The sequence below is a fragment of the Parus major genome, chromosome 26, assembly GCF_001522545.3.
Source record: "Parus major isolate Abel chromosome 26, Parus_major1.1, whole genome shotgun sequence".
Classification (NCBI taxonomy): Eukaryota; Metazoa; Chordata; class Aves; order Passeriformes; family Paridae; genus Parus; species Parus major.
This window is the reverse complement of record NC_031795.1, coordinates 3,107,608-3,245,977: the sequence shown is the minus strand read 5'-3', so window position 1 is coordinate 3,245,977 and position 138,370 is coordinate 3,107,608. Positions and strand designations below refer to the sequence as shown.

At 49.9% G+C, this 138,370-nt stretch overlaps 5 protein-coding genes across 21 annotated transcripts in view; 3 read left to right on the top strand and 2 right to left on the bottom strand.

The window, feature by feature from the left end:
* ILRUN (inflammation and lipid regulator with UBA-like and NBR1-like domains) overlaps positions 1-23,455 on the bottom strand; it is a 27,910-nt gene extending 4,455 nt beyond the window's left edge. Inside the window, exons 1-4 of one of the 2 annotated variants that reach the window (XM_015650714.2) lie at positions 23,203-23,455; positions 11,540-11,694; positions 8,119-8,316; positions 6,365-6,693 (exon numbers count right to left, since the gene is read on the bottom strand). In XM_015650714.2, coding sequence (XP_015506200.1) covers positions 6,365-6,693; positions 8,119-8,316; positions 11,540-11,694; positions 23,203-23,360 — 840 coding nt within the window. In that variant the 5' untranslated portion in view covers positions 23,361-23,455. The remainder of the gene's footprint in view (positions 1-6,364; positions 6,694-8,118; positions 8,317-11,539; positions 11,695-23,202) is intronic. The other variant, XM_033519947.1, reaches the window with a different exon arrangement.
* A 650-nt stretch (positions 23,456-24,105) lies between these two features.
* Positions 24,106-28,711, top strand: SNRPC (small nuclear ribonucleoprotein polypeptide C). Of its 3 annotated transcripts, none has more exons than XM_015650341.2 (6): positions 24,112-24,236; positions 24,470-24,512; positions 24,892-25,000; positions 26,328-26,417; positions 26,997-27,101; positions 28,364-28,711. In XM_015650341.2, the coding sequence occupies exons 1-6, from the start codon at positions 24,229-24,231 to the stop codon at positions 28,486-28,488; spliced, it is 480 nt and encodes a 159-aa protein (XP_015505827.1). In that variant the 5' UTR covers positions 24,112-24,228; the 3' UTR covers positions 28,489-28,711. The 3 variants fall into 3 exon arrangements, with proteins under 3 accessions (XP_033375837.1, XP_015505827.1, XP_015505826.1); XM_015650340.2 differs by having other exon boundaries at positions 26,325-26,417; XM_033519946.1 differs by lacking the exon at positions 26,328-26,417 and having other exon boundaries at positions 24,106-24,236.
* A 308-nt stretch (positions 28,712-29,019) lies between these two features.
* Positions 29,020-54,991, top strand: UHRF1BP1 (UHRF1 binding protein 1). 4 transcript variants are annotated; one of them, XM_015650795.3, is made up of 22 exons: positions 29,020-29,135; positions 40,345-40,507; positions 41,269-41,307; positions 41,754-41,845; positions 42,031-42,220; positions 42,378-42,518; positions 43,068-43,238; positions 43,761-43,938; positions 44,274-44,360; positions 44,491-44,655; positions 45,121-45,263; positions 46,768-46,909; positions 47,376-47,569; positions 47,822-49,362; positions 49,572-49,768; positions 50,235-50,386; positions 50,476-50,623; positions 51,558-51,829; positions 52,166-52,274; positions 52,586-52,701; positions 53,119-53,290; positions 54,145-54,991. In XM_015650795.3, the coding sequence occupies exons 1-21, from the start codon at positions 29,092-29,094 to the stop codon at positions 53,242-53,244; spliced, it is 4,410 nt and encodes a 1,469-aa protein (XP_015506281.1). In that variant the 5' UTR covers positions 29,020-29,091; the 3' UTR covers positions 53,245-53,290; positions 54,145-54,991. The 4 variants fall into 4 exon arrangements, with proteins under 4 accessions (XP_015506281.1, XP_015506280.1, XP_015506279.1 ...); XM_015650794.3 differs by having other exon boundaries at positions 53,119-54,991; XM_015650793.3 differs by lacking the exon at positions 54,145-54,991 and having other exon boundaries at positions 52,586-53,237.
* A 219-nt stretch (positions 54,992-55,210) lies between these two features.
* On the bottom strand, positions 55,211-57,203 carry TAF11 (TATA-box binding protein associated factor 11). Of its 2 annotated transcripts, none has more exons than XM_015650796.3 (5): positions 56,978-57,203; positions 56,767-56,906; positions 56,511-56,598; positions 56,205-56,301; positions 55,211-55,596 (listed from the first exon to the last, which is right to left on the bottom strand). In XM_015650796.3, exons 1-5 carry the CDS (start codon positions 57,170-57,172, stop codon positions 55,466-55,468), a joined length of 651 nt encoding a protein of 216 aa, XP_015506282.1. In that variant the 5' UTR covers positions 57,173-57,203; the 3' UTR covers positions 55,211-55,465. The 2 variants fall into 2 exon arrangements, with proteins under 2 accessions (XP_015506282.1, XP_015506283.1); XM_015650797.3 differs by having other exon boundaries at positions 57,032-57,203.
* Positions 57,204-57,880: 677 nt separating this feature from the next.
* ANKS1A (ankyrin repeat and sterile alpha motif domain containing 1A) lies at positions 57,881-134,531 on the top strand. 10 transcript variants are annotated; one of them, XM_033519912.1, is made up of 25 exons: positions 57,881-58,105; positions 75,132-75,212; positions 75,875-76,031; positions 77,840-77,902; positions 82,375-82,671; positions 83,285-83,360; positions 83,640-83,741; positions 84,939-85,034; positions 85,119-85,315; positions 86,780-86,872; positions 90,842-90,959; positions 96,637-97,202; positions 107,933-107,999; positions 112,107-112,213; positions 123,384-123,482; positions 123,835-123,987; positions 124,109-124,216; positions 125,844-126,008; positions 126,352-126,477; positions 126,588-126,659; positions 127,067-127,153; positions 127,508-127,645; positions 128,292-128,462; positions 128,909-129,007; positions 129,650-134,531. In XM_033519912.1, exons 1-25 carry the CDS (start codon positions 57,903-57,905, stop codon positions 129,767-129,769), a joined length of 3,561 nt encoding a protein of 1,186 aa, XP_033375803.1. In that variant the 5' UTR covers positions 57,881-57,902; the 3' UTR covers positions 129,770-134,531. The 10 variants fall into 10 exon arrangements, with proteins under 10 accessions (XP_033375803.1, XP_033375798.1, XP_033375804.1 ...); XM_033519907.1 differs by lacking the exon at positions 128,909-129,007 and having other exon boundaries at positions 84,861-85,034; positions 129,650-129,747; positions 131,526-134,531; XM_033519913.1 differs by lacking the exon at positions 77,840-77,902.
* The last annotated feature ends 3,839 nt before the right edge of the window (positions 134,532-138,370 follow it).

Genomic DNA, 138,370 nt, shown 5'->3' with positions numbered 1-138,370 from the left:
AGGAAGTGCCATGAACAGTCTGTAATCTTGCTAAAGCTGGAGAGAAAAAGTTCATTCTTGGGGATATAATCAGGTGGTAAATACAAGCAAATGGCAAAATGAAGCAGCTCTCAGAATCCAACCGAGAGGAGGATCAGCAGACAATTAACCAGGACATCTCCTGAACTGCGTGGGAAGTATGAAAGACTGGGGACGTGGAAATTGCTGTTTGCAGACAGAAATACATGCAAGTGATGGAAAAACAAACACGCTTCTACCCCAGGAATATGCTGCAGTGCCAGTTTGTAAAGCTTTTCAAAAGAAACGGCCAGCAGATTCCAGCATGGCAGTTCACCTGAGGAGGGAGATGCTCCCATCAAAATCCAGAGACTGAGAAATCCAACATTCCCAAAAATACACTCACTGAAACAGGGGGAAGGGGAGAAGCAGGAGAGAAACATAGAAGTGGTGTGAGCAGGTGCACAAAAAAAGGACAGAGGAAAAGTAATGTATAAACAGGATCCCAAGCAGTCTCACCTCACAGGGATTAAGCTATTGTACTTAGCATTCTGCAGAAGGAAAACAGGATTTGCTGCCGATTACCTGTACAGACATATTTGCCAGAATTTGCTTCATCTTTGAGCTACCTGCACACAAGGCTTTGTGTGAGGCACTGCCTGGCGAGCTCAGGTGTTTAATCATCCCTTGCTCCTCTGCTGGAGGATGCAGCACCCTGGGAGTCCCTTACCCTGTGTCACCTCACAGGAGATGCCAGAGGCAAAAGCACCTTGCTTGCTTTAATTTGGGGGACCACAAGCCTTCCCCTGTGGTGTAAGGAACCGTCAGTCACCCTCAGTCTGACATCAGAGCAGCTCATTTGCTCTTGGATACAGAGAGCCTGTGAAGTCACTGTGAGCTGGTTTGTATAGAAACCCTCTGGATCTCCACAGACTGGTTTATGGAGCACCTAATTTAAAGCTATGCAATTATGCAAACTGTGTCAGTTAAACCCAGAATTTAGCTCAGCACAACAGATTCCTCAGCATGTACAGCTCTGCACCACCTGCTACCCTGCACTGAACAACTGACACCCTGGAATGAGCTCCCCTGGCAATGCCAGAGCAGTTCCACAATCCATGACCATGGTCAGCTCCTCCTAATGCAAGGAATTTCACCATGGAAAAGTGCCAAATCTTTCCTTTTGGAATTGCTGCTGTTCACTGCATTTCACCTACCCAAGGTTCATTACTGGACGTAAGAACTTGGCAAAATTGAACCCCATTCGAACCTTTAAGCTGAGTGAGAGCTGCTTTACTGCAGACCCTGTGCAGGTGACTCCACCGCTCCTGTCCCATGACATTTAGTCACCACACACAATATAAGGGTTTGACACCAGAAAACTTCAGTTACTGCTGCAATACAAATACCAAACCTCTGTATGTCATTTTCAAGCCTAATTATACTCTCTATGCAACATTTTAGATCATAAACATGCAAAAATAATTCTGCAGACAATTGCAGTTTTTCCGAGTTGTTCCAATGGAAGGATTATTTCCACTATTTTTGGTGCGTTCCCGTCTATCCTCCAAGTGGGATCACTGTCTTTATGAAAAGCTCAGCTGCAGCTTTGCAAATTCAGTTCTTCCAGAATGTTCCCCAGAAGTAACTGCTCACATGCTGTTTGGAGCACTGGCTCTTCACACAGACCAGCGTGTGACAACACAGGACTGAGATTTTCCAAGCAAAGACTCTGCATGGCAACTACTGGTATAAATTATCATTTGACTTGTGCCTCTAGAAGGGAAATGAGATGTTTTGTTAAGTTAAAACCCTCTGTGAATACTGAACTCTGTAAACTGAGGTACCTGTGCTGAGAACAAAGTGAGGATTAAGTGTTCATAAACCATCACACACAGGCTTTCAGACAGCTCTTTATTTCACCTCTGTGACTGAGTCACCACCAATGCAGGTACACTTCGAGGGACAGGAGGTGGATGCACAGCTGCACAATACAGGAATCTCCCAGTGGACACTGACAGTGGCCCCAGCCCACACTGCCGGTCCCCATCCCCTCAGGCCACTCCTACCCCGCGCTGCTCCAACCTCGCTTACGTAAACTGAGCACAAACAGAGAACAAAGCATCCAGCACTTGTGTTTTATTCCATGCATGCTGTGCAAACATGGCGTGGCTGGGAGACCACCAGGAAGTTCAGAACCTTCTGGGAGCAGGCACTGGCAGGGCTGGTTCAGGTGCCCATGGGTAAGGAGGTGGCAATGCTCAGGGACCTGATTGAGTTCCCATGCACAACTCCCTGATGTGCTGCTGGGCCAGGATAAACAACAGGAACTCTGCTGAACTGCAGTGGAGCAAAGCTGGGCTGAAATCAGATTATCTGGCACTTCCCACAGTCAGGAAGGACATGGATTTCATGGATAAACTGACTTGCAGCACCCAAACCACCGATCTCTCACTGGAGAGGCAAACCAGCTTGTGCCAGTCCAGCCCAGGCTGCAGTGCTGTGGGAGCTCCAACATTCTCCTGCTGTGTCTAAATGGATGTAACCACACAGTGACCAGCCCAGTGTGAAGCCCAGATGCCTGGATGGAAGGAGCTTCTCTCCTCCATGGATGTAAACATTTTTGGGGCATCATCCTCATGCATAAAGACAGTCTAATGCCCAGTTTCCAGTAAAAGTATTTCTGTCTAAAGTTTACAGGGATACTCCAAAAATCTGCAGATTGGAGGCCCTGGTTTTGGAGAAGCATGGCTCTAGAAGCAAACATTTAAGCTCAGAGAGTGGAAGCCAGTTAAAGGCTCCAAGGGCACAGGGTTGGTTTCCTCTTATGTACAGAAAGCTGCCAAGTAGCTCAGCTCCACACAAAACAGAGGGAGATGAAGAGCATAAACACAGCAGGAAAAAAGAAGTTCAGATTTTAAAGCTGTGAACTCCAAATATGTTTCTGTTTTACTGGGCTTTGAAGAGCAGTGACCAGGACAGTCAGGCACCATTTGCTATGGTGGGGATGATGCCCAGTGTCCTGTCTGGGCAAATCTTTGCTGAATCACAACCTCCAGGTGCTGTTTTCTGCATGACATAGAGAGAAGTGATTCCTCAATTCATCTGGGCAGCAGGTTTAGATACAGATCTATAGATTTTATATAGAGCTGTTAAGTACAATCTACGTGTCAGAATATGGCTATTCACTTCTGATCTTCCCAGACATGGAAACATGTACATTTCTATCCCCAGTTAAGCAACTAAACTCTAATTCCCAGGCACTGTAAGACTGGATCTTGGGCTTTTAATGGAAAAGCCAGTCACAAGAGAGTAGCAGTGACTGTGCAGGGTTGCTATGAGACAGGAGTAAATTGGAGGAAGCTGTATCAACCTCAGATCTCCAGAGAAAGCAACTGCCAGAGAATAAAGTATTTGTGGACGGGGATTTCTGGGCATCCTATCCTGCACTTAGGCACATCTTTACATCTAAGAACATGCAAAAACTCCACTGGGAACAGATTTAACAACAACATGCTTCAAGCAAAGCCGTGACAGGCCCTGGCCTGCAGCCTCCCCACAGTGTGTGTGGAAGGTGGGCAGGGGGCCCCAGGGAGGTGGGTGCCATAGCAGGAATAAAGGGCACATAGCTTGTTCCAACCATGCCACAGGTTTCATCTTACCCACTTACAGGGAATTCTGTGTCTGGTTTTGTTTGTTTTTCCCTAGGACACCCAAACCACACACTCTGCTGCTGTATAAAAGCATTTTGAATGTCTCCAGGTATGAAATGCTGCTGTACTTGTCTAACCCAGCAGCAGATGGCATGTCGGCGTCGCCACAATCCTGACTCCAATGGGGAATTCTAGAGGACAAGTCACACCTGCTCAGTGCACCAGAGGGAGAACTAATTCCAACAAGGTCTGGCAGCTTTGAGTATGTTTTACACCTGCAGATGCCAGAAACCGCTCGTTTTATCTCAAAGATTTTATGGTCTCATGCACTGCATGACTGGGTGTCCCCAGTGTCTGTCAGCAGAGGAAGCCTCCACAGTCATCTGAGAAATATTTAAGGGCTTATTTTACTTCTAAATACAGGACACGGGCTTTTTTCAACATTTTAACTGAACCCAAACCCTCTCCTTCACTCACCAAATGGCCTGTCATACACAACTGGGGATTCCCTCCCTCTCCCAGGTACATGAAAAGAGACAAAAATATCAGAGGCCCTACTGAAGATAAATAAAATCCAGGAATCTTGGAGTCTTTGCCACTGCCTAACCAACCCACAGTGCTCTTCTGTCTGCTCTAGAACCTGAAATAAAGCCTTTCACATCAATATTCAATCACAGGGCAACAACTCCCAATGCAGTAGTTTTCCTTCTCCTCTGCAGCAGCAGAGTACTGGTGAGATCCCCTGGGGATGTGGAGAAGATAGGCAGGTAAAGCTTTTCTCAACAGGTACTGGAGCTCCATCTGTTCCTCAGGTAATTCAATACTCCTGACATCACCTCTAATAACCCCTTTTCTGCTCCAGTAGCATCCCCAGCTGGGGAACCATGCACACAAAGGGAAAAAACCAAACAAAACTGCATCTTTTTTTCCCAGGGGGTGATGTTCACCTGGCCATGTCCAACTCCCTCAAACTTGTTTACTACAGAACCAGTATTGAACCAGTATGAATACTGGGTCTGTGGCGGAAAACTTCCTGCCCCAGGCAGGATGGGCAAGGCTGGAACAGGACTCAGATCTTCAGACCTACCTACCAGAAGAGCCTCCAAAAAATAAAATAATTTTATCTTAGTATGTCACAAACAAAAAAGAACTGCAGTAGAGAGAAAAAACACCCAAAAATTGAGTAGCTTTTCTATATCCCCCACCCCCAATCAAAAAAGGACCATGAAGTTTGTCACTTCTGAAGCCAGCAAACAACATGTCTGCTTTAATCTCAGACAATCCACCTCAAATCCACCCAAGAAAATTCTGCAAATACAAAAAGAAACAAACAACAAACAACCCCAAAACAACCACGAAAAAGGGGAGGAAAGGTCACCTGCCCTATGTTTGGGGATATATTATAACCACCCCAGTTTTCTCAGAGCACGGAGCTCTGGGTTACCAGCTAAACCAGCTCACTTCAATCTAGTGACACTTCTCAGGTGATATTTCACTCTCCTGTTGGCTTCTGTCCCACAGCACAACTGCTCCTTGCCACAGGCTCCGGTTCCTCACACCCATGTTCTTTGAAGCCAGTCCCAGCCCAGCCCCTCAGGGAGCACCATGACCCCACCATGTAGGCACTAAAGCAGAGACTTTCAGCACTGCCACTTCAGGTGGGGTTCCATTGAAAGCTCATCCCTTCCCAAGCCATTCACTCCACTGCTATGAGCAGAACCTGGCAGCAGGAGCCATCCCAGTGATGGTGTTTGGGAACACTAAGTGGTGGCAGTCAGGCTCACCCCATGTGCGCTGGCCATAAAAAATGCACAGCCCTGGGGTAAAGGTCACTAAACAAGATCCACTGGCACAGGACAGGCAGGTCATCCAGGGAGGAACTAAAGTGCTGTAGGTGAACTAACATTAGGGCTTTATTAAGTCATTCAGCAACCAAGTGTTATTGTCCTACACAGCCTGCTCAAAGTACAGTAAAGCATTTTTAAAGGATTTTAAAAATCAAACTAGTTTGACATACGACAGTACACACCTACACATACTGCTGCATTAACAGGTGGATTCTGAATTGTAAATAATCCTGCAATTCATATTTCACACACAAGCAAATAAAAACAGTCAAAATATCACTCAGACTCATATAGCATCCACCAAGCAAGCTTTTGAGAGAGATTTAAAGTAAAGATAATTTAAAAGTCACCTACAATTATGAACAAGACAAGGACACAGACAGGAACAGTCCTTTGATTGATTGTTCCTGCAGGCAGCTTCTGGGATCAAATGGTGAGCTCTGTAGTCTCCCCACACCAGCTAAAAAGAAGTTATCTGGCTAATCTGAAGTTTGAGGGTGTGGTTGTTTGTTTTCTGTTCAAAATTATGTCAAACTCAGGACACATCTAGAGAGATATTTTGACTTATTTGCACACACAACCGGAGCAGGCTCCGGACACTTGTGGTTACAGCACCCAAACAAGGTTATATAAATTTTAAGGACTTGAAGCAAAAACAAAAAGGTGGATCTGGTAGAGTCTATCAGAGGCAAAAAATATTTTAATATAACATGAGGAGTTGGCAGAGTCTGACAGTCAAATTCAGAACCTTCCTTAGCAGGTCTGGCAGAAGCAGAAGGAAAGGGCTTTGCAGTTTGGAAGGAAGAGCAATTACACATCTGCCAGGCTCCTCCCCTACCCGTTCTCCTGCTCGCCCAGGGCACCTACCTTACTGTACGTCACTACTGACAAGTTGTTCGAGTGACTGCTGGGGGAGAGATTTACAGAGTTTTGTGACAGTCCATTCTGATCTTGTTCGATTTGGTCAGGAGCAGGCCCCCATGTGTTTTTGCTGATCGTGCCTAGCTCGGAACCCCCAGGGTCTTTTAGGTTGTTTTCATCTGGTTGCCTGTTCTTCTGTGGAGAGGCGAATGGGTTAAAGTTTCCTTCTACCTTGCGGTGTGGCTGCGTGTTGAACTCTGTTTCAAAGGATGACAGCTGCTGTGTGACACCCAGAAGTCCTCCAACTTCCACGCTGAGGATCACCCAGATGACATCTGCGGAAAGATACATGTTTGGGTTGTCACTAGATGGGAGGTTATGAAAAAGGGTCAGAATGAGCAAATGAATTCCATCCTTTACAGTATTGTTAAAGCATGTTTTTAGAAATGCTCATCAGTACTGGTTCCACTGCCCCCAGTTTAACAGGCCTGGGATCAGCAGTTTGAATTTTAGGAGCTAAAATTCATAGGGGCACATGACTTGCTTAGGGAACTCCACACCCCACCAGGGTCAGGACCCCCAGTACACACCACTGTCCACAACCTGCACAACCGCCTCTCACTGAAAACTGTACACACACACCACTGGCCCCACTGTACACACCTACCCCCACTGACCACTCTGTGCACAGCCACACGCACCAGGGATCCCCCACCCCCCCAGAGGCGGCTCTGGAGCGGCCCCGCAGCGCCCTCTGCCGCTCTCTCCCGGCCTTGCGGCCCCTGTGCCGCCCCGGGCTGGTACCACCGGGCCCCCGCCCTAAAACGGGACGAAATTCCGGGCCCGCGCCAGCAAAGCCACCAGCTCAGCTACAGGGGGAGAGTCCCTCGGACTCAAAACTTGGCAGCCAAAGGGGTTCAATCTTCAGGTCATGTTTTGGCAGAAGTGACAACTTCTGGCAACACAGGGACATCTCCCATTGTCTGGGGCTGGGAACCCTCTAGAAACCCTGAGAAACCTTTGGCTTCGTGAGCACATGGGACCAGCAACACAAACTGGCCAGGCTGTCCCACCTGCATGGGGATATCCCTGCCCATCCCTCAGGGTCACACTGGGTCCCCTACACTCTGAAGAGCCGTGTGGCAGTGACAGTGCTGCCAGCAGCCCTCTCCTTATGGGCACTGGTATTTTTGCCTCTGTATGCCAACACCTCTCACTCAGATCCTGAAATCTGGGATACTCCCAGCTGCCAACAGAGACACAAAGATGTTCTCAGTGTAAACTAAAGCTAGCAGAAAAGGGGAAGAAGGCTGCACTGAAGGCAGATGTTTGAGGCCCAGGCTGAAGCACCAGACAAAATAGCCATGTATGTTCTTCAAACAGAGAAATAGCTCACAGGGGATGCACTAAATCACTGCATTAAACCCTGAGCATTAACTTCTCACATGAGGTTTTCACTACTATTTTATGTTCGTATGCAGTTCACGACGTTAAGCAATGGAAAACTGGGAAAGAATCTCAGCAAGGACCGACCAGGAAAGTCTCCACTAGACTGTGCACATCCCTTTGTTTTCCAGAGTTTTATGTAATCTGTAATTTGTTCCAGTGCTTAGAAAACACTGACCAAGACAACAAAGCAGCTTCCTTGATGTTTTCCTCCACTGCATGTTCTATATTTAGGCCTGGGACCGGCAGACATCTGCTCCCGTGGTGTCCCTGCTGTCCCCAGTGGGGACGCAGGCTGGGATGGGGCTGCTCACCTCCGTAGTAGAGACCTGTGGCAGTGCACATCCGCCACTGTCCCTGATACATTCCGGCAGTGCTGGGGCTGCACATCTGCACGCTGACATCAGCCATCTCCTGCGGCTCCAGGGACCTCACCATCACCATGTTCACGTGGCCAAACTGGTCTCCACCGACATACTTCAGGCAAACCCCTGGGGGCCACGCCTCCGTCCCTGGGATTAGACAGGAGAGGGAATTACTGACAGTGCACCAGGAAAAGTTTTGTCTGTTTGTGTAAGACTGGATGAAACCTGCTTGTTAAAACAGTTGTGCAATTGTTGGATGGCCAATGCAAACCAAGATACACAAGACACACCAGCAGTGGACGCTGAGGAAGCCTGGTTTTCAGAGCAGGCTTAACTGGTGCATTTAGGGACCAGCAGAACAATTCCGCTTTAAGCAATCTCTATGTCTTTGTTACACAAAAAAAATCTCAAAGTCACAGTGTAACAGCTTTTAATAAAAACCAAACCAACCCAAAAAACAACTTAACCTACACACACCTTCCCTTCCCCAGGGCCAGAGGCAAAGACAAGAGCAGGATTGTGTTGTGTTCCTCCATTTCTTCCTCCCTCCACGAAGCTCCTGAACCATGCCACATCAAATACCTGTTATTTACACAAAGTGCTGGTAACATGTCCTCTCAGGGATTCATTTCTTTCTAAACCTGTTGGGAGTCTCAAGAGGAACTCATAGTTTGAGCTGTAAGTGAAGCGAAGTGCCAGCACTTTTGCCTGAATGGATTTATTTCTGTCCTTGCACCAACCCTGTTCTCAGGCTTGTGCAAAGGTGGGAAGGGCTGTGAACACACGATTTATCTGTGGAGATCCATGTTTGGACTGCAGACGCTGGGACCGACAGCATGACCTGGCCATCAGAGAGACAGAAAACAGCTCCTGCGTGCAGGCACTGCTGCCAAAGATAACAAGTGCTGGGGCAGACAGAAAGAAAAAGTGTTTCTGAGACTCATGAAAAATCAGTTTAGCACAATTCTCTTTTGCCTCTTCCCCAGTCACGTCACATGACTCAGCTAGGGACTGAGAACGCCTCCTGCTCAGCTGAGGCTGACGGAAATGGCTACGGAAAGCTTGAACCACCACAAAGCTTGGAATTGCTCTGTCTGGTCCGAGGCGAGCGTGCTGGAGGCTGCTCTGACCTCAGGTTACCTCAAGGACCATCCTTTGCAACAGCTTGCCTGCTAATTTAATACTCCAGTGAAGACACAGCAAGGACTGGTTTTCCCGTCAAGTCCTTATTTGTGAAATTCACAGCCTTGCAGGGAGAGCAGGATGTGCACGAGTGCAATGGGATAATGGGTGTGGGGGACGTACCAGTACAGCTGGAAAGCTGCTGAGAGAGCAGGGCTCTGAAAGAGGAGCTGGGTGTCTGGCTGACCTCGGCCTGGGGCGTGGGGCACTTGAGCATGAAGCCTCATCTGCAGAGCTTGGCAGCTCAGCAACATGGTTTAGTTTAAATTATTTATGTGATTTTTATCAGGTTTAATGGCTTTAGGCTTGCAAGGTGTCTAGAACACTGCAACTGATAAGCCTCATAAAATGAAATTATGATTATGTCATTCTATTTCAGTACACTCATCTCTGAGATGATAAATTGCAGAGTGTCCTGCAGAGCCAGCAGCAGCTGGGGGCAGAGTGGGGAGAGGAAGCCAGGCTGTTAAATCCTGCTGCTCTTTCAGCAATGGTTCTACTACACAAACTGCTTTTTTATTAGACAAGGCAGCACTGTCCTGCAGGTACCAGAGCAGGGCATTGTTTTTTACTGACACATATGAGAACCTGACTGAACTGAGCTCACAGCTCACACGCCTCAAACTGACAATCTCTGAGCTTTGCCTGTCACACTCATCAGACCTGCAACGCTCCAGTGACACATGCCTCAGGTATTTTGTGTTCTAGAACTGAAGTCATGTAATCAAGGACTCCTGTAGAGTTGTTAAAAACCTTGGCGCTGCTTCAGTTATCTGCCTAACAAGTAGATATTATCTGGAAACACTACCGCCCTTTGATACTATACCTTAATTAAATCAAAGAATGATTTTCAAATGCTGCAGTCCTCCCCACACAGCATAGTCATAACCACCATGTGAAGCTGCACTTCACTAACCCTCAGCAGTGTTGTTGTACCAAGCCCTGGCCTCCAGCACCACTGTTAGGGCACAGATGGATGGTCTGATAAGCCAAGTTCAAACCACACAGAAGCCAAAACATGTCAGCCTCATCAGGAAATCCTAAGTCAAGGTGAGCTCGTGTCCCTCATTTTAGAAGACCCAGGATTTCAGAAAGTGAAACATTCCAAGAACAATGAAACATCCCCTGAACTAGGATGCTAAATTAAGGCTGAATTCTCATCCAGGAAATGGCACATCAGAGGAACAAGGAAGCGAGGAGTTGGAAGGGCCCAAGATAGAGGTGTAGTCATCACACACAAAAATTGGGACACTAAGAGTGGAGAAACAAGACCTATCACACTTACTAGATTTTTAAGAGCTGTATTTGGGACAGTTATAAAAAACTGCCAGTCAACTTTTCACAGTACTGGAGTTTCAAGCAAATTCTACATGTCACCCTTTCATTGTACTTCTAAACAAAAGGAGGCAGAAAAAGTACACTGGAACATGAAATCCTTCCTCTAGAACACATTCTCTATAAATTAGTGATCTTAAACATCCTCTCTACAGAAATACTCTTAGATTTTCAGTGCGTTAAACGTACTCTTAGGTTTTAGTGTGGATATTCCAAGCTGCAGTACAAGCACTGCAGCTATCCACAAGCAGGCATACTGAGACAGCTGAACTGGACTCGTGATGACTCCCAACACCTCGGGGTGTGGGATTGTTCTCCCTCACACAAGTACAAGCAGGTAAACTAAGTTCAGGCACACAATTTTAAATGCTCATGCAGCATCCCATCACCGCACTGCTTGAGGACAAGGAACTCCTTCACATCCATGGATCTCATTTTCCTCTCTGACTGCATCCCACCAGATCAAGCATCGGGAATGCACTTTGCCCAGCCTCACTTCCTGGATCCCAGTCACTTCTTTGACTTATTTCAAACTGGAATGTGGTCTCTCCAGCCCTGCATCCTCTCAGAATGTGAAAAGGTAACTGGGCCCAAAGTGGACCTGCCACATGACCCTTCAGTTTGTCGGCAAGTTTCCTAGAGTTTGTGTGGTGGCACGAGGAACAAGACTGGTGATCTGACCAAGCTGCACATCCCACCACAAAATGTTTGTGCCAACCCAAGAAAGGGAACTTGCATGGGCTGGCAGCACCTCAGGGTGCCTCCAGCTCAGGTGAGTACACGCAAGCTTCCTGCCACAAGCCAGAATCCCTCCCATTGGACCGCAGCACCTGCTGCAGTCCCAACGCCTCACCTGTATTCTGTATCCTCCACGTTTTTGTAAACTGGGTATCAGGAGGGATGGACTCTCCTTCACCTATGGTGACATCTTCCACAAACGACATGGAGGGGACATTGATATTTGGACTCTCAAAATCATAGTAGGCTCCAATGGCAGCTTGTAGATTCCTGGAAAGGAAAAAAGCACGTTACAACCTGAAGTACAGGTGGGTCAGACTCATTGCACAGGTCATATCTCATCCTAAACAGTTCAGCAAAAAATACCCAGACTATAATAACTCTGCTCCTCATGTGTTTTTTAAAAGCTTTATCTCTATTGTATGCTGATTCGCCAAGATAACAGAGCTCAAAATACAGCACTTTTTCTTGTCACGGACACTGGTTTAGATCACTTTTCTACTCTGATTCTATTTTCCCTGGAAATCTTGGAACTTACAAGTCTTGGAGACCTCTGTTCCAACAGTTCTTTATGAAACTTGCTGAACAGTTCAGGAGACATCTAAAGAAGAGCTATGCCACAGGAGGCAAACGCTGGGCAGCTCCTTCACCAGAAGAAGCTCGTTACCTCAGCTAATTTCAAAAGGACCAACCATATCTCTCCACTTTATTTTGGCACAAAAGGAGCACAAGAGGAACAAAACACAAAGAACACTCTTCTCATAACTCTCAGAGCCAAAGGGCACCAGTAGCTACAGATAATAACTCCAGCCTCACTGTTTTTGAAACATACCATCAGGTACAAACTGTTTATTCATCAATGAAGTGTCTGCTTAGCTTTGGGTAGTCACAACTCACAGGAACTTACAAACCACCTGAGTAAAGAGTTCTCACTGAATAAAGATAAATGACAGTGCAAGTCTGTGATACATTAGGGACATTCATAAAGTCACCATGCTATTGATTCCTGAGCCACAGTGTAGCTACAACTCATGATAATTAATGTGAGAAGAGGAACAGTCAGGCAGGAAGAGGATTCATGAGCCTTAGCTGAGTTCCACGATATACTATTAAGTCATTACATAAGTGTTTGGCAACTCATGTAATTCCTCTGTTTATACATGTCTGAGAGGTTATGGCCCTGATTTACATGTTTTGAGTGGGTGCTGTGAGAATGGAGATGAATAAAATCTCCCCAAATGCAATGGGTGTAACAACTGTTTTTTTTATTCATGATTGCAGAAATCTGTTTTGCTTTTTTGAGCAGGATAGAAAAAATCCCAAAAACAAGTTTTCAGGAACTAGGAACCACCACCTAAAACCAAAGCCCTGCAGAAGCTGCTCTGTGTGGGCACAGTGACATATTGAGGGGCTGGACAGTGGTGGGGTGTCATGTGTCCGAGTCAGAGAGCCAAGGTGAAAGCAAGAGAAACATTTGCAGTGTGACCCTGAGCAAGAGCAAACACAGGGCTTTGTGGGGCTGCTTGCCAGCTGGAAAGAGGCTTGAAACAGTGAGTAAAGAAACTGCCTCCTGTTCAATTCCTACAGTGTTCATGGCAAAAAACATTCAAATCAGACATTCTGGATAAAATCTGAACTGCATGGGAGCAGTGTCACTTTCTCCTCACAGAAAACTCAGGGGACCCAAAGTGCAGCAGCTGATGGGGGGCGGGGGGGGGGCAACAGCAGGTGGTAGAGCCGCACTGGGAGAGGAGAGCTCCATCAGTTTTGCAATCAATCCATCCATTACAGCACCAGCAGCCAGCAGATAATCGCTGTGTGAGTCACAGGAGTTCCTGACATTCTGCTAAGGAGGCACTGGAGGAATGTCCTGCACAACATGGCCACGGGGATTGATCAGCAATTCAGCAATCCCAGCCTCACAGCCAGACCTTTGCCATCTGTGCCGAACGGACTTTGGTCCAACTCAGGAGCCACCGGGTCCCATGCTGTGGCCAGAATTCGGAATTCCAGAGCAGAAACCATTATTCAGCCTGAGGCATTTTCTACTTAGGAGTGTCAGGGCTCTAATCCCGCCAGCTCAGTCAAATGCTGCAGGAAGGGGCCATGTCACATTAGCCAGTAAACAGAGACAAATGCTCAGTTTTACGTCACCAACCGCCTGTTGCTTATACACTGCACAAGATTTACATAACTCACACCAGGGCTGTGCCAAGAGACTCCTGCTCGTTCACCCAGCTAACACCATGAGCTGGAGCTTAGTTTGCACTAGAATTTCTTCCTGTAGTACAGCAATCCAAGGCAAAAGGTATTGTAAGAGATACAAAAGACAGCAATGCAGTTCTTTCTCTTCCTAATCCACTACTACATAACTACATTTTCCGACGGACCACAACATCTTGTGAGTGATGGCTCTGGAATCAGTGGTACTAACGTTTTATTGACACTGAGAGGAAAAAATGAAAGTTCTGAGGGGCAGACTTCTACTGAAACTCTTTGTGAGGCAGCCAGGCTGTGTTTGTTTGCTGGGCTGCAAACAGGTCTCAGAAGGTAGTGGGCTATTTGTGCACATAGGCCTGGGGCCAGCACTCCCATCCTGGGGTCATATTTCAGTGCGCTTTGCCATTGGGAAACAACAACACTCCTCTGCAGCATTGAGTTAAAAACTAACTAAAGAACGCATGCTGGAAGCAGATTTACACCATTTGTAATCAAATATTCCCCAAACCACCTCTGCACTCCCACCATATCACCTGTGTGATGGGGGATGTTTGGGGTGAGCCCTTCTATGTGTTTCAACACCTCTTGGACTTCCCAGTAGAGAACTACAAAGAAGGTTCCAGAAACTGAAGAGACATTCACTGTGGCAAAAGCCAAAGTCAGGATGACAAAGCAAATCTGCCTTGAGTTCATGTTCTTTGACACAGACAACCCCAGGAGACAGGGCCGGAGCAGCAGCAGCCATACTCTGTGCCAGAGGCACTCCCAGCTCACACCTCAGTTGTATTCTCAGCTCGCACAACCACAGGTTCTGTCCCACTCCTCTCCGCAAGAGACAGTGCTCCCCCCCTCCTCCAGTGTCCCAAAACCCCCAAGATCCCAAATAAAAAAAAAACCCAAACCCCAAGTTGGAGGGCAGCACTCTGGGGAAAATGCCACTTGCAGAGGTGAACTCTCTGCAGTCTGGTGGTGTGTAGGCAGCTGAGCCCAAGCAGCACACCCTGCACTTACCCTTCTGCTACAGGCACAGTGCAGCCCACAGCCAAATTGACCCTACTGATAGAGATGCATTAGGGCAAACACACTCAAGGCCCTGAATTTTCTCTATTTTTAAATAGATATTTGGGGTTTTTTTTAGGTCTTTACCCTTGTGTCCCGCTGTAACTGCACAGCCCCAGCTGCAGACATTGAAGGGACAGACACAAAGGTCAGCCCTCAGAGGGTCCAATTATCATCTAAAGGCTTCTGTTCACACATACCTGCCTGCTTGATTTCACTTTTCAGTGTGACCTACACCACACTACTTACTACCCTCTGCTCTCTGCCATAGGAGATAAATTACTATTATAAACCAAACAACTCTGCAAATCCAGCCAGTGTAATTGACATGATTGAGCTCTCCTAATTACAGGAGAGGCCATGCAGCTCTTTCTTCACAGGGCCCTCCAGGTCTCAGGACCTCCTTACATTCCCAAAATTAAGCAATTTTTCCACTTTTAGAGCAGTCCTGGACCACAGCAGTTTGTAGCCCTGCCACACTTACAGAGCAGGTCTGATAGGATCCAAGCGCTAACTCCTGGGAAAAGCCTGCAGTCACAAGTCACCCCAGAGATGAGGTGAGCCCAGGACTCAGCACCCTGCTCAATTTTAGTCCTAAGAACAAGATTCCAGAAAGAAAGAGGGGAATAAGAAGCAAATACAGGTTGTAGCTCCACCTCATCAACCAAATCCACTCTAACTGGGTATCCCACTCCTTCCTCTCCAAGAGCATCTGGTAACTCTTGGGTGTCAAGTGCTTTTCCCACACAACACCAAAGTGTTCCTTTTCAGATCAATCCTGCTCTGCTGCTTCATTTCAAGCCTCAGGAGCTAAATTACAATAGTCAAGTTAAAACTTTCCTGCTAATAGCTCTGTCAACATCCCTTAACAACTCTTAAGTGATAGCAAAGAGGTGGCTCATCTTGAGCCCTTCTTTTCCCTTCCCTGTTTTTTCCAGACAGCCTTTTGTTATGTTAAACCAATATACTTAGTCAATAATTAATTAAAGTAATTCAGTGTTCAAAATTAAAAGAAACTCTTCCAAATCAGTTCACAAACTCGAGGCATCCTTACACAACCTCCCTGTCCTGCAAACAACCAGCAGCATATGGGTAAATGTGTTTTAATTAATTGTATCAGACTTTTTTAGGAGACTGAAGACACTGAAGCACCAAGGCTGTTGAGGCCTCAAGCAAAGCATGGCATGGGCCCAAGACCCTTCTGCTCCCCAGAATATGGAGAATTCTTTCAGCATAGAGAAGTTCAGTATCTTGGAAGAAAAGCAGTACAAGCAAGTGCTCATACAAGAAGAGGGACATTAGAATTTGCACTATAAATGTTACAGGAATCTGCAAGATTTCCTATATTGTCACATTACTTGATGAGAGAAAACATGTAATTTTTTTTTAAAAATAACAGATTTTTTGGGGGTAAAAAATCAAATCAAATCATAGCTTAGGCTCAAAATCCAGCCTGCAAATTTCCCTCTCTCTGGCTCCTGCCCATGCTCACAGCATGGCACCCACCATGGCCTGCTCCTGGGGAACACTCCTCCTGAGCTGGTGGAGAACACAATGGAAAGAATGCTCCCTGCAGTGGCACCTTCCATTTTGAATTTTAGACAGGATGCAGCCCTCAGGTCATGCAGAGACAGCCAGCAATATTTATTAGGTAACAAATGGACTTGGTCATTGTAAGGAAGGTGCCAAAGTCCATCCCCATGGAGGGTGGGAGGAGCCAGGCAGGTGCCCTCAGCACTCACAGGGTGCAGTGTTTTGTCATGAGCCAAGCAACTCAGGTGACATCTCCTTGAAACAGGCAATGTAGACACTGGGCACTGCTAAACAGCCCAATAAAATCTCCAGCACAGCACATGTGGTGTAGAACACCTCAGACTCCTTCTGTAACTCAAGTCCCCACCTTCCCAGACCTCCTCTCGCTCTCCAAACGCAGTCTGTAACCAGGCACCACAGCACCCCATAAGGTGTCTATTGTTAAAAGCAAAAAGAAATAGTGCAGCAGATGGATAGTTTCTCACTCCCAAATAATGGAACTTCTCCACATGATACAGGGGTGAGAGACTAAAAACACATATTCAAGTGAGGAAACCCCTTTTGTCTCTTAATTTCCATGATCTTAGTTGGATGTTCTTCACCTTAGCTCTCGGATCCACCAATCCTGGATTGCTGATACTTGAGGCTGGGATGTCTGCAACAGCTCCTATTGCTCCTGAAGCAAGAGATGTCTCACTACAAGGCCAAAGGGGGTGGGGGAAGACATGCACATCATGCTGCAGGGAAGCACTTCTACCTGGAGCTCTCAATTCAAACGTTCAATAGGGATGACACATGGCAATTAAGTGCAAAGTCTCAAGATGTTTTGAAGGGCTGGAATTTTAATCAGTGAATATCTTTCAGCAGACAGAATTTCAGAAAGCAAAATTTCTGTTCGTTCTTGACCCCTCTTACACTAAAGTTGCATTGACTTCTATATATGAAATTGGGAAAGTACCTTAGAAGATGTCTGATGATGGAAAAAGACCACTGAGGGAAGCCGAAAGCTTTAAGCTGAATTTACACAGCTGAAGCAAAAGTGGGAGGGGGGGGCGGGGAGAAGATCTGGCTAAAGCTTATGTATTTTTTCACATGAAGACACAGAAAAACATTTTATTGTCTCAGTTGAAAGCAGCAGTTCCACAGTGGAGCGTTCTAGGAATAAGACAGAAACCTGTGGTGACAGAAGCAATCTGGTGTCTGCAGGGGTAGCATGAGGAGAGAAACTGAGAGCCCACAGGAGAGGCACAGTGTCCTCAAAGCACCAAACCATTAACTCACTTTCCCTGAGCAGCTTGAATGTGCACAGAAACATGAACAGGAGCTGCTGAAACCTTCCTGAGATACCTGCACAGGGCTGAGCACAGCACCTGAGCACAACCCGTTGCCCAAAGCAGCACCACAATAATGATGCTACAAGCAGGAGCCACCAGAACCATCCCCAGCAGCTGAGCCTTCCCAAAGCAGTTGGTCCCAGCAGCTTTAAATGGGGGGTAAAATATCTGAAGAATGTCCCAGCAGGAGCTGCCATTGCAAACAGGCAACAGCTCTTCCCAGTGGAAAATCATTGAGAGCTGCCAGTACACAGGAGATTCTGTAATTGCCAATTCCTCCACACAAACTATATTACCAGTCTATAAGTGTCTGCAGGAAAGTGATGGGGGATTAAGCTACAGAAACCGTCTGAGAACAAGTTGGGGCATGTAAGGCAGAGTCCGGCTGGATCAAAACTATAGTGTACCCAACTCTCAATTCTGCTACAGTTACCTGCTTATGCTTTCATGCCACAGGCACCAATTTTTCAATGCTTTGTACCTTGGAGCACAATTATAGTATGTTCCACAGTTATAAATACAATTTCTTTAGAGTCTAGATTTCATTCAAAATAATCAGATCAAACACTTGAGTTGCTTTGGACAAAAGGTGTGGGTTTGGGGTTTTTTTATGCACTAGATAAAAGCTTCTAAGAAAATATTTTTTAATTGTTTAATTCTGTAACGTTGCTATTTTTAGTAGCATTAGGAGACAGCTGTGGACACAAAGAGGCAGCAGTCTGGGACAGTTCACAGGCACTAAGAGACCTCCACTGTGTCTCAAGTGAGCCACAACAGACTGAACAGTTTAAAATCTCTTTTCCCTCCCCAACCCAAGGGTGTAAATGACCTTGCACCTGTCACAGTCGGCAGAGCTCCCTAAACTGTCCTGACACCCTGGTGACAGCACACCAGCAACCATCGGATCTGCTTCTGGGGTGCCATTTCTGCCTGTGAGGACAGTGTGTCACCAATTGGGCTAGAGTAAGATGGACATCAAGTCCAAAGCCTCAGCTTCCTTCTTCCCCTACTAAAGCTTATCAACACCCCATCAATGTTTTGAGGCAACCCTTCTCACCAGATTTGGCCCAGCTGGTCACCATAAACAAATATTAACCTGACCAGAGTCAAACCAAGACACAGATTGCTCGATAAACGTGTACTGAGTCACAGAAAAAACATGGGACTCTGGTATCTGTCACCTGATAACGATGACGAGAACCAAAGGAACAGGAACTCCCAGCCACTGCTGTCACTGCCCCACGGATGCTGGGTGAGGAATGAAAATCCACAGGCATCCCCAGGGAAGGATGATTTATTTGTAGAATCAGGTCTCAGTTTCCTGCCTCCTCCATGATACAAGGATTCCCCACCAAAGGGAAGGGATGTCAAAACTGAGCTCGAGTTCTATACAGAGCAGTGGGGAAGTTTTCCTCACATTTGTCAGAACAAAGATCCAGTTTGAAAAGTAGCCCAAACATCTGTTCTCAGAGGACACCTGCACGCTGCAGATGTCTGCAAACACCTGAGGTTAAAAATCAGGAGCAATGCTGATGTGAGCCCCTGTGGGAAACATCCTGTGTGAGTGAATCCTCTTGGTTCACTTGGTCTGTTCTACTAAATTCTGAGTGTCGTGACTTCTTACACAAATATACCTCAAATATTTCTCTGAGTAGCACCTACACTTCATATAAGTCATGCGAAAAGCAATTAAACCCCTATCAGTTAAACCAAATTAAGTACATGCACTTCTGGGCAATACAGGTGTTTCACTGGATATAAAGAACTTGGAACAGCCCCACCCACAGGGATGGAAATGTGAATCTACAAGGCAATTGTAGCACAGAACTGCCTCACACCTGACATGAAAGAGAACAAGGTTCTAGTGCAAATTTCTGTGGTATTTTCAGAGATAAACTTATCTTCATGCAAAACATCACATAGGGAGTACTAGTTAAACCATGACACAGCTACAAATTCTCCTAAACAGATGAAAAAACACAAGGACCTCCAGAAGAGATCTGACAACCTTACAAATAATGACCTTTTTACCTAAAGTTGGATCCAAAAAGCTTTATTACAACAATGCTTTTTTTCCCCCCCCACACAATGGAAACCATCATTACCTGACACATTTCAATTAAATATCACACCTACTGCACTAATAAAAATTCAGCTTTCTAAACAAGAGCTAAAAAGAGAATGTAAAGAAATATCACATGTAAATTATTGAAATATACATTTGTTCTTCCAAACTGGGAATGTCTGAGCCAGCTACACTAAAATATGGATTTTAAATCCACCACCATTAGCTACTTCAAACTAATTCACTTTCTCATGAAATTAAAGCAGCTCCAAGCCTCTCACCCACAAAGCTGGCACACACTCCAATTAAAAGAAAATAATTTCTTTTTCTTGTCCCAATACAATTTCCACACCAGCTTTAGAGGAATCCAATGACTTTTATGGAGTTCCAGGAGCTCCTGTGAAGGGGAGCCAAAGCCAAAAGGGTTCAGACCCACTTTTGCCCATCTCGCTGATCACTGTGGAGCTGCAGGCAACACGTGGGACTTCACTGCACCACAAAAATCTCTCCCACGAGTCCCTTCCCTCGCACCTGTGGTGGGGCCCAACATCTGGAGGGGAGGGAGCAGAGCCAAGGTAACTGAGAGGGGTTTGATCCTGGATGTAACAGTAGCAAAATGCCCTCCCCGCTCCACTGCACAGAATTTCCTCCCAAGGAAGAAACATTTCAGCACCAAAACATTTCATTTTTGGTTCTGCTTTTTAATATAGAAGTTCACTTTTGGTTTTAGGCTGAAAGCAAAAGCTCAGCCTCTCCCTCTGCAGCCGCTCTGAATGGAAAATGAATAACTAAATGGTAAAGCCTCTTGGACTTTCTTTGTAAAGGATGGTGTATGCTGCTATACTAGAGAATGTACTGCGGGATCTCAGGAATCAGATTTATGCAACAGGAAGGCAAGGAGTCAGCACAGAAAACATACAGAACTCTACAAAAGTGTTCAGTAAATACCATGAAAAGTCAAAGGGTTCAACCTGTATTTCCTGCAGATCAAGGAACAAGCTCTGAAACTTTGGATGCATATGTTCAACCCAAAGCATTTCTGCAGCAGTTAATAAAGCCAACTGGCAGTTCCTTAGCACTGCCCAAACCTGACAGAGGTCTGAAGGGGCACTGGGCATTCCTGGGAACTGGAGAAGTGGACACAGACTTTTAGAGGCTACTTACAGGTATTCCTCCCCAGTCAGCCACTAATTTTTCTCCCCAGATTGGCCAAACAAGCTATTTAAAAATAATTCCTTTATTCCAGCAGTATTGTAAATCCTCTGACCACAATTACTAATGATGCTGTTAGAAATAGTCTTTCAAAGCACATTAAGCTCTGAGTGTTCCCTACAGTACATGAAAGACACAAAGTGGGGACGGAACTGCGGGTCTGGAGATGAGTTATTGCCAAAGAGCAGCTTTCACATCTGGGAACAAGTTCTACTGAAACTATTTATGTCTTTGTTAATTAACTCACACATGGGACACTGCTACAGAGAACCTAGAATACTTAATATGTGCACTTCTGTCACTCCACTATGAGCTCCCTCACTATTTCCTGCAGGTGAACATCAATCCTGATATAGAAGGATCATCCCTGAAAGAACGTGCCATGCCTTTAACACTTGGAAAAGAGACCTGATAGTGTCATCAAGACAAATTATTTGGAGGACAGAAGGTTCTGACCCTAATCCCAGGCAACACAAGACAAACCTAGTAGGGCACCTGAATTACCTGGGCAGTGCAGATTGCACAGGGCCCCTCAAATGACACGGGAAAGGCGCTTCCAGAACAGGAACACGTGTCCTGATTGTCCCTGCTGAGGGACAGGGTTAGTGCAGGGTCAGCCCAGCAGGGCCAACGACCCTGTGGCCATCCAGGAAGGGGTGGGAGCTGGGCAGTGGGACAGACACAGGGCAAAGCTGACAACTGGACACACCAGCACGAGGAACAGCACTAAGCTGTGGTAGAAGGAGCAGCCCCTGCCAGGCTGAGAATGGGCACTCACACAGGCTCTGAGCCCTCTCAGAGCAGTCCCAGCCTGTGTTTGTTTGCACACACATCTCACCACCCCAACAGGCACATGCCCATCCAGCCACAAGACTTATCAATTAGTACTTCAGAAAAAATGTGAAAAACGATGTTTTCAGAACCAAATTATTGAAGCTGAGAAATCAAGGCTACTTTAACCACTTTAGATCTTCTTCAATTGAAATTAACATTTGAAAAAGCCCTTGGTTCTGAGGCTGGATTTGAAATGCTGTTATTTCAAACAAGTATTCAATATTCCTGGATGAAAAAGAGCTGCTTCAGCACAAACCAGGAACACTCTGGCTACACAGAGCATCTTCAGGAGTAACTTTCAGGTTCAGCTCTGTTCCCTGCTCTCCCAAGGAAACTCACAGAACCCCCAGGATTACAGTGCAGTGTCAGTTTTATCACCAACACACGGATGAGATGGGAAAGCGTCTTCTGCTGGGAACCTGTAGTTTCTTCCAAACTTCTGAACTCCTCGAGACCTTCCTTCACATTGTGTCAGCTTACAAAGCACAAGTAATGACTTGCTATTCCCCTACTCTTTCTGCAGATGCTTATTTGCCACTAGAATTCCTTTCCTAGGAAGGAAAAGCAAATCCAAAAAGCCAACGAACTTGTCTTATCACTGTTTATAAGCTCAACAATTCACACAAGTTTTCTCCCAACTGTTGATATTCTGACCTGCCCTTGGATTTCAGTTTTCAAAGCCAAGGTTTCTGGGTTTGATGTTCTATCTCTAAGCAGAGCTTTGCTAAGTGGTCGCTCTTCAACGTGTCTGAAACACACAGCACTCGTTTGCTCTCCTGCAGCCCCCATTTTGCAGGGCTTTCAGGTGAACACACTTTGGAGATGAGCTGAGAGGTGCAAGGGCTCAAAACCCCTCCGAGTAGCAGAGCAGATGCTCCAAACATCCTTTTTACAGTTCCTGGGCTCACTGCACCAGAACACTCCTAGTTACTGTTTTTCACCCTCTTACTAAATAGCTCCCCTGTTTTTCTCGAGCTACAGCTTCCCTGATAACCCGTGCCTACTTTTTCCGTGGGCAGTAACACAGAGCCTTTATCAAGACAAACACACACCCGAGAGTCAGAAGATTTAGACCCTCAGTCCACAGACAGACGCTGAGTTTTCCCCAAACACCCCGGTAACTCTCACACGTGCACCGCGGCAGCTTCCAGGGTCCTACAGCGTCTTTCTGCCACAATTTCCCTTCCTCCGTAGCTGCCTCAAAGTCGGGGCGCCACAGCCCGTCCCCGACCTCGGCCCTTGGACCGGCGAACCACCGAACCTGCACCCCAGCCTGGGGCCGACAGTCAGCCCCGCTCCGCCCCGGCCCCGTCCCGCTCTCCCACTGCCGTGGGAGCCGACTCCGGCCCCGCGCCGCCCGCCCGGCCCGGGCAAGGGACAGAGGGCCCAGCACAAACACCGCCCGTTCCCCCCCGCCCCGGCGGGGCCCTGGGGCGACCGAGCGGGGGGAGGGCCGGGCCCGCGGCCCCTCGAGCCCCCTCAGGCCGTCTCGCCCGCACCCCCCCGGCCCCGGGCCCGCACCAGTTGGTCATGTCGAGGAAGAAGGCGCAGCCGGCGGGGCTAAGCTGGAAGCCGAGCAGGCGCTGGAACTCGCCGATCAGCACGTCCTTGTCGGTGGTGCCGAGGCAGCTGAACTTCTGCATGAGCTCCGCGTCCAGGTCCACGTCCATGCCCTCCATGGCCGGGGGTCCCGGGGGCTCCGCGGCCGGGCCGGGGCCGCCTCAGCGCCGCGCGCGCGGGGGGGGCGCGCGGGGGCGGGCGGGCGGGGGGGGGGGAGTGGGTGCGCGCGCGCCCTCGCCGCCGGCACTGCGCCTGCGCCGCCCCGCCCCACGGCGCGCGGAGCGCGACGTCACCCCCGGCTGGCGTCACCTCACGCGCGATGCGGGGGGAGGGAGGGAGCCCGGCAAGGGCGAGGGGGCGGTGCCTCGCATGCAAATAAGAGCCGCGCGTGAGGCGGGGCCTCCGCGCGGGCTCCGTCGCGTCATCGGGCGCGGACGATCGCTCGTCTCCGCCCACATTCGCGCGCTGCCATCCATATATGGCGGCGAGTGCGCGTGTTTGTGTATGTAAATGAGCTGCTGAACGTCATGCGGTGCCATGCAAATATAGGTGCAAGACTCGATGGGAGCTCCTTCGGTGTTTTTTTTCCCCCCTAAAAAAGATGTTTTTCCTACAGTTTTCGACCGCGCGAGACTGTTCTGTGCGCGGCTCGTGATCGGAACCACCGCGTGTGTTCGTGAGGAGAACACAGAGAACAAGGAGAACACGCTTTGGCAGCATCGCAGGCCCCAATGAACCCTGCGCGCCGTGCGCCAGGGGGCGATGCCGGCCCTGCCGGGCCTGTGGGCGGGAGTTGGTGGCGTGACCAGCCAGGGACGGGCGCGGCATGGCTCCACCTGCCGGGCGGGTAGAACAACACAGCGGGGCCCATTCGCTGTCACTTCCGGCCCTACGGCAGCCGGCGGGGGTCAAGCCGCGGACGGAGGCGCTGTCTGAGTGCGTCACTGCGCGTGGGCGTCACTTCCGGCTGGCGGCGGCGGGAGCACCATGCCCAAGTGAGTGCGGGAGGCCGGGCCGGGGCTCCCCGAGGGTCTATCACACCGGGCGCGGTCCCCGGGCGCGGGTCGGTGCTTTTCTAGGGTCCTGGTGCTCCCCGGGAGCTCAGGGCCATGAGGGGCGTGGATGACAGGGCGGGCCGAGCCCTGGCGCCCTGCGGGGCTGTTCCTGGGGCTCCGTTAACGCTCACAGCTTAAAGGGGGCTCTGAATAACCAGGCTTTCCCCCCGCAGGTTTTACTGTGATTACTGTGACACGTACCTCACCCATGACTCGGTGAGTACAATTCTTTCGTGTGTTAATTCTTTCGTGTGTCAAGAGCATTAGAATAAAACTGACCTCGTCTAAAACAGGTCTCGTGAGACACAGAGGTGTTTCTTAGTATTTTCCCCTTCCATGCAAGAAAGGGAGGGAATGTCCCTGGAGTTCTCCAGCGGGGCAGTGGCAGGGTCAGAGAAACCAGTTGCGGGGGGCCTCAGGGCAGCCTTTGGAGAGCCGACACTTACTATTCTGATAAAACTTTACATAAAGGATTTGCACATCACTCCTCCTGTGCCTGGGCACAGAAACAAACCTGCTTGATGCTGCTAAATTATACGTGTTTAAAATCATAATGAACACCGGGTAACCTTAGGGTTTCTGTGACCTTTCCCAGCCCTCGGTGAGAAAAACCCACTGCAGTGGCCGGAAGCACAAGGAGAACGTGAAGGATTATTACCAGAAATGGATGGAGGAGCAAGCCCAGAGCCTGATTGACAAAACAAGTAAGGCCAATCTTTCTATGACCCTGGCTGCCTCCCCATTCCTTCCCCTGCCTTTCCTCCAGCTGCTGTTCCCTGCTTCCACCTTGACTTTTCCTCATTTCCCTGGGGAGTCTTTGCTTAGTGAGTCATGAGTGAAAACTTCGAGTGTAGATCTTGAGTTCCTCAGGTTTTGGGCTATCCTAGGGGAGCCTGAGAGCTTTGCCTACCATACAAGAGCTGAGGTTCCCTCCCAAGGCTGGTGGCAGTGGCTCCATGTCACTGTTCATGAGGGCTGTCAGTTCCACTGCTCTCACTGGTATCCTACAGGGCCACATAACAAACCTGTGCTGCTTGGCAGTGGCACATTTATGCTAAGAACATGGAAAATTAAAAAATATTGGAAAACGGACATTAAAACAGGGCATTGTTGCATTTTTTCATGTGCTGGGGTTGCTTACCCTCAGTTCCCAAGTTACCTTCTTTTCTGGTACTTAAAGGCTTAACTGAAGTGTGGCATTATTTGTCACTTGAAGAGGTTCTTTTTCCTCTGAGGAATGTCTCTTTCCTCTGTGAAAGAAATACAAACACCAGATTAACTTAATGGCAGCACTCCTTGGCTCATAGAGTATCTCAGGTTGGACAGGATCCCGAAGGATCATTGATCCTGCTCCCGGCTCTGTGCAGGATTGGCCAAAAATCAACCATGTGACCAGCAGCATCATCCAGCTGCTCCCTGAGCTCTGACAGATTCAGAGCTGTGCCTACTTCCCTGGGGAATGTTCAGTGCCCAACCCCCTTCGGTGAAGAGTTTTTCTAGAATGTCCGGTCTGGACTTTCCCTAACTCATCCTCACTCTATTTCCCTTTGTCTATTTCCTTGTGATGCTTCAAAGTTCCCCATCTTTTGCCTTCCTTCCAGTCAATACCAGTGGAATTTCCCCCTTTCCTTGCCCCCTATTTCCTGCTCCTTGCCCCCTCCCCAGCCCCTTGCCTTGTTGCCATTCCAGCACAGTATGTCCTGGTGGAACGCTGCGGATCCCGTGATGTGGTTGATTTTTTTTTCCTCTCCCACCCACCCACCCACCCTCCCACCCTGCCCAGGGGTGTGACATCCACGCAGGAGCTCTCTAGTCCCAGCTGTAACAATAATTGTCTCCAGGAGTCTCAGGTGCTCCCCAGGTGCCAGGGATGTGTCCGGCGTGTGGGGACAGCAGCGCACACAGCATGACGTGACCGCGGGGCATGACACGGACGAGTGACCTGGCGCTTCCTCAGCCTAGTAACTGGCTTTTTTTTCCCTGGGATTCTTTCTTTCCTTTTTTTTTTTTTTCTTTTCCCCCCCAATGTAGCGGCTGCATTCCAGCAAGGGAAAATTCCACCGACCCCGTTCTCGGCACCACCTCCAGCCGGAGCCATGATTCCACCTCCTCCCAGCATCCGTAAGTTTGGGACACTTTGGGGCTGGGGTCACAGCCCTCTGGAGCTGTATTGCTTGTGTCCTCAGCTTGGAAGGAAAAGGCCTTTTAGCTTCAAGCCAAGCCAAGCAATCTTGAGCTTGTGCTCCCACAGTGTGAGGAAATTCTGTGTAAGAGCAGATCAGTCCTTGCTGTTTCTGATTTCTGGGATGCTGAGTGCACCAGAAGCAGTGACAGCCCCTCATTCCATGGGGGCTTCCTTGCAGGTGGCCCTGTTAGAACTTCACAGTGGGTTGGTTTGTGTTGGTTTTTCTAAACAGAATCACTTTGGTAACCTTTTTCCCTTGAGCTGGTGAAGGGCCCAGAGCCCTCCCAGCCCCAAGTCCTGCTGTTGGGAGTGGCAGCTCCCTGTGCTGGGTGTGCACAGCTGGAGTTGGTAGCCAGTATATTCCTCCTCTGGTCGCTTCCTAGCACCTTGAATCAGGGCTGGAATGGAGGCAGATGTAAAGTCACTGAGGCATTAGTTACTGCCATGTGCTGTGAATAACTGCAGTGTCCTTTGGTGGCTGAGAGTGCCAGTGTGTAACTGTTGTGTCTGTCCAGCTGGCCCCCCCCGGCCCGGCATGATGCCAGCCCCACACATGGGGGGGCCCCCGATGATGCCAATGATGGGCCCACCACCCCCGGGAATGATGCCAGTCGGACCTGGTAAGTCTGGGATGGGGTAACTCTGCCATGGGGGTCTGGCTGGGGAGGTCTGGGTGATGTTTCATGTTTCCTGTTCCACCATCTGTTGGGAGCTCAGTGCTGGGATGGTCACATTCTGGTCGTGCCTGTGTCACTGTTACCCCTGCATGGGGGGTTATAACAATTTTACAACCACTCCTTAAAGCCCCTTTGCTTCTCATTGAGAGTCACCAGCCCACTGTGCAGCTGGAATTATAGCTCTGGGAAGTCGTGGCTGTTCTCCCTCTGCTCTGAGCAGTAATTGTTTAGGAGTTTGGTGCCTCCAGGTCTCACATTTTGCACAAGAGGTGCATTTTTTGCACTAAATGAATTTTACTTTTTAAAGTGTCTCAGGGGAATGTGTTCCAGAGAAACAATGGGCCTGGAAAAGGCTTTATCAGAACTGTAAACTAAAATGTCTTTGATCCATTCCACTCTTGAGCTTCCTGGCAATTGAAGAATTCTCAAGGGATATCTTACTGGAGCAGTTCCCAGAACAAATCTGTGGGAACACACACACACACACACGTGCACTGAAAGTAGTGAAGTGTCTTTGCAATTATTGTCTTGCGCTTGAAAGTGTTCTTTAAGTGTTTGTAAAGGCACAAGATAAGCGTACAATCTGTGATATTCAGGAGCCTGGCAAAAATAAATGGCAAAATAGGATGGAAGCCATTATTTAAGGGCTGTTTTTCCCTTGTAGAGGTGCTTGGTGCTTGTTTGTAAGCACATGGGATGGTTTTGTAGCACTTTTTTCCAAATGAACACTTTTCCAGATGAGTAATTAAGCTCATGTGTCTCTTGAGTGGCTGGATATAAGTAGTGAGTGAATATTATCAGAATGGGTGCATAACCTCCTCTGCTGGTGGCTGAGCTCCGTTAAGGAATGGAATCCGTCTTGGCAGCTGCCACATCAGAGATTACAGACTGGGTAAATGGGAGTTCCCTGGAGCAGGATAGAGAACCTGCCCACTGTATAGTGTGAAATTTCCCCCCTCTGAGGGTGGTAAGGCAGATGTTGCTGTGATGAGAAGCTGTGGCTGCCCCTGGATCCCTGGAAATGCCCAAGGCCAGCTTGTACAGGGCTTGGAGCAACCTGCGACAGTGGAAGGTGTCCCTGCCCATGGTGGGGGAATGGAAATAAATCTTTATGGTCCATCCCAACCCAAGCCATCCATGTTCTACCATGACTGGGCAGGTGGTGTTCCCAAGAGCTGTTCTCCAACCTGTCTTTCCCCTGGCAGCTCCTGGGATGAGGCCGCCCATGGGAGGACACATGCCAATGATGCCAGGGCCCCCAATGATGAGGCCCCCCTCCAGACCCATGATGGTGCCAACCAGGCCGGGAATGACCCGTCCAGACAGATAAAGATGGAGATGGAGCTGCCTTTTCATATTAGGACCTTTCCTATGATAAATACCACAGACCTGTGTCCCTGGGGCTTTGTACTCAGTGTGTGGATGGACACAGCCAGCACTGACTTGTATGAGGTCTAGCTTTTTAGGTGTCTCTTCAATTGTATTATTATTTCCCCCCTCCACCACTGAATGATAAAAACAAGAATAAAGCATTGGTGTTGTTTCCATATGGACTCAAAGCCTTGTTCTGAACTCTCTCCTGAGGAAGAAAATAAGGGTGGGGAGCAGTGCTGGGCTGTGAGGGGAAGTTCAGAGCTGATGGGGGTCCTGGGGGAACCCCTGGGAAGGGGAGTCCTGGAGGATCCCGGGGTGGGTTCCTGGGGCTCCTGGGCTCTGGGTGGGGGGTACTGGAGCGGGTCCCTGAACGTCAGGGGACTCACTGTGGCCGCACTCCCCGCGCACACGCCCGGAGAGCGGCTGCGGCGGTGCCAGCAGGGGCCGGGCGGGGCGGACCGGGGGCGGGGCGGGAAGGGGCCGGCCGGGGGCGGGCGGTGCGGAGCGGGCGGTCCGCGATGGGGTCCCGCCGCCCGCGGGCCTGACCCGCCGGCCCGGCATGGCGGGCATCATCAAGAAGCAGATCCTGAAGCACCTCTCCCGGTGAGGCTCCCGCTCCTCTTCCTCCTTTTCCTCCTCATCCTCCTCGTCGTCCTCGTCCTCCTCCCGGGGGGCTGCGGGGGACGAGGGCCCGGGCCTGGGGGTTTGGGCAGCGCTGGTGGGGAACTGCCTGGCCCGGGGGGGCTGAGGGGCTGTTCGGGCTGGGGAGCCGCCGGGCCGGGGAAGTGTCTGAGGGTCAGGGGGTGTCCGAGGACCGTGGGGACTCTGGTGTCCGAGGGCAGCGGGCCCAGCGTGCCCGGAGTTGGCCCTGCCCCGTCCCCAGAGTCGGAGCCCTGCGAACCCGGCCGGTGCCCGGTGTCGGCGCCCGGCGCGGCCCGGCCGTGCCGGCTCTGGGCCGCGGGCAGCGGCAGTGGAAGTTCGGGAGGCGAGAGGGGAACACGAACAGCGCCGGGGCGGCACCGGCTCTAGGGGGTGTTGGCGTTGTATTCCGACATTTTCAGTGAAGTTTATCCAAGGCGCTGCGAGGGGCGTTGAGGAAAAGCGGATGGTCCCTGCGTGAGGCTCTGCCGGTAAATGCAGCTGCGGCCGCGGCTCTGCCGCTGCTCGGGGCGGGCCTTGAGCGCATAGCGGTGCCTCAGTTTCCCTTCACGGCGACAAAAGAGCTGCCTGTGTTACCTCATGGCTGCGGGCACGACCTCGCTCTGCATCGCTGCGGGATCAGGGGAGCGTGAAGAGGAAGGCGCCGTGCCTGTGAGGGTGCAGGTGAGGGCACAGCGCTTGTCCTCTGTGCTTTCTGAGCAGCTCCTGTCCATCCCTGCTGCTGGACACGCTCAGAGTGAGGGGTCTGAAGTGACCTGTGAGGGCTGCGTGATGGGGTCAGTACTGCTGTGATGCACGAATGCTAGCCCTCTGAGGTGGATCCTGGGAATGATCATCCCCACACACCCTGAGTAGGCAGTGCAGGACTGTCTTAGAGTCACCAATTGCTCCGTGCTCCAGCTCTCTCGGCACTGTCCCGAAGGAGGAGTGATGGAGCTACTACTGGAGCTCCTCTGGGTGTTGGTTTAAATGGATTTCTACGAGGCCTGACATCTCAAGCTTCTGAGATTTCTGTCTCATTCACCTCACAAAGGTGTGTTGTGGTCAGCACAGATTCAGCCTCCTGTTAAGGAGGCACTGAAGTATTGTATAGCATGGAGAGGTGGTTGAGAGCACTTCTTGACAGAGGGTGAAACCAGGCTTTATCCTGAGTGCTGCTCCTGTGGGTGTTTTTCTTTCTCTTTCTTTACATAAATACAATTTTGCCGGTGCTTTTGCTTAATTTTGCATTTCAGTCTCTCCTTACCACTGCTGCAGCATATTCTTACCCAAAGTGCCCCTTTTTCCCTCAGATCGGGCCAGTTCTTAGTGTTCATCTGTGTATCCTTTGGGCGGTTCCAAGGAGAACAAGGAGTCTCAAAACATTCAGCATCTCTGCCTGTTTTCCTACTAGCTGGACTTTGTTGTTTGGGTGATTACTCTGATCCTGCCCCTCACTTGCACAAGGATTGTGGATCTTTGCAGAAATGCAGTTTGAACCCAGTTTAATGGTGTATAAAAAAGATTAAGTTTTTTTGTTCCCTCGAAATACCTCATCTTCACCCTCCCTTTGGGTTTTCTTTCAGCCACGCTCATTTGCCTGGAAGAATTTTGCTACTGAATCATTAATCTGCCTTTATTTTCTGCTCACATTTGCATATGAAATAATTCCTTGTTCTTTTTGTTGTGTCTCCACTCGGAGTCCTTTCTGCACGGGGGTGTGGTTTTGTCCCTCTTCTATGTGGAAATTTGTAAGAAAACGGTCAGGAGAGGCAGCTGGACCAGGGAAACATGAACAGGGTGTTCCACCTGACCGTTCCTGTGATCTCACATCATGTGTGTGTGGGATGGCTGTGGTGGTCATGGCAGGGATTGGTACAGCTGGGCTTTGCCCAGTTGTGAAGGTATTTGAGAAGGCTCAGCCTTGTGTTGTGCTTCAGCAGCTTAAATTCCTAGAGCAGGAGAACCTAAAAACTTGCGGAGCTTTCACCATCTGTGCCTTTCACTCCTTTGTCCTATATTTAGCTTGGAAAAGCAAACAGATGAGGTGGTTTCAGTTCTTGCTGCTTGCGGGCGGGCACAGGGCTGCAGTGCTGGGGAGTGTTTGGAACCCAATCAGGGGCTCCCTCAGAGCTGCCTGGGCATTGGCTGCTGGCTCTGAGCATGATTGTGTTTCCCAGCCTGTAATTATTCATGGAATCACATCTAATGCTTTAAAATAAAATCAGTGATCTGCCTTTACCTTTTCCTGGCCTTATTTGAAAGTAGCTGCTTCTTGTCTTTTTGTTTTAACCACTGTTGGTGTAGCTGCAGCAGATCCAAGTTCTCAGGATGTGACAAAGGCCCTGTTTATCCACAAGCCAAACTGCCTCAACTTCATGTTCTACTTTGGGATTTTGAATTCTCAGCACTGCAGTGGAAATCCTTGCCAAAATGGCTTTTATTTAATTTTGTTGGAGAGTTTTATCCCCTGCTGCCTATAACAGCTGCTTTGTGACGTTTTCTTTTGGGACACGTGTTGAAGCTTGTGAGCCTGTGGAGTAACAAGCACACAGGACATGGCTTCCAGAGGAAATGCAACGTGCAGTCCTGCTGGGAAGAAATAAAAGCTGGTGTCGGCAGAGGAGCTGTACTGGGGTTTGGGGGTAGGTCTGAACACAGGGGAAGGAGACCACAAATGGTGTCTCACTCTGACAGGGACCCCAGAGAACTGCAGCTGAGGAGTAACTTTGTGGAAGTAGGGTGGAAAGGGAGCAGAGGAGAAATGAGAGAGGAGTTAACAACAGCAGATGTGTTACCAGAGAGGAAAACCTGTGTGGAAAACGAGAGCTGTTTGCAGAGGAGAGTGCAGAGCATATATCACTGGTGTAGGCAGACGTGTAACAGATGTGCAGCACAGAAATGAGTGGATAGCAGGTTGTGGACTTGGAAGCGGTCCTCAGCATAGGATGGAGCCACCTTTTCAGGTAAGTGAGATAGGCTTTAGAAACAGAATTAAAAATACTGGTAGAGAACAAAGCAGGGGAGCAGCATGTGCAAGGTGTAATACTGAGGTGCTTATCAGGGCAGCTCAGGTACTCAGCAAGGAGAAACAGCATTGTGTAGCTCTCAGAAATGGTGCTGCACCTCAGTGGAGGAGGAATGGAGGAGTGCTTCTTCAGTCCAAGGGTTAGACCTCGCATCCCTTTTTTCCCAAGTAAGGTGTCTGACTCCTGCCCTCTCTCATTTGCAGTTGATGGGTAAGTGAAGTGACCAGGCATGCTCATGGTGTGGCTTTGGTTTGTCCTAGACCCGGTTGGCAGCAGGGATGTGTGGGTGTGGAAGCGTGTGCTGTGCTGAGCTCCTGGGGGCTGTTGTTTCCTAACTTGGATGTGAGCATCTCAGAACCTTCCTAGCCCTGAAGATGCTTTTGGCATTACCCCTTCTGTACGGTTGTGCTGCTTCTGTGTCAGTCAGCACAAAGAGCTGAGAGCTGGCTCCCAGACCCAGCACTGCACTGTGTGTGAGTCCTGCCTGTTCTGCAGTTGGCCGTGGAGCTGTCTGGGAGTCCTTGTTTAGGACTGGGACTCCTCCCTGTCCATCCCCACCATCAGAGACTGGCACTCACTCAGGTTGAAGCGGGGCAGAGAAAGGCCTTTGCAGCTGTTGTCTTCCTGCCAAGGTGTGAGAGACTCCCTGGGGTCAGGATGGCAGAAATGAGATATGCTATTTCAAAGGGACCCATCCCTCTCCTCAGAAAAGGTGGGCAGGTGAGACAGAGCAGTTCTTCCACCTAGAAGATGGGATTTGTTCTGTGCCATTCAGGAATCATTAGAGTGGGCTCTGTGGCTTGCACCAGGCAAGTCAGGCCATGTCAACAGCTCTGCCTTTGTCCAGCACACGAATGTGGGGAATTCACTGAGTTTAAAGTGCACTTTTACCCCTCAGCTTAGATTTCTTGCCCAAATGCTGCAGTCTGGGAACTGCTGTAAGAGAACAGACCCTGAATTCCTGCTCTGTTTGCCTCTCCCTTGCCCTGAAGTGTTTTGCAGCATCGCTGCGTGTTCAAGCACTGCGCTGCAGCTGTGCCCTTGCTGCAGTCACAGGATGGCACATGCAGCTCGTGAGGGCTGTGGGACACCCTTGAGTCAGGAAAAGCTACCACCAATAAGAGAGATTTGCTTGCTACCAACCCTCCAGGCTTCTCCCAGTTTCCTGACCTTGATTATAAATTACCTGGAAGCAATTTAGTGAGCATGGTGGGTAAGGAGGAAACCAAAGAAATTGCATCTGGGAATGGCCTGAGGAAGCTACAGAATCTCAAGTGATTTAGGCAGCAAAACCTCTGACCAGCTTTTCAGTTTTGGCTTTAGCTGCTTTAATATCCTCTTCCGGTGATCAGGGAAATTTCTGTGATGATCTCTAAGATGATCATTTGCCTAAAATAGCTGTTGCAGCAATGGGAAGGAAGTACATGAAACCACAGAGCTGCCAGCTGTTAAATGCTGATAAAAACCGTTACTTTTCCATCTCCACAGCATCCTGCTCCTGCAGTTCAGCATGTGCTGTTCAGCCAGGTAATGGTTCCTTTGGTGCCCCAGCACCCAGGGTGGATCCAGAGCATGAAGCAGTTTTTGGCAGGACTTTATGAGGCAGTTTATGAGGAAGGAGCTCTCTCAGGTCCCAGCACCAAACCCCTGGTCATGAGCTTGTCTCTAAGTTCTTACATGCTGTGCCCAGCAAAGCATGTAAGGCTGGACGTAAACCCTTTTTACTCAGTGTTTTAGTTTGAAAATATCTTATTTTCCCAGTACATTTTGATGGCTTCTTTTACTCTTAAAAATTCTAATGTAGAGGAATTATTGATGGCAAGGCAGAACCCCAAGCTATTATGGGTAAACTTGCGCACATCTGCCTCTTTGTTCAAGACAGGGTGGGGAAAAGGAATGGGCACAGACAGGACGTGGCATTTTCTCTTCACACAGTCTAAAGTCTTCCCTTGTAAAGTCATGGTTGCTGTGCTGCACTTTGCTGGGAGAACCAAGTGATCAGTTTTATGGAGCTGCTGGGTGCAAAGTGTTTCCAACCACTTCTCCTCGGCTCCAGACGCATATGTGCCGTTTCTGGAATGCTAAATAGACCCTTGTTGCAGCAGAGGTAAATTACCCTTGAGTAGCTCAGGAGGAAAGTGTGGCTTTTCACTGCAGCTCTGGGCTTGCAAAGCCCTGTGCTGACCCTGTGGAACCTCTCCTGAGCCTTTCAGCCTCACTGATGGAAGGGGGCTGTTAAAGGGGCTCTTTTTATTTCTCCTGGACTCCCTGAGCCCTTGCCTCCCCTGCAGCTGCTCAGTTGAGTCGGAATTAGGTAATAACCTGCTTGTTTCTGCACACTGGAAAGGAAAATGATTACAGGACAAAGAAGTAGAGCTTTGGACTAGTGCTTGTATTTATTAGGTTTCTTTCCTGCTTTCTTTCATCTGTTATTTGCTTGAGGATTTGGGAAATTCCCTGGCAAGTTTTGAGGGTTTGCATTCTGAATTTGTTGAGAGTGTGGGGCAGCTGGCATTTAAACTTTACTGAGTGTTCAGGCAAGGAAATAGCAAAGCAGCTTCTCAGCGAAGGTGGAGTTCAGGCCCTGGCAGAGACTCGGCCTCTTCTCCTCTCAGATGAGTTCCTGGTTTGCTTTCCAGGGCTCACAGTACCCAGTGAAGTGCTGATGGGTGTGAAGCAAGGAGCCTCTCAGCATTCAGAACGCTCTAGAGAAATATTTGTTGAGGAAGGAAAGTGCCCTTGGTGCCAAGGGAGGCTGCAGCCTTCTGGGAGGAGTGAGCTGGAATTCTGCTCTGTGTAATGATTCGGTCTCGTGCCTCATCTCCTTGGAAATGCTGATTTTAACTTGGAATTTAATTCCTAAGCCTTCCTTTAGCTTCATTGTGTTGCAGGAGGTAACACAGAGCCAAGACAACTGATTACTTCTCAGGATGTTTTGTGTTTGGCTTTGGGTGGCTGAGAGGCCCAGCCTTTCATTCACTGCAGTTGAAGCCTGGAAAAACAGAAAGCTGATAATGGAAAGCCACCAACAGTGGCATGTGTGTAAAAGGACACCAGATGTGCCTAAATCCACCCTGATAAGGAGTGTGGGACGGGCTGGTACCTCCTTACATGGAAACTGTTTGACCTGTAACCCAAGCAGGGTGAATTTCTCAGGCTGATTGTCCACTTGGGAAGGTGTTCCTGCCTCCCAGGATATCTGGGGTACACAGAGCTGTACACAGTTGAGGAGATGATTAGAAATTATAAATGAGATGATTATAAATATAAATTATAAAGGTGCTTTGTCTTCTTGACAATGGGGCAGTTTGGTGTAGATCGGATTCCTTTAAACTCTAAATGGCTTTGTGCTAAGAGGGTGTGATACCAACTCCATCTCATACTGTGCAATTATTAGTCCCATCCTCTGCTAATTCAGCGAGTTTCTCTTCCTCCTGTACAACTCTGCAGAGCAGCTCTGTGCCCACTCTCAGACAGAGTGGTCCCTGCTAACACCGAAAGTTCGAGGAGGTAAAATGGCTTTTCTTCCTGAAAAAGCTTTTAGTTCTTCCTGTGCATTTTCAAGGCAGCTATTTTTTCCCTTTTTACAGAAGTTTTGATTACTTGCCCAGTTTTATTTCCTTCAAAATTATTTTTAAGTTCATCCTCAGTCATGTGTGCTGCACTTAAAACTTCTGCTGCTGCCTTCATTGAGAGCAGCCCTGATTTGGAAAGTCACTCACCTTTCCTTTTAGCAGTCATGAACCTTTTGTTATAGTAAACATACTCTTTGGCTTCTAAGATAAGAGGTTTAATTTGAGGTGAAATGTCACGTCACAGAGATGTTTGGATTGTAAAAGATCTTCCTAAGGAAGATGGAAATCCCACTAAAAGCCCTGTCCAAAACCAGACCAAGCAAGACTTTAAAAGATTTTTGGGAAGGAGCAAATCTGCGTTGGTCAGAATACGGTTGTTAGGGTTTTTTTTGCTCATGTCCAATTCCTGTCAGAGTTGCTTAAGTAACATATTTGTATTCCAAATCAAAGCAGAAAATCCTGATCTGTTTTCTTGCTGTGACCCTCGTGGAGGCAAAAACTCCAGTGGCTCCTGGGCTGGTTTTCCACTGAGCTGATCAGTTCCTCCTGTTTGCCTTACCTATGTTTGGAGAGACTTTCCAGCTGCTCCCTGCAGCTGTGGCTGGTGTCACAGGCCATGCACTTCCTTCTGCCAAGAGATTTTGCTTGTCATTAAGCAAAATCAAGGTCACTGGTGTACAGCTAATTAGCTCCCCCATATAATAGCCATAGTGACAAAGGTATTAATAGAAATGCTCTTGTGGAGCTGAGGCTGTGTACAACAGCCATTGATGGCTGCAGGACTGCAGGGGGGAGGCTGAGGTAGAAGCTGAGTGTTTGAGAAGAAGGTTCCTGATCCATGTGGCAGCAGGGTAATGAGACAGTGGTCTGAGAAGTTTTATGATTTCAGATGTCTTCTGACATTATCTGTCCATGCATTTGCTCAGTTGGAGACAGTGTGGCGAGACAGTTAAAAATGTGAACATAAATTTATTTATTATTCTAGCCTGGCTTTGGGCCAGCAGTCAGATTTACCCAAATTTCTCTTGCAGTCAAGTGTATTTGTGGCCTCTGGATATGCAGGCTGAGAAATTGGGCAGTTGTTTTCAGTAGTGACATCATGTTTTGATATATATTCAAGCTGATGATTGAGCAAATAGATTTTCAGGGTTGACTTTTGTCAGAGTAATCCCAGCAGGCTCAAAAGGAGTGCTGCCCTGTGAGTTTACTGGCTTGACTTCTGATAGAGCTGCCAAAAAAAAAAAAAAAGGGCAAATATCCTCTGGTGTTAGTTTTCCCAATAGCTACCATTTTCATTCAGCTTTCCCTAAGCCAGCAGCCGTGCTGCCAAGGACATTGCTGTGGGTGAGTGTGAATGGAGAGAGCCTGCCAGAAAGCATCTGACACGTTCTGCTCTCACTGCTTTTCCTCTCCTAGCACTGACCAGAGCAGCTCCTTGCAGGCAACAGCAGAGACCTGGCATCTGTGAACTTTGTGTTCTCAGGAACTCTCACCTGAGGCCTCCTGTGCCCTGTCTGATATGTGGGTGGTGAAGTGACTCAAGTGTGGAGTTTATTCCAGTGGGAGATCTGGCATTCCTGTACAGGGCAGCAGCTGAAAGCTGGACAACATATCCTGAGAAATTTGGGCTGTGGTTTAAAAGTAAGAATCTCTTTCCATTTGAGATTTATTTTTTTCCAAAACCTCCAGCTTCTGTTGTGCCATCATAGGTGGGGGGGTCCCTAAGCTCTGCTTTGGGGGTGGAATGGCACATTTTGGCACATCTGGAATGCCCCATGAAAGGATTCTTAGATGGAGTCTGGTATCACTGGAGGTGAGTTTTGTACCTGCTCAGCAGGATCTCTGCAGCCTTCCCCAGAAGATGGTGATAAAGAGTTGCTTGGTTTGACTAGATCAATTTCATACCTCATTCTACACTGTGTCGTGTTTCACAGCTTTACTTCTTCCACGGTGTGCTGGTATTTTTGATACACCCACACACGAAAGGAAAGTGACGCCCTGGTTCAGACACATGCTTGTGTTGCCCATAATCAAAAGAAAAATAACCCTTTTGTTAGGATAGTAAAGTAAAAAGCAGACCTTTGTTTGGAAGCTTCCAGGTGTCCCAGTGGTGATGGGAGCACCCGGAATTGAATTTCTACAATTTTATAACATTAATTAATTAGGATATCTAAAGGTAGGATGTAAGAGAATCTCCTATCAATAGGAGATTCAGTTGCCACGGTCACCCACCCCTGGGTCAGCCCCTTGGAGTTGGTCCAAGGGCTTCTCTGCCCCCATTTCTAGCTATGCCTTATTGTAGGTCCCCTCCTTGGAATAAGAGTAAACAATATTTCAGGAATGTGGTTAGAAGGTCAGCATATTGTTCGAAAATCTAGGGGGAAAGGGTAGGAAAAGTACTGGAGCTACAGCCATGCATTAGCAATCTACAAAGCTACAAATATATGAAAAATATATAAAAAGCTTAAGCATCATTCCCCCCCTTTAGAACCTTGATATAGAATTATAGGTGACACTTTTCCTCTGCATTACCAGCTGAAAGCAGCTTCTCCTCTGAGCACTCTTATCCTGGGATGAGGCTCCCAGCACAGGGATGATCCTTCAGTGCAGGTGTGAGAAAGCTCAGCCAGTGGGAGCTGATCACTGCCCATGCCAGCTTTTGAGCTTAAGCGCTGGGTATTACCTACCTGTCCATGTTGTGTTTGGTTTATTCTTAGTATCCAATACCAAGTAGACATGGTGACATCAGCTTTCAGCAGAACTGGTTCTCTGACACAACACAAGGGTGCTCCTGGATTGCCTTTAGAGGTGTTTGCTCTAATTTTCAGCCATGTCTGGGTTTGTGGGTGCTCAGAGCAGGACTCGAGGCCCAAATCATATGGATTCTCAGTGCTCCCTGCCAGTGGAGCAGCTGTTGGAGCACAGTCTGGAATTTTCAGTTTCTTGGTATGGATGCTGAAAAGCCAGGTTAACCTCAGCCACCTCCCTGGGCATGTTCAAACAAGAAGCCTTTAGTTAAAGGGAGTGACAAATTTGAAGGGAATGTGCAGCCTGGCAGGTGTTGTAAACTTGGTCTGAGCTGTGAGTGTGTCCCCTGGGCTCAGGGCAGGGAGGGGACAGTAGGGCACAGGAGCTGTCTGCAGGGGAAGAACAGCAGTGGCAAAGTCACAGCTGTGCGCTGCCCTCCCCTTCCAGCAGTGCTACATCTGTAGCACAGGCTTGACACCAACGTCTCAACACGTCTGTCAGACTTTCTCTTCCAACAAAACGTTTGATTTGGAAAGGCCCTTTTACCCCTGGAAACCCTGGCTGATGGCTCAGCTGCTGCTCCAGTGCCTCAGCCAGGTTTGTGCTACACCCTGAGTTCCTACAGCAGCTGCAGCAGCTGCGTCCTGGCAGTGTGGCTCTGGTTCCTCCTCTCCTCCTTGAGCTGTGGCTGTTCCAGAATCCCCTCATGCCCATCCCAGAGGAGTCCCCACACTCTGGGTGCAGGGGCAGAGCGAGCAGGGCAGCATGTGACTGGGAACCTGCTCCTGCTTATGACGACAATAGGAGCTTTCTTTCATCCTGCTTTCTGGACCACTGTACAGAGTGAGAATTAGCGTTGGCATGGAGGAATGTGTGAAGTAAGCCCTGGATTCAGCGGTGGGAAAATTGTCTGGCAGGAACTCTTCACGTTTGAATCTGGTGACGTTGGAGTGCAGCCCCCTGCTCCTGTGGTGGCAGCTCCTGCACAGGAGTGAGGTTTGATGGAGACAGGAGGGGTTCTGCTGCCACAGAGGGGTTCTCTGACATGGAGAAGTGTTCCTAACACTTGTACAGCCTCTGTGATCTGCTGCCCTCTGAACTGGCTCATCTGGGGCCACTCTGGTTTTAATGAAGTCAGAGGCTCTTGAGCAGTCCTGCTGCAAGCATTTCATCCACAACACTGAAACTGCGGGCACGTGAGGGATATGAAGGGCTGCACATAGGGGAGGTGAAACACTGGCCGCCCTGGGGAGGAGGAATTTCAAGCAGAGAAAACAGGGGAAGGAGCTGGGGCAGTCTCTGGGAGGGGAGTTGCTGTTTGGCCCTGCTGGCCAGAGAGCAAGCTGGGCTGCAATGGTGGTATTAAAAAGAGACAGCCACAAAAGTCATTCATTAATTATCTTTTGCTTTCCTGAGTGAAAAGGATCTAGAGAATTAAACTTTCCCCCGCTGACATGGCAATTCTGAGAGGAGTAAAACTGCTGAGCTGTTGGAGTTTGGCTTTGGTTTTCTTAGGTTTTGTCCTGGAGCAGTTTTGCTGGTTTCTGGGATCCAGAGCATTAGAAGGAATTTTTCAGTTTCTCAAACCTGAATTTAGTTTAAAACAAAACAAAAAAAATCCTCCAAATGTCAAAACATCTCTGATGTTTGTTTTTTTTTTTTTCCAAAGTGACCAAATTGCCTTGGGTTTAAAAATATCAGAAAGGGTTTAACAAAACAGCAAACAAACTCCAGTATTAAAATAGCTCTGAAATGCTCCTGCAGTCTCACCACCAGCTTTGCTGGGGGCTGTTTTCAAGTTTTCTCTTTCCTCCCTTACAGGTTTACCAAGAATCTTTCTCCAGACAAAATCAACCTGAGCACACTGAAAGGTCAGGGGCAGCTGACCAACCTGGAGCTGGATGAGGAGGTGCTGCAGAATGTGCTGGAGCTGCCCACCTGGCTCGCCATTACCCGGGTCTACTGCAACAAGGCCTCCATCAGGGTGAGCAGAGGCAACTTTAAATGGATGAAGTTACCCATTTACAGGCAGAATTGCTGAGATTGTGCATGGGCTTGCACTTTGCACGCTGAACGCTTACAAATTCTTCTTCCTTGTGTCTTTTAGAGCAAAAAATTGTGGTTTTTTAGTTGTTATAAGCTGCCAGGTTGTTTAATTGCACATGGTACTAACCACTGTTGCATTACATGAACTCAAAAGTTTTAAGGACATCAAAGAGACTTTCTATAAAAGAAATATGATTCTAGTCTGCCAAGTGACAGTAAAAATGAGTCTGTCTTACTCATCTGATGTGCTCTGTTTTTAGAGTCAGATCTGCTCAGTTTAGTAACAAACATTTGTTCTCCCTCCTACAAGAACTGCAGAGTGAACGTTGCTGTATGAAAATAAAATGGAGCTTTTTGGTTTGTGCGCAGTCTTCAAAAGAGTTGTGTGACTTCCAGTAACAGCAGCAGTTAGTTGTAAACTCTTGAAGGCCAGGAATGCTCCCCATAGCAGAATTTGACCTGCAGAATATCTGTCACTCCTGGTGATATATAAGATCCAAAAGCTCAGCTGGGTTTGTAGATCTGGTGTCTGGAATTTTGTTTCCCTTGTCTGTGTCTCTGTTTGACCCGGAGACAGTGAGACATTGCGGACATTTTCAGACAAACGGGGTTCAAAGTTAGGGCTGAGAAGGTTTCCTGCAATTTCTGAAACTTTCCAATGCAAAGATCACTCTGATAACCTCAACTTTATTGTTTCAGATCCAGTGGACGAAGCTGAAAACACACCCAATCTGCCTGGTAATGTTGCCTCTCTTGTCTTCTTTCCTTCCTTTCTCCCTTGTTCCTTCCTTCTTCTTTTCTTCCTCACTCTTTTAAATCTCTTCTACTTGAGAAAAATTCTGGAGAGGGAAACCATCAAGTGCTCAAATTTTCTTTGGAACTGAATCCAGGCCCTTAGTCATGAGTGCCCTCCCATGTGTCCCTCATTTCACTGCAGGATGGAGGCAGATGAGCTCTCAGGGAAGTCCAGGGCAAGCCTGTGCCTGTTTTATGTTTGTTTTCCCCTCTACCAGGTTTCAGGTTACCCACTGACACTGATGGTGTGAGAGCTTTAACACATGAGACTCCTGGAGCATTGAGACTCCAGAACTGGTTGTCCCTGCCCTGGAATCTCACCCTAGGGCTGGTGGACTGAGCTTGAGGCTCGGTGTGGTGTTCATGGCTCCCATGTTGTGTCTCTGCAGTACCTGGACAAAGTGGAGGTAGAGATGAGGACGTGTGAGGAGCCTCGGCCGCCCAATGGACAGTCCCCCATCGCTCTTGCTGCTGGACAGAGGTCAGACCCCGAGCCCTGCAGCTTCTCCCTGACATCCTGCTGGGGTGTGGGGGCTGTTCTCCTTGATTCACCACTGGCCTGCCTGCTCTTGGGTTTAAGTGCCTTTGGTGTTGCTTATAAACCTCTCTGTGTGAGCCTTACCTCTGCCAGGCCTCTTGTGACATGGGGGGATCTTCTCTTTGCAGTGAATATGGCTTTGCTGAGAAGGTCGTGGAGGGGATGTTTATTGTTGTTAATTCCATCACCATCAAGATTCACTCCAAGGCCTTTCACGCTTCTTTTGAGCTGTGGCAGCTCCAGGGCTACAGTGTCAACCCCAACTGGCAGCAGAGTGACCTGCGCCTCACCCGCATCACAGACCCGCAGAGGGGAGAGGTGGGGCCTTGGTTTTGTACTGGGATCACAGAAGAAAAGTATGATGAATGATTTTTCCTTGTTTCATTTCATGTCTTCTGAGTGTTTTGGGTCTTTTCTTTTAAGCCTTGAAGTTGTGAAAATCTCAGGATTTTCCTGTTTTGCTCCTCCTGGGCAGGTTCTGACGTTCAAGGAGCTCACCTGGCAGACCCTGCGGATAGAGGCAGACGCCACAGACAATGGTGACCAGGATCCTATTACTACTCCTCTGAGACTCATCACCAACCAGGGGAGGATCCAGATCTCTCTCAAGAGAAGGGTGAGAGTTTCCTCCATGCTTTGCAGGATGTGGTCTCATTGCCTGGTGCAGAGATGATGCATATTTCCTCCCACAGTCCTCAACAACCCTTCTCTCCCTTCAGAAATGTTGAGCCCAAACTGATGTATCTCTCCATGTTTTCTGTCAGAGACAGCTGTGTTCTTACCAAATGTCAAAGCAGTTTCTTTCCCAGGGGAGGATCTCGTGGATGGAATGAGCTTTTCAGTCTGTTCAAACATCCCAAGGAGAGCTGTCATCTCCTTACTGGGAGTTGAAAGCTGGCAGCCTGATTTTTAGCTGTCAGTGGAAATGTGATGATTTAAAAAAAAAAAAAAAAAAAAAAAAAAGAATTAAACAGTGAGCAATTTGTCTCCTACAGAGGAGGTGGTTGTGACTACTTTCCATGTGAGAGGAGGTGCTGTGGATGTGCACCAGATAACATCTCTCAGAGGAGTTTCACAGCAGCCTCCCTTCTTTTTGCTTCTGTGTTTTATGAAGACTACGTGGAGGAAACTTTTGAAGTCCCTAACTCCTTCCTTGCTGTTTCAGACCAAAGATTGCAACGTGGTGGCCTCCAAGCTGATGTTTCTGCTGGATGACCTGCTCTGGGTGCTGACAGACTCTCAGCTGAAAGCAATGATGAAATATGCTGAGTCTCTGAGTGAAGCCATGGAGAAATCTGCTCAGCAGAGGAAAAGCCTGGCACCAGAGTCTGTACAGGTGAATGAGTTTGGATATTGGTCTGTCAGGGAAGATGACAGTTTCTGTTTGTGTGGCATCTGGCCCATATTCATGGCATTTTCCTTGATGGGAACTCGTCAGGTCAGGGCTGCTCTGGGGTAGTGAGGTGACCAAATGAGTGGGATTCATTGCCAATAAAATACATTTTCCAGGTCAAGGATGAGGGAAGAGGAGATTTCTGCTGGAGTTGGAAGCTCCAGGGAAGCAGGGATGCACATGGAGTGCAGTGAGGTTGCACAGGAGGAATGGGGAATATTTGGCCATTTTTGCTAAGGAATCTTAAAACGTCTTCCAAGAGAAGTGCATGCAGCTGGTGGAGCCACAGACAAAGGGTTTCGCTTATGAGAGCATAGGAAATGCTCCAGATGCTGAGAATCCCAATTCAGTCCTATAAACCAATGCCTTACAGGCTGGAAGATTCACATGAGTTGATTAATTACACTATAACCTCTGTGTTTTCCCTCTCTCTGAGTTCTCACTGAGCTTGTTCCTCTGCCACAGATCACCCCGCCTGCTCCCAGTGCCCAGCAGTCCTGGGCTCAGCCCTTTGGAGCCAGCCCCAATGCCAGCAGCATCGGGCAGTACTTCGACAAGCACGACATGAAGGAGTCCTCCTACCACCTGCTCATCTCCCGCCTGGACCTGCACATCTGTGACGACAGCCACGCCCGGGAGTCAGGTCAGGAGAAGAAAAACAGCAGCAGAGATAAAACAACAGCCAAGGCAGTGATTTTCTGTCTGGAAGAGGGTTGGGAAGTACTGGGGCTTTGCAGTTTGGGATTTGAGTTTCCAGGCCTGGTTCTTACCATATAAACCGTTGAGCAGTTGATTGAGGTGTCCTTTTCCTTGCCTAGGACAAGATTTTGGTGCAGATTCCTAAAGATGGTACCTTAATCCTGGCTGTGGTGTCAGTTAATCAGTGGTGGCAATCAGAGCAATGTGGTTCTGAATTCTCCTGGATCAGGGCTGGGATTGCAGAACTGACCATGCTTTCCTCTGCTCTGTTCTTCACAGGTGCTTTGAAGCACGGGATGCTGGGTGGTGCCATCCAGCTGACCTTCAGGAGGATGGCTTTTGATTATTATCCTTTCCACAGGGCAGGTAGGGAGTCTGTGACCTCACAGCCTGAGGAGGGGGATAAAAAGGAGTTTAAAGAACTGTTCTGTGATTGCAGGCTGGACTGGAAGAAAGAAACCACATTTTTAAAGCTGAGATGTTTGCTTTTCTGCAGGAGATGCCTGCAAGCATTGGGTGAGGTACAGTGAAGCAATGGAGACTCGGGGGCAGTGGGCAAAGAAGTTGGTCAGTGAATTTCAAAGCAAGATGGAGAAGCTTTATGAAGAAACAGACCTTGTGTTTGCCAGGGCTCCACTTTCCCCTTTCAAACAGAAACCAGGTAATGGTATTTGATAAAACCAGTGAAGCAGGAGGTGGTACCAATATCGCTTCATCCAGCAAAATCTTCAGTTGCCTGTCCCCAGCTGAGCAGGCTGGTTTGTTGGTGCAGGAATGCATAGCACTCTAAAAATCATAAATATAATGGCAAAGGAAAGTGTCTGGGAGAGCACTGCAGCAAGGATAGACAGGCTGCAGCGGATTATTGTTGAGTTTCTTATAAGATACAAGGATGAAATTACATACTTAAGACCTGCCTTAGAAAGGTGTTCTCTGGCCACAGAACAGACTCACCTTTCACAATGTTCTTCCTTCAAAAGTCCTGAATGTTTCTCCTGCCCAGCTGTGTTCATTCGTTTCTAATTTTGGGGCTGTTAGTTCTGCTCAGTAAGCACAGAGGTGTCAGTACTGATGGTGCAAAGAAGGTGACTAAAACCCTGCTGGTTCTGCCTTTCTGTCCCCACAGACCCTCCCCAGAGTCCCCAGAAGAGCCCCCCAGAGAAGGGCCGGGCTCCTCCCACGAGTCTCCCACGGCTCCGGCACCCGCCTTGGCACCGGCTGCGCTCCAGCTGCCTGGTAGTGCGGGTGGATGACCTGGATGTGCACCAGGTAGGAACCTCAGCACTGTCTGCAGATGGTAATGGCACTTCTAAAAATGAAAGTAAATGATTCAAGATATGACTGGAAGAATCATGCAAATCCTGCAACATCCAAAACACTGCCCAAGAGAACCTAAATGCCGTTATGATGTTGCCTGTAAAACTTTTAACCCAAGAGTGAACTGCTGATAGTTTTCATGTTCAGAGGGGTAACTTTTCTCTAAAAAATCCTTTTTCTGTTTCTGTTTCTGCTGCATCTCTTCTGTATTTTTCTTTTTATTCTTGGATTTCTCAGCCTCCTTTGGACTGAATTCTTTTGGGATCCTTCCTTGTGGGGAGCCCTGCTTATCTCAGTTCTTATGATTCTAAGAAAACTCCTCAGCTCATTAGAATCTTGTTTCTCGTGTTTATTAACAGGTCAACACAAAACTTAACAGGTCTCTCCAGGCTGGCTACACAAGGTTAATCTTTGCAATCTGGTACATTTCTTTCTTCTGATGGTACAAACAAGGCTTTGTGGCACACTTTGTGTCTGATGCACAGAATGGCCCCGAAATACGCAGTTCTTTTATCTTTATACCTATTTTTACCCAATTAACAATAGACACGTATATTATTTTTCTTAATGACCCAATGACACATCACCTCTGTGCTGCACTGTGGCATTCTCTATCCAATCACTTACTATTACCCAAAAACCTCTAGGAGAAGAACATGAAGAAGAAAGAAAAAGGGACAAGGGTTAGGGTTAGGTTAGGTTACAACACTGTAAATCCTCCATCTTGTCTCCTGTTCTCTAAACTAACTTTTTCACCCAGTGATTAAAAAAAACTTTCTAATCTACACACACTTTTAGCTTTTTCTATCTAACTTTAACATTTGTTTTCATGAATTTCATATTATATGAAACTCAGTGTTTTTCTGGATCTTATAACTAAGTACCAGAAACAAGGAGGGCACACACTCTGTATTCCAAACTCCAAGAAGAGGGAGCTGTATAACCACAGGTTCTGCCCTCTGTTCCTGTCTAAGCATACACCAAGCATTAGGCAGGCCCAGTGTAAAATATTTCATGCCTTTGAGAAGTTAGTGAGGATGTGGATTTTTGACAGAGAAGTCTCACCTCAGGCTTTCTGCCCTGGATCAGGCCCTGCATCCATGTGCCCATCCAAGAGCTGCTTTTGCTCTTTGCAGCACCAGATACTATGATGGTCTTGCCAATGTGCTGATATTGCAGACAGCTGTAACAGATTTCTGTTCTGTTTGCTCATGTCACCTAATTCTGCTGGTCACAGCTCTTACTAGCAGTGACAGGAGACACAAAGAACTAAATTCCCTCAAAGGAGAGGAGTTGGCAATATCAGCAGGTAGAAGAAAATTACATTTTTGCTTGAAAGCAGTGTATGTTTGATGTGCAAATGAGGCAGATTGAATACAGGCAACTGTGGGGTCACTGGGACACTTGGGTTTGCCAAGTCTGAGTTCTGCACAACTGCATTTCATTCTGTTTTCAGGTCTCTACAGCTGGGCAGCAAAGTAAGAAACCCTCCACCTTGCTTTCCTGTAGTAGAAAAATCTTCAAACTCCCTGATCAGGTCTCTGCAATCCATATTGAATTCACAGAATATTACTTCCCAGACAATCAGGACTTTCCAGGTAATACATCAAGGTTAGCACCTTCTTTCACAAGTTTCTTAAAGAGTCATCAATGGTCTAGATGTGTTAACCCTCTTAGATATTCTCTGCCCACTGTTGTTTAGTTTTCTGATGTTTGCCATCCCAATTTTTTTTTTTTTTTGCCTTTGGGAAGGTGGTATGGAGTTTGTGCACAGTGTGGAAACAGAGCTGTGCTTGCAGGAAGGAGTTGCAGCAGCTGCTGTTTGCCCAGTTCCTGGGGCTCAGCCTTACTGAGAGCCCTGGAGCAGGGCCATGGGGTGCTCTGGGTGATGTCCCAATGGGTCACCTCATTCCTCTGGGTGCAGCACAGTTGCTCCCCTTCCGAGATGTGTCTACCAGGGGTGATGAAGCCCTGCATTGGTACTGTCAGTGCAGGTTCTGCACTGACTGAGCTGCAGAGTGCCCAAGCGGCCTTTCCTGCTGTCATTAATCTGTTTCCTTCTAGTTCCATGCCCAAACCTGTACATGCAGCTGAACGGCCTGATGCTCACCCTGGACACACCGAGTGTGCTCTGGATAAACCTCTTCTGCCTGGATCTGTGTCGCAGCCTGGAGCAGTTCAAAGCTACCTACAAGCTGGAGGACTCAGGCAAGCGGGATGAGCACGTGGATGTCCGGCTGGATGGCTTCAGGCTGAAGGTACCATTCTTTTCCTTCCTTTCCCAGTCTTCAGTGTTGTCTCTGTGAAAGGAACATGAGACCAGGGCATAGCTGGAGTTCATAACAAGGAGATAAACCTGCTGCCTTCCTCTGACTTTGCTCTGTCTGCCACTTGTGTTGGCTTTGTCTGGTCTGTGGGCAGTAGAGCTGGTGCTGGAGTTCTCATCCAGAATAAACCTCTGCTATTCCTTCCTCACCTCGTCCCTTGTCATGTCTCTCTTCCCCCTGCAGGTCAGCATCCCTGTGGATAAGAAAGTCACAGAGCACCGGGACCGGCCGCAGGCCCTGTGTGTTTGCATGTCAGAGGTGACAGCCACCAACACCCGCCACGCTCCCTCCTGCAGCTGCCAGGACCTCCAGAGCCTCTTCCGTAAATTCACGGGGTCAGAGTTCTTCCACTCCGGCTATGCCAAGTTCCCACGGGCGCAGGATAGGTTCAGCCTCCTGCACACCCTGTTCCTGCGCCACGCCTACCAGGTGGATGACAGACCACTGAGGCACCCAGGCTTTCCCCAGCTGCCTCACAAAACCTCTGCCTCTGAGGATCTGTGGTCTCTGAATTTCAGTGAGCTCTCCCTGGGCTTTGAGGGAGCCGAAAGCTCCAAGGGCAGAGCCCTTAGCTTTGTTGACCCTTTTCCCCTTTCCATATGGGCCTGCCTGCCCAAGAGGTGGAGGCAGGCTCAGATATCTAAACGACAGGAACTGGCCACCTCTGAGGTGAAAATCAAGCCTTCTGCCAGTTTTAGCAACCACTCCAAGAACATCAGCCTCTCCAGAGAACACAGTGTTTGTCAAAGATCAAAGACTGACCAGGATCTGAAGAATATCTATAAGGCTCCAGACACGATGGATGTCTTGGGAGAATCTGACTGCGAAGTTGATGATGGAGTAGGCAGTAAGGAGCTGGAAGCTTCTGCTGATATCCATGTGCTCGTGTCCTCCTCTGTCCATGTCAAAGTTCGCCTCAACCACTACCAGTACTTGGTGCTGCTCAGGATGAAGGAAGTTCTGCAAACACTACAGGAGCAGCTGGCCCAAGATACCCAGGAAATTACTGGGTCTCCTTTAGATCCCATGTCTGCATGTGTGGGAGTTATGTTCCACAGTGCTGAGGTGGCCCTGCTCATGACCCCTGCTCCAGGGTGTGTCATGGAACCCAGATCCCTGGATTCAGATACAACCAGCCTGATTGAGTCTGAGCTCTCACCCTCAGACAGCAAGGAGGGGCTGGCAGCTGAGGAGCAGGAGCTGAAATCAGAGAGCAGTTCGGAGAAGGGCTTAGGCAGCACTTCAGAGCTCCCAGAGGACAGTGGGATGCAGGATATGGGTGCCAGTGTCCCGCAGGAGAGGCTCCCGAGATCCGCCAGCGACGGAGCCCTGAGCGCAGCTCCCCGCGGTAAGGGCGCAGAGCAGAAAGGTCTGATAGAGGAAGCACACGAAGCTGTGGAAGCCCTGGCTGCAGAAGGACCAACAGAGACCAGCAGCCACCCTCAGAGCCCCCCTGCTCTCCCTTCCAGCCCAGCCTCGGACACGCAGCCCTCGGGCAGAGGAGGCACCGCCCTCAATGGCCAGGCAGAGCTCATCCCACTGCGGAACATCGAGGTGGAGCTCTCCAGTGCACTGCACATCACCAAGGATGCCACAAAGGAAGCTCTGCACATGACCATGGACCTCACCAAGGAGGCCATGTCCCTCACCAAGGATGCCCTGAGCCTGAGCCGGGACAAGATGACCTCCACCATGCAGAGAATGCTGTCACTGCCCCCAGCCAGGTGAGCAGGCCAGGCTCCTGGGCTGCAGGAGGGGAAGACAGAGGCCAGCTTTCTTTCCATTTTGTTTAGATTGGAGATGGGTTAAATGTTCATCTCTTGGGGCTGTTCTGAGGGTACTGAAATCTGACTTGCAAATGGTCAGAGACCAACCCAATCTGCAGGCTCAGCTGCCTGCCTTTATCACTGGCTTTTGTTGGGTTTTTCTGTAGGGATTCTGTGCCCAAAGCAGAGGAAGGAGCAGTGACCCCAGGCGGGGCAGGCAGCAGCCGAATGCGTTTCTTCTCCATGAAAAGGACCTCATCCCAGCATTCCTTTGACACCACATCCGTGGATGGGAGTGGCCCTGAGGACGGGCTGTCCGTGGACAGTGATGGCAGTGATGGCTTCGTGATGCTCACAGACTCTGGTAAAGCCCTTGGCTTTTTCTCATCTCACAGGGGTGATAACTTTGTGCCACAGACAACTCATCCATGCTGTGTTCCTATGGAATCACTTTTGCAGCTCCTTGTCTTTGAAATTCTTAAGGAGTTGTCTCACAGTGGCTCTTTCTGCTTTTGAAGGTGCCTTTTCTTTGAGAGGAGGAGGGTAAATCAGTGTGGGGTGACCCTGCACATCCCAGTGGTGTCCTGAGGGCTGTAGGGGCTGTGATGTGCTAGTGAGGGCACCTTGCCCAGAGCATTTAGGAGGGCTGGTTGGATTTTGGGCACTCTGGACATCTTTCTCTTCAACTCTGTGATGCTTAAACTCATCTGAAGAGCTGGAGAGAGCTCTCCAGAGGATGGTACCTTCAGAGAGGCTGGACTCAGGCAGGTGCTGACATCAGGACTTCCAGAAAAAGAAATGGAATTGAATTGTTGTTGCTTCCATTTCAGAACCCAGCCTGGACCCTCTTTCTTCAGGGCAGCTTCCCCAGGCCCACAATGACACGGGCAGCAGAAGCAGCCTGGTGGCAGAGGACGAGGGTGGAGCGTCACCTGAGGTGAACAGCTCCACGTCCCAGAGTGAAGACCCCAGTCTGCAGCTGGTCAGTAACTGGCACTAGGATTCTGTCCCTGAGGGGCTCTGGAAGCGAGGTGTTTGCTGTAACCAGTGAGCTCTTGGTGGCTGTTCCAGGTGTCTGTTCTCGTGCTGAAGATGAATGATGTGAACTGTGCAATAGAAGTACAAGGAGATGATTTGTCTGTGGCTTTACAAGTGATGAACATGGTTCCAGAGCAGCTGAACAATGTTGGCATGTGGCAGTTCCTGCGTGGCTACGTGGGTAAGATGCTGCTCTGGGACTCAGCTGCACTGTTAGAAGTGGCTTTTATACCAGCCTCCCTCAGGGAATATTCCATTAACTGGGGCCTCAGTGTTTAGGGTGGTTACACCCTAACAACTCATGTGTGAGGGTTCAGATCTGGCATTTGAAAGATGTTTCCCAAGTGCCTACACAGTCAGGCTCTGTGGTGCCTAGTAATCATTGACTGGGATTTTTTAAATTGCTGCTAGGATGCATGAAAAGAGTGAATAAAGCAATCCAGGGAAACCATGAAGTTATTCCTGCTCTGAGAAAAATACTTTTGGTCTACAGTACTTCCTCTAAATTTGAGTTAAAAAAAAACCCAAAAAACCAAGCCAAACCTAAAAACAATCAACTATCCCCCCAACGCCCCATAAAATGTAACCGAAACAAAACTAAAAGTAGCTCCAACCCTAAAGCTGAAGTGAAAGCGTGAGTAGTTTCCAGGCTGCTGTTCCTGCCTTTCCCAGTCCTGCCAGTGGCCATGGTGAAGCAAAGGGATGAGGAAAGACTGGCCAGCTCTGGAGAGTGAACCAGGACACTGGGTTAGCTGTGGGGGCAGAGTTGGGACACTGTGGAGGACAGAGCTGGGACAGTTCTGGGGGGCAGAGTTGGGGTAGCTCTGGAAAGTGAATGAGGCATTGGCCAGGTCCTGCACATGCAAAACAGGGGCCAGTTTTAAAGTGAGGTGAGAAAGGGATGTGCCTGGGACCTTAAATGGTCCAGCTCCAGTGCCAGTTCAGTGGTGTGGGCTCTTAGTCCTTTGAAATTTGGATTTCTGTCATGTGAGGGATGATGTCAGACCAAGGTCACTCGGCTGCTTTTGGACTGAAATGGGTTTTCCATGATGCGCCGTCTGAGCTGATATCTGATCACTGGTGTCCTGTTGTGCAGCGAGATCTCTCTGCCCCAGCTCTAGGAGATCCAGGTGTGGAGAAGCCTGCTAGCCCTGAGCCCAGGCAGCCCCATCCCGAGGTGTGCCTGCGCCTGGAGTCGGGTCCATGCGCAGCCGCTCACTCGCCACTGGCTGAGCGCAACGGCTTCCTCCGGGTGCTGCTCCACAGCCGCTCCACAGAGCTCTGCATGTCCTGCCTCACCAGCCTGGGACCCTTCCTCGAGGATGAAATCATCCCAGAGGTGATCCCCATGGAGATAGAGGTGGTGGATGCCAAAATCACGTTGAAGGTGAGAGATTCCCCCCAGGGCAGAGCTCACTCACAGCATTCCACTTGGGAAGGGATGCTGTGGGATTGCTGGGGGCCTCTGTAGAGCTTCTCTTTTCCTGAGACTGTTTGGTTTTGCTTCTGAAAGCTGCCCTAGGGATGAATGAGGAACACAAGGGAAGTGTGTACCTGTACACCCTGTTCATAAAGCCAGGCCTTTCCCTAGAGTGGACTCACCCCTGTGAGTCTGATGGTGCTGCTGGTCAGGAATGCTGCTCCTGAGGATGCTGCAGGCAAGGGAAGTCCTTTCAAGAGCTGTCACAGCTGCTCATCCCTTCTGTGCTTCATGTTTCTCCAGGATGACAGCCCCCCAGTGTACCCCACCTCCCCTGGCCCTGTCCCAATCACCTTGGCAATGGATCACGTCGTGGTGAGGCGCAGGGATGACGGCATCTTCTATCTCACAGGTCAGTAACTTGCTGCTGGGAAGGATGGGCTCTGAGGAGGGATCAGTCCTTGTGTGTGTTTCCTGCTGTGGGAGCAGTTCCTGCCTCTCTCTGGTGTGAGAATTCGTGTCTGATGTTTCCTTAAGCATACACATACTGGATCCATTATTACCTTTTAGTTTCTCTATTTTAAAAGGGGAAAGAGAATTTTATTTCCCTGTATAAAAAGAGGGGGGGGGAAAGGAGGAAAGAAATGAATCAAAGTTACTTTTTTGTTCTGAGAGCTCTGTTGTATGAATGTCCACACCTGAGTGGGTTCTGTTGCTTTCCAGCTTCCCAGAGGAAGGACTCAGTGAAACAGGAAAAACCTGTGTCAGTCCCTGAGGAGCAGAAGACCCCATCAGAGTCTGTTTCACCAGCCCCAGCAGGAGGAGCACATGGGCTGCAGGTGAGTCACTGCTGCCTGTTGCTATCTGGACAACAGAGAGCTGGAAATTCTCTTTTGCCTTCATGTGTTTGCAGTCCTGGGCAGGTGTGGGGAGCTGCAGGAAGGGAGTACCCTGAGGAGCAGCCTGGGCCTCCTCCTATGAGTGTTTTGAGGAGTGAGAGCACCTTGCCCAGCCTGAACTCACTTGTTCTCTTTCAGAATCTGGTTAGGGATTGTTTTCTGATTGGCTCCATCTTCCCCACTGTGTCCAGTTCCAGTTACAAAAACAGGACTTGAGAGGTTCCCAAAAAGAGTTCTGTTGGTGTGGTTGTGTATCACTGGATAATTCATCCCAAAAGCTCCTGCTTTGGTTTTCTGTGGAGCAGCTTACTGTGTACCTTGAAGACTTCTGCCTTGCTCTGTGCCTGTCTCTTGCAGCTCAAGCAAGTGCCAGAGTTGCAAAGGGAGCTCCAGACCATGAAACTGGCCCTGGCAGAAGCCAACATGGACAAGGCTCGCCTTCTTCAGGAGATCAGGAAGTACAACCCCCTGTTCCAGCTCTGACAGCACCGGCACTGCCGGGGACAGGGGACCAGCACCAGCAGGGCAGGTTTGGTCATTTTGCTGCCAAATGGGTCCAGCTCCAGGGCTGAAAGCAGCTGTGACTGCAGAGGACTGGGGAGAGGGAGGGAGGGGGCCTGGCTGAGACAAATCAGAAGAATGAGGAGGAGTTTGCTCTCTTCTGGCCTGGGAGTGCTGCACTGAGCCAGGGCATGGTCAGCCCACAGACACCAGATCAGATGTTGGGGGACACCCCATGTCTCCTCATCTGTGGGTGGCTTTCAGATTCATCTCCATCTGGAGATGGTCCATGTTGGGGTTTCTGCTTCTTTTACCCTTCCTTGTTGTGTTCTTGCCCAGCTGTGCTCACCAGGGGCCACAGCAGGAGCAGGTTGATCGCTTCAGCACCTGGGCAGTGACAGGACAGGGGTGGCAGAAGGGTCAGGGCTCTCCTAGGAGAGCAGGGCTGCCATCACCTGGAAATAGAGATGGGATTTCCCACTATGGAATGAGGGCACACAGCTCACTATTCCACAAGAGGGTCAAGATAGTACGGAAATTTCTTCAGATTCCCTTTTCCACCAATAATTCCTTGTGTAGAAATGGATGCAGTGTACAAGACTTAGTCCAGTTTATTCCCACTTAATCCCAGTGTTCAGCTCTATTGAAGCAGGCATTAATTCCTTACCAGGCACTGTTTAAATTCCAAGTTTACTATCAAAGAACAGGGTGAGGGAGGTTGGTTAAGTCTCAGGAGATGACCTAGGTGATTTTTGGGATGCACCCTGTCCTCAGTTCTTTGTGTTCCCCAGCTCTTGAGTTCCCCAGTGGGGAGGGGGAGCAGCCGTAGCTGCTGAGGAAGGAGCTGTGGGGTTTTCAGCACTGGGTGGTATCTTTCAGCAGGGCTGAGTGGCACCAGAAGCACCTGCCAGCCCTGATCCCAAAAGGAAAACACTGGAACACAGCTGTGTGGAGCAGCTCTGTGTGAGCATTGCTGAGAACTGCCCAGAGCCTGCAAGCAGAAGTTGGATTTTGTCTCACCAAACCTTTGTGCAGCTCCCTCTCCCTGTGGGGAGCAAGAGCTCTGAGAACTTCTTGCCTGAGGTGGAATGCCACAGTATTCCTGCTTTTTTTTCATTAATTGCTTGAAAATGGGAGGTTTCTCTCTTCTGCTTTTTCAAGTTTTCCTATCATTTTGTGTGAGTATGGGAAGGGTGTGCCAAGGGTTTTCCCAGCCCTGCTGCCCACCTGCAGGGTCCCACAGCTCCTCCCATGTGTGCAGGCAGAGCACAGCTGGGGCCAAGTTGTTTACAGCAAATTCCTTGCTCCAGCAACTTCAGTCAGTGGGTTTTGTTGAAGAATTCAAGCATTTCCTTTGCTCTGAAGAATCAGAAAAAAGGACTGTAACCCAAAATCCACACACATGGGAGGACAAAACCTCTTGGATCCCCACAGATTGTAAATATCAAAGTTTACTTTGTGGAGCCTCTTATTTAAGGATTCTTCCTCTGTTCCAGGGAGAGCCCAGGGAGTCCTGCCCAGCACAGGTGCTGTGGGAGAGCACGTGACCTCAGCACCTCTCATAGTCAGGGTCAGGAGAAACTCCCAGGGCCCCTGGAAGGGGACAGAGGAGATGTGCAAGTCTGAACTTGAATTTTAGGCAGTATTGCAACTTTGCTGCAGTTTGTTTCCACTGATGCATTTATTGGTTCTGTGAACCACCAGCAAAATTAAATTCATTAACCTCCTTCCATGTTTGGGCCTCTTTTCTTGCTTTTCCCTCCCCCTCCCTTCCCAATGCTGCTGTTTTAAGGGCAGCTCCTGGATTTGGAACACTGAATTTGGAAGCACAGTTGAGCCATGACTGCAGATGTCCCAGCTCCCAGCACATGTTCCCAGGGAACCAGCCCTGCCCCAGGCTGGGAGCAGCTCTGGGAGCACCTTGGGTCACACAACAAGCAGCTCCCAGTCAGGTTATAAACACAAGAATAAGTTTAATGTACAAAAGAGCCACACATCTGGGCACAGAGCAGGAAATGCTCTGCAGCCCCTGGATGTTCCTCTCCCTGCTGTGTTGAGACCCCAAGTCCAGGTGAAGGGTGCATCCAGGCTCTGCCCAGTGTGGACATCAGGAACATCCTTGAGGTCACACAGGCCACCCCAAAAGGGCCTTATGGAAGAGTCCATCTGGGAACCTCCTACAGAAAGCTCATTTCAACCTTTCTCAGTGGAAGATGATCTTTTTGTACTTGGAGTTGGGGATTTGCCCGCGTGCCTTGAGTCTCCGGACAGCCTCCCTCATGTGCTTGGGCTGCAGGGGGGGCAGCTCCCCCCACTTCTCACACACATCCAGAGCTGGACAAACGGAGAGAGAAGTCATGGCAGGGGCCAGCTGAGCTCTGCCCAACCCCTGCTGCTGCTTCAGTGCAGTTTGAAACAGGTAACATTTGTGTTTGGGGTTTGCAGCTCAAGAGCTAGGAATGAACCTGCTGCACCAGCTCCTCCCTGACAGGAGTCCCAGGGCAGCAGCCAGGACAAAAAGCTTCTAAACCACTCAGGCACTGTGGAGATGCTGGATCCAGGGGATGAATGAGCTCAGAGCCTCTGCTCTGGAGCCCTGGGGGCTGGGTGGGCTGTGGATACAACACAGGCTTAGCTCCCAGCCCCTGTACCAAACTGCTCCGAGCTCATCCCATGAAGAAAGACTGGGACAGGTTTAGAGGCTTAAGGAACTCCTCTGTCCCTGTAGCATTAACAAGATCCTCATTATGCAGTTGCTCTGGGGCTGAGGGACAGAGCTGCCACCCCCACGTTCTCTGCCTGAGAAGCAGCAACACTGGTGGGATCAGAGGGGCTGCTGCTGGAAGAGAGAACCATGGAAAACCTGGTCCTGTTCCACGTGCTGCTCCAAGCAGGGAATGTACCCCGGGTCCTTCACTTGTCACTCAGCAGGTGCTACTCACCTTCCTCCACCACCTCCCCAACAAACACCTTGGAGATGCCCGACATGGCAATGACGACATTCTGGGACACGGAGGTGCCGGTGATGGACTGGATGAGCTAGGACAGGGACAGGCGAGGACAGTCAGAGACCCACCCACTGTGACCTCTCAGCCCCGCCCAGCCCCTCGGGGCTGCTCGGGGCCCAGCCTGAGTTACAGCACCAAGCTCTTGCGGGGATTTGAGCTGGAATCCATCGGGATCAGCTGTCCCGGAACAATGGGCTGAGTCCAGCCCGCCCCGCTCGGCTCTTACTGCCTCCCTCGTACCCGCTTGATGGCGGCCTTGGGGAAGGCAGAGCGACGATACATCTCGTAGCGGTTCAGCTGCTCCTCGGAAAAGGAGGAGACCAGGATCCTGCGGGGGAGACGGCGATCATTTAGAGCCGCGGGAAGGCCCTCCCAGGGCCGGGAGGAGAGGGGAGCGCTGTGGGAGAGGGAATCTGGGACGGGGCATCGGGAGCGGTGAGCTCGGGATCGGGCTCACGATTCCCGAGCTCCCAGGCACCGCCACGCCGGCACTCACTGCATTTTCTGGATCTCATCCTCGTCTACTTTTTGCTTCTTCTCCTTCCGCTCCTTCAGCTCCAGCTTCACCTTCCTGGCCGCACATGCCTGCAGCCCCGGGTCCTCCGCGTCCGCCGCCTCCCCCTCCGCGCTCCTCATCTGGGCGAGAGAACAGCGCTCGCTCTGCGGCCCCGCGGCCCGGCCCGGCCCCGCTCCCGCTCCCGCCTCACCTCCCCGTCCGCCACCTCCGCCTTGAGCTCGCTGCCACCGCCAGCCTCCCCCACCTCGCCTTCTCTCGCTCCCTCTGCGACTGCCGCTTCTCCCGCGGCCACCACCCCATCGCCGGCGGCAGGCGGGGATGAGCCTGCGGGCGGCGGCTCCGGGACAGTAGCGGCACCGAGCGCATCCCGAGCCGGATCCGCCATAGCCGCGCCGCGGCGCGTACTGATGACGAAATACTACGGGAGCCGGGAGGGGGCGGAGCCTATCGCCACGGGAACGGTGACGCGTGGCGCCTCGTGATAACGCACACTTTCCGGCCACTCTGGGGACCCGTGGAGTCTGTAGTCATGGCAACGGAGATGCGACGGCACCTCCTGATGACAAAGAACTGCGAGCGCCGCGCCGGGGGGGGAGGTGGTGTCGGTGCCAGTTGCCATGGCAATAGCGACTCGGCAGCGCATCCTAATTACGTACTCCACGGGCGCCGCGATATGGGAGGAGTATGTCGCCATGCCAACGGCGCCCCGTGATGACGCACAGCTACGGGCGCCGCGAGGGGATAGGCGGGGCGGGGCTTGTCGCCATGGCAGCGGGACTGTGGAGGGGGGTCTCTGCGGGGCTCATTCCCGGGCCCTGCGCTCTCGGAGCGGCCGGCTCCGCTCTGAGCCACCCTCTCCACACCCGGACCCTGCCGGGACACGGGGTTAGAGCGGCCCCGCTGCCCGGGCCCCGCAGGGGAAACCTTCCCAGACCCGCCCAAAATGAGCGCGGCTGAAGGACCTCGGGCAGCGGTGTGGGCGGGGCCTGAACGAGGCCACGCCCATTTCACCATCCACCACATAGGCCTCACGTCGTCCCCGCCCATCAGGTTACGGCTCCGCCCCGCTGCGGCCCCGCCCCGGAAGTCGCGCGGGCGCCCGGGCCGCGCCGGCCATGGGGAAGGAGCAGGAGCTGCTGGAGGCCGCGCGCACCGGGAACCTCCCGGCCGTGGAGAAGCTGCTCTCGGGGAAACGCCTCAGCTCCGGCTTCGGCGGCTCCGGTGGTGGCGGCAGTGGCGGCGGCGGCTCCGCGGGGGGAGGCGGTGGCGGGAGCGGCGGGGGCGTCGGTGTGGGGCACCCGCTGTCCAGCTTGCTCAGGTGAGCGCGGCCCCGGGGGCGGGGACCGAGGGATCTGAGATGAGGTGGGGGCTCTGCGCGGACCGGGGGTTGGTTGTGGGGCTGTGGGACGGGAAGAGGGCGTGCGTGGGGCTGAGGGCTGCAGGGGAGCGAGGCTGGCAGGCAGCTGTAGGGGTTGGATGTGCTCCTGGAGCGCAGCGAGAGGGCTGCGGGACAAAGGGATGCCGGGGGTTCCTGGGGCTGCAGAGCTGCGGGGGACGCCGGGGTCTGTGCCCCGGGGGCGTGGGCCGGAGCTGGAGGCTCCCCGGGTAAGAATCGAGGGCCGAGGGGGTGGGATGAGACATCGCAGCGGGCTGTGAGGGGCGTGTGACCTGGGCACCCCTGAGAGTTTGGGGAAGCAGAGATGCGAGGGGGCCGTGCCGGAGGGAGCTGCGGCGGAACTCCTCGGGCTGTTGTGCTCGCAGCTAGGGGCCGGTGGGCTGGGAGAAGAGAAGAGAGGGGAGGGGAGAGACTTTCTGGCTGTCTGGAGGCGGCACCGCCAAGGCTGGGTGCTGCCCGTTCCCCTGTCCAGCATCAAACCGCTGCCGTGCGGATGCTGCAGACTGGCGGCACGGGGAAGCTGTGCTGCGTTGGGAGGGCTCCATGGCCCGGGCAGCTTCCAGCGGTGGGAGAGCTGCGGGGTGACTTTCCAGGGCAGGTGTGCAGCCGGGTGTCCGTGCCCTGCTCTGGCATTGTCACGGCTGGCGGTGAGACTGCCGGATCTGGGGTCGCCTGTGGAATTTGCTGGTTGAAGCTCTTGGACTTTTGTTTTTTTTCTCTTCCCCATTTTTTGGCATCATCTGTCACTGCTGTGCTTCTGGAGCTGCAGCTTTGGGCCTCTTCGGCCTCTGCCGGGAATGCTCCGGATCCATAAGCAGTTGGTTTGTACTGGGAGGCGTGCAGGAGATTTGTGTCCAGTGCCAAGTGACACAGTTGACACACAGCCTGACTGTTCAGAGGGATGTGTCTTGCCCCTTTTGACCGAATTTGATCCGTTTTTCCTTTTGTGTAACCCAACTGGATACCTGCAGGTTGTGCTGGTGGCAGAGGCCCACAGACATTCGAGAGCTCACCCTGCCCTGGGGCACACATTTCCCTTTCTGAAACGTAAATCTACCCTTGGGTCGAGCTTTGTTCTTCTCTTTTGATATATTAAACAGTTTGAGCTCTTGTTTGAGTGGGATGGATGTGCCCACAGGGGGCTCAGATCAGTGCAGAGGGTCAGTGCAGTTGAACACCCTGTGAGCTGAAGCAGATCTGCCACTGCCTGACAGCACCTGAGCACGATGGTGTCTTTTCCCTGCCTTTCCCTGGGACAGTGCCCATGGTGCCATGGTCCTGGAGTGGTCCCATGGTGCCAGAGTGAGCCACGCCATCCTTTTGACTCTGACCTGTTGCTGTGTTTTTCACATGTGAACATGTGCACAGACGTGTGTGAAGGACGGTGACTGTCACAGCTGTCACTCATATTCTGTGTTCAGTACCATGGCTCTTGGATGTACCTGCTGCTGACACTGGAACTACCCCCTTCCCCTGCCCAGGTCCCAGCCCCTGAACGTGTTTCTCCCTGTACATCTGGGATTTGTGTCAGTGACACTGGTCTGGCTGCACATTGTGGGGCATGGCAATGTATCCTGTGTGCCACCTGTTGCCATTTAGGGGTTTTGTGACTGTTTCCCACCTACTGACTACGTTTTGGAGTCTGTGTTACAAGACTCCTCCAGGTGAGGAGCTTGTGTCGAGCTTTTGATGAGAAGCAGCTGCTGGGTGCCCCTGCAAGGAGAGGCCAGAGGGTGCAGGAGACAGGCTGGGACAGGCTGTAGGTACCAGATGGATGAATGTTAGGGTGGAGAAAACCTCACCTTTTCCAATGCTAGAACATGGTAATTTTCTAATGTAGGAGTTTGCCCTCCTTGTTTATGGGGAGAATCCTGTCTTCAGTCAGGTCTGCATGCTCCATATTTTTGCTTCCTCAGGCAGTCCCTGGCCCTGCTCAGGCTGATCCCTAGTCCTGCTGAGGCTCCTTGTGTCTGTACGGATCTCTCCTGACACAGGAACTGCTGAACTGCTCTCCACCCCCAGAGTTCATTCCCAGAATAGGATCATAAATGCTCTGCTGGGCTGGCACCTTTGTTCTTTTCTCTACCCGATGTCAGGTTCCTATTTTATTTATTTTTTAAGTCCTGCTGTTTGGATAACCTGTTCCCAAAGCCTTTCGCTCCTGAGGTGCCTTTTCTGTGACTGCTTTTTCTGTCAGTTCTGCATTTCAAGTGTCTCAAAGATACAATTTTGGATGGGGTACAAACCAGGCATTCCCTGGAATTCACACATTACACCTGGTACGTCCTGAGCTGGCACCTGCTCTGAGCTGGCACTCATTGTTTTGGGCCATTTCTCTTCCAAAGAGTGCAAGTGCTACTCCATGAAGTGGTAAAGATGCCTCTGGCCGTAAATTCGTTGGAATGTGGTGCTTTATCAGGTAACCTGAACTGCCATCAGTCTGTTATCAGTTAAATGTGAACTTTGTCACGGTGTTGCTCCTGCCCATGCTTTGCAGGGCCCGCTGGGTGTGGAGGCAGCACAGATTCCAATTACCTATGGCTGCAGGTGAGCAGGAAGCAGCATGGGATAGAGTGGGATAAGCCACAGGAGGAGGAACTTGAAAGACAACCTAAGTCTCTCTCGATGGGTGAATGTGCCAGGGTGTAACACTCAGGGCATTGGGCAGGAAAATAAATCCCAGTGGGAAGCTGATGGGAATTGGGAGTGCTGACAGCGGGCTGGTGGAATGAGAAGGATGCAGGAGGGGGAAAATGGGAGTGTGGATTTGCCAGAGCAGATGGTGGGCTCACAAAGAGGTGATGGCTGCCAGGGTTTGGGAGGCTCAGCTCCCTGCCGGCATCCATGCATCCCCTGGGATCTGCCAGGGCCTGGGGAGCTGCTGGAGGCCTGGATCAGGAGTCAGGAGCAGATCTTGGCTTCTCTGGTTCCAGCCATGGATCATGACACAGGCAGAAGCACTGTGTGAGAAGCAGGGAGCAGCCAGAGAGAAAACCCACTCTGTGCTTGTGCAGCTTATGAGTAACAGCAAGTCCAGAAATCAGAAATGGTCTGTGAATCCTTGAGGTTTCTTGGGGTTATGAGCCACTTCTGCATTGAGGCTGCAGACTTTGATTTATTGTATTTTTTTTGGTGGTTCACTGTGAAGTTAAAGGTGGGAAACAACAGAACAATCTGTGGCTGAGCTATCAGGATGCATTCAGGAGGTTTTGCCAGGAGCAATGAGGGATGGGTTGTGTTAAAGCCAAATCTGCAGAAGTGGCTTTTTATTTTCAGCTATTGCTGTGAAAAAGTCTGGATCTGTGTTGCCAGAGGAGGAAATTGAGGCTGCTTCTGAGCCCCAGATGGGATATGCAGTTCCCAGGGAATGTATCAAGGCGATGCTTCTGCTGGGAATGAGGAGTTTGGGTGCACATCTGTTGTGGGAAGGGTCGAGTGCTGCTCCACAGAAGCCACAACTCTTGTTCCAGCCCATTTTCAGCATTTGCTGCTGGTGAGGGGTCTGGTTGGTTTAGAGAATGACGTGGTGGGATGGCAGAACACTTGAGGTGGCTTCCAACAGTCCAAGTGTGGTTAGGAGTCAGAAAAATTAGTTCTTTTTTAAAACAGTGGGGTTTGGTATTTGTTCTGGTGTGGCTGATGGTTTACAGCAGGGATCTGGTAGTGCCATGTGTACTCCTGGGGGAGAGGCTCTGACTGTGCCTGTCTGCTGTTATTCCCGGGGGAAGGGACACTCAGGGTGCCAGGAAAGGGGGGATTGCCCTGTCCGAGGTCAGGGTTGGGCTGTTGTGGGGCGTCTGTCCCTCCTTGTGGGTAAGCCCCAAGTCCTGCAGGAGCAGCAGGGAATGCTCCAAGGTCCAGCTTCCAGGGTTGTGCAAACAATGTGCTTCCCTCTCTTCCCCTTCCCCTTCCCCATCCCCATCACAAGGGAGCTATTCCTGCTGCATTCCCACAAACAGGGCAACGTTGGGTCTTCCCGTGGTCCTGCTGCTGTGATTAATCATCTCACCCACTTTAAACCTTCTCCTCTCCACACCCTCCCATGCACATGGCAAGGTGGGACAGGTCCCTCTTTAATTACACACCTGAGCACAGGGATTGCTGAAGGTGCTTGTGCCACAGGCACAGGTGTGCACCAGCGCTGGGCTGGGAATTGTTTCCTAAGTACTTCCCTTAAGAATTCAAAGGCTGCAGTTGCTGGCTGACTCTGCAGTGTTTTGTCTCTGTGTGATGTTGTGATGCAGTTTTGGAAAGTTTTTGTTTGCGTGCTGTGGTCAGCGCAGTTCTGTGTTCAGGACTGGGTCAGGAGCACCGGGCTCTGCTTGCTCAGGGACCTCAGAGCAGTGGCATTAATCCTGCCCTGCTCCACTCACCCAAGCCAGTGGGCAAAGCAGGACTTGTGGTTTCACAGCACCTGGGGCTTTCTTGGACATGAGGGAATTGATGGGTGAGTGGGTTCTTTCCTGTGAAACCCCCTTGAGAGAGCCCTGTCTCGCTCCCTTCCCAATGGGCTGTAGCAACCTTGGAACCTTGGGTTTCCAGGGTTTGGTTGGCAGAGAGGAGGATTGGAAGTGGAAGGTTCTGCACAGGTGGGTGCGGGGGGGGGGCTGAACAATCTTCCAGGTACTGGCTTCCCATCAGTCTTTACCCACATGCTGCATCCTCTGGTGCTCTGGGACTCGCTGTCTTGGGAATGTCAATGTGTCATTGAGTTTGTGTCAGCCAGAGGGTGAGAACACAAGCTCAGTTTTTGCCTTGCTTTGAGAGTGTTCTGAAGTGCCAAGAGACTTTTGGAAATATCCATATGCTCGTGCAGGTTACCTCAAATGCTCCATCAGGGAGTTGCTGTAAGCTAAGATGTGGTGTGAGGAGTGTCATGGGGGTCCTGGTCTCAGGTGAGGAACACCAGGTGGGCTTCATTGTGTTGAGGATGCTGAGGATGTTGGAACCAACACAGCTACTTCTGGTGGTGCAGGTTGTGAACAGTCACAGTGTCCCACCATGGCAGGGGCTGGGGGCTGGAGCAGAGCCCAGGCACAAGGCTCCCAGGTGTTTTTGCAGTTGCCAGCTTACACACCTTCCTGGGAGTGTTTGCGGGGCTCACCTAAGATTTGGACTCTTTCCTCTCATGGATGGAGCAGCAAAACACATCCACTGTATGCATTTACTTATTTCCTATGCCATGCCCTGGCCCAGCTCCAGTGCTGGCTGGAGGATCCTGATCAGCTGTAGGAAGCCTGGGTTGTTTGTTCTCAGGTGTTTCTGAAATTTGAGTGCCCTGAGGGGATGTTTGTGAGATTCCCTGATGACTTTTTGATTTGTGTACCACAAGTTCTTATCCTGCCATTGAGCTGTTGGGAACAAAGCACAGATATGCCTGTCACCCAATCTGGGATGATGAGATCCTGATGTTTCCACGGCCTCGTGGCCTCCACTCGTGTCATTGGTCCCAAAACTGAAGAAATATCACTGCAGATCTGAGCACAGCCAGAGCATTCTGTGTTCTGAAAGCAGGAGTGATGCAGAGCTCAGCTGGATGCTGGGTGTTTGACACTGGGTCTGTGCACTTTACAGTGCAGTGTAAAGATTCCAGCTTGGCCTGGCTGGAATGAGGGGCTCAGCCATCCCCAGCTCCTCTTCTCGAGGTTTGGCTGTGCCAGGGGAACCACTGCAGCTGGCAGGTCTAACAAACTCCTTTCTCCTGAGGCTGCAGTTCCTGGATCCAGCAGGAGGGAAAAGCAGGAGGAACAGTGTCTCCTGTTGCCTTTCTGCTCCTGCGTGCAGCTGGTTGTGCCCCAGCAAAGTGTGTTGCTGCTCCATTCGCTGTCACAGGTCCCCTCCACCCTTTGGCAGGGAGCAGAACTTTCTGGAGATGAACAATTTGAACAGTATTTGGTGTACTGGAGCAGCCAAGCCAAGAAACAGCATTCATCCAGCTGGATTTCTGTGAGGTCTCATTTTGTGAGCTCAGTGAGACTGAAGGACAAACGAACAGGATAGAAAAGACATAGGTGAAAGGTGTGACACAGATTGCCAGTAATACAGAATGGAGGAAATGCATCCACATCATTCCAGACCAGAAGGAAAGCCCCTCTCAGCTGCCCTGGGACAAAGGACAGGCAGTTCCTGGAGGCTGAGCCCCTCCAGTGGCAGTGCCCGAGGGACTGCCAGGCTGGCTCTCAGTACAGAGCATGTGCTGACATCTCCACTCCATGTGAGCCCATCACCTTTCCAGGCTGTGCCATCCACCCCTGCTCTGTTCCGTTTCTTGGATGCAACTGTGGAGTGCTGTGGTGCTCTGGCTGTGGAATCCTTTCAAGGTGAACCATCCTTGAGAAGGTGCCTCTGAACATGGGTGGTGGCAGTTTGCTCTTGTCACTGCAGCATGAGCTCTGCCTGATGCTGAGCTGGCACTGTCACTGTCCCAAAGAGCTCGCTCCAGAGTACAGCTTAGTCATGGAAATGAGATAAATCCTATTTCACAGAAACTGGTAAAAATAAAACTATTGAGGATTGATTTGTTTCTATAGCAACCGACTGGCAAAGTGAACGCAGCTGCTGTCTGCAGGAGGGAGGAAAACAGAGCTGGAAATGTCGGTGCACCTGGGCTGGCTGGCTGCAGCAGAGAGCCTGGGGGCTGGGGAGGGGGCAAAGGCTCGCATAAAGACAGGGCAGGAAGGTGTGAGCTGCCTTTGGAATGAAATTTGAGCTGGACTGTGTGAATGTCCCCTCTTCTTCACAAAACCTGGGTAACCTCAGAACTCCTTATGTCCTACTTCCAAAAGGTTGTGCTCCTGCACCCTCATGGGTGGGGAAATGCCCTGCCCTGGGTCAGGCAGGACATTAATGCCACATGGTACCAGGGTATCCATCACGTCACATGAATGTTTCTAGACCTCAATCCAAAATTACTTTGTCCTGGTGCCATAACTCAATGAGAAATACTCAGCTTTGAGAAATACTCAGCTTTGAGAAATTTGGATGGATCAGATTGGAGTTAAACTTTTTCAATTGCCCTTCAACTGAACGTGGTGATGGATGCTTGGCAGGGATTCCTGCAGGTGTTTGTATCCTGGAAGAAAATCCAGTTGGGCCTCCAGACTACTGGATAAGGGACTTGAGTTTGGAGCTATTTCTCCCTCAGCAGTGTGTAGTTTTGTGTGGTTTTTACTTTTTCCTAAGCTAAGTATTTTAGCTGGCTCTGGCACACGCAGGATTTTAAGGTGGCTGTTTAAATGCTTGGGAGGCTGCAGGATGCAAAGTGCTGTGACTGTGTGTTTAGGTGCATGCTTGGCTTGCTGTCGTGTTGCTGTTGAGGGTTTCAGGTGAAAATCGGGGTATACATCTGACATGGCAGGATGTTGAGGGAATTATAGGAGGAGGAGTGTTGTACATGGCTTTATTGGACACTATGCAGGAGCCTGAGTTATTCAGCTGAAGGAAAAGTGAGCTGGAGTTGGTGTGTAGGTTTGGTAAGCCCAGGTACATTCACACTCCTCCCTTGTTATTTAAATACATGGTTTATTTTAAAGGGAAATTAGATTTAAAAATAAACCTCAAGTTTTTTCCAGTTCAAAGGAAGTGTCTGTAGTGCCATGAACTGAGGACACGAGGACGAAACCCTTTCTGAGAGTGAGTGCCATAAATATTATGTAAATACATTATCTCATTAGATTTTTATCTAATCCCATTGCCTGCTGTTGTGCAGGCTCCTGAGGCAAGCAAGGCTGAAGATGTCATAGGTGGTCTTTCAAATCTAATATTAAAGTGGGTTGGAAATTAGGTGAATTGACTTTTGCCTCATCCTAATTAAGGCACTGAGAAATCCGCTCAAGTTTGGCATTACAAAGTGCCTCATTTTAGAACAGAATCCCATTCTAGAGGCTGGACGCCTGCTGAGGTTTGAAGGACCCCCATGCAGGGACCCAGGTGAGCTCTACAGGCTCTTCCTCACTGCTCTCAGTTTCAGGAATCAGCACAATTTTTTTAGGAATCAGGAGCAGGATTAGGATAAAGCCTTAAGCTCTGCAGACTTCAAAGCTTTGCGTTGTGATCTTGGCTCTGTTACAAGGACAGTGAAATCCATCAGATGATTTAAATAAGAGAGAAGTCCTGTGGACTTGTGTTGGCTTTTTCCTAGTGCTTCTTTCCAGTGATTTCTTAAGCCAAGGTTTCTCACTGCATAGTGGGGACTCTGGTAGAGTTGACTGCCCTGTGAGAGCTGTTTGACCTCAATTCATCCCATGATCCCCATGGATGACTTGTGGATGTCCTGGAGTGTTGTTAGCAACCACCTTTGCATGATTTTCAGCTCCTGCATTGCCCCTGTGCCCCTTCACAGCTCCTTTTAGCCTGGTGCAGGCTGTGAAGCTGTGTCTTTGCTCCTGTGGCTCATCTGCTCTGGGTCAGAACAGCTGAAAATGGAACTTGGAGGATGTGTGGAATTCATGCTGGATTTGGCATTTTGAAAATATTTCCTCTAATCTCAACAGAAATTATTTCACAGAAGGAGTGAAACAGGATGTGACCTTGACATCCCTTTTCCCTGAAAATAAAGACTAAAGAGAATTGGTTTAAAAGCTCAGAGGATCCTGGTTGTGTTATATGGGTGTGAGTTGTTACAGCTGAGATATAATTATTTGCTGGGACAGTCACAGTAACCCTGAAATCGTTTGAAGTAATGGGGAGTTTTATCCTGCATATATTTAGGAGTCTGACTGGCATATGTACATTCCTTCTGTACATTAAAAATGTCAGGCTGGGAAAGGCTCTGCTGCTGAAAGCAGCTTCTGGCTGGGAGAGCTGTATTGAACAGAGAAAAGACTCAGAGCCAGGTCTGTTATTCTTGCAGAGAAGCAGGAAGAAATGTTTCAAGGGGTTTGGAACATCTTATGTTGTAAATGTTCCCCAAAGAATGATTTATTTTTTTTTTGTGAGGAAAAAAGCTGTTTGAGGTTGTCATTGTAGGCAGAATCAGAGCTGGCATTTGGATGAAACCAGGATTGGAAGCTGCAGATCCACCATGAAATATGTGAGAACATCTCTCTTTGCTGCCTGTTCCATTATTGGTTCAGTTTTCAGCATCAGGGGTGGGTGCATTTGCCTCTGGTGGCCCTTGGGGAGTAGTCCCTGCCCTTCCCCAGGGCTCTTGGAGCAGGGCAGGACTGTCACGCTCCATCCCTCTGTTTGACTGCCTGGCTCATGCCCTCAGCTCTCAGCACTGTGTTTTTCAGCTCTAACCTTATCTGTTCAGATAGTGCACACAAGTAATGACAACTTCTAGGAGCTATCTCAGGATTCGGGAATAATTTCCTGCCTTGGCTGTTCACTCCCGTTCCTGCTCTCTAGCAGACTGGATTTCAAGGATACTTCTGGAGAAAAAGGATGTCCTTTCTGATTTCCATCCTGCTTTTCCTTAGGAACTGTTGTCCAAGTCAGTTCTTTCTCTGCTTTATAGCCTTCCTGGTGGAGTTGCAAGTCACAGAGCTCTGTGGCTGCTCAGGTGTGTCCCTTGTGTTCCCATCTGAGCCACCATGGGGTCATTTCTCTGTTTGCCCTCCTCCTCCCACTGTCTTTGCTCTCTCCTTTCCCTGTCACTTGCTCTTCGGGCACCCAATTAAAAAGCTCATCAAGAAGGAATGTTTCTGGAGTCGGTGGTATGTCAGTGCCTTGTTTGTGTCCCCGCTGTTGCCAGTTAATCTCTCCTCGCTGTGTCTTTCTTTAGCCCTCAGGGACTCCTGTTTAAGCTGGAGCTGGGATTGATACAGGCTTAAATGGAGCCATGTGGGTGAGTGGCTGGGCTGCTGTGTTCAAGGGTAAAGTGTGCTCCAAACGTTTCAGTGGAAGCTTTGTTGTGGTTCTCAATTCTTCACTCCAGTGTCCCCTTCCTCGAGGGCCTTGCTTCTCATCCTGTCATTCTGCTGTTTGGTATCAGAGCAACTCATTTCCTTTTCACTCCAGCACCGTTTCTCTTGCCTGTCCTGACATCCTGGGCTGCAGCCCAGGGGTCCCTCCCAACGTCCTGGGTCTCCCCATGTGCACAGAATTGAGCACTGCAGTGCCAGCACCAATTCAGAGTCCTTGTGTCGCTGATCTGGGCAATGTCACAGGGGAAGGGCAATGTCGTGCGAATCTCTGTCTCACTGGTTTCAGTCTCCCTAAGGCAAAAGTGCACTCTGTGTGCAGTTGTTGGTAGAAAATAATTGCATTTTCTTTTTTAATTGCTGAAGGGAAGGGGTAATTCGGTCCCTGAATCTCTGTCTCTGCTTGACTTGGCCTATTTACCTGCTTTTCATCCGCCCCAGGTCAGACACGTCGCAGTTCAGTGTTCCAGGCGTTAGGGATGGGCAGCATCCAGGCTGAGAGGGGTGTGAGCAGGATTTGAGAAGAGCTGAGCAGCAGCCAGGCTGAGAGGGATGTGAGCAGGATTTGGGAAGGGAGGACATGATATGGCACAAAGCTGGCCAGTGCCAGTGCCCAGGAAGAAGCCATGGTGGCCCAGAGGAGCATTGGAGCATGGCTGGCTGGGCTGAGCTGGCAGACCCTGAGAAGTCATTTAGTGCTAAGATGGGGAGAATGTGGGGTGATTTATTGTCTCTCTGTAGAGAGGTCTGAGACTTCACCAGGAGGAGGATGTCTGTATTTAAATAAAGCAGCACCATCCTCATACCTTTCTCTTAGTGCAAGGTGTTAGAAATCCCAAATTCCCAGTAAGATGTGTATTGGATCAGATCTCTGTGAGTGCTGGAAACAAACATTAACTTTGAGGTGTTCTGATCCTGTTGATGTTGTCTGACAGTGAGCACAAGGTGACACGTTTTCTGCCATCCCAAAACACTTAATTGACACATCCATCCTGTGCAAGGGTACTGGCAGGCAGGGGAGAGCATGTGTTCTACCACAATTCTTTCTGCCCAAGTTCCTTTTGATGACATTTTTACTCCAAGCTCAGAGCTTTGTGCCTGTCAGAAGGGAACAGCGCAGATGGACATGTTGGGCTCCAGACACGATGCTCCATTGCTGTTGGCTGACTGACATGTCCCGTGGGATTCTGCAGCTTGTTAAATCATCTCACAAAGGAGAAGGGGGAGGGAAAGCCTGGTATGAGGTTGCCAGCTGTAGCCAGCTCAGTGCTGCAGCATCATCTGCTTGGTGGTTTTGATCAGGAATTTGTGGCTTCCCAGGGTTTCCTTATATTTCTCTGGAAGTGCTCAATGAAGGGAAGGCCAATGGAAAAGTCTGGCACCTTTCTAAGGAATTGTGTTTCAGTGGAACCCAGCAGCCTGCACCATCTACGTGTGTCTTGCTAATTTTCCCTGCATCTTATTTATTTTTTAAATATTGTATTTTCTTCCACTTAGTGCATTTTTTCCAGTGCTGTGGGAGGAGAGCTGAGCTGCAAATGGAGAGTGGGGAATGTTTACCTGAGCAGTGCTCTGGTTCCTATTCGCAGTTCCGGGATATTGGTTTATGACATTGATAATGCTGCTCAATTCACAGAATTTCTGCAGGAATGTTTTGGTCCCTTTTGTTCCTAATCTTCAAAACCCCATCTAGTCAGATGCAAAAGAAGAGAATGGGCCACAAAATCAGTGTTCAGTAAACCTCAGTAAGAGGTTTGTCAGCATTTGGCAAATGTTAAATCTCTGTCCTCTTTTAGGGGTCGCTTTTCTGCCTTGAAAGAGCCCAGACCTCATGCCAAACTCTCCCATCTCCATGCTGGGTGCCTGCATTCCCATTTTCCCTGCTCTTCCCCTCTCATCATGCTGCCTTTGGCTCAGGTGTGGACAGTGGGATGCTCCTGCTGCTGCACACATCAGACCCCAGAGCTCCAGGACTCCTCCCAAAGACACTGCTTGGCTTTCTCTGACTCAGTGACTGACCCTTTTTGCACTTCTCCCAGCAAAGCTTGTTTGGCTCTGGCTCTGAGGTCAGAGCCAGTTTTGGAGCCTGTGTTGTGGGGTTGCTCCTGCTCCGTGGCCTGTCATAAGCTGGGAATGCTCCTTAATGGGAGTGGGTTGCAGAGTGCTTATAATGCTTTTAAGAATAAAGAGCAGCATATGCACTCAAGCCAGACCTATATTTTTCCTGTCCTGCAGCTCTTTATTTGCCCCTGCTTGGAGGGATTCTCTGATGGTAGCATATGCTGCCTGCCTGACCCAGCCTTTCTGTCCCACTGACACCCCCCACCATACATTAAGTTTAAATAAATGCATTTTCACTGCCAGGAGCCATCCATAAGGCTAGGGCTGGCCTCTTCCTAATGGGGGATTTTAGCCTGGATGGACACATTTCAATTAGTGATGCCAACCCTGTCTGGCTCCTTTCTAGTGTGGTCTGCAAGCCCAGGAGTTAAATGTTTGGTTGTCATGGGTCTGTGCCAACCCAAAGCAGTCTCCCCTGGAAATGAGGAGTGTGAGATGGTAGGCTGCTTCTGAGGGAAGCAGATGAGCTCACCTTCTGCCTCTCAGTTCCTGAGCTGATCCTTCACAGGCTGCTGTCACATTGCAAACCCATGCAGGTTTCCTGCTCCTGGTCACCTGCTGCATCTGAGGAACAAAAGGCTCTGCTCCTTTCCATGGGAGAAGGGATCATTTGGCCATCAGAGGATTTGCTGCTGCACAGTGCCCTATTGACCTTAGTCTGACTGAACTGTCTGCAGGTGTTGGGCAATGAAGCTGGAGCTGTTGGCAATTGCTGTTGAGAGCTGTTGCTTCACTCAGAATGAGCTGGTGAAGTGGGAGCTTGAGGTCTGGCTCTGTGCAGAGGGCCAGGCGTGGCTCTGACTGCTGCAGTGTGGCAGTCAAAGTGGACTGAACCTGATGATTTTCATTGGGATCCCTGCTCAGTGGCTCTGCTGGAAGTGGGTCTGATTACAGAGCCCAGGCTTGGCAGCCCTTGTTCTGGCTGAGGTCTTGTGCAATGTCAGCTGGGTCACTTCTATGTGTCCTGCCTTTATTATGGTCCCTGCTTTCTGCCTGTGCATTCTGGCATCTTGTACTTGAGCTCATGACCCTTTGACTTCGAGGAAAATCTACCACTTTTCTTATTGCAAATTAAGATCTGGGCCAAGAAGTTGAGGAGTGCAGAAGCTCATGGCTTTGGCTTCCTCTGCAGCCACTCTGATAGCTGAGTCTGACAGCTGTTTCCCTTGGGCTTTCTCAAAACTTGCCAAAAGGGGCTAAGAGTCCCTTGCCCCAGCAATACTCTAATCTTCTCCAGCCTTGCATCAGCCACTTGTTTATAAAAGCTGTTGTAGTATCTGGGGTTGGGGTATGTAAGAAGCACTGTCCCTATTCTGTTCGGAGTCCCACCATGCCAAACCCTGCCTGCTGACGAGGTGGCTGCAGCAGTGCCTTTCTCACACTTGAGAAAAACATAAGCAGCTTCCTAACCCTGAGGCCTTGCCCAAAGCCTTTGGGTTGTTTGTGTTCCCTGTGTAAGCAGGAAATACCAAGTGAGGGCCGTGTTTGGTTGCAGGAATCCAGCGGTTGTGTGGACATGGATAGCTGGGATATGTGAGTGACCTGCTGTGGTGGCCTCTGGGCAATGGACTCGAGGGAATCCAACTCCAACCCTCACTTGTCCTCCTGACACTTTGTCTCTAAGGTTTTAAGTGAAGTACACAAACTTTATCTGGGGCTCAGCTGCTTTAAACTTCCTGGTGCCTTTGGGCCAAGCCAGTAGTGTTTGTTTGCTGGTGTTTGATGGTGTGTTTTGTCTTTGGTGTTGGGTGTGTAAATACAGGGGGTCCAATGGCCTCTATGAGCACCCTGAGCTCTCCTGGTGCTTCCTTAACCCGTGTTAGTGAGACTAGAAGCCAGCCCCAAAGGTTCATCATTGGAGCTGAAAACCCAACGTTGTTCTCTAGGCTTGGCCCTGCTTTAGCTCCTTGCCTAGGGTGGTTTTGGGAGAAAAGTTACTACTGCACTTGGGAAGAAAGAAATGGAAAAGCAGGAGGACAATATGGTCCTGTTTAAACAGGACTTTTCCTGTTTAAACAGTTACTTTGGGGTTTTACTGTGACCTAAAGCATATGCTTTATTCAGCAGTTTTCACAAGCAGGAAGCTTTATTTAAGGCTTACAGCACTTGCTGAATCATGGAGCAAGAGAAAGCTGAGCACAATAAATAGTTTAAATTGAGCAGATTTTGCTGTTTTCAGAGCTTTCCTGATATCCTCAATGTTCAGTCTTAGTTGTCTTAAGCAGATGCCATCAGGAGCATCTTCAGGTGCTGTCCTGGTGCAGCAAAGGGCAGGTGGGACCTGGGTAATCCTTTGAGAACAGAGACCACAGGGTAAAAGCAAAAACTCCTCTTTGATGTGAAGATGTTTTTGGACGATTGGGGAAGAAAAGAAATCAAAAAGCCGCAATGGTCAAATTGTCTCCAGTCCTTTACTGGAGACCTGTATTTACAGCATTCTCCTGCCTGTGCTGGGATTGGGATTTCTGTTTAATCAGAAACAGCCCAAAGTCGCTGGGAGTTCTGGGCTTTGTGCTCTGCTTTTCTCAGTACCAGTTTCCATATCTTAGGAGAATTGTGTCGCCTTTCTGGCAGAGCTGAGGAGGAGGGAAGGGAGTGATGTACTTCACTGCAGTCCCCACATCTAAATAGAAACAGTTCTCCTCTTGGATCCTTCCAGTCTGATCTTATGGGTGATTTGACCTTTCTTTGATAAAAGCTTTCTTTATTTGCAGGAATAAAAAAGCAAAGGGCAGGAGAGGACACAACACATTTTTTTAAAAAATATCTTTAAATTCTGGCAGTTGGTTTCTGCAGCACCCAGCTCTCACTGCTGGGCCAGCTCCCTCCTGGCCTCCAGCTTTTCTCCTCCTCTGAGCTCCCTGAATAAACTTTGCATTTTACTCTGAAGCATTGACCTGAAGATTTCTAAGGAAGTGTTTTATCATGGGGACACCATGCTCCAATGGGGATGGATGCCCCAGGCTCTGGTCCCCAGCCCTGCCCACTGCACCACTGACCCTGGTTTTTCTCATTTCATAACTTCATCTGAAAGAAGCATTTGTGTTAATTGCTGCTGGTTTTTCATGTGTTCACCCTCAAGCAGTTTGAGCTCAGCTTCCAAACACAGGTCAGTTTAATGTGTAAAACCACGGGACGCTGGCATTGCCTGGGTTACAGCCCAAGCAAAGGCAGTACAGGTGCAATGTTAGAACTGCTCTAGACTGCACGCAAGGCTCTCTGGCATGAGTTCTAACCATTAATTGCCACGTTAAATCCAGCAATAAATTATTTGGGCAACCACACTGCAAGAGCCCACTGCCAGGAACAAACCAGAACTGAGTGCTACTCGGTCCCCTTCATACTTCAGGACTGCAGAGCTGGATCAGGCAGGGCACTCCCACACACTCTGAGTGGGGGTTTTTGGTGTCTCACTGACCTTCTGGATGTAGTTTAAGCCATCATCCTGTGAACAATGTTGTTAGTGCTGGAGGTGCACTTCATGTATGTATTGATCTGCATCTGCATGTGTGTATGCTCCTGGAGCACCGGATGGTGTGTGGCGTGCAGGATGCCTCAGGATAAGCCTCTGATCCTTTGTAAATTGAATTTTGTGGCTCACTTGCCTGTCCTCTTGGATAAAGTTTCCCCTTAGCTGCCTCTCCTATAGCAGAGCTCGGGTCCGTCTCAGGACTGCAAAGCCTTTTATAATGCTCTGCAGATCAGGAGTCACTTGGGAGGGACAGGGACAGACTTTCCATTTACCACTGAAACATGCTCCAGAGTGAGCCTGCTGCTTCATTCCCTTCTGGAATTCCTCTCAGTCTGCACGAGATTCGTGTTGGTTTGGTGCCTTTCCTGATTCATGGCACTGAGGTGCTCCTGGCTAGCAGTCCCCCACTGAGTACTGCTGTTTTAGAAAGCCTCTGGGCCATGTGAATCGTGATTTCATGCTGGGGAGGAAATGGATTGCTGAGAGAAGGCTAGCTTCAAACAGAGCCACAGCTGGCTGATTTTATACCATTTCAGCTGGGTATCAGAGGTGCTGTTAAGTTTTACCCCCAGAGGGAACAAGGCAGGAAGATGCACCACGTTAGCACAAGTGGGATTGTCAGGGCTCATAATAAGCCCTGTGTAATTCCTAAAGGGATGGCGTGTAAAACAGGCCAGCACACAAAGATGATGTGATGTACTGGAGAGGGCCATTGTCATGAAAGTTGAACAGTTCCAGTTTGCTTATAAGAATGTACTGGTTTGAGTTTCATGCCTGTTTCTTGGAGAGGGTGGTTGCCCTGGTGAGGGACAGCAGATACCACACTCCTGCCTCTTACTTGTGCTATTCTGTGCTGATGTGAGCTGGACACCCTGCAGGGGCTGGGGAAGAGTAATCCTTGCCAGGGTTAATACTTAAATCTGTGCTGCTTGACTTTTGAGCAAGGGAGGGAAGTTAATGCTCTTAGAAGTGCTGGGAGACCACCTACTCTTTGGTACAGACTGCCAACAGTTGACAGATGGAAGTGATTTTGGGACAGTGAGAAGTCAGTGTGGAATCACAGTGGTGACCAAGAGCAGACTCTGTATCCCACAGTCTTTGACTTATACCCACCCCTTGTGACTCTTGCTGTGGAGAAGGACAATTTCCCAGAGCCATCAGAATTCTTCTGTGGGGTGTGAATTAGCAGTGGGTTGATGGTTTGCTGTCTCTTGTGCTTCAGTCTAATAGACATGTGTTCCTCTGAAGATGCTTTTTGGCAAGCCTGTGTGTGTCTGAAGGATGTGGGAGCTCTGATTAGAAAGCAGGAGGGTGAGCTGAAGCAGGGGAGTGATTCCGTGTGCTGACACACTGACCCCTCTTCTCTGCTCCTTGTGACTGCCCCTGACTACAGCTGTTAGATACTCATCTTGTGAGCTGTGCTGGCCCTGCCCTTGTCCTGTCCCTGTTTGGTGTTTGACTAAGTGTTCCCTGTCTGTTTTTTGTCTTGCAGCATCTGGAGGGGGCCAAACGTGAACTGCGTTGACAGTACTGGATACACCCCACTGCACCATGCTGCTTTGAACGGCCACAAGTGAGTCCTGGTCCCATGCCTGGGGTCGCAGGGGGTGGATGCTTTGTGTTTCTGTGGCCACCGTTGTGTGGCTCATTCACCAGCTGAGGCACTGGTGCAGCACTACTCCATCTTCAGGGGAAGTGGAGAATGTCAGTGCTTTGGCTGATGTGTTATCTTTCATCTCAAAAGGCTGAGGTTTTCAACCACCCTTTTATTTCTAAGCAATTTGTTTAAGCATGTGAAAGGAGCTCCCCTGGTCACAGTCCCTACAGTCTTTCTGGTGTCCAGGGTACTCTGGGCCTGCACCACTTCACAGTTGCTTTGTGTGCATATCACATTTTTAAGAAATTTTAGTGTGGTAGATCTCATGTTGCTCATTGCTGTCTGAGATATTGAGAAATCAAATAGAGTTAAAATCTTTGTTCACCCTCGTTGTGCTGGTGCAATTCACTTTGCAGCAGAGGCTGTTAATGGCAGAGGCTGATGGAGTTAATGCGGATCTTCCCTGAGCTCATGTCAGCCTTTTTTTTTTTCCATTTTCTTTAATAAGAACACTTAAAAATCACATTTCAAGAGGGTCTCTGAAAGACTCCACTTTAACTTCTTGTTCAGTACTTGCTGCAGAATGTGAGCTGTGAAACAAGGACTGAATGTCTCACTGAAGTTCCTGTCTCTTGCAGGGATGTCGTGGAAGTTCTGCTGAGGAACGACGCTCTCACCAATGTGGCAGATTGTAAGGGCTGTTACCCCCTGCACTTGGCAGCCTGGAAGGGAGATGCTGATATAGTGAAGCTCCTCATCCACCAGGGCCCTTCGCACACCAAAGTGAATGAGCAGGTCTGCCTGATTTTCTCTAATGTACCATTGAATCACTTCCCTGGCATGGAGAGAGACTCCTTCAGCTGAACCCTGACCCTTCCCAAACCAATAGCAATTGTGAGGTTGTGAAGTCCTTGCTGGTGGGATAAGAGGGGCACTGCCTAAAGCAATACATTCAGTTCTGAGTTAGTGCTAGGATGAAAAGGTATTTAAGTTTTATAGAGAGACACAGAAATATGAGAATTGCTCAACACTTAGGAAGTGGTCTCCTGCTTCTGGGCTTCTAAAACTAACCCACAGTTTTCCTTTCAGCTGCTGGATAGCTGAGCAGGTTTCTAGTTCTGCAGAGGATCCATTGGCTCCCTCCTTGGGGAATTAATCCAAGCAGCTTTGTTCAGTCTCTTTGGCCGTGCTCTCTTAGCTGCTCTCCTGGCTTGTCTCTGGCACTTGCTCCAGTTCACTAATTTGTAAGTTCTAAGATAATTTTAAAGTGTTAAGTCTTGCCCTCAGATAAATCCCTATCTTAATCTTAAAGAATTATTTTTGCAATCAGGCAAGAAAAAAAAACCAAACTTCTTGGATTTGTTCATTTTGTTAAGCTGACAGTTTTGGTCTGAGGTGCAGAGGGAGTGAGGACTATGAGACAGCTGTGTCTACTACAGAGGGCTGGCTCCTGTGGAACTGCCCCATGGACATCAGAGGTATCCTAAAATTCTTGGGAACTTCTGAAATGCTACTGCTGGAAGGCCCAGATATTCCTGTTGTTGCAGAGTTTTATTTACAGGAACTGGTTTCATGAATGAGGCCAGCTGAGTGCTCCCTGGGTGAGTCTGGCAGACACGGAGTGACAGGCCCAAATCAGGTGGCTAAAGCTGCAGTGGGCTGTGGTTGTCCTGTCCCTAAGGCAGGAACATCTGATGTCCCTGTGAATCAACTCCCAAATCACTCAGCTGTTCTTTCAGGAGGAAAGGAATAAACCAAAATAGGTCTCCCTGCCTTGGTGCTAGCTAAACCTGGATATTTGTTCCAGAGGTAATTCCCAAGTAGGTCAGACACACCTGGCCTGAGTTCAGCTCACAGTCAAGGTGAGCAGCTACAGAGTCCCTGCTGTTGATTTGCTCCATAGTAGTTTTTCAGAAGGCTGGGGAGAAAACTCCTTTCAGAGGCAGCCTCAGGAGTCCCAGTCCTTCTTTATGGGGACCCAAGTGCCACACTGAATTTTCCCAGGACAGGTAACTCAATGCACCAGGCTGCTCCAGGGATAAATGCTGCTAAAACATCATGGAATGAAAAATCTGGTTGTAGTGCAACTCTCTATCATTCCTTATTCCAGGAATAAGGATGAATGTGTGTTCTGATGTCTCTGGCGACAGTTTTCCAGTTTGGGGCTGTGGTTAATCATGTCTCCAGGCACAGCTGCAGGCACTCACTCTGATTACACAGGCTTGAGTGCAGATAACCTTTTTTAATCAGACAAGATCTGAGTGAGAGCCCGTAATGTAAATGTGCTGCTCTGAGTAGGGCAGCTAGAGGGGTGATCTTTGCAGAAGATCCAGAGCTTAGTATGATCCTTGCAGGTAATGTTTCATTAATGTCTGTTTAGTAGGAACCCTGTTAAATGAGAGAAGTCAGCTGAGGAGCCTGTGCTTGGAGCCTGGTCCACGTTACAGCAATCCCAGCTGGAATGGCTTTTGCTGGCCATGGCTCTGACTGGAACAACATGCTATGTCCTGGCGTTCCACCCCTTGGAGTCACCCATTGCTTTGTTGCTGTATCTCACCCATTTCATTATCACATTTTTTTCTTTTTCCTCTTCCTTTTTGTAGAATGCTCTTGAGATCAAAGAACTCAAAAAGTACGGCCCCTTTGACCCATATATCAATGCCAAGGTGTGTACTTTGCTGTCAGCATTTCACTGCATCATCACTCCAAGCTGCACTCGCGTGCTTCCAGGTGCAATAATACCTGTTCACTTCGCAGCTGCTTGGGCAAAAGGAAAATGGGACCATTGATTTACTGTGGGTTTCTCTCTTCAAAGCAGTTATAGAAACATAATTAAAGGGAAGCTTTTCCTTACTTTCCTGGGGGCTCCTTCCTTGCTTAGCCTTGTAGGACTCGCAGTGATGGTCAGTTTGCTTGATTGGGCTGGATGACTTCCCAAAGGTAATGTTACTTCAATTAAATGTTGTAGGTTTTGTTTCATGTGCTGATGTTGCTGATAAATGCAAAGAGAAGGATTTTTTTTTTCCCCTGCTTAACCATGGTTGCATTTTCTCTGTGGGCTGTTTGGAGTGAATTTTGATGCCTTTTCTCCTACCAAATGCATAATGCTCTGTGTGTTGTTTGAGTGGACAGTTAATTCCTGTGGTGGTGGTGGGGAGAAGGGAGGGCAGTGATGTTCCTGCCTTCCTTCCCAAGTCCTCCATGCCCTGCTTATTACATCAGTCTCTCTTTTAATGTTCAGTCTGTGGTGTTGTTTGACCCTTCAGCTGTGGTCTCCTGTTCCTGTTTTCTGGCCTGTTTTGCTCCTCTCTTTTTTCAGTTGTTTCAAGCTACAAAAGACACAACATCAGCTTGTGCAATGTGCTGAGACTGAGCTGTTGAAGAAGCAGATCAAATGGTGGTTTCTCAGACACCGTTTTTCAGTTTTATTTCTAGTGAATCTGCAAGCCAGGTGTGGCAGATAATCTGTTGCTCTGTCCTGAGACACCTCTGCCATGAGCCACTGTGCCACAGCTGCTTCCAGCCAGTTATTTTGGATCCAGCCATCCATGGCATATTTCTGTCTTTCAGAGTTTCCCTCTGCTCGGTCTGCAGGACCTTAGAAACACACAGCCAGAGCTCCTGTGCTTGTGGGGAGTTAGGCCTGGCTTTGCAGAGCCCTGTTTCAGGGTCCAATGCCCACCCTCTGAGCACAAATGCTCAGAGCGAAGCTCATCCAAATCAGGAATTTTTCTATAAATCCAGGTGGGAATTTTATGCCTTTATGTCTTCAGTGAAAACATCATAGTTGAGCAGTTCAGTTGCCTGACAGGAGCTTCCTAAAATATTGTAACCAAATAAAATCTTACACACTCCAGTACTGGGATGTTGAATGAAGAAGGAATGTAAAGAGGGACTATCCAGGGAGTTCCCTTTTTTGTGAATTTTTCTTTACAGAGTCTGCTAATTTGGGTTTTATACTGTGGAGAAGTCCATTATTTAAAGCCTCAGTTCAGTGTTCACAATGGCTGAGGTGCTCTCTAGAGCAAGACAAGATTTTGGGAATCTTTGCTTTGGTTTTAAAAAAGAGATGATTTTCACACAGTTGTTGAGTTCATCACAAGTTCTGAGCAGTTTTGCACCAGTTCCTGGCCAGGTGTGATAAAGAGCCTGTGGAGTTGTACATGTCACAGACTCTGGTGTTTTCTCAGGAGCAGCCAAACAGCAGGTTGTCAATAGAGCAGGACTCTGCTGGACACTCAGACACTGACAAAAATCCTACCAAGGAGTCTTAGAAGTAGGGAGGGTGGGACTGAGGGGCCGTGTAGCCACTTTCCCCAACCCTGGGGCACAATCATTTTCTTACACCATTCCTGACCAGGGTTTGCCCACCAACTTCTCAAAAACCTCAGAGAGAGGCAGCTTTGTGGCCTTTCTTTGGCAGTTCATTCAACCTTTCAGATCTTTGCAGGTCAGAAAACTTTACCTTATTTAAACCAAGTCTCCGTCTGCTCACTCGGAGCCATCTCATGGTGTGTTGGGAGCAGGGGGTGCAGAAAGGACACAGCTCTTGAAGGGGCTGTGGATTCTCCACTTGAGCATGCGATGAGGAGCAGCAGGGCTGTGTGTGGTGATTGGTATCACAGTACCAGGACTTGAAACCTGTGCTGGAGCCCGTAAGAAAGCAGAGCCATCCCTGCTCGTGTCCTGTTTGTGCTCTGCAGATGAGCATTGCTCCCAACTCCTCTCTTCCAGCTGAGAGCTGGGGGAATGCAAGGATTTCTGCAGGAATGCAGCCCCTTGGCCCTCCTGAGTGCTCTATTTTTCTAACTAATTCTGAAATTTGAAGCCGTGTGCCTTCTGGCTGTTGGAATGGAATTTTGCTTTTCCATCTCTGATACATCTGTAGGTCTGAGCACTCCTGCTCGCTACTCTGGTTTGTGCCTGGAGAGATGATGCTGGAAGGGAGCAAACTCCCTTGCCTGGAAGAACTGTAGTATTCTTGGCTGCTCAAAACTCCCAAGATGGAGGCAATAAAGACTCAGGCAGTAGTGGGAGTTTCCACTGCACAGTCTGGAATTGGGAGAGACTTGCTGTGATGATTCAGGGGAATTTTACTGGCTGGTGATCTCTGCTGCAGTAGGAAAGTCTGGGGATTTTGCCTCGGGTATTGGAGCCCCAGTCTGCTTAAGGAAAATTGGATTGAATTGCAGAGAAGATGAGGGAAGTCTCTAACAATTGCATTTTTAAATTATGTTATGTTGCCATTTCTGAGCTCTTAGGCAGGTGCTGGGAGCTGCTGCATGCTTTAAAGCCCCCTGAGTGATACATACACTGTGCTGGGGAGAGGGGAGAGGGGGACAGTCCTAGCCAAGGAAATCCCCAGTAGCCAGGACTGGCATTGGCCTGCTGTGTGCCCCCACAGCTCTGGGGCAGGGACCTGCTGCTCAGAGGGGCTGGGGTCATCCAGTCTTTCCACAGAGCTTGGCAGTGAGGATCCCTCGTGCCACAGGGCGGGATGAGAGCCTGGGCCCAGCTGCCGTGGGCTCCCTGATCCCTGCTTTCCCGACCCTGTCAAACGGAAATAATGGGATTTGCCAATCCTGTAAATGCCCGAGAGCAGCAGTGTGAGCTGACAGGCAGGTGAAAGCTCTGATGTTCTCTACTCTGTCCCCTCTCACTCCATTTGTATATTTCTTGTGCAGATTTCTGTACCCTGCAGTACCCTTTGTCCACGTGTATGTGCCTCCCCCCATGACAGAGCCTGGATCTTCTGTGCTGGCAATGATGCTTTGCCCCCTCCCCCTGCATGTGCCTGATTCTGCCTCCTTCCCTCACTGCCGTACCAAGCTGCAGCTGCCCGAGCCTCTCCCAGCTCCCGCTCCCCTCCTGCTTTGCCTGTGGCTGAGAGGTGATGCAAAAGTCAGATGCAAACAGCTGGGGGATTGACAGGGACTCCTGAGAGCCTGAGAGGTTGAACACCTCAACAGGATCCGAGTTCTCGTGCAGCCTCACGGGTTTGTGACATGGTGCAAAATACTGAGCAGTGTCCCAAGGCATAAGTGTGCTCTCACAGCAGGTGGGCAGGGATCAAATTCCGTTCTGCAGTGGTGCTGCTGCCTCCAGCAGGACAAGAAAATTCTGTGTATTTTATTGGAAATGTTGTTAAAATGACAAATTCAACCACACTTCTTTCAGTTGAAGTGTGTAACTGTTTGTATTAAACTTTTTTGGGGGATTATATTGTTGGATAGTTGTTTCTAAAGTGCTTAAACCAAAATACCTCTGTGGATGGCACACAATAGTAAAACTAGAAACTTGAGGTAAACTTATTTTGATAAAAGGCCCTGTTAGATATAGCCACGTTCTTGTTTTGCACCTACACATGCGGGGTGTTGGACTGCTCATTTTTGGGCTTTGCATTGCTGGTTCTTAGCCTGGCTGCTGCTGCATGCTCTGGTTTGGGTCTGGCTTCCAGCTGGGGGTGCTCCATTGTGGCTGAGACCTGAGCTGTGGCTCGTTCCTGCAGTGGTGGAATTGCACAGCTCTCTGGTTCACAAACTGCGTGGGACTGGGTGCATCCTTTCTCTAAACAGCCAGAATTGCAGAGGTGGAATGACTGTTATAAGTAGGATTTGAAACAATTGAAGTTGAAATATAAAATGATGATGATGAAGCTCAGGCAAATACAATTCACACAACAGGTTGCCTGCCTTATATTCAGCCTTTTGTTCTTGTGGCACCCTGAAGTGTGGATGCTGCCAGGATACGAGACTGGCTTCCCTGGGTGCCTGCAGCATTAATGAGAATCTGGATACAGCTCAACATCCCTTAAACTTCAGCTTGGCCCCTGGATTCTGACCGTAGTACTTGGAAAGCAGGCTGGTCCACCTGCAGTCCATCTCCCACAGCTGAAGTGCTTTGTTCTGGACATCCCTGAAGCTGTGGCTGGGCTGGCCAATCAATGAGCTTGTGAGGGGGATGCTAAACACCCATCACTCAGGAGATGATGAAACATTGCTCAGGCTGGTTCAGACTGGGCTCTCTGCTTCCCCACTGCTTTTTTTTGTCTTGTTTTTGCATTTGAACTTTAATATTGGAGCAAGGCGCGGGGTGGCCACTTTCTTGGCCCTGACGTGCTGCTGCTTGTGCCCCGCAGAACAACGACAACGAGACAGCGCTGCACTGCGCGGCCCAGCATGGCCACACCGAGGTGGTGAAGGTGCTGCTGGAGGAGCTCACTGACCCCACCATGAGAAACAACAAATTTGAGACCCCCCTGGACCTGGCTGCGCTCTATGGGAGGCTGGAAGTGGTCAAGATGCTCTTGAACGCCCACCCTAACCTGCTGAGCTGCAACACTAAGAAACACACCCCGCTGCACCTGGCAGCCAGGAACGGTCACAAAGCAGTGGTCCACGTCCTCCTAGATGCTGGCATGGACAGCAACTACCAGGTATCTGGTGTGTCTGAGTGGGGCTGGGCCGGTGGCTGGGGATTAGAGAGTTCCACCAACCCTCCTCACGGAGGGAGCGCTCGCAGAAGTTGAGGAGAGCTTTGTGTTCTGCTGGGCTGTCTGTGCAGCTCTGGGCTGCTCAGGGAGGCTGCCCGGAGGGACTCGGGTGCTGTGCATGCCTCACGCCTGCGCAGGGGCTGGGCAGAGCCCCGGACATGGAGCGAGGGAGAGAAACACCCTGTGGCCGAAGCTGTTCTGCCCTGCAGTGCTGTGAGCTCTTGACAGGCAAACAAGTCTCTTCCTATCAAGCCACTTGTGAATGTGATGTTTTCACAGCAATGGCTTGTATGTGGGTCGTTTTTCCTTGTCAGGAAACCTCTTGCCAAGCTGTGGAAGGCCCTTTGTTGGTCTCTCTGATGGAACCATCCCCATTTTTCCATCCCACATCCTCAGCACTGTAATAACATTGACAGTCTGTCCTCAGCTGTAGGCAGTGCTGCCCACACCTCGTGTACAACACCGTGTATTTATTGCTTCTGTAACCCTCTAAGCCATGCCTCCCTCACCATTCCCTGCTGTCTGGCTTCATGCTATGTTTCCATTTAATTTGCAGACTGAGAAAGGCAGTGCTTTGCACGAAGCTGCTTTGTTTGGCAAGACAGATGTGGTACAAATATTGCTGGCTGCAGGTGAGAGAATGTTCCCCCTTTGAAGCACTAATGTGGTGATCCCTTCACCCAGAACTTGAGGAAATCCCTTTCTAGTGAAGCAGGTTTCTCCATCCAGCTGTCGGAGCTTCTTGGAGCAGGATATAGGAGAGGTTGGCTCTTGGAGTTTGGCTTTAGATTTGTCTCTAGAGTGCCTTTTAGCTTCCCCCAGTGATGATCACAGATGTGACTTGATGAAATACATGAACCTGCACACAGACAATATTCTTGCTTTTGCCCTCTATACCCCTGTGGCCACAGGTATTGATGTGAACATAAAGGATAACAGAGGCCTGACTGCTCTGGACATTGTGAGGGAGCTTCCTTCCCAGAAAAGCCAGCACATAGCAGCTCTCATTGAAGGTGGGTAATGCAGCTCTGCCTCTGGGGAGGAGGGGAAAGCTTGGGGTGTTGATTGTGCCAGGGCAGGTACAGGATGTGCTTTCCTAGACCTGGAAAGTGCTGAAAGCAAAGCAGCTTCAGGCTGTGTTGGAAGAACCTGTGCTGAAACACTGGGGTGAGCTTCTCCAGACCAAATATTTGGAGGAGGACTTGGGGGATTTAGGAGGATTAGCCCTTTGCTGAGAGAGTGTGGTGTGACTTTTACAATTTAAATGGGCTTAATTGAGCTTTGTTTAGCTCACTTTAGAAGTTAATTAAAATTAAGGATAGCCTAAATCTGCTTGCAGAATGCAAAGTAACAGCTTTAGAAATGGTTCTGGTGTAACTCCCCTTTACGTGTCTGTGTACGCAAATTGTTGTCCACCGATCTCACATCCTGCTCCTCGCCTTGTTGTGAGGCTTGGGCATGGAATTTGCAGATGAGATTTACAGAAAAGGCCTTGATTACTTGTATTTTATAAAGCAGCTTGGTCCATTGTGTCTGTCCAAATTTGGGAATGAAATGTGACATCTTGGCTAAATTCATACCTTGTAATTACGCTGTCTGCATTTCCTCTCAGCTGTGGGGAGGATCAGAAGCATTTAGAGATGGGGTGTGTTATTCATGCTGAGCATTTGGGAGCTTTGCAGGTTCAAAGCACTTCTCAGACTTTTAACTAAGTTGTGCCTGTGACGCTGCAATGTTTGAGCTTTATTCTGAAACTGAAGACAAAGATGGGCTTTAAAACTGAAGGCGTTGCAGATAAAGGCTGTTTTCCCAGGGTGGGAGCTGCTGTTGGCTGTTACATCAGCTGAATGTTTCTGGATTTGCCTGTGGCTGGGGGCTGCAGCTGGAATTGGTTTCTCTTGTTATGTGATAGAGTTTGTGTCTACAACATGGATTTGCTCCATGACTCTGTGTCCATGCAGCAGCTTTGCAGATTTCTGATTAAAGACTCTGAAAGTTCAAAAGACCATCCCTACCCTTGTGCCTGTGATTAAAGAGGCCGCCTGCTTCTATTTGGGGATCTTAGCTGCAAGTTTTAATATTTATTTTTTTTTGACACTTAATAAGCTGACAGTTGGCCTTCCACCCACAAGGGAGGAAATGCCATGTGCGGAAGGGGACAGAAAACCAGATTGGATGTGAGCTGACCCTGTCCCCCAACCCCCTTGCAGATTACACCATTGGGAAGAAAAGTGCCAAAGCTGTGGAGAAATCTACTCCAGCCCCGCTCGCTCCAGCCACCGATCCCTCAGGCCAGATGTCTCAGGGTAGGTATCACCAGCATTCCTCTCCCTGCCAGCACCGAGGTCAGGAGATCCAGTGACAATCCTGGCTCTCTCTTCCCCCCACAGGTGATGTGGACAAAGCTGTCACAGAGCTGATCATCGATTTCGATGTGAACCCCGAAGAGGAGAGCCCATACGAAGCTTTGTACAATGCCACGTCCTGCCATTCCCTGGATAGCCTGGCCAGCGGGAGATCATCCGACCGGGAATCTGTGAATAAAGAAACTGAACCAAGTGGCCTCAAAGCAGCCGGAGTCAGGCCTGTATGTAGCTCACCCCTGCTTGCCCTAGAGGCACAGGGGGCTGATCTGCCAGGGTCAGGTTTTGCAGCAGGCTGCCCAAGCTTGAGGAAATCTTTAAATCCTTTCCTAACATTGATGAGAGCAGGCAGGTGCTTCTCCTTCCCTGCCCTGTTCACAGGGATTGCCTAAAAGCAGCTGCTGCTTCATTTCACCTTGTACTGTATCCTTCTGTTTTCTGGCAGTTCACTGATGCAGGTGAATCGTGATCTGTCAGGAGATCGCATTTCGTACAAGGGCTGACTTCTTGTTCTGAAAACAGTTCTGGAAACTTGTGTGGAGAATCTTCTCATGTCTCACTGCTTTACCAAAGCAAAGGCTCTCAGGAAATTATCTGTAATAACCTGTTGGAGACTAGTTGGCAGTGGAAGGTTTCTTTTTGTGTATTACTTGCACAGCTCTAGAGGGTACTCCAGGCTTTACATGGCAGTGCTGAGCTCCTGGAACTGTCCCCAGAGAAGTCTTCCTCACCTTCTGTCATCTGCATCTGCTGCCCCAGTAGCAATCGGCAGGAAGGCTGCTGTGGGGCAGATGGGACACAGGCCCTGCAGTGCTAGGTCAGCTTCAGGCTCTGTGTTCTGGTTGGTTTTCCAAAGCCTGCTCTGTGGAGGCATTTTTGGACACAAGGCAGAGCAGCAGTGAACAATTAAACTGCTGGGGGCACAGTAACCATGGTTCCCCTCTGTGCAAAGAGGTGCAGCCTTTGGCTTGTGCTGAGAGCAAGCAGAATAGAAATGAGACAAAAGCTTTGGATGATGGACATCTTGGCCAAATCTCTCAAGTGTGCAGTACCAGGCAGGGCTGCTGCTGATCAAATCTTGTCATTGTCCTGTGCTGATGGAGTCTGGTGTGAAACGAGCTCAGTTCTGTCACAAGTAAGGAAAGACAAGAGCTGAACTGCAGTGAAAAGAGAGCAGGAAGAGGGACATGCTCCAGTAGCTCTCTGGAGTTTGAGCAGCGCAGCTCTGCTGCTCCCTTTGCCATTAGATGGAGCTGTGGCTGGGCAGGAGGTGGCCCAGGATGTGCTCAGACCAGGCAGCAGCTCCAGCTGCCCAGCTGCAATCCTGGGATATCAGAGGAGAGCAGTGCAGCATAGTTTCCTGATCCCTAGAGCTTTCCACTATAAAAGGTGCCTCTGGCATCAGTTTCACTAAGCTGCAAACCCTTTCTTCTTATCAGCTCATTGCTCACTCCCGTGTGTAATGCTGTGGAGATACTTGTTTGGGTCTGAGTGAGACTGGTGTGAACAGATCAGTGTCCTGAGGAAGAGGAGAACAAGGCAGCGGCCATTGCCCAGCTCTGTGCTGTTAGGGCTGAACTTCTCCTCCACCCAGATTAATTTGAAGAGGTCCTTGCTTCCACAGCAGTGGGGACATAGAGCTGGTAGGGGCAGAAGGGATGAGCTGACAGTGTCTGTCTCACCTGCAGAGAGAACGTCCTCCCCCGCCGGCCAAGCCTCCGCCTGATGAAGAGGAGGAACAGAATGTGGAGAAGAAGACAGGCCAGAGTGCTCCCTGCGAGGTACATGGGGCTGGCTCTGAGGTGTTTCATGGGAGAGTGGTTTAAACATCAGTTTTAATAGTTTGGGAGGAGCTAAGGATGCTGTTACCTCCTGTGCTCATTGGGCTGTGAATGTGAAGTATTCCAGCACTCAGCATTGCTGCTGTCCCTTACCATGGGAACTTCCTTTGTCTGGTTCTTCCAGGGCACCTCAGAGTTGACCTTCAGCCTTACTTTTCTATTCTTGGCTGAGAATTCCCTTAGGAAGAGATTTTTCTGACCCACATTGCAATGTGGACCATTGCCCACTGGCAATGATCCCACCACAGGCATCTTCAGTTGGACTGAAACACAAAGGGGCCATGAGTTCCTGCTTCCTCTGAGCTCTCAGCTGTGGAGGAGCTTCATGGGTTTGTAGGTCCCACTGACATGAGCAGGGATCAGGGGCTTGAATTCAGCCAAGGATCTGTCCCAGCATGTGTTAAAGCTGCCTTCTGCAGGGGTCAGTGCATGTGAGCTGCTTTCTGATGGAGCTCAGGCTCTCTCATTTCATATTGTTGCTGCTGGGGCTGTTGGTTGTCTTATTCACCAGCCTGTGAACCTCAGATGTAAGGACTCTCTGGGAGACGTGGCAGTGAGAAACCACAAATGTGCTTTGGCAACTTCTGCTGACACCTAAGAAAACCTTCAAAGCAAATCCAAATCCTGTGGATTTCTGTGCTCTCCCAAAGGCAGTGGGCTGTGTGTGAAGCTTGTGGAGCGTGTGCCACCTCTGCTGTCAGATCAGGCTGTGGTTCCACAGGTGCTTTCTCTGAATGTGCTGATCTGCTGGAGGCATAAATGGGATCTGTTTTCTGGAGAGTGTGAAATCCACACAAGACATGTGTGAGCATGGCCTGCTGTAGTAGAACTGACTGCAGAGAGGGAGTTAACTCTGAGCTGTGTGTAAGCAGGGAAACTGGGATGTGACACTGTGGACTGATCCCTGCACTGCTGTTCAAATGCAGGGGATGATTACCAGTCCTGTGCCTGGCTCTGGCAGAGGAGAGCTGGGCAGCAGGTCATGGAGTAATTGGGAAGCAGAACTTGTTTATGACAATAAACACGAGGGAGGGAAACGTGCTCTGACCATTCCTGCTGAGCTTTCTTGCCATATTTAATTACCAAACACCTGCTATGTTGTCCTGCCTTTAATGGCTTTGGAAGCACAATCCATTAAAGGGAGTCTTGCTGGCAAATGGCAGAGTGACTCGCTGGGGAGATCTGATTAGTGACCAACTTCAGTGACAAAACTTACAGGCAGCATGTGGCTGACAGGAAATGACCTTTTGGACATACTGATGAGGAGTTTGGGTTGATCCTTTTACTCTGCTTGTTCCTCCTGTCCTGCTCTGCTTTTCCTACTCTTGCCCATCTTTTATCACCTCAGAGCTTGCTCTCCCTGGGCCAGGCAGGTGTGCACATGCTCTGGAAATGCTGTAAACATTCTGCTGCAGCATCCCAATCTGCCACTCTCCAGCCCTACTCTTCCATTGGAGCCAGGACACTTAGTCATTGAGTGTTCTGGGGTTGAGCCAAACTCTGGTTTTCCAAAGTAGTCTTTTTATTCCTTGCCAAGCTGCGGCTATCAGTCAAAACAGATGAGCCTAAACAAGAAACTTCACTTTCATCAAGGAAAAGCATTGGTACAAACAGGCAAAGGAGCTAATTGTTTGGAGGTTCTTGAGTGATGCCTTTCACTATCTGCAGAAACCTTCTGGGTTTGGAGCTGAGTAAGAGTTTGCACTGTCAAATTAAACTTCAGTTCCAGTTGTTTACTGCTTGCCTCTGGAAGGGAAGTTCAGATCAAGGACAAGGCGCCACGTTGGCTCCTGGAGTTTGGTCTGCATCTCTGGGGAGGGAGAAGAGAGGAAGAGATGAGTTACCCTTTAAAAAGTCTTTCAAAGTCCTCTGTGGTGGATTAAGTACACCTTAAAGAGCATCCTCATTATTCACAGCATCTTATTTTTGGGCTTTGCTAGCAATGAACATTTATACATGCAAACAGCATGGCTGAAGAACTAAAAGCTGGATTGGATGAAAGCTTTACTTGGTGGTGTTGCTCCTGGTCACAAAGCCCACAGAGCAAGCAGGGTTCTGCAGCACTGGTCTTTGTTTTGAGTGATTTGAACCTGAAACACTATTTAGAGCTTGGAAGGATGAGAGATGGAGAAAATCAAGTATCACCAGGCCTGTGAAAGTTCATAGAGTAGCAGCTGGGAACTGTGCTGCTGGAGAGCTTCTGCCTTTGGTGCATTTAAATAGGACAGCACAGGAGTCATCATCCACAGGAGTGTCAGGACAGCACCAGAGCCTGGCTGAAGGTCCAGGCTGCTGCTGTGCTAACAGGCTGCTGCTGGGCAGGACTTTTCCAAGATCACTGGCAAGAACCTCTTACCTGCTGTTCTGGTCTGATGGTTTTGTGTCACCATCTGGTCAGATTTTTTCCCTAATTTTCTCATTATGAGCTCCTTCACCTGGAAAGGAGCAGGTCTACTTGGCAGCTCCTGCTCAAAGGAGGTAGAATAAATATTTTCCATATTGGACATGGCCCATTTTCTCCCATTGGGAAAGTCACTTTAAAAGCCAGCTGGGTTCTTGCAGAACAGTACATGGATGTCAGAATCCTGTCTGTGCTGCTGACTCTTGGATCCTCTCCAAGACTCCTTTAAGCTTCCAGGGCTCCCGGCTGGGTTGCAGTGAGGTAGGCACCGGTTTGCCCTTGGAGCAGCTCTGATGCTTTCACTCTGGGGAGAAGCAGGAGGTGGTTTGTCCTCTGCTGACAAGGCAGTGGCATGTCCAGGGGTCTGAGCAGTAGGAGCCTTCCCAGGGGGCATGTTTTGTTCAGACCTGTTGTTCCCTGGCCTGGCAGCAGCTTGTTTGCTTTCTGGCTTGGGTTTGTCACACATGGGGTCATGGAGTGGTTTGGGCTGGAAGGGACCTTAAAGATCATCCAGTCCCAAGCTCTTCTCATGGGCTGGGACACCTACCACTCACCCAGGTTGCTCCAAGCCCCATCCAACCTGGCCTTGAACGCTTCCAGGGCATTCAGAATTTTCTCTCTCTCCATGCCCCTCCCCAGCTCTCTTGGAACCTCATAGGGTGCATTCCTGGGTCACGTTGAGCTCCTGGGACAGGGTTGCATCAACCTGCCAGGATCTGGCCAGGAGATGGTGCTGAAAGGCAGCCGACTGTGCTGTTCTCAGCCGACTGGGCCAGTTTAGCTCCTTCAGCACTGGGATGGCACATGAGGGTATCCAGTGCCTGTCATCCTTGGCATTGATGCAGACCAATATGTGCGAGTCTGCAGCAAGATTTGTCTGGATCTTGCACCAAAACCTCATCCCTGCACATGGCTGGTGGCTTTCCAGAACAGCTGAGAAACTGCCAGGGTTACAAACCAACTCTAAGTAGAGGCTTTGGGGGATTTAAATGAGCACAATCACTGCTGCACATCCTGAAGTTAAACTGAGTTCATACAGTGCTTCCTGAGGACTCTTTAGTTCTGAATATGCCGTACATACTGAGGTCACAAATGCAGATCTGAGATGCCTGAGATGGTGGTGGGGATTTGGGCTTTTGTTCTTTTTGGCCCTGTCCTAATAGGGCCGGCAGCTAAAAAGTGAATGACGATGCAAATTCCAGTAGCAACAGTGAGTCTGAGTTGGGATGAACAGGAATAATGGTCTCAGCTCTTTTCCCCCTCCCAGGCTGTCTGCAGTTGGCCTGTACTGGAAAGCTGTCAGCAGCCTGAAATACTAAAAATTAAAGGGGTTTGGGTGGGGTTTTTTTGAGGGGGTTAAAAACCCCAAAGGGGGGAGTATTACATTTTGGCTCACACTCTGCAGTGAAGGTGCTGCCTCTGCTTAACCTGTGGCATAGAGGCTGTGGGGTTTATGCTGGGACAAAGCATTGCTTTGCAGAGCACCACATTGTGCTGTTCTTCATTAGGCCTCTGCTGCCCGGGGAAAGAACAGGGGAAGTGGAGCTGAGGAAGAGGAACACCCCTACGAGCTGTTGCTTACAGCAGAAACTAAAAAGCCAGTTGCAGTGGACAGGAAAACAAAAGGTGAGTGACCATCCAAAAAGCAAAGCTGTTTGCTTGCATGCACTTCAGGAAAGCATGGGGGGCAGAGGGCAAATGAAACAATGAAAGTCTCTACTGGGTGGGGGCTGGAGGGTGATTGTTGTGTTTCCTGGTAATCTCTCTGTAAAGGAGAGCTCTGAGCGTTCCTGTACAGAGTGTACATGGAGAAAGGGCAGTTCCACTGTGAGACAGTTCAGAGATTGCAAGGATCTGCTCTGTGACCTCAGAAATGCCCAAATCTCATGCCTGGCCAAGCAAATGCAGAGGGTGAGAGGCTGGAGGCTGTACCTCTGCCAGGGAAGATGAGCAACACGAGTGTTCCAATGAGCCGTGTTCTCCATCCAGCTGGTGCTGCAGATTTCTGCTATCCTGCTGTAAAATCAACATCCTGCTCTATGTTAGAGCTAATTTGAGATAGAAACTAACAGAGGAGGAAAATAAAAATGTGTAGAGCAAGAACTAGAACTGTCTGAGACCACTGGGGTACACAGGTTGATATTGAGGCAGCTTCTCCTTCCCTGGAAGGACCTTCGAGCTTTACAAAGCCTCTGGGAACACCTTGTCTCTTGTGTTTGGCTGTTGTTGGCTTTTTGGCTTTCCTTCAACAATAACAACAAAAGATTTGTTTAGAGGGAAAAGATTTCTGCTTTATTCAGAAGTCCTGAGCAGGAATTTGGGTGGATTTAGTTTGAATTCTCACACTGGAACCCCTCTCCCTCTGAGGATGGACAGGGCTAACGAGGACTTGAGGTGATGCCTCATTGACTGCTTTGTCAGACCTGCAGCTTTTTCCCCTTCTTGCAGCATAATGTCTGTCATTGCTCAGGTCCTGCTGCTCTCCTGGCTGCTCCAGGGTGGCACAAGAGATCATTGTGTTCCCACCAGCACTTGCCAAAGCCCCTCACTGTCAGAGGCAAATTTTGTGAGCTTTTCAGGTTGGTGCTTTGCAGTCTGGGCCAGGAACACTCCTTGTGCAGCAGCCACTGAGCCTGGGCTTTCAGGCTTTCATCAGTGGGCAGCTATTGCTGGTTATTCAGGCTCGAGCTATTCCAACCGCTCCACTCCTTCCCCTGGCTGCTGTGTCCAGGCTTGATTGAGAAGAGTGGAGGTTTGTCCTAATTATGTGTCAGCTTAAAATAAAACCTGAGAGTAACACAGCTGCCTATTCTTGATGCAGATCTTTTCTGAACACCTGAAGACAGGAGAGGTTGCAGGAAGATCTTTATGGATCCTTTTATAGATCCAGAGCAGAGTCCCATCTTTTAATGTACAGTTGGAAAGATCAAAAGTGTGACTTCACAGTTTGCACTCCATGGAAAGTGCTGGTAACAAGCTTGGAACCCTTCCCACTGTTACAGTGGGAGAAATACAAGGATACAGTTGAGTTTTTCCTCATCTTTCCTGACTTTCCCATTCTTTAAACGCAGTCAGCACTGAGGCTGATGGTGGTGGGGGAAGATAAATTTAAGGAGTGGCAGAATTAAACAGAAGAGTTGAGGGAGAGACCAGAGCCTTACTTGGGGTGTTGGAGAATTTTCCCACCTCTGGGTCAGAAGGGTCCTGGAGCATCAAAGGCAGCAGCTCAGTCACTCAAAACATGGAACAGGCATGGCTTTGAATTGCTTCTTGGCTCTCAATCTGAAGGTCTGGCCTTCTGCATGAGTTCTGGAGCAGCATTTGGTCAGGAGAAGAGGGCTTGGGTTCTTGTGGCTGTTGAAAGGGGTTTCAAGGCAGCGGAAAGGCTGAATTTCAGGCAAGTGGATTTAATGGTGCCTTTCATCTGTGATAGCTGCCTTTGTTCCTCTGGCTGCCAGTTGTCTTGTGTCCAGCGAGCAGATGAATGTAGCATTATCCACTGGCTTTGGTGGCCTTTGTGTCTGTTAGAGCAGCTCGCTGTCACATGCTTGGAGCACTGGGAGAAGTTGGCCTCATGTTTTGGGCAGAGTATCAGAAGTGGCTTAAGCCAAATGCTCTCTCATCCACTTTGGTGTGCAGTCACATGTGTGAAGTCAGGGCACTCAGGCCCTCTAACAGGGTGTGAAAATAAGGGAAAAACAGAGGAATGTGTGTGGAGTGACCACGAGGAGGCTTTTCAGCTCTTGCTGCCTCCAGAGAGACTTAATGGAGGGTGAAAACACTTGAGTTTTGACCTGTTTGGCTTCTCAGGAGTCACACCCAGGTGTTGTCAGCAGTGATCAGCTGCAGGTAGGACTGATTTGGTGCCTTCTGGTAGTTATTACAAACTGATACTTTTTGAGGTTGTTCTGTGCTGCTTCTATAGGTGGTCCAGCTTGAAGTCCCCACTTTGCCCTTCCTCTTGTTAGAAATTTGCTTTGTGGTTATACTGGTTCAACCAGCACAGTGTGACTGTGCTGCTAACCAGAGAGCTGTAATGAACCAGCAATAAGGTCAGAAAATGCTACAAAGAGATTGAAAGAAGCACTTTTCTGAGAGCCAGAATGTGGCTGCTGAAGCAGCAGGGTGGCCATCACTGTGGGGGTTCTGTGGGGACACTTGGTTATTGCAGGCGAAGGTTTGGGAACAGCTCTTGGTTTGCTGTGAGATGAAGGACAGTACAAACCCACAGCCTACATGTCCTCACGTGGTGTAATCATGGACAGAGGACAGACCTCTGTCCTGTATCCTGGGCCCAAGCCTGTGGTTCTGCTGTCTTCTGTTGTGCAGAGTCACATTAATATTCTCTAAGCAGGGTGTCATTTCCCTTTCTGAAGAGGGGAGTACAAAAGAGCACAAATTCAGGTGTATAAACTCTGCCTGGAATGACTGAGCTTGGTGAGGTTAACGCAGGAGTGTGCCATTCTCAGCTGGGTTCCACAGGTAGCTGGCTGTGCAATGGGCCTGTATTTGGCTCTGTTGTAGGTGAAAGATCTTTTCAAGGTCAGCTTCTTCCTCTGGCCTTCTGTTTCACAGGAGGGAGATTCGCCTGCTCCTCACTGGACAAATTCTGGCATGATATAACATGGGCAGCCTTTTCCACATGCAAATCAGAGTCTGCTGTATGTCCTCACTAATTTTAAGGTTGGGGAGCTTGAACAGGCAGCAGCTGCAGGAACAGCTTCATTCTCCTAATCCAGGGTCATGAGACAAATCCTGCTGTTGATATATAGGGAAAGAAATCCAGTGGAGGCAGGGCGGTCACAGCTTAGCACAGAGTGTTTAGGGAAGTGTTTCGTATCTGGAGTCCTCAGGCTGCTGGCAGGGAAGCTGTTATTGGAATCCTCCCTGGGATGTAGACAGTCTGTACCCAGGAAGGGTTGGGAGCAGCCTCTTCTGTGGTGAGACCTGCATCAGGCTGTGGCTGAAAAAGGCAGGATCTGTCAAATGATCTGTGCTGGGGTGTAAAACAACGAAGGGACTGGAAATCCACGAAGGGAGCTGAGCAGAAGTCCCTGTTCTAAGGACCCTTTCTGAGTGTAACTCAGGTGTAACTGGTGAAGAATGATTCTTTCAGATCCCCGAAAAGGAGGGGCGTGGAGAGCCCTGCATGTTCCTGTTGCGTGCGCTTCAGTGACAAAAAGACTGAGATGACTTTCTGTATTAGCTCTTCTGTCTCCAGCTTTCAGGGCAGGCTCTGAAATGTCTCCTTCAAGATGTTTCTCACAACTTCTAAGCCAGTGCTGTTGCCCTCACTCCATCCCTTCCTTCCCTGGCAGCTGCCCTGTATTTCAGAGTCCGTCTTCAGCTCATGGATGAGTGGGTGACTGGGATTCCTGTCCAACAGGAGCCCTTTTGTGAGGTGCTGGAGCTGGATTTGAAGCACTTTGTTCTGGCTGGACTCAAGTGTTACAGCACATGGCACAAACTTTGGCCAGCCGCCTCTCTGCTTTTAGCAGAAATGTCAGTAAAGGCTCAGCTGGGGCATGGAAGAAACAGTTTCCAAGGAAGGGAAGAGGTTGGGAAGAAAACCTGCAAAAGTTCACCTTTCCCCACAGGTTTATGTGACTGTCCCATCACTGCTGTCATGCTCACCTCTTTGTGGCTTTGCATTAGTACCACTCTGTCCTGTGAATGCAGCACATCTGATTTCCTCTGAGATTTGTCCTGTGAGGTTTCTCTCCAGCATCAGAGCTTTAGAGCTTTATGCTGAGTAACTGGGTTTAGTCTGGCCTTGTAATGTGGGGTGCTGAGCTGGTCCCTCTCAGCCAGCACTGGGACCTGCCTTCCCCTTGGCAGCTCCAGTCACAGAAGTGGTGTTTTATGTGCCTGTGCAAGAGAGTCAACAACTACATCACTGTCCTGGAATCTCTAACTCATAGGATCCAGGATGAGATAATCCCTCGCATCACTCGATCCCATTGAGGGCTGTGGCTGCTCCTGGCATTCCTGTGCCTGCAAGAAGGACTCACCATTGCTCATCAGGCATGGGGTACCTGGGACCCCCACACAAAGGCAAATGACTATTTTAGCTCTTTCCTGCCCATTTCTGGTATGAGGACAGACCACAAAGCCCAATGGGTATTGGTGTTTGAAAATCCCCTGGTCAGGCTTGGTGCTGGAAATGTGCTGGGAGCTGAGTTGGGCTCTCTGCTGCTAATAACAGACTGCTTTTAGTTAGTGTAGAGCTCATTATTTTGCTCACAGAAAGGAGGGTTCCTTTGCCTTGGCTTCCCAGAGCTGCTGTCTGAAAAGCAAGTGATTTCCTCTTCACGTCCAAACATCCTCCCTGCACTTCAGAGCCTCATTATCGGAGTATTTCACTGTATTGTTCCCTTGCAGCATCATTTTTTAGTCTTCAGCACTAAATGGAAGCAGTTAAAATTCACAAGCAATGCTGGGAGAGTGAAGGAATCCTAGGAAACCAAAGTTAGACTTGTTGGCTTGACAAAGTTTTGCTTTTGCAGTTGAAATGCTCGTTCAGCAGTGATGAAGGTGAGTGTGTGTGTGTGTGTGTGTGTGTGCGTGCTCAGCACTTGGGATCAGTCAATTGTTCGTGGTTTATGCAAGACCCTGGTACCTGATATTAAGGCTGCTGGGGCAGGAGTAGCTGGGAACCAGTGTCATGTTTCTGGGGCAGCCAGTGCACCACCAGCTCTGACCACTCTGTGCTCAGTTCATCGCAAAAGAGACTTTTTACTCAAGCTTTTTTTCTTGCATAAACTGTTTATTTCTCTCCCCTGAGCAGGGAGGAGAGGTTAAACTCAGAAGCCACTAGGGAGGGAAGCAGTGGGTTTTTTTGGGAGCGGATTTTGGAACTGGCAGGTCAATTACAGTCCAGGCGTTTTCCCACCCTGCAGCCCGTGCCAAGAGCCAGGCGCACGGCTCTAAATAACGCTCTGGTCTTTATGGAAACGGATCAGATGTTCCAGGAGCCTCTGTCTCTGCTGCTCCCACCTCACTTGCTCTCTCTGCAGGATATAGTTAGCACTTCTCTTGGCCTTATATAGCAAGGCCTGATAGTTAGTGTTAACAGGAATAAAAAACACGGAGAGCTGCCAGATTGCGTAAATCGGGCCAGTGTTTGGAATTTCATAAATGCCATGACTTTGGGTACAAGTTGAGCACACGGAACAATACGGAACTGTTCTCTCTTTATCTCTCCCTCCCTTGCTGAGGGAGGGCAGGGAGAGAGCTGGAATTTTGCTGCTGCTTCTTCCATGTTTTTAATTTCCCCTTCCTCTCTGTTTTCATCCCCTTGAAGACCACAGGAGGAGCAGCGGCACCCGCAGCCAGGACTCTGCTGAGAGCCAGGATATCCAGGTGCCAGAGCAGTTTTCAGGGTTGCTCCACGGCTCTTCTCCAATCTGTGAGATAAGTGAGGACCCTTTCAGGCTCATTTCCTCTGCGGAGAAGGGGGACACGGAAGCCACGAGCCACCCCGCTGCTATGCAGCTGGAGGATGCTGAGTTACCCTCGTCAGGACCAGCACGGAGCAGTTCCCCAGACCCCACGCAGACAGTGGTGTATGCCACGGTGCAGCACGTCAGTCGGGCGGATCCCGCGGCCGTAGTCACGCCCTACGTGCCGCAGCACCCCAGCGGTGCTGAGCCAGAGGGGGACAGAGCTGTGGGCAGAGCCCACCCGGGCGGCAAGCCCAAAGCCGAGCTCAAACTCAGCCGCAGCTTGTCCAAGTCGGACTCTGACCTGCTGACCTGCTCCCCGACGGAGGACGATGCCATGGGGAGCCGGAGTGAATCACTCTCCAACTGCAGCACTGGGAAGAAGCGGCTGGAGAAGTCCCCATCCTTCGCTTCAGAGTGGGATGAGGTAAGGCTGAGCTTGCTAAAGAGCCTCTGTGCCAGGAATGACTGTGCAGCCGGAGCTCCCCTCTGGCATGCTGCCCTCAGGGGTCCTGGGTGGGTTCCATTGCTTCCGCAAACTCTCTTGTGAGATTGCACTGACAGGCACGTGCTCACCTGGGAACCTGCAAATGCCAAAAGATAAAAGTTCATTGGAGTGGGGGAGTAGCAGAATTGCAAGCAGTTTCAAAGTTTTTTACTCAAATACAGGTCTTGGTTTCTTTTAGGCAAGCCAGATATGTTTTCACATCCCAAAAATGAGAAAGACTTGATAACAATGCCCTTCACCAACCTTTCTCCTGATTTCCTCCTTCCAGTTCTTCCCTGTTGACTATCCCAATGTCTTGGAAGTGTTGTGTTGCTGGGTCCCTGCCGCTGGGGAGTGTGAGCAATGCCCAGGGGTTTGTGGGGATGGAAGGAAGAACAGTAATTAGGCTGGTTTGTGTATTTGATAGCTCCCACTCTTCCTCCTCACACGCTTATTTCAGTGGCTGGTTAGCTGTCACTTTATTATCATATCGGACGCCCACGGACAGTTAAATGTTTCATGCTCAGAAAGTTGGCTCTGGAGAGCCACCGGGGCAAGATTAAGTGTCCCTCTGAAATTCAGCACCGCAGCATTACTGAAACATTCTTTGGGGATGATTCTGTGCTGGGAGAGCCGGGGCTGCATAAGAGATAAGCTCGGATGAACCACTCTTTGTACTCTGAAAGGAACTAAAACCCCGGGGGTGGTACTGTGGGTGTGGAGCGGCGTGTGTCGGGCGTGGAAACCCAGGGGGGGGTTGTGCCCCTTCACTGGCTGATGCTCAGATGCCTCTTCAACCCTGACTCAGAGAGAAAATTATAATCTAGGGAAGAGGGAGATATTTGGAGATGCTAAGAGCAACGTGAGAATCCATCCCTCAGTCTGTTCTCTCCCTCCCCCTCACTCCCTGCTGGGTCTCAGGGTTGCCAAATAGATATTTTCCTCTGCAGCTGCTTGGGCTGGAGAGGCTTCACTGTTAATTGCCCAGGTCAGTTGTACTATGGCTTAGGGAAAGGCTCTGCAGCAGAAGGTTCTTTGGAAGGGCTGGATAATTCCCTGTGCTTTTATCTGAGCTGTTTGCAGCAGACACTGAAAGGGCAGAAGCCTTTGGCACGACTGTATTGGTAGCAGAGGTCAAGTGCTGGGCTGCCTACACTGCCTCTGCTTCCTCTGCTCAGATGAACCCTGGAGCTGCTTCCTCCTGCCTGTAAACAAATCCCTTATTTCCCCTGAGGTGGCCAGACGTGCCCCAGGAGAGGAATCTGCTTTTCCTTCCCCTCATGTTTAGGTGAGGAAATCAGAGAAAGAATGTGAAAAATTCACATCTGTCTGCAATGGGGCAGGTCTCACTTTTTTTGAAAGTCTGTCTGGTTGTGATGGCAACAGTGAGATTTAAACATAAATGTAATTCTGTGGTTGTGTGTTAAATTAGTTCCCTGGATGGGATAATACAGCTGCTCAGAACTGAAGGCAACTTTCAGCCTCTGCATTTACCAGGGCAATATAAACCTTGTTGAGCCACCCCTGTCAGCAATGGTTAGCTTTCCCTCTGTGCTGAGCAGAAACAATGGCAGATTTATATTATTCTATTAATTTTAATGGCCTTTATGCAGGTAACTAAGGAGGAAGGTGTTTTTTTGTGCAGTCCTCTGTGGCTTCCAGCTGTACCAGGCAAGCTGAGGACTCTGCCTGATGGTCTGGTCAGCAGTAGGTGTGTCTGTGCAGGGCACAGGGGCTTGGGGAGGGATCTGTTGTGTCCCTGGACAGACGAGATCCTGATCTTGCTCTGGGCTGTGGTGGCTGACTAGGGACAGCAGAAAATCTGCTGCTTGTAAGCAAAGGGTCACATCCTTGCCCTGGCCGAGCGCTGCCAATGCCCTTTGTTGGGAGTGGAAGGTGGTGCTGGCTTTGCCAAAAGGGTGGGATGGGGAAGGAATGATTCACTTGGCAAAGCTCATCCCTGTTCCCAGTTGCAGCTCCCCTGCTCCAAGGGCCTGGCCCAGAGTGTTGCTTTGTACTCTGTACTGTCCAGGAACCCCATCAGCCCATGTCCCATCTGCTCCTGAGTCCCTGCTCCTTGCTGGAGTGGCAATGCACACGTGGTGCCCCTGCAGCTACTGTCAGGTGGGACTTCTGTGTGAGCAAGGCAGAGAAACTCTTGCATCAAACATCCACGTATTGCCCAGAGAAGTGAGGACTGAAAATGCTCAGTCCTGCTCTAGTGGGAAGCAGGGTGGGGGCAAGGAGGCATGTGAGGGGCATGAGCTCTCAGTCAGCATAAATATTTGAATCCTTCCAATCCTGTCTGAGGACTGAAGTGATGGGTTTGGTGTTCATCATTGGCTCATGAATATTGAGCAGACAGGGATGAGTGGGGCAGCGGCAGCTCGTGGAAGGGTTTGGCTCAGAACAAGCTGTATTTGCACCTCTGAGGGAGGGGAGCTCTGGCCCTCAGCCCCACTGCCAGCCCCCTTTTCAGGGTGGATTAACTTGCTTCTGCTCTGCCTTTCTGCTCTGTGGAGCAGCTCCAGACCTGCCCTTCAGCCTGGTTCATGCTCCAGGCTCCGAGCAGGGATGTCTGCAGTCAAAGCCTGGGGCTGTTCTTCTGCCTCGTAGGTGCTGGTAAGAAAAATAATCTGTTAAATGATCAGGGCAAAAAACAAGGAAGGCTGCTGGGAATTAGCCTCAGACCTAGCTCCTGACACCCTTAACATCCCCTGACACCCTCCACTTCCAGCTGCCTGCTATCAAGTCAATGCTGAATTTGAATTTTGGAGTATACATCTCACAAAATGAAGTTGTAGTTCTGTGTTCTGACTTAAGTCCTCCTAGGAAGAGATTAAATGTCCTTCAAAAAAAATTTAGGGAACTGAATAAAACATGCACATTAGTTTATTTTAATTTTTTTTTTTAGAAAAAAGGAGGTGCACAGTCCACCACTTTTTATTTTCCCCAAGTGAATTAGTTGAAGAGCTAATGAATATTCTGTAGCTAATTATAGCACTGGACATTCATCTCTGATGACTAGCTGCATGTTGACTAACTCCATGTCCCCTGAAAGGAATGCTTTGCATCTGCAGCAACCATGGATGTGGTGTTTCACCGGTTCCTGACCTCTTCAGGGGCTGTTGGTGTCCCCTACGGGTGGATGCCAGGAGCAGATGGCATATCTGTGGTGCCTTCCACCTCAGGCTTGGAGCTAAGGAAGCAACTTGGTGGAGGTTGTGGCTGCTGTGGGTGGGTGTCTTTAAACCTCATCTGGACTGTTGGGTGCTGCAGCACCCTGTGGAATCAGTGTCTTAATTACAGGCTTACTGTGGAGGATTAACAACATTTGCATTGAAATGTGAAACTTTCTGGAAAGCTTTTGATGCAAAACCTGCCTTAAAAACACCCAGAAGTTGAAATTCAGAGATGCCAACCAGCACCGTTGAAAGAAAATGCAAATATTCCCCTTGTTACTCAGGAAGAGCTGCTGGTTTTGTGCCTAGTGAAATTGCATGGTGTACAAGCTCAGGCGTCAGCCTCTGCCTCCCAAAATGTTTCATTTATTCTCTTGGTTCAGGTGTTCAAATCTCACCTTGCCCTGGGTTTGGCTGGTGGGACCAGGCAGGGTGGCTTGAATTGTCCCCGGGTGTCCCCTGTCCCAAGCTGACCCTCACCCACAGCTCACATTCCAGTTTCTCCTTTGCCTGAAATAGTTGTGATTTACTTTTGTCTAGGGCAGAAGCAGTAGTGGGGTCAGTATTTTTGGTCTTGATTTCTGCTAAGCAAGCATGGCCATCAGGGTCTTAATCAGCTTAATTATTGGGCTGATTATTCTATTGTCTCCAGATCCCAGTGTTTCCTCCTGTTTTTCCTGTGCTAAGGTCAGGAATTCTTACATCATCCCCATGTCCAATCTCTTCTCTTTGCCCCCAGTGGTGAAATTTCCTCCAACCTGATGAACTTTTTGAAGTGAAAGCTTTTGTGTTTCCACCATTTTTAAATCAACTGCAAGGGCTCAGCCTGCTGGAATTGTGAGCCAATGGAACTAAGCCAATCCAAGCCAATGTAAGACAAATTACTGGTTTTACAGGAAAACCAGTGTGCTGAAAGGCAAATGTAAAGACCAGGCATGCTTTGTTCCAGCAGCAAGAGATGCACACAATATATTTTCCAGTAGAGCAGCTCCATCCACCTCTGTGTGTGTTTGTGGGAGCTACTCAAGTGTGTGAACTCAATATTTGTGAATCAGAAGCTTTTGATTCTTGTGTGAATGATTCGTGCTCTGACGGATGTTTTGGTTATGTAACAACCTTGTGATCGTTGGTGTTTTGGGGACGTTTTTGTTTCTCAGGAACAGGAATGTCCAGCTGCAGTGTCCTTACTAAATCCAGTCCTTCATTATGTTCTCTTCCGCTTTGCATTGCATCTTCCAGCACTTCTCAAGTTTTTATTTTAAAAAGAGTCTTTAAATCTCTCTCTCCAGCCTGGAGCAGCTTCACTGCTCTTTCACACAGGCCAGAGCCAGCCTTGCTTGAGAACCTTACGTTGCTTTTGGGGTTTGAGTTAGGATGCAGGAATATGGAAAAACAGTGAATTGATTCAGTGCTTTCCAGGACTTTGCCTTTTTTATTGTGAGTCAGAGTAGCCATTGTCCAGTTGTTTCCCTGCTGTGGACAGATTTGTTGCTGCATTTGGCCATTCTCTTTATTGTGTCAGCGTTGGATTTTACTGTTTGTCAAAACAACATTGATATTTGGAGGGCTGAGATACTGCAGATCCATCACATACTGTTGTGAAATTCAAGTTTATATCATAAGTTCTTTTGCTACATGTTTGGATTTGTACAAAAAACATGGGCTGGAGAGTGGCGTGAAGTAACAGGCCCTGGTCCCCATCCAAATGAATTTCTCAGAGACCATATTAAGCCAGAAAATTTGTTTGCCTTTATCACTGGCAAACAGTTGCAGAATGATTTGAAATAAATTCAGCAAGTCTCTATGCGGTGTGGAAGGCTGCTGGGGGAGGATGGAGCACAGCAGCTCTTGATATGAGTGCTCAAATGTGCCGTGAACAACTGGCTGGTGCAGTTTAGCTTTGAATTAATAAATGGAGCATTATGTTTTCCAGGCCTCTGATGTTTGTTATGCTGAGTTCATACAGGCTGATGTCTTTTAGAGACATGGAATATACTGAGTAGTGAAATATGAGCCGTGTGCTCCGTGAGATGGCAATGGGAGAACAGAAGCTGAAGCATCATAAACTGAACCAGAAGTGGTTTATGGGCTGTCACCAACCTAGAAATGAGATTCACAGCCCAAATCCAAATTTTTCAGGTCTTTACCTGTATTAAGGAGTCAGCGGGTATCATCCCAGATCCCATTCTTGCTCCATCCCTTTCAGACACGCTGGTGGATGCTGCAGTCCTGCCATTCTTCTGCTCCTGGATATATCCCAGCCGAGTCTGAGCAGCCTCCCTTCCTCTTTCAAGGGTGCAGTATCAGTCAGTAATATGAGGTTTGCTGTGGTATTGGTGCAAAATGGAAGTGTCAATGATTCTGTGCTGCCCCAGCATCATCCGTCGACCTGATAGTTCTCCCCTGGAGTTTAGAGCTGACCTGCTGGGCTGTGATGGGGCTGCTCACATCATCACTGGGGGTTTGTTGTGTTCAAAGGGGTTTGAAACTGTAGAAGCAGCTTGTTTGGGGGTTGGTCTTTTTATAATTTGAAACCAAATCTTCCCCATCCCCCAGCTGTTAAAGCTTGGAAATAATGAAGTCTTAACTCCTGACACTCTCCTGGAATTGGAGAAATTTAAAAGACCGATAACCTTTCCACCCAACTTTGTAAGTAGCTTTTGAGACTGAAATCTGCTGCTGGAGCTGCTCTTGTCTGCTGAGCCTGAGCCCCAGGCAGGTTTGTACAATAGGTTATGAACCCTCAGTAATAAGGATTTATAATGGGAATCCTGCTATATTCTTAATTATACTCCTGCTGCATGGTGTCATTATAGTGCACTAATGCCCTCCATATGGCAGATAGTGTGTGCTTGGTTCTGTGTGGTTTTATTTAGTTACAGACATTTATTTGAGGAACTTCACTGCTCAGAGTCTGATGCCTGTGCAGGTGCACTGCAGGTCCTCCTCCTGGTGCTCAGGAATCACTGGTGATTTTTAAGCTGCCAGTTTGGGAAGGGGCCGCAGAGGAAGCAAAAAACATTGACCCACACAAGGTAGGGAAGCCCTGGCACAGGTTGCCCAGGGAAGCTGTGGCTGCCCCATCCCTGGAAGTGCCCAAGACCAGGCTAGACAGGGCTTGGAGCAACCTGGGATAGTGTCCCTGCCCATAGCAGGGAGTGGGAGTGGATGAGCTTTAAGGTCCCTTCCAACCCAAATTGCTTGAGGATTTTAATTCGCTCAGGGTGACCATGCTGTGTCCTTGGCAGTCCCTGATGCTGTGAGCAGAGACTGAGAACAAACTTTGGCATTTGCATTGATGCTGACTTTAAGGTGAGGTTTTGTGAAGCCACATGCAGAAAGCTCCAGGAGCATCAAGTTGCCTCCAAGACTGGGTGAGTGTCACCCTGATAGTGATGGTCAGTCTGGTGCTGTCCAAACGAGGCTCCTGCCCTGTGTGTGGGCAGACAGCCTGTGTTGTGTGAAGCTCTTTATTCAGGGGACAAAAGCACTGGGGCTGCTTTAATGGCCCCCAGTCTCTCTCGATGGATTTATTGGCTTCAAACTTGAGCAGTGGCTTGGGGAAGAAAAGCTGGAGAAATCAGTATGGACACCCTCGTTTGGCAGCCATCAGGGCAGGATGTGGAATGGGGCTGGCTGTGGAGCAGAGCCTTTGCAGAGCACTGTGTGCCCTCGGGGACAGGAGGTCACTGCCCTCTACACAGATGTGGGACCTGTCCATCTCTGGGTCCCTTCTGCTCCTGCAGGCTGGGTTCAAAGAGGAGATATCCTTCATCCTACCCATGTATGAGCTATTGGCTGCTCCTGCCACGAGCACTGTGAGGTGGGGAATTATACTGCTGTGGAAATGTCTCCTGTCCTGCAGCAGGACAGACCTTGGCATGCCACAAGGCTGGCTTGGCCTCGCTGGACTTCTGCAAACAAATGCCTGTTCCTCTGCTAACCTCCAGGTTAACAGAACCCTGCTTGGGACAGTTTGTTTTGAGTCAGGTTCTGTTTTGGAGTCACTGGCCAGTTGCTATGTTCTCATGGCCACCTGCCTGCCTGGAAGAGGTTGCCCCAGCCCCGGCCGGACTCTTGGCCACACCCAGCTCCTTTTTTCAGAGCATTTGTATCTTGTACCAAATGTAGGCAAATGTGAATATAGGTCCAAGAGCTCAAATCCTGTAACAGCTCCACAGCTCCTTCCAGGTGCATTCCTGCTATGGGGTTAATGAGGGACACTCTCCTGTCCTTGCAGTCTTTCCTTCTCCCAGAGCACTTCAGCTGTGCAGGAGCTTCCCTGGTGGGGTTTGAGGGCTCATTGGCACCCCCTCATTATCCCAGCCTGGAGCCAGCTGCCCCCCTGCAGGTTATTAGGGATAACAGATATGATTGTATTAATTTAGAAGGTGGAAGCATTTTGTGGTTTTATTTCTGTGGCTGTAAAACAAATAAGCCATAAAATCCCCACCCCAAACCGACCCCACAGCACAACCAGAGATGGGCACTTGGTGCTTCAGTGGAAAAATACAGGTTAAGCCAAAACAAATCGGAACTGAGTGTTCAGGCTACAACTAAGACTGAGCTGCAGCGCTATATTTAAACATGATATTTTTGTTTTTTAATAATTAACCAGTGGGAAAGAACTACCTAAAAAACTGTAGCATAGGCTATTTTCAAGGTATCTTCTCTTCAGCCCCAAGTCCATGCTGGAGTGCAGCTGAGGAAAGGCTGCAGAGGATAGGGATGCTCTAAAGCAGTGGTTCTCTCTCCAGGTTTGTCCTTCCCCTCATTCTTCTCTGTGCAGCCTCCTGACAGTTAAATCAAGCTGGTCAGCCATAAACCCATGTTTGAGGTGCTGTGTGAGTCTGTTTGAGGTGTTTGCTTTTCGTGGAGAGCCGAGGGCAGGGCGGGATTTCCCTGGGCATTAATGTAATAGCTGGAACTGTGCGTAACCATGGCCGGCACTTGGCAAGGGAGAGCTGTGAAAGGTAATCCTCTGCCACATGATTGTTTAATTTCTATTCAGTTTTATATAGCACAAGGCAATTCCCTGCTTTTGAGGAATAGGTTGTGGGTGTTTCAGTGCATCAGAGGCACCTGCAAGTCCTCAAGGCAGTGTTGGAACTGCAGAGCTGGCAGTGCTGGGGGCTGAGCCTGGACAGCATCAACTCTCTCTCAAACTAGGAGAGGGCAGCACGATGGAAACAAAGGGACTTCGCCTCAGAGTTAATTTGAAATTTGAATCCAGCTAAAGATTCCGAGACAAGGTACAAGAGCAGATCCAGCTCAGAGATATACCTTGTCCTGAAGCTGATGGGCGCCAATCTGCAAAGTTTAATGTCCTTAAACTTTTTGGAGCTTGAACTAAATTGACCGCAAGACCCAAATTGTGCAGCAATCGCTCAGGTTGCAGCAGTGTCTCAGAAATCCTCTGCAGCTTGGACTTAGTGCCTGTCCATGGAAGGGAGTAGAGCAGCCAGTGCCAGGGCCCTGGGAATTCCCAGTACCTGGGAATGGAGCTGGTTCTGCACCATCCCTGTATTTCCCTCCAGTCTTGTGTGGCCATAATGGTACTTGAGGGCACTGTGAAATTCAAAGGTTTTGCTGGAGAGCATTTACTGCTTTAGGGGTCAAAACCATCTGCTTTGGTGGTTCTTGTTGGAATGAATCCAGCAGGCCTCAGCTGTCTCCCAGTAGTTCCAGCAAAGGTCTCATTCAGGTCCTGGCTCTGCCCAGGGGCCAAGGAGCAGAGAATGTTTTTGCCTTAGGGCAGGATCTGTGTGTCCATTGACTCCAAACCCCTCCTAACTGGAATTTCTTTTTAGATCATACTTCCCTTTTCTGCTATATGTGTTGGGATTCTGATTGTTTTTCCAGGATAATTTTGAAATCTCCTGGTAAACAGGCATTAACTGTATTTCAAGTCCAGTAGAGGTGCTCATCCTCATGGTTTTCCAGGGGCAGAGGAAATCCTATCCTTAATAGCTCTGTTAGAGCTCACAGGACTGCCTGGTCCCTGGTAAGATTTAACACTGCAGGTGCCATGTCCGCTGCTCCCTGCAGGAGGAGGGGTTTCCTGGAGATCTGCCTTGACAGGAGCCTTGTAAGAGGTTTTTTTGTTTCACCAAAACCCCTCTCTGATGGAACTCAGCTCCAAGCTGCCCCCGAGTGTGCATAGCAGTCAGATCCAGCCTCTTGCAGCATCACACAGGGAGCGAGGCAGCCAGGGGTGAAGTTCAGGGAAACTTGGACTCCTTCCCCACCTATGTCCTTAAATGACCAGGAGAAAAAAAGTTGAGTAAGAATTGGTTTATTCCCCCACTCTATGGCCAGTCACTTTGCATTCAGCAGCAGCTACTCAGAAGTGCCTCACAGGGGTGTTTGTTTGGGAGATTTCCTTCTGGGAGTCTTATTGGAGGCACTTTTTTTGTTTGTTTTGTTTTGTTCCTGCTCAGTTATAGACTGAAGAGTGGGGTAAGCAACCAGCCCTGAGCCTCTTGAGTGTGTCTCTCTAAGAGACAGTGGGGTTCAGTGCTGAGAGTATTGAAGTGTCTGAACTGACCAGCTGAGTTGCAGTTTGTCAGGTCTTTCCTTTTACAGACTAACCTGGGAATTGTCAGTTCTCCCTCTGCACTACTACACTGAAAGCCTTGATTTACAAATTCTGCTCAAGAATTACTTGAAAAGTTTATCTTCTCATTTAAGGAGGTCTCCTAAAGGTTCACTGGGAATTGCAAGCCACATGAATTTATTCTTTTGTGTGTGTGGCAAATGCAGCCATTTCTGTGCCGCTCTTAAGTGGACTCAGACCCATTCCAGCAGAGTTTGTACCTTTTCTTCCTCATTGCCTGAGGTTTGCCTGGAGCTGTAGACTGTGAATTGCTTCCATCAGAGATGGAGCTGTCTCCTGCTCCCTCTCCTGGGTCCTTCAGGCATTTGTCCCATGGTGCTGCTATGCCAAATGATCTGTTTTCAAACCCTTTGGAAGCACCTGCTCCAGTGGGAGCACAGCTCCTTGCATAGGATTGGGAAATGTGGTGGTTTAAAAGATAAATCAAGCCAAAACAAAAATTCCCAACAAAAGAGTGTGGGGAAGTGAAGTTCTCAGTCTGCTTGCTGGGAAGGAGTGGGTGACAGCATTGCTGCTGGTGTAGGGGGCTGTGTGCCCTACAGGGTGAGTGAAGAGTTTGGGGCTCCTTCCTGACCCCCAGGCTGTGCTCCAGGGGGATGGATTTGTTGAAGCTTTTTATTTCCGGGCACTGGCAAATTGTGGAAGGGAATGCTCTGCAGAGCCTCAACCTCTACATATCCCTTCTGAGCCACCCATCCCAACAAAGACTTACCCAGGCAAGGTGTTAAGGGTACCTCTTGTGGTTCAGAGATACCTTAACATCCTTTCCTGGATTTCTTTAGCTGTCACGTGGGAGGTGAAATCCTGGGCTGCTTTTGCCTTTTCCTTAGGCTTTATGAATAATGCAACATGTGCATTTATTTTATTTCCAGATTGAAAAGATCATGAGTTCCATCGGCGAAGGCATTGACTTTTCCCAGGAGCAGCACAGGATCTCAGGTAGTATACCCAGCATGTGTCCGTGTGTCCTGGCTGTGCTCTGCACTCAAACAAGGTGCTGGCTCCTGTGTGTGGATGTCTTTAACCTGTTTTGGCTCTGGGAGGGAGAGGAATGCTCTGGCACAGGAGGAGCAGACCTGGGTTCCCACATGATGCTCAATGCTGCTGCCAGCGATTTTAATTCTACACTCCTTGGGAAGATTCCTTTAATTTTACTGAATGCAGCTGCAGGATTTTCCTCCTAGCTCTTTCCATGAGGGCAGCAGCTGTGCAGAGCAGGGCTGGATGGTGGGTCAGTATGGGTGCCGTGGTGGCCCTTTGCATGTGGTTAATCTGCCAGGTGCCTCTGGGAGGCTCCTGGGCATTTCTTAGTGCTATTGGTACCCACTGAACAAGGCTCTTGGAGGATACTTAAAATGTGAATTCCCTTCTGTGCCTTTGAATCATGAGCAAAAGCATAACTCAAGCTTGCTGGAGAGCTGCCATGACAAGGGATTCTGTCCTTTTAAATCCTTCACCTCCAGGCTGCTGCAGCAGAACAGCTCTGACTCGGGGTGGGCAGCAGCTCCTCCTGATGAGATGCTAATGCAGATCCGCACACGCAGCTCACACGGGCTGTGAAAGAGCTCACCTCATACCCATTTGTCACTCAGGTTTTTTCTTAGGTGAGGAGGAACCCACTGTTCCCAGTGGGAGTTTAGCCTGATTTGAGCTCTGCATTCCAGGGTCAGGTGGCTTTGCAGAGGAGTTGGAGCTCTGTGTGGGTTTGTGCTCCCTGCTCTGACAGCCTCCCTGCGCCACAGGCTGTGATGGATCGATAGCGCTAGGGAAAGGTCTGACATGGAGGGAAGAGGAAGAGCCAGTGCTTCTGCAGAGCTGCAGCTGTGCAGGGAGCACTCAGCAAGATGGACACCCTGGAGCAGGTGGGCACGGGAGCTGCTGTGTCCTGGAGCCAGAGGTTTTCCCACAGGCAGTGCTCTATCACACTCAGTTTGGGATCCCTCATGCACAGATCTTCTGCTGGGCACATTCCCTGTTTGTCCCTCTTTTCTCTGGAGCAGGCAGAGCTCTGACAGCTCCTCCCTGGGAGCTCCTATACATTTGGCTTTTCCTCCACAGGGCTTTGTGGGACTGTTGTGCTTCAGGTCATGGTGAATGTGCATGGAACTGCAGGAGGCTCTCCAAATGTTCTCGCATACTTAAAATGAGTGAGGTTTGAGGATATTGGGACTTGTGACTAGCTTGGTGTCTGGAAAGGTGAAATGCTTTATTGGGAGTTCCTGTGGGGATAAGAGTGTTTGGAGCTGCTTGTGTGAGCAGTTACTCTGTACAACTGTCTTGTGTCTGGGTAATGGCTTGGCAAGGCCTTCTTGGAGCACCATCATTTTAGGGATATCAAACTCCACCTGCCCTCTTTCTTAAGAGAGTTTGGCCTTGGAAGAGATATTTGTGTCTCTCTGCACCAAATTTCCATGAGTGGGTGGGGTGATGTTGGTCCAGCACAGCCCATGCACTGATTTCATCCTCCAGAAAAATGCAAACTTCACACTAAAGATTGTTACTGAAACAATAAAACCTGAAGGTTCCTCCTGAACCCTGGCAGCCTCTTCCTCTCTGTGCTGTGGGACTTGAGAAGAGCCTTGCAGGAGGCACCACAGATTTGGGAATGCTGTGATGTCACAAGTCAGAAGTTGTGATCAGGGTCTTGCCAGGGGGGACAAAGTACTGTGATTCTTCTGTTCTTGTATCATCCTTGTATCACACAAATATCAGGTGTATTTGGGGCATCTTACTTTTCAATCTGGGATGTTTTAGGTGTCTGTTCTTCTCTTTGTAAAGGAAACCCCTCCATTCCCTCCCTCCAAATACTTCCCTCTCTTCATTTTATGACTTGAAAGGGTTTTGCAAACAGAAAACCTGCACTTGGTGTCACTGTGGGTTTCCCTTTCAAAAGCAGAAATGTATTTACAAGTGCATGCAAGGCTGAATAAAGTAAGTAATTTTAAAAATTAAATTGAGGAGAAGGAGCTGCTGTGGTTTCATTCTCCCTGCCAATACCCCAACAGCTCCCAGGAATGCTGTGGTAGGCAGCAAGCACTTCCTTACCTCTCTCTTGATAAATTAATTCTGAGCCAGCCACAAATCACTTGGATCTGTCAAAGCAGACCTGTGACATCATTTTTTAAAACCCCCAAGCCATGTTGTCCATCATCGAGTAAATATTGAGGAGTCAGTGATTTCCACTGGAGAGTTACGGAGCCGCTGCCTCCCTCCAGCAGGTGGGAGTGCTGGGAGGGGGGAGAGGATGAGGAGAAGGGAGGGACAGCGTGGGGCTCGCGGCTCAGACAAAGCCGCTGCAGCTGCCGGCAGAGCACAGGCACCGGCAAGGGGAAAGGATGGAGGGGAGGATGGAGAGCTGGTGTGCAGGAGCTCCTGGCACACAGTCCGGGCTTAGCTGCTGCCCCAGAGCATGGGCTGGCTCAGGGGAGGGAGGCAGAAGCCTTTTGTGATCTCAGCATTGCTGCGTACGCTGGAAGAACCGGCCAGCGCTCCCAAATACCAGCACAGGAGCTACCCCTGGGACCAGACAGCAGGAATTACCCCAGGAATCTGCAGGTGACACCGTGAGCTCTGTGTGTGCGGCCATTGCAGCACAGTGGGGAGGGATGGCTGGAAGGTACCAAACTGCTTCAGCTGACCTGAAGGTTCAAAGGAAGCAAACGGGGGTCTCCTGATCATCCTTTTCTTTGTATCCATGCTGGAAACAGACATGCCAAGGAGCCTGGAAATCTGCCTGTCTTGCATAGCAAATTCCCTGATGATAAGGAGATCTCTGAACTTTTTTTTGGTCATACTTAATGTATTGAGCTTTACTAGAGGAGAGTAACAAGTCACTGGACTCATCCCAGGGGTGAGGGAAGGGAGAGCTCACCTTCCAGGGCTTCCATAGGTGTTGGGAGGAATCTCCTTTATCAGAGGCTGAAGAGGAGGTGCCAGGGCATAGCTTGGACTTGAGCTGCTGCAGGAAGAGGAGTGTGCTTGCATTTGCTTTTTTCCTTTTGCCATGGCTCAGAAGCAGGGAACCGAGATGCCTCCATCCTGCAGAGCTACTCCCCATCTGAGCGAGGGGCTACATGCAGTGGCTGTGCTTGGCCGACAGAAATGAAGGAAGGGCAAATCCAGGTGTGTGCCCAACACCTGGCAGGACCAGCAGTGTTGGGTGAGAATCATCCTGGCTGTGCTGTCACACAGTGCAGAGCTGGGGCTGGGCTCTCTGGGGCCAGCATGCTGGAACGCCAAGCGACGGGATTGCTGGTAGAATGACAGAGCCAGGGCTGCTGACCGTGTGCCTGGGGTCTCCATAACGCAGTAAAGGCGAGACAAAGCCCCTGCCATGGTTTGCTTCTCTCAGGACTGTTGGGGAGGAAGAGCACAAGCCCTTACTCTCCGCTGCTGCAGTCTGTGCTTCCTTTGTCTTGTGTGTCTTCCCGCGGACAGCCACTCTGCCTGGGCTCCTGCTGCTTTCCCGAGCATCTGCCGTGTCCGAAGCTGTTTTCTCTCAGGCTGCTCCATGCTCCCCGCTGAGCCGGGGCTGTGTCCGGAGGTGTGCGGATGAGAGGACCGGCAGAGCTCCTCTCCCTTCCCTCGCACCTGCAACTGCCTGGGAATGCCTCGGGTGGAAGTTTGCCGCTCTCCTTCCGCCCCCTTCCGCTGAGCCAAGGAGTGGATCCACATCCCCGTGGGGTTGGGCTTCATGTGCTTGCCTGGCGAGGAACTCGTGAGCCCTGACAGCAGTGCCTGTGATCTCAGCACCCCAGCAGCACCTCTGAATCTTTGCCCGGGCAAGGAGTTTTTTTGCTGAGTGTGAACTGCAGTACAGATTTGTGCCCGGAGCCCACGGAGGCACTGAGAGCTTGTTGTCCATGCTCTGTGCACACAAGAGGAATTGTCTGCCCGCTGATTTGTTGTACTCTGAGCATAATTTTTTAAGTTTCTTTATGGTAATGACTATGATGTGGCAATGCCATCTGTCCTCCTCAGAGTGCCGCTGCTACCGCCTGAACGGTTTCTCTCTGTTCAAGCGGCTGCCGATTCCTCTCTCGTCAGGTTCGCGGATGCTGGAGCAGAGCGTCGGGGAGTGGCTGGAGTCCATCGGCCTGCAGCAGTACGAGAGCAAGCTGCTCCTGAATGGCTTTGACGATGTTCGCTTCCTGGTGAGTGCACGGGCAGGGACCCCGAGCTCTGAGGAACAGGCTGGCCAAAGCTTCCCGCGTTTCCCTGTGTGGGCGCCGGGCAGAGCCGGGTTCTGCAGCCTGGCACAACGGTCTTGGAGGGTGTAGAAGGTTGGGCAGAAGGAATAGATGAGGGTTATGTTGGAACTTCACGATTAATTCAGGTGTTATTGGTTTTCTTGCTAAAATTTTGATGGAAAATTTTATTTAATCTGCCTCCTAAATCTTTACTATCCAATTTACTCCAGAAATGGGAACTGAAATTTGCTGGTGTTTTGATGGAACCCCTGAGCAGTCTGTGCTCTGGGCTGTGAAGGAGGCAGCAGACCTCTTGTTGGAACTGTACTTGCTCAGAGCATGCAGGCAGTATGTTAATGAGCTGTACCTAATTGCATTGACACTGTTGGCTCTGAAACCTAATGATGACAACATGGTAATGCTCAGGGTTGACGGGTTTTAATAACCAGCATCTAGAAACTTAAAGCAGCATGGTGTAAAAATCCGAGAATTCGTGTGGAATGATGGACGAACTGCAAAGAAGGAAAATCTTGGTGCTGCAGGAGGGGTTCTCCCTGCACAGCTTAAAAAAATGCTTTTGAATGTGGACTCTAAGTTTGGCAAATAACAAAAAATGGATGTAAACCTTGGAAAAGTCATTTTGGCTAATGCAGTATCCTGCCTTGGAATGGGAGCAGTGACATTTCTGGTGCTGGGGGCATTGCAGAGAGGTGACACCAGGAGGATGTGAACTGGGTGAACACTGGTGAACACAGTGGCCATCACTGGTGGGGAGGGTATGAGGGGCAGCTGGAGAGACACAGGAAGCCAGGAAAGGGATGGAAGCTCAAAGAAGTGCACACCTGAGCAGCATCTGTTGGGCTACTTAAAGGCAGGGTGTAATTATACTTTAAAAAATGACCTGGCCAAGAGGATAAGTGTTGTGGGATCTATCTAGCTGTGCCTTCTGATCTCCACAGAAAGCAGACAGGCCATTTGCTTTCCCTTCCCCTGGCAGGGCCAAAACTCTCCTGCAGAGCTGGGGTTTGCTGTGGTTTTCACCCCGAGTCCCATCCTGGCAGTCCCAAACCACAAAGTGGACTCTTGGCAAGGGATGTGTGAGGGTTCAGCAATCCCTGTGTGTGCTGGGACTCTTTGGAGATGGTACAACAAACTTAAATGAAATAACCTTGTGGATCCTCTTGGGATCCCCTGCTGATGGATCTGTGATCATGGTGGGGTCAGTGGCTGCTCTCAGCCAGCAGCTGCAGATAAAACACCTTTCCCTTGACTGCCTAGGTGTGATGGATCTCACTCAGCTCAGAACTCCAGTAGCAAAGGTTCCTCTGTGTGTCCCTCTATGTGTTGGTGTTTGGTACATGGTAGGATTATCTGTCTTCATAGCTGCACAGTTCTCTTCCCTGTCCAGTGCTGGGTGGCTGCTCCCAGTGCAGAAGTTGGCTGCTGCTGGATCCAGGGGATGGCACACTCATTTACTCATTCCTCTCAAATTTAAAAGCTCAAATAATTTCACAAGTATTTCCTGCAAACCCCAGCTGATTTCCATTATGCTGCTTATCTCCTTTCCTAGGGAGTTGACCCTGGCACCTGTGCCAGCCCTGAGTTTAAATCCATTCATCCCAGCCCTGAGAACTCCAAGCTAATACATCAACCTAGCAGGAAAGTTGAATTATTTAGAATCTTTACTTCTGTGGTGTTCCTTGCCTTCAGCTTCTGGTGTTGGGGGAGCAAAACCTTCAGACAGAACACAAGTGAGGAACAAGTAGTTAATTTGGTTCTAGTGGTGTTTTTGATGTTCTTGGATGAATTATTAAAACTGCTGTGAACACTGAAGCTGGGCAGAGCAGGGGCTCAGGACAGCAAGCTCTGAGTGTTGGGTTGCCCAGTCCTTTGCACAACTATTGCTTTATTGGCTGCCCCTTTCAGTCTCTAACAGAGAATATTACAACCTAAGAACGTTACTTTCCTGGAATTAAACAGTTTCTATGAAAGGATTAGTCTCTCTTAGGGCCTTACTGTGCTCAGTATTTTGAGGTCCAAAGAATGCCAGGTAATGGTTTGCAAATCGCCGGGTGGGTTATGAGGTTAATTAAGTTTTAGTAGCCCAAACTAGGAAATTTCAGTCCTTTGATATTAAAACACGTGTTTTCTGTGCAGGATTTTGCATTGCATTGCTCCCTGCTCAGAGAGCTGCAGGGTGTTCCGGCGTGCCAGGATGGTCCCTTTGCTCTGGGGTCCCCAGGTATCTTTTGGGGGCAAACCAGGAGTTTTGCAGAAGAAGTGTGTTCAGTGTGCAGAGATTGCGTGGCTACGGAACAGGGCAGCGTCCTAAAAGAGCCCTCTAATTACTAAGGAAGATCCTCATCCTGTAGATACTTAGAGGAGGGTTAAGAACAGTCTAACAAGCAGTGTGTCCTGTCACTGCATCAGAGACCTGTGAGAGCTGTGTCTGCAGGCACCGGGGTGCTTGCTGCTGTTCTTCACTGGAGAACCAGAGTTCAAAGTGCCCTGTCTGCCCCGGGTGTGGGACAGGGTTGTGAGAGACACAAACTGGGGGTGCCAGGCTTGCTGATGCTCTGTAGCCTGTACTGCAGCCAGGTCTGGTTTCAGGAATTTTTGATTCCCTGGGTATTTTCAACTGGCTCCTGAGTTAATCTATGCCCCATGTCACAAGGGCCTTTACCCCCAGGTAGGGAAATGATTCATGAGCACATTGTGTGTAAAGGGAGTTTGAAAAGTGCTCTGTAAATATATTTGGTTATTTAATTAGATGTTAATATAGGAAGGCAGAAACATGTGCTGTTTCCAAAAATAATAATTCTGTTATTTTCAGAACTCCAGGAACTGGGGATTAAGGGATTAGCTGTGCTCTGGCCACGTGGCAGCTGCCTCAGTGGACAGGCTGCAGCTGGAGTGGGCAGCAGGGAGGGGGTGAGAGTCCTGCTCCTCTCAGGGTCTGCTGACCAACAGCTGGGAGAGGCTCAGGGGACCCACAGCTCCTGCAGGTGACAACGCAAGCCACGCATGTCTCGCAGGCTGTGCTGCGGAAGGGAAAGGTGCTCTGGAACCTCCTCTTTGCTCCTGGGAGTTCCAGCTCTGCATCTGGGACAAAGCTGATCCTGATGAAGCACTGGCTTTGCTTGAGGGTGGGTATCACTGGCACAAGTCAGCAGGATTATTGGGACATGGATGTGACGTGACGTTGGAGCGCCCTCGTCCGTGCACGTGTTCCTGGGAAGGGACCAAGGTCTACACAGATCTTGGATTGTGTAATCTTCTCTCTTGGCTGAGGGAAGAAAGGGGTGATAAAAGATGGATTTAGGTAGCTTAGCTTTCCAAAACACTGGAGTTCTCTTCCCACATCTGCATACTGGACCACATCTCTGTGTCTGCAGAAATTCTGCTACTCCCTTCAAGTTGCCTACAGTAGCCACATTGTGTTTATGGACAAGGCAGGGAGCAGGCTTTCCCTGTTATTTTGCTGCTCTTGAGCACAAACCCCACTTTCCATGACAGCAGCTTCTTTCCCTCACTCTCTGCATTGGCAGCAAGTGACCTTCATGGCCAGCACCACTGCCTTGGGGCAGTCGGACTGGGACACTCAGCTGCTGCTTTTCATATAGAGCTGGAATTGGGCAGCAGCCTGTGCAGGCAGCTGGGATTAGGAACAGCTCAAGTGGAGATAGTGCTTCCAATCCTCCTTCTCTGCTCCACAGCCCGCTGGGATTCCTTCATCAGAGGGAAAAGTTTTATTTGTGCGGTGGGTGAATACAACCGAGGCGAAGCAGCTGGCAGTGGCTGTACTGTCCTTGACTTAGCAAAAATACAGCTCTGTAAGTAGGGTAAAACCCTCAGCAGCATTGCCTGCCAAATGTGAACAGCTCCAGTGAACCAGGAATGCCCACCCCACCACCCAGGAGGTGCTTCCCACGTGGAGGAACGTGGCCCCGTAGCGTGCGCTGAGTTCCAGGAGCCTCATTGCCTCATCCCTCACCAGAGGAGGGGAATGAAAGGTCAGATCACAAAACTGCAGCAGTGAGTGAGAAGTGTCATCCAGAAAAGTGCACAATAGATGAACTTAATTGTCCTTGGCAGGCAATGAGCTGGGGAGCTGGGAGGGCAGGAAAAATGTCACTGGAGTATGGACCAAGAGGGAGTCTGCTGCTCCTGAAGTATGGCCCCATCATGTCTGCTGTGCTCACCAGTGCATCTGCCACAGATGCCCCTTTTGGGAAGTCCATAGGAAATGGATTTTGGGATGCCCAGTGCATTCCTGGTCCCTGCAGCCAACAGGGATTAACCCAGGGAAACAGCAGACTGGACTTTGCCCATCTGGAGAGGACAAGAATGTGGCCATTGTAATGAGAAGGAGTTGTAATAATTGATGGTGGAATTCCTCCACAGCAGTGAGGAAGGAAATGTCATTTACCTGTTCCCTCACACAGTGTTTTGTGATCCCACAGATCCCATAAATGTGTCTGAGATGCTTGCAAAAGCTTTCCCCTTCCCCCAGAGGGCAGGATCTTGCTGCTGCCCCGGCAGCTTCCTCTGGGCTGACATCTGAGAAGGGCAAGCCCCGCATGCTCTGGCAGTTGTACCAGTGTTCTGGAGTTGAACTTTTTATTTAGTTCAAAGATATTTTGAATCACAAATGAGCAGGTAAAATAGAACATAAACCGATTTTTATGGCTTTTTTTTGTTGTTGTTCAAGCCTGGATTCCCATGGGGTGTGTGGAAAGCAGCTAATGCTGATTCAATGAGACAGCGTCAGAAAAGGAAATCTGTTCTCTGCATGTAGTGCCCTGGGCTCCTCTGGGCATTTTATTTATTTTTTTATAATTGGGGAGAAGTGGTAGAAAAATGATGGTGGTGGAAGAATGGGGTGTCTGCAAATAGTTGAGAGCACTGACATTAATTTTATTAAATGCAATTAATTTGATTAAATGCAATTCAAGGCCATGTTAGCTTGCAGTGTTGTTAGCTAATGGAACAGCCTTTACTCCCCCTTCTCCTCTCTGTGTGTGCAGGCAAAAACAGGATAAATGTGGAGTTGAGGTCTTGACTCAGGTTGGCTCACCTTGGCTGGGGGTGTGAGCTGAGCTCAGCTCCTCTTGTGCCTTCCCAGGCCAAGAACAGCCTGATCCACGTGTGACTGGATGTGAAAAAAGCCAGGTCTCCTTTGCTCTTGGGTTTCTGGGATTTGGGTGTGGCCTGACATCTGCACGATCCTCATTCTCACATGGTACCTGCCCTGCTGGAGCACTGGCATCTCCTGTGTCCTCAGTCACTCAGCTCTGCCTGATCCAGTTCTGAATGGCCCAGCTTGGTGTACAGCTGCTGGTCCCCTGGGCAGCAGCCAGGCTTTGGAAATGCTCTGGGAATGTGTCTGCCCTAGAGCTTTTTTTCTATTTTCATACAGAACTTGTCCTTTTATAGTAGCCATTTGGGGAAAACTGCACCAATACGTTCTGGTATCAGTTTAGACCCAGGAATGCTCTTTGAGGAACAGGGGCCCACCAGAGACCCCTGACAGGGTTTTACTGCATCTGCTCTTTTTGAAACACAGCAAGAACCACAGTGGGTGCAGGGATTTTTGTGCAGACTCAGGTGAGCCCTGTGTAGCTCAGGCCTGGGCTGTGTCACCCTGGAACTGGTGCAAGCTCTCTTCAGCTGGGCAGAAGCTCTGAGTGGCTGTTTCTGGATTTGGTCACTGCTGCCAGCCCCCAGGAACACATGCCAGTGTCCCCAGACTGACTGTGCAGCACTAAATGAGCCCCTAAGAGTGGACTTGGACCCTGGGGTCAGGGTCTTTGCCAACCACCTGAGTGGGAATTGCTTCATTCAATTAAATTAATTTTGTTTGACATCTCCTCAGTGGGGTCTGGCTGGTCCTTGGGTGGTTCCCAAGGACTGTGCTTTATCCACCATGGTAGGGGTGTTTGTGTTGTCTCTGGAAGGGAATGGTGAGAGCAGAGGCATGCAGGAGTCTGGGGTTGAAGGAAGTTTGAGAATCTTGGGAAGTGTGTCAGAGCTGTGCCAAAGTTCCCCAGGTAATAGGAATGGACTCCAGGGGGCACAGAGAGGATGGAGTGGATTTTGAGGAGCAAAGTGGGTGGATCAGAACTGGCAATTTAGAGGATACTTATATTTGATTCATTAGTAGCTCCAGGCCTCATAAACATTACAAAAGCCATTAAAGTTGCAGTTAATTTTTTTTTTCTCTCAATAAAATTGCCTGAACTTGACAACCATGACCGATTCCCTCCACTGCCATTGTCACGCTGCCAGTCTGCATGGGGAAGAAAATTAAACAAAAATAAAGTGGCTGTGTGCTAATCTCAGATTTATTGTGGGGTTTTGTGTATGAGCCCCTTTCCCCATCGATGCTTTGTGAAGAGCTGGGACTTCATCATTGTGCCCATGGCCAAAGACATCCTTTCCCCTGCTTTCCACTCAAGTACCCCAGACTGCAGATGCTGTTAAGGGAAGGCACCAAACCCCACAGATCACAAGGCCAATTACAAACACAGATTTGTGTGACCAAATGGGTCCCCCTGCTCTGAGATCTGGATGTGCAGGGCCCAACTGTGAGATGGACATGTCTCCATCTCCCACATGCTGGCTGCCAAAAGCAGAGCAATAGCACTGACAGCAGAATCTACGACAAGATGCAAATCGTCTCGACTGCACTGAGGGGAAAAAAAAAAGAGCTTTGTGTGCACTTTGTATGCACAGAGAGCCTTCAGCTGTCTCTCTGCTTGGGATGTCTGCAGGAGCCTTTGGAGTCTGGGAATGCTATGTTTGGGTTTTGCATCTGTTGCTTTTGATAGCAGACACGTCCTGCTCCGTTCTCCCTGTGGTTGCTCATGCAGGGTGTGCTCACAGCAGCCTTGGCATCGGGGTCCATCCGCTGCCAGCCCAGCCGCGCGTCCTGCACGGAACACTCGGTGCCTCAGGCCCTTCCTTAGCTGGAACGAAAGCATGGACAGATGCCAAGCTCTGGGGAAGAAGCAGCATCTGAAAATTGGGTAGTTAAGTGCCTGCAGAGTGTCCTGCTGGAGGAAGAATCTGGCAGATTTTGGCAGCGCTACCTTTGGTTCAGTCACTTCGGGGTCACCTCGGTAGCAGGAGGGCATGCTGCCTTCTGCCTCTGACTGGTTTTTTTTTCCTTTAATGAGAAACCTGGAGCCTCACGGGCTGTTTAACTATAGTTCAGGCAGTGAGGCGTGACCAAAGCCAGCCCTTTTTCCAAGAACTCGTGTCTCTGCAGGCGGGTCAGCTGCACCGGCATCGCGCAGGGCTCCCAGTGAGGACACTGGTCACTGGCAGATCCTTCCCCTCCCTTGGTGTGCTGTGGAGGGCAGAGACAGGGCTCAGGAGTGTCCCTTATGGTGCTGTGTATTTATGTCTCTCCATGGAAGGGGCTCACTTTGGCTTGGAGGAAGCTGAAGGCCATGGTGGGGGATGAAGGCCCCTCTGACTGCCTGTGGCAGCCATTCTGTGCCAGATGGGACCTGGGGCTGGGCTCAGCCTACCCAGGTTCAGGTGTCTGACTGGGCTGATGGTTCAGCTCTTCAAATAACCAAAGTTGTTCTGCCTGGAGCAGAGTTCTGCCCCAGGTAATGCCTTTCCTCCCCTGTGTCCCTTCCCTGGCTGAGCCCAGGCAAGAGCTGCTTCCTGACAGAGCACAGGGTGAGATGTTGGGATGAAGGAGCTGTTGGGTGTCCCTCACTGCCCCAAAATGTGGGTGACAGTGAGAGATCTGACCTGGGCCAGCCCTGAGCATCCCTCGCTCTGCTCAGCCCCGCAGAGCTGGGGCACCCAGGAGGAACGTGCAAGGTAAAAGCACTTGTCACAAGGAATAAAATCGGAAACACATCTTGGGAAAGTCTTTTTGATTCTAATGGGCATCTCTGAGGCTGCTGCTGGAAGCTCCTGGAGGACTAGGCTGATGGCAGAGCACATCCCAGAGCCCTGCTCTTCCCACTGAGCCCATCCTCAGAGGACCTGGGATGGGGCTGGTGGGAGCTGGGGCTGCTCTGTGCCCTCAGGGGGGCACTGGGAAATGCCATCTGCTGACCTGTGGCCAGCACCAAAGGGAGCTTTTGGGTAAAACCAAAAAAAAGCAACAGTGGCCCATGCAGAGCAGCTCTGCCCCTTGGCTCTTGTCTGAGGTTGAGTGCAGACAGGTTTAAAGTCTGGCTCCTCTGTGTGGCTGGCAAAGGTTAAAAGATCTCAAGTGTCTTTGTATTTAATTCTCTCTTTTAGTGGCAGATTATTGTTTTTCATGGGAGCTGAAATCTGGATGGGTTTGAAGGACATTCCTCCTGCACCAGGGGCTGGAATGATTTGTTCAGAGCTGCTACGCTTTGTCTATCCTTGTTAAGTACCCAGGGAATACAGACTGCCACCTAGGGAATTTAATGTGACACATAAAAATAAGGAGTGCAGGAGAAAGCTGTAGGCTTCACTGTGTTTAACCACCTTGTATCCTTGCTACAGAGCAAGCAATTTTCTTCGAATTTGAGATGCCAAAGGTGGGAGAACACCTACTGCCCTGCCTTAGGGCTGGCACTGGTGCCCTGTGGGAGAGTGAGAGCCACCAGCTCCATGCTGCTCATATAGGATAGCAGCCATGCCAGAGGGGATCAGCACTAAAAAAGGCTCAACACTGGAAAGTGAGCATGAGTGAAAATGTGAATAGGATCAGCAAGCTTGTTTTTGATACATAAAAATTACACATCACCATTGTCACAGCTCATTTGGCTGCTGACTGTTCCTGTTGTGCAGGTGGCACAAAGGGAAGGCTGCCTGTGAGCTCTGCCCTTGCCAGCATCTTCCCTGTACTACCCCAGCTTCCGCCCTGGCTCTCTGCAGGGGGATGGAGCCACGGAGCACCAAGATGGGCAGATCAAAGGAGCAGAGCAAGGCATTGGGAACTGCAGGTTGTTCAGGTACCTGAGGTGTGACCTGCTGTGGGCACTTGAGTCCCTCCCTGTTCCTCCCCCACACAGGGCAGGAATACTTTGCTTTCCAAAGCTGTGAGAGAAATCCCATCACTTGCTCTGGCCCTCTTGGTCCATTTCAAAAAGCCCTTTCGAGGCCATCTCTCTCTGGGAGATGAATTCCTCACACACATGCTGCGTTCCTGCCAGGTGAGGTGTCTGTCAGGGGAGTTAATCCCCATTAATCCCTTCCCTCCTCCCTGAAGCACACAATCTCCTGCTGTTACAGGAATGCACGTTAAATGTGGCTCTTTGGCTTAAAATTCATGAACACGAAAGGGGAGGGGATGTTTCCATCTTTCTGGTGGGATGCTGCTGCCCACCAGCCAGAGGTCACTGCCCTGGCAGCAGCAGCTCCTTGTGTTAATTGCTGGGAGTTTGTTCCCAGTCCAAGAGAGTTGCTGCTTGTGCAGCAAATGGGCAGCCTGGAGCTTTCAGCAACAACCTGCCTCTTACTCACTGATTTTGTGCAGTGGAGGGGTGCACAAAACAGTTCATGTGATGTGGTTCCATCCTCTCAGCTCATGGTGTGCAGTGTCACCACTCACGTGAGCCCCTGGTGCCCTTGGCCTCACTCCCAGGGTGTGGGGCAGATGGTTTTGGCCATGGTCTGGTGTCCACAGGGACTCTGGGGCAGTGGCATTAGCTCTTCCCAGCACAATGGCCCTGACTGGCACAGTCTGTGAACTGGCCTTTGGGAAAAAACAGCTTTAACCCCCCACTCTGTGGGCTGCAGAGCCATTTAGTCCCAGCTTTTCTTTTGTTTAAACAACTCTCAGACAGACAAATAAATGTCTTTGTGCCGTGGCTGTCAGCTCAGGCTCTGTTCTCTTGTCCCTTCCCAGCTCTCCAGGAATGAAGTGTGTGAGATCTGACCCACCAAGGGAGGGGGAGGCAGAGGAGCTTTGTCAGGGGCATTGAGGGCTCTGCCTCCTGCCACTTGCTGCTCATTTGCCACTGCTGTTTGCTAAATGACTAGTGTGGGCTGCAGAGCAGCTCTCCCATGTGGCAGAGAGATATCTGGGCATCTCTTATCTCTGGTGTTAATTCCCTGTTTCCCTGGGAAGAGCAGCTCCTGGGTGGAGAGCCATGTGCCACCCTGCTCTGCTGTCACCACACCCCATGGAAGTGGCAGAGCAGCGGGAGCAAGGACATGCTCGGGAGGTGGCTGCTCTGGGGCAGCATTTAAAGCAGGTAGCACTCAGCAAAGTGCTGAAATCCCACCAAAGTGTTAATGGGAAGGGGTAGGAAACCCTTCCTGCCCTTTATGGAGGCTGCCTGGCAATTTTACCTGCCCTCACCTTCCCTGCGGCCGGCCTTAATTGGGTTTCTCTTATAAAATCAAATGTGGAACAGTGGAGTGCTGTCGGCACACACCTGCTGGGACTCTCTGGGGAGCAGAGGGAGGCAGGGCCAGGGGGGGCTCCAGGCTGAAGCTGAAGCCTTCAGTTACACAGCAGAGTGGCTCTGACAGGCGTCGGGAGAACATGTCCTGCTGAGCTCTGCCAAGGTAGGAGGCCAGGGAAGTAGGTTGTGACAGAGGCTTTTAAAGGCTGGTAGAGTCCCTGTGCTTCTGCTCTGCAGGGGGAAGGGGGCATAAAATGGGTTTTAACAACACAGTGGGGGTGACTGGAGCATCTCTGGCCCTGCCTGGGGCCAGAGGAGACACCTGACCTGCCCCTGCTGCCAGGGAAAGCAGTGCAGGTTTCCCGGTGGCCATGGAAGTTGAGCAGAACCCAGAGGCCTTGCTTGGGCATGGAGGGGGTTGGGTTTGCCTGGGCACTGTTACAGGATGTTTAAAGCCTCTGTGTGTCTAATTTCAAGGGAGGTGGCTGTAAGCCATGCCCCGGGCTAAAGGCTGGAAGCAGCTCCCAGAGCAGGGAGGGGAGGGCAGTGCTCCGAGTGCTGCAGCTCTGCTCGTGTCAGCCCTCTCTGTGCCCAAGGTCGGTACATGGGGCAGAGCTCCCAGCCTTGGAAGCCCTCCTTATCCTTCTGCTCTTCCTCCTCCTGCTCCTAGGATGTGCTGGAGGTGAAGTCAGGAGGATGCCATAACTGTGTGATGTCCATTCACGCACCTGTGTGCCTCCTGTTGTCCCCTGCTCCCATGTCACTCCCTGCTGTCCCCACAGGGCTGTAATGTCATGGAAGACCAGGACCTTCGGGATATTGGGATCGGTGACCCTCAGCACCGCCGGAAGCTGCTCCAGGCTGCTCGCTCCCTCCCCAAGGTCAGCACGAGCCAAGGATGGGGCATTGCCAAGCATGGCTGTGAACACAGGGGAGACAAAAGACCCGGCATTTCTGGCTATGGAGGAATCTCTGGGGCTGTGGGAAGGGTTTGGGAATAGCAGGGAGGAGGGGGAGGATTGTACTGGTCTTCTAGGCTATGTGGATGGTGGTAGCTCCATGCTGGGACTGTTCCTCTTGCCAGTCTTGATCCCAAGCACATTCTCTTTTGTACAGTGCTTTTCTTACTGGCTAATGGAGATGGTGATGGCCTGTAAACTGATTTTTCTTGACCCCCTATCCCTTGGGATCCCAGCTCCTGCAGCTTTTAACACCTTTCTTGTGTTTTCACAGTTGAAACCCCTGGGCTGTGATGGGAATAGCCAGCCATCAGTTCCTGCATGGCTCGACTCCCTGGGGCTGCAGGATTACATCCAGTCCTTCCTCTCGAGTGGCTACAGCTCTATTGACACTGTGAAAAACCTCTGGGAGCTTGAGATAGTAAATGTGAGTGTTGCCTCTCTCCTGCCAGGGCAGCAAGATCCTGCCCTGTTCCCTGGGGCTGGGACTTGCTCCAAGTCTCTCCGAGTAGCTCTGTGCCCATGGTGACCGTGATCTCTCCCTGCAGGTGCTGAAAGTGAACCTGCTGGGCCATCGGAAGAGGATCATCGCCTCGCTGGCAGACAGACCCTACGAGGAGCCACCAGCCAAGCCACCACGATTCTCACAGCTGAGAGTGAGTCCCTGCTCGTGGTTCCCTGCCTGGCTCGTGTGTCAGTGCTGGGAGAAATCTTGCCATGGCCAGTAGTGCCCATTCAGCTGCTCACATCATCCTCTCCAGCCACCCAGGCAGAAAATACTTGTGCAGGGGCAGCCTTGCAGTGAGTGGGGAAGGATAATTCCAGCCCTTGCAGGTCAGCTTCTGGATGCTGACCCCATGGGAAAGGTCAGGCTGCCCCTTGGGATCAGGTGCCTGCACTGGAGGGTGCCACTCCCACCTCTGCCCTGCACAGAAGGGAGCTCTGAGCCCACTTTCTTGCCCTTGTTTCCTGGTCAGAGATGTGGGAGCTTTCAGCAGGCAGGAGCGACACAGCCCAGCTAGAGAGGGGCTGCAGCTGGGACTTGGTGTTTGATTGCACCCTTGGGATCCAGAGCCCTCTCCTTGGCCCGGCTGGGCTGCTGAGAGCTCCCGCTCTCGCTGCCAAATAACACTCGACAAGATGTGGATTTTTGCTGCAGGAGTGGCAGCATTTGGATGTCAGGTCCTTGTTATGGGGCTTGGCTGAGAGGAAAGCATCACATTCCCCGTTCTTCCTGGAAACTGGCTTTGGAGAGCTGAGTTTGGCAAAAGCTGCTGGGCTCAGAGCGACCCTGTGACCTCAGGAATGGGGTAGTATGTTGTGCTGCCTCCTCCAAGAGATTGCTAATCAGCTTCCTGGAGCAGGAATTGGAGTAATTAGAGTTTACCCATCCTAAACATCTGGTCCTTGCCCTGCTGCAGAGCTCTGCCTTCTTGGATTCCCAAGGCTTTCCAACCCAAACAGCCTTAGCTGAAGCGAGTTGGGCTGCTGTGCTCTGCTTGCTGACATGGGATGTTTTAGGAACTAGATTCAATTGTGAGAACAGAGAGTTCACATTGGTGCTGGGAGGGTGCCCAGTACAAACCCGCTGCTCAACACCTCGGAGCGCAGGAAGGACCAACCCAAGGATCTGCACCGTGAGCTGGGTGAGACTGAAGGTGGCAGGGAGAGAGGGCTGCTTTGGTGTGGCTCAGCTGACTGAGATGCTGCCCAGGGAGGCTGGGTGGGAGAACAGGCCATTTGCAGCATTTTCTTGCGCTGCAGCTGATGTGCTTCAGTGCTGGCTGCAGCACGGGGGGCAGGCAGACGTCAATGGCAAATCAAGCAAGTGGCTTGAATGGGACTAACGCGGCTGCAGCTGTGCTGAGGTTCTGGCTGTGCCTGCAGGCCCTGGGCGCGCTCTGGTGGCGGCTCCTGGGGCTCTTCTGCTGGGGTGACTGATCATCATCACCCTCGGGTGCTTAGCTTAGTGCTTATGGGGAACCCACCCCTCTGGGATCACCTTGCCCCCAGCCCAACGTGTCCCCTGCCCTCCTTGGATGAGCTTGTGGAGGCAGAGGCATGCTGAGCACAAAGGACTGAGTACATGGCTGAAACCATCCTGGAGCAAATCAGGCATCTCATGCAGAGGGTAAAGGGTGGGATTGGCACTGAGGCAGGAGCCCCCAGAGCAGGAGTTGACCCCATTAGTCCACTCAGTGCACCTTTTGTCGGGCGATGCGGAGGGAGTGATGGGGAGCACAGCAAAGCCCAAGCTCACTTGGTGGTGTCTGCTCCTTCCAGTGCCAGGACTTGATGTCCCAGGCGTCGTCGCCCCTGAGCCAGAACGACTCCTGCACAGGCAGATCTGCCGATCTCCTGCTGCCCTCCGGGGACACTTCCAAGAGGCCACACGATCGTGGCACTGAGCTTGCTCCCTACTCCAGAGCTGAGCGCTACAAAGCACAGGTGAGTGGGTGCTTTTTTGTGTCCTAGGGGCCCTCTGCACAGGCTCCCCCATCTCTGGAGCCAAGGAGAAGGGACGATAGTGCAGGGAGGGAGCTGGTCAGGCTCAGCTTCCCTCAGACCATAGAGCCAGCAGCTCCTTTGTGCCTCAGTTTCACCCTAAAAACGGATGCCTCACACTTGTATCAGCACTGGCACCTCAACCCCATGTGCTGCCTCCACCCAGCTCCTGGGGGTCTTGGCCATTGCTAGCCTCAGTCCCTTCAGCTCAAAGAGCCCCCCGGAGAGCTGTTCCAACCCACGTTGAACCTCTTTCGGCTTCACATCTGTGTTTCTTCCCATGCAGGAGGACCGTCGGGAGTCCAGGCTAACCCTGCGCCCCCCGAGCCTGGCAGCCCCATATGCCCCCGTTCAAAACTGGCAGCACCAGCCCGAGAAGCTCATCTTTGAGTCCTGCGGGTATGAGGCCAATGTAAGTGGCTTTTGGTTTGTGGGCGGTGAGGATGAGGAGGCTCTGAGGGTCAGGGCGATGTCATTGCCTTGGGATTGGCAGGATTTAACATCTCTCCCTCCTTCACACAGTACTTGGGCTCCATGTTGATCAAAGACCTCCGGGGGACAGAGTCTACACAGGACGCCTGTGCCAAGATGAGGGTATGGAGACTCTGGGGCCAGGGGCGTCACCTGTAGCCTGTGGTGGATGATGTGGGTTGGGGAGGGGAGAACTCGATGGTTCCCCAAACCCTGTAGGGGCCCAGATCACCAAATAGGCCGTGCCACTGTCTGGTGAACTGCCCCGTCCCAGCATTGTTCCCAGTACCCAGAAGGTCTGTGGGAGAGTGGGTGTTTTCACTGGGGAGGTGGTGGCTGGGTTCTCTTCGGGTCCCTGTCTCTTCCCCTCTGCTTCCGCCAGTAGCTAACTTTCCTCCTCCTGGTCCCAGATCCCCAGAACTTCCTGCAGGGGCCTGGGGGTCTCTGGGGTGGTGTAGGCTGGGGCAAGGCAGGGGTGAAGAGGGAGCATCCATTCACAGTTGGTCACTTGAATATTCTCATTTCTGAAGAAATCCACGGAGCACATGAAGAAGATCCCAACCATAATCCTGTCCATCACGTATAAAGGGGTGAAGTTCATTGATGCCTCCAACAAGGTGAGCTGCAGATGCCTCAGAGTCAGTGTCTGGAGGGACACAGCCTGCAATCCCACCTGCCTGAGAAGCTGCAAGTCACTTCTTGTGGCTCCAGAAGCCACAACTGGTCCTGGGGAGCTTCTAGGGCTGGGGAAGAACACCAAGGTGGTGATAATCACCTGAGTGCCAAAGGCTTGGCAGTATGGCTGCTTGTAGACCATGTTCCCATTTATTCCTGCCATGGGAGGGAACTGGAACTGGTCTGGCTGGGAGACTCCCCTTCCCTGTCCCCAGGACACCCTCCACAGCTGCTGTTTGCCAGGTGTATTTGCCATCCCCAGAAGAGTGATGGGTGCTTGTGGTTGACCCTGGCAGAACGTCATTGCTGAGCACGAGATCCGGAACATCTCCTGTGCTGCTCAGGACCCTGAGGACCTCTGCACATTTGCCTACATCACCAAGGACCTGCAGACCAGCCATCACTACTGCCATGTCTTCAGCACTGTAGATGTGGTGAGTGCAGTCATGTCACATCTCCCAGTCCTTCTCAGCCCATTTGTTTCATCCCTCAGCTTTATTGGTTAGTCACAGACTGCTCCTTTCCAGGGTTCTTTCAGCCATTTTTACCAAAAAGTGGTCTTGGTTCCAAATGCCTGTCCTTTGGACCTCTGTGGACAAAAAGAATATTTGTCTGGCTTCATTACTGCCATCTCCAGCGTTGAATAAAGCAGGGCAAGAGCTTTCCCTCCTGGGGAAATGTGCCGTGCACAAGCCCCTAATATGTTCTAAATTATGTTGAGCATAATGGGCTGATTTAACAACCTTTTAACTCAGAGAGGGTAGAAATGTGATTAGCTTTTATACTTGGGCAGAACCAAAATTGCACAAGACTTTTGAGCTATTTTTCTTTATGCTGCTGAACTGCAGTGGTGGTGGGGCTTTACAGGTGGGCAGGGGGCCCTGGGGGAGGCAGCGTGGTCCCGGCTCCCCCACAACAGGAGGTCAGTGGCTTTTAGGGACACAGCAGGACATGACCTGCTGACAAGTCGCCCTGCTACCAGTTCTGCCAAGGTCTGTGAGGCCAGAGCAGCTTTTGAGCACAAGGGGGACTGTACACAGGGTGATCTGACAGCTTTGTGTTCCCTCTGTTCTCTCAAAGAACCTGACGTACGAGATCATCCTCACGTTGGGGCAGGCATTCGAGGTCGCCTACCAGCTCGCCCTGCAAGCCCAGAGAGCAAAGCCTCTGGGTGCTGGAGCAGGAGAAATGATTGAAACAAAATCTTCCAAACCGGTGCCTAAACCACGAGCAGGCATGAGGAAATCTGTGGTATGTGGGTGCGGGCAGGAGCAACCTGCTGGGCTGAGCTGGGGGTTCTTGTGGGCACCGCACCCCTGCGCCTCCCCTGGGTGGTGGGAGGAGCCCAGATGTGGTCCAGGTGCCTGTCTTGCTGCTGGTACTGCAGGTCTGGGCCTGTGTCAGTTCTGCTGTGGGGCTGGGGCTTCTCCTGGTAGCAGGAGGGCAGGCAGAGGTGGAAATAGCCCTGGTGGGATGGGACTTTAGTGCCCTGCTGGGTCCAGCACAAGCTTCCATGTGCAAACCCTGCAGAGGTGCAGTGAGATATGTAGGTGAGCTGCAGTATGGGATTCCCCATAGCCAAAACCAGCCAAGACACAGCTGCTGAGGAGCTGCTGAGGAGCAGGGACTGCTGCACAAGCCACTGCCTTCCTTTAATGTCTCCTTTTGTCTGTGTTCTGCTTGCTCCCCCCGCTCAGGTGCTGCTCCCTCCCGACACCCGCTGTTGTTACTGTCACACCTGTACAACACACCGCCCCTCCTACCTGCCGCTGCAGTCTGTTAGTCCTGGAGCGAAGGTCTTTACCCTTCTTCCTGCCATCCTCCCTTCCGAACTGACCCGGGCTGCCTTCCCACTTCCTTTATCTCCTGCTGTGCCCCCGTGTCCTGCCTTGCTGTTGTTGTTCCCCCTGCTTGTTGTGGTCCACGCCGGGGGTTCGGATGAACCCCGGGGACCTGCCGCTCCCACCCACCCCACTGATGCAATGTGGCAGCTCTCAGCGAACCCCGCTGCTCCTGCTGGGGTGGTAACTTCCCCCTGGCACCCTGATTTAGCAGGACAAGAGGAAAGAGTCGTGTTTGGTCAGGAGGGTAAATCACGTGGGAGCTCACCTGCCAGGAACTGTCTCCCTCTGTCCCATTTCTGTAGCGCTCCATTTTTCATGCTTGTTTGAGATGAGTGAAGCTGTCCCTAATGGTGACAGGGACTCACAGCCTAATGCAGGGAGTCATCTTGGGGTGCTGGGTTGAGACTGACGTGGCCAGACATGTTTTAGCTGTGAAGGACTCAAATGCCTCCCCAGCAAGAGCTGCTTCCTTGCACACATGCATATTTTTGGGACGGGCAATAGGCAGGGAGGCGCTCCATGCTTTGAGTCCCCATTCATTCTGTCCCAAAAGCACGGGTGTCCTAAGATGCCCTGTCTCTCCTTATTTTCTAGCTGGATCCCCCTGAAGTGGACCAAGACTCCCAGTCTCATGCCAGTGTCTCCTGGGTCGTGGACCCCAAGCAGGACTCCAAGCGGACCCTCAGCACTAAGTATGAGACCACTATCTTCTAAAGCAAACGCCCGTGTCCGCCCCATCTAACCGTGCCTTTGCGATCTGATCTGTCTGCTCTTCTAAACTCCCTCTTCCTCCAGCTGCTCGCCCTGAGCCCTCATAGGCACCGTGTCCAAGGCAGCAGCACTTATGAAACTGTAGACTTAAAGGCTTTTGTACCTGATCGCTGCTGAACACTGTGAATCTCCTTCCTCAGAAACGAGGGTAACGCGCTGTAGCTGCCCGTGAGGCGGGAGGAGCAGAGAGGGCAGGCTGCCGGCCGGAGATGTGCATCCAGGAAAGCCGCCCACCGTTTTCACGTCTTCTCCCCTCACTCTGGCACTGTGAATCCCTGGGGCAATGTGATACTCCCCAGGCCTTTTTTTTGTATCTCACCTTGTCCTTGGACTGATGGAGACCTCTTGTCTCTATGGTGCACACGCTCCCTCCTCCTAGATCCTCCTCTTCCCGACTGAGCCACGGCTGTGTACTGTTCAGTGAACTCACCTCTCCTTCCCTGCCAGTCGAACCGACACTAACCACTGTGATGCTCTCTGCAGATAACACACGGGCACTTCCATTTCCTCACGGCCACTCTGGCCCACAGTTTCCCTCCTCAAAACCCAGCACAGAACTTGCTCTGGGTGGTGGGGGAGCGTTGATTTGGGCCAGGTGTGATCGTTCCCACTGTGAGCTTTTCCCCTCGGAGATGAGGGGCAGGTTGGTTGCATGCATTTCAGTCCCTTGTAGGTTTTTTTTTCCCCTCATAGTCCTTGTGTTTACACTCACCAGACTTCTCATGAGGGCTAGGTGTAGTTCTCACATGGCCGCCTTTGGTAGGTTAAGCTTCCAAAGGCACATGTTGTTGTTAGCCCCAGGCTGGGGAGGGAAGGTGTCAGTTGGACACCACAAGCAGCATCAGCAGGGAGAGGTCAGAGAGCAGCCCTGGGTTATTTGCCCCTGGTGTTAGGCCCAGCAGCTTGTCTGAGTTTGGCTTTGGAACTGCTGCTTCAGAGCTTCCATTCCCCCTCACCTGTGGTGAAATCTGATGTTTCGGTCCTTATTTAGCTCTTTCTCAGGAATGAGTTGGATCTCCCAAGTCATTTGCAACTTAATGGCAAACTGACCTCAGACTGAGGGCTCATCTAGTGGGAGCCCAGTGAGAGGACTAAAAGTGTTATCTTAAAGCAAAAAAAACACAAAGGAAAGCTCAGTCTAGTACAGACATTTCATATGCCACAGAGTCCACACTGCCCAGGGCCTGCAGTCCCACTCTGCCACCCTAGCCCTTGTGGATAGCAGAACATTACTATGCTGAGGTGCTCCAGGAGATTGGGTTTGGGTTCCATCAGCACTTTTCCAAGCTGTAAGAGTGCCCTGAAAGTTTCTGTGCCCCTCTAAGAGAAACTCAATCCCTGCCATGGGTGGCAGAGCAGTTTCTACGTGTGGATGTTCATCACGCAGCTGCCACACGTCCACCCAGTATCAGAGGCTCTGAGCTCTTCACTTCCCCCTGCTCTCAGCTGGGAAGGGCAGGTCCCTCCGTGCCCCCTAAATCCAGGTCACGAGAGCATGTGCCTTTCTAAGGGTGACCAAACCCAGCGGGGTCACAGGCAGCCCTTCCCAAACCGCGCCGCTGCTGCTGCTCTGTGTCCGTAGCCCTGACGATTTTTGTGTCCCATCTGTGAGCCGTTCTCCTCGCCTTTCCCAGCACGTGTTTTTTGTATGCCTCGGAAATTCATTCCATTATCTTCCTTTCTGTTTGCCTCTGCGAAGCTGAGCTCCGGGCAGCCGTCTCCTACCACGGGATGTAGTAGCGGGGCAGAGACCTGGGACGCGGTGGCCTCCTGACATGAAGATCATCTCCCTCTGGCACGGGTGGCTGCCTCGGAGTGGGTGCGTGGCTGCTCGGTGAGGGCTCCCAGAGCAGCCCTCTGGGGGAAGGGACCCAGCCTCCGCCGAGGAAAGCCGCTCCCTCCGTTCCTAGCGAAGGAAAACTCGCCACTTGGAGGCCGAGAGCGATGTTGCCTTTTCTAGTTTGAGACAAAACGTCTTTCGACCCGTTTCTTTTTTAACGAAGTGACACAGAGCAAATCCGGTTCATGGTTTTAAGGTAGCGCTGCAGCTTTTTGGTGAGGAAAAAAAACCCCACCAAAATTTTTATTTACTGAGAATCCCGCAGTCTGGCGAGGAGCATGATAGTCTTAGCAGGGGCGTGGTGTGCGCATTTCTGACGGTACTTACTCTGCTTCAGCTCTGGGTGAACAGGAGAGAACTCCAAATTCTCAGAGATCGCTTCTTCCCACGTGAGAACCTGGTGAGATAAGTCTGCATCCTGTTCTCCAAGCCACTCCAAGCTTTTGTAGCAAATGGAAGTAAATTGAGGAAAAGAATCTGCAAAGGATTTTTCACCCCAGAGCAGCTGTGGCCAATACCCCCGATGGTACAAAGCTTCCTTATCCCCCCAGCTGTCATGTTGCAATACTTGACATTTCTATGGCAAGGACCCCGTTTCTTCCCGTTTCCGCACTGAATTCCTGGGGACAACTCCCTGCTCCAGCCTCTGTGCACCTGTCTTGTTTTTAAATGCAGTTATGCCCTGAAAGGTTGGGGTTTTTTTAACTATATTCAATTGTGATTTAGCACTTTTTTGATACTAGCTCATTATTTAATTAGAGCAACCGTTTCAGAAGATGAACAAATAAGGAGTTAAATTTTGGGCATTACACCGAAACAGTCCATCCCCAAGGACAAACCACATCAGCCTGAGGGTGGCTTGGCCCTGTCTGAGCCCAGTGTCCCCAAAGGCAATCACCTCAGAGGTGCTGTGTGCTTGCTTTTATTCTGAATTACAGTGTTTCACAGTGGTTTGGGCTGTGACTGACGTGTTTTCAGACTGTTCCCCTCTGGGGAGAATGTTAAAATGGTTGTGATTTGAATTCTTCAGATGCAAAGTGTAGCGCAGTGCATCCATCGTGATCTCGTCAGGCCCTGTCAGGGCTGTGGGACCTGCTGCCACATGGGAATGTTGTGCCCGAGTAATTCCTGTTTAACTCCAGTTGCTGCTGTATGTCAGGATTTCCTTTAGTCTCTCTCATCAGTGAGGCTGGGAGAGAAGTGAACCATAATCCCAAGGGCACAGACCTGTAAAGGATTGGGAAGGGGGAGTGGAGATTTTGGGTTAAGCCGATAAATTTAGGAAACCTAACATTCCTTGTTATGCACATGTTGCAATTCATACTGGTGTAAGTGTAAATATTTGGTGTGTTGGCAACAAGTCTTCGGTGAGATTGCAAATTGAAACTCTGCTTGGGAGGAGGGACACCTTTCCTTTCTGACACACGAGCTTTTTTGGAGGTTGGCTTGGAGGTGACATGGTGATGAAGACTCCAGTCTTCAGGCACTGGGCTCGGTGACCCTGGTGGTCTATTCCAGCCCCACGTGTAAACCTATGGTTGTCTTTAGTGATCCATTCTTTAGCCAGATACTCCCTTTCCCACCTCTCAGACAGGGCAGTTGTTTTGGCAGTTCAGTGTGGTGTGGTCTCTCTCGGGACTCGGTGCTGGAGACAGACCCTGGGCTGTGCCAGTCTCCAAGCCACCCTCACCCACCCACTGTGCAGTGTTGGGGCTCTTCCTCCCTGCAGGGTTTTGTGCTATCTGGAGGAAAGTGCCCCAGATTTCTGGTGCTGAACATAACATTGCATCCAACTGCATCTGCTGTATTACCTGCCTGGGAGGAGCTGGGGCTGCCCTGGGCCTTGTTCCTCTCTTTAAAGACAGATTGTGTTTCGCAGACTTTGGTTTGTGGGCTGAGCCCTCACTCACAGCCAGCAATGGAGTTGCCAAGTTTTGTCTTTCTTTTTATAGGAGGGGATGATTTTTTTTTTTTTCAAATTGAAGATGCTTTATCCTTTTTTTATTTTGTGTTTACAAAGGAAAAAAAAAAACAGCGTTAATCTTAGCTGTTGAACTGACTTAAACTTGCTTTGGGGTTGTTCTTTTTAGACGAAATTATGCAACTTTTTTGGTGTACACACCTGTTCCCCCTCCCAGGGAGAAGATGCAGCACCTTCCAGGCTGTACCTGTAGTGAAGTCTGTACCTTTAGGAGGCTGCTGAGACACAGAGCAGATGCCAAAAAGCCCCAAGCACGTCCCATTCTGTGTGCAGCTGAGGTGGAGCCAATGCTTTAATGCTCCTTCCATCCACCTCAGAAGCTTCCAGCAGCAGCATTTCCCCGGCTCTGCTCCGATCCGTGTTTTGGAGCCGGCACAGCGTTCACAACGCTGTCGTGTTGCAAAGGTCTCCCTTTTAGATCTCACATTGGTATTACCTGAATTTTTTTTTCCCAAAAGAAAAGTATCTGTTCTGTTCTCGCTAAGTCAACCCAGCTCAGTCATTTTTCTTACCCACAGAAGAATAACCTGGGATTCCCTGACAGGGCAGAGACAGTCAAATTCAGTTTGCAATGTGGACATTTTTGCTAATTGTGATGTATGGCAGTGGGGCTGATTTGTAATACAAATGTTATTTAATCTGTCTGTATTTTGATACTTGAATTTCCTTTTATTTCCTGTATATACAGTTGTTAATCTGTTCAAATTTGTCTGAATTTTAAACATCTTGTGGTACCAAACATAACCAATCTGTGCAACAAGATAGACTGACCTCACTACAACAAGGCGAGATTGTAAATATTCCTGGGCTTCCAGCAGTCGTTTTGTTGTTTTCAAAATTGTACAACTTAGAACAGACCGAATTAATAAACAACCTTAGACACACGTGTGTGCTGTTGTGTGTGGCCCCAGTGTTGTGCCACTGGGGGTCTGTGTCAAAGCAGGGCAGTTCTCATCCTGCAGACACTGGCTGGGGGGGGTTGGGAGATTTGGTTGAAGCTGTTTGTTCTGCAGTCAGTCATAATGACACAAACATTGAATATTATTATTATTTTGAGACTAATTTATGTGTAAAATCACATCCAGATGTTCTGTTAAAAACAGCACCAGGGTCTGCAGCCATTGTGGGTGTGTTCTACACATGATGGGGGTTTATGAAAGCTTATTTTTACCCCCACTAATGTACATCTATAAGCACTGTGTCCCTGGGGGCTGTCATGTATTTGGGATAGCCACTGAAATCCCTTTTTGCAGCATGGCAGTGAGTGGTTCCTGTGACACCAGTACCCACCAGCAGCCAGAACATTTACCCAGCAAAGACCTGGGGCTTGCCAGGAACTAGGACATTTCAGTATGTAAAATTAGTGCAAGAAATCCAGACATTTAAATACAGGTTAAAGTTCAGATTTTCATGTCAAGTAAAATCTAACTGATGTGAAATGCTAAATACACTGGGGATTGCTAAATTTATACCGTATGTTCCATTTCTAATAAGGCAAGTCAGGTTTTCAGGCTGACATGAAATACACTGAGCTGGTTTAATGGTTTGAAACATCATGAGGTTTTATCCTTCACAGCCAGAGCCCTGGCTGGGACTGACACCTCAGCAAGGTTACAGGCCCTGGGCAGATTGCAGAATGAACACCATGAGTTAAAAAGGCTTGATCTGTACTGCAGTTCAGTGAGCTCCACAGCCCCTTGCCTTCCCCACCAAATAGTGACAGGTTTTTGAGGAAAAAAGACTACTGCTTTTTCTAGTTGAGAGGTTTATTCAGATCCTGATGTGCAAAGGGTCACCTCCTGCTGGCCTTGGTGGAGTTGTTGGATGGACTTTTACTAGGTGAGGCAGGATCTGAGAAACTGGAAGAGAATGGATTCCATCCCTGCCTGGTATGTGGAGAATGTGATCAGAAATAATCCAGCTTGCAGCTGGGAGAAGTACCTTCCTGAGAATTCCCAAACTCTTGTCTGTTGTAGATCGCACTTCCAAACCCATACCCAACTTCCAGCAGCTCCTCCTGAATGGAACCAAGGCGCTTTGGGAAATCTTTTTGAGAATATTGTCCATCAAGGAAAATTAAAAGACTGAAGAGGGAATGATTCCACCGCCCTGTAGGGAGGAAGAGTATGGAAACAAAAAAAAATTGGTCAATCAACTGAAATTTTCTGTGAGAGAAGCTTCCTCAGGCAGCCAGGAGCAGATTCGGGACAGCCCAGTTACAGGAGGATGCTGTGGGAACCAGGAACGCTCTGGAGGGATGCCAGATAAACCAGCATCCAGCACAGGAACGCAGGTGATGCTGTGTGGCACCTGAGAGCACTCCAGGATCAGGTGTACTCACCTTGCTTTCTCTTTGTCACGATCCGCAAGGTGGGATTCATGATGTGGTTCTTTGAGTTGGTCTTAGAGTACAAAAGATTATCAGCAAACCAAGGACTTAAACAGCAAAACACACTTTATTGAGTGCTCATCAGCACTAATATGCAATAGAGGGAAAAGAGGAGAAAGCAAAGCATAAGGAAAAGAGAGTAAGGGGATTATAGCTACCAACATCCAAGTCCACTCAGCCGTCCAATGATGCAAAGTCTTGTTGGGGAGATCTCAAAGGAAGGTAAATTTGACTATAATTTTATAGTCTTTTGCAAAGCAAGGGGCACAGGGTCAAAACCAGAGGAGAGTGATGATGAATTCATCATTTCATTGTGATGAATCAATTCATTGTGATGAATTCCATTGCACAGGGGGGCAGGTGTAGGGTGCAGAGCAAACCACATCTTGCAAGTCTTTGCTCACCAGCAGGAATGAGGGCAATGTGTCATGGAAACCCATTGCACAGGGTACCATGCACAAGCCTCTGCTCACCAGCAGGAACCAGGGCAGTGTACCGTGCAACCACCTGCAAACAATCACTTAGCAAACATCCACCTCAGCTAGGCCTGAACCCCTAAACCAAGTGCCTTGTGATATTCAGGGTCTCAGTCTCTGTCCTTGAGACGGTTGTGAGACAGATGGGAGAATCTTTGGACTGTCTCTTACATTGTCATCCAATTTCTTTCATGCAGGGAAAAGCCACGTCAGTGACTTGTGGTGTGGAGAATTTGGCCAGATCCTTCTACAGAAGGTGCAGAGGCAGTACAGCTGTTTATTTGTGTTTATTCGTGTGTCTTTGTGAAAAAAAGCTGAATATATTCAATGTGAAGGTATTCAAGCCCTTCTCCTACCTCAAGGAATAATTCCTTTTGCCCAGGCTCCCAGCAGGGCAGATCCATGGATCCTTGGTTTACCAGGAGGTGAGACCTGGCTCTGCTGTGCTTCTCTGACTGCGGGGTAGGGGCTGCTGCCAAGGGGCTGCTGCTGCTCAGCCTCTCTGGGGTGATCCAGGGAAATAAACACACACACCAAATGTTTGCAGGACCAGCCTGGTCATGCTCAGCCAACAAGAAGCAGGTTTGGGGCACTGCAGGTTGAGGGGATTTGTGTGTGGGGGAGAAAGAGCAGGGAACTGCTTACCCTGACACAGCACTTGTGTCCCAGCACATGGTTAGGCTCCAGGGACTGGTATCCACAGAATGTTATACTCGATAGAGGATTTCAGCCTTCAAGAAAGAACTTTAATGAAGTCTGGGGAAGGAGACAGGCAGCTATGGAGAAGTCTTTGCAGGCTAGGGAAAAAAGATGTCTACATCAAATGCAGCTTTTCCTTTTTAAATAGGACTCCTAACTGCATTCCCTGATTCCTCACAGGATCTCAGAATCCTTCAAACTTGTGAGAACTCCCAGTTCCTCCTGAGAAGGCTCTCAGCTCTTTTCTGCATGCAGGAGCAGAGGCTCACTGTGTGATATGTGCCAGTGGCAGGCCTTGAGGGAGGGATCCATGAGGCCTCTCGCTGTTAGAGACATTTCTCTCATCTGTTACTGAACTGGTGACGAAAGCATCAGTTTTGGAATACCAGGGTCCGTTTAGTGCTTTAGTAGCTTCTGTAGAAGGACCAGTTCTCTCCCTTTCTCCTTGACTTCACAGGCAGCTTATTCAAGAGTTCCTGGCATTTCTTCACATTCATCCTGGACACTGCGATCTTGAAGTGAGTGCAGTGGCTCTGGATGGTGACATTCAACAAGTCCAAAACCCCAAAAATCTTGGGATGAGACAGTGAATTGAAAGCTCTACACTGCAATAAATGCTGTGAAGTGGGGCTATTTTGGAATGCTGAGAAAGTTAAATGCAGCACTTACCCTGTCTTAGCTGAGGGGTAAAAAGAGCACAGCACTTTTCAGAGAAACACTCCCCACCCTCATGAAGAGCAACAGAATGTTTTAATAGTGCTTGTTTCTGCAGCGAGAGTGTCAGTCTTAAACAGCTCTTCAGCTGAGACACCAACACCTCCGAGAAGAGCTCCTCTGCAGAGTCTGCTTTGTTCATCTCACAATCACAGCTTACACAGCTAGAGCCTTTAAATCTTTCCATATTAGTGACTCATACCTGACACTCATCAGATTTAAGAACTTCTTAGTAAATCATGAAGCAATGAATAAATAAAACAGGCTCCAACTTTTTTTGCTTATTCCAGGAGCTATCCTATATTCTTGGTACTTCTACATCAGACCCAAACCCGCCTCCATCCCTATTTGTGCTACAAGACAGAGAAAAATAGATAGATAGATAGATAGATAGATAGATAGATACATACATACATACATACATACATACATACATACATAATTT

Coding starts and splice junctions, on each gene's coding strand:
- ANKS1A (XM_033519912.1), top strand. CDS start 57,903: ATGGGGAAGGAGCAGGAGCTGCTGGAGGCCGCGCGCACCGGGAACCTC. Junction 123,483..123,834: donor CTGCTCGCTCCCTCCCCAAG/GTCAGCACGAGC, acceptor GTGTTTTCACAG/TTGAAACCCCTGGGCTGTGA. Junction 126,009..126,351: donor CTGAGCGCTACAAAGCACAG/GTGAGTGGGTGC, acceptor CTTCCCATGCAG/GAGGACCGTCGGGAGTCCAG.
- UHRF1BP1 (XM_015650793.3), top strand. CDS start 29,092: ATGGCGGGCATCATCAAGAAGCAGATCCTGAAGCACCTCTCCCG. Junction 43,939..44,273: donor CAGCCACGCCCGGGAGTCAG/GTCAGGAGAAGA, acceptor TGTTCTTCACAG/GTGCTTTGAAGCACGGGATG. Junction 44,656..45,120: donor CCCTTTCAAACAGAAACCAG/GTAATGGTATTT, acceptor CTGTCCCCACAG/ACCCTCCCCAGAGTCCCCAG.
- TAF11 (XM_015650796.3), bottom strand. CDS start 57,172: ATGGCGGATCCGGCTCGGGATGCGCTCGGTGCCGCTACTGTCCCGGAG. Junction 56,907..56,977: donor CGGAGGTGGCGGACGGGGAG/GTGAGGCGGGAG, acceptor TCTCTCGCCCAG/ATGAGGAGCGCGGAGGGGGA. Junction 55,597..56,204: donor TGGGGAGGTGGTGGAGGAAG/GTGAGTAGCACC, acceptor CCGTTTGTCCAG/CTCTGGATGTGTGTGAGAAG.
- SNRPC (XM_015650340.2), top strand. Junction 24,513..24,891: donor CGTACCTCACCCATGACTCG/GTGAGTACAATT, acceptor GACCTTTCCCAG/CCCTCGGTGAGAAAAACCCA. Junction 27,102..28,363: donor AATGATGCCAGTCGGACCTG/GTAAGTCTGGGA, acceptor TTCCCCTGGCAG/CTCCTGGGATGAGGCCGCCC.